This window comes from Aythya fuligula, chromosome 16, assembly GCF_009819795.1.
Source record: "Aythya fuligula isolate bAytFul2 chromosome 16, bAytFul2.pri, whole genome shotgun sequence".
NCBI classification, from domain to species: domain Eukaryota; kingdom Metazoa; phylum Chordata; class Aves; order Anseriformes; family Anatidae; genus Aythya; species Aythya fuligula.
Genome location: NC_045574.1, coordinates 13,378,853 through 13,521,926, shown reverse-complemented (window position 1 = coordinate 13,521,926; position 143,074 = coordinate 13,378,853). Strand labels below are relative to the sequence as shown.

At 42.9% G+C, this 143,074-nt stretch overlaps 5 protein-coding genes across 5 annotated transcripts; 3 read left to right on the top strand and 2 right to left on the bottom strand.

Annotated features, from left to right (window-relative positions):
• Nucleotides 1-3,062: 3,062 nt before the first annotated feature.
• On the top strand, nt 3,063-3,728 carry BHLHE23 (basic helix-loop-helix family member e23). Its single transcript, XM_032198663.1, has one exon. It carries the CDS (start codon nt 3,063-3,065, stop codon nt 3,726-3,728), a length of 666 nt encoding a protein of 221 aa, XP_032054554.1.
• Nucleotides 3,729-44,010: 40,282 nt separating this feature from the next.
• SLC17A9 (solute carrier family 17 member 9) lies at nt 44,011-60,878 on the bottom strand. The gene is made up of 13 exons (XM_032198624.1): nt 60,772-60,878; nt 53,210-53,407; nt 51,541-51,680; nt 50,812-50,911; nt 49,939-50,069; nt 49,082-49,178; nt 48,187-48,283; nt 46,023-46,110; nt 45,700-45,734; nt 45,096-45,211; nt 44,683-44,738; nt 44,264-44,293; nt 44,011-44,174 (listed from the first exon to the last, which is right to left on the bottom strand). Exons 1-13 carry the CDS (start codon nt 60,876-60,878, stop codon nt 44,011-44,013), a joined length of 1,359 nt encoding a protein of 452 aa, XP_032054515.1.
• A 3,227-nt stretch (nt 60,879-64,105) lies between these two features.
• Nucleotides 64,106-71,689, bottom strand: GID8 (GID complex subunit 8 homolog). The gene is made up of 5 exons (XM_032198204.1): nt 71,644-71,689; nt 70,348-70,477; nt 68,975-69,171; nt 68,248-68,445; nt 64,106-67,919 (listed from the first exon to the last, which is right to left on the bottom strand). The coding sequence occupies exons 2-5, from the start codon at nt 70,463-70,465 to the stop codon at nt 67,746-67,748; spliced, it is 687 nt and encodes a 228-aa protein (XP_032054095.1). The 5' UTR covers nt 70,466-70,477; nt 71,644-71,689; the 3' UTR covers nt 64,106-67,745.
• Nucleotides 71,690-78,342: 6,653 nt separating this feature from the next.
• On the top strand, nt 78,343-119,773 carry DIDO1 (death inducer-obliterator 1). Its single transcript, XM_032198125.1, has 16 exons — nt 78,343-78,421; nt 91,947-92,148; nt 94,583-94,693; nt 94,988-95,894; nt 96,202-96,520; nt 98,814-99,026; nt 99,724-99,946; nt 113,098-113,551; nt 114,452-114,611; nt 115,272-115,388; nt 115,603-115,710; nt 116,302-116,437; nt 116,566-117,109; nt 117,619-117,772; nt 118,799-118,888; nt 119,522-119,773. Exons 2-16 carry the CDS (start codon nt 92,052-92,054, stop codon nt 119,732-119,734), a joined length of 3,846 nt encoding a protein of 1,281 aa, XP_032054016.1. The 5' UTR covers nt 78,343-78,421; nt 91,947-92,051; the 3' UTR covers nt 119,735-119,773.
• Nucleotides 119,774-124,588: 4,815 nt separating this feature from the next.
• On the top strand, nt 124,589-130,173 carry LOC116495827 (death-inducer obliterator 1-like). The gene is made up of 2 exons (XM_032198543.1): nt 124,589-124,619; nt 126,540-130,173. Exons 1-2 carry the CDS (start codon nt 124,589-124,591, stop codon nt 129,893-129,895), a joined length of 3,387 nt encoding a protein of 1,128 aa, XP_032054434.1. The 3' UTR covers nt 129,896-130,173.
• Nucleotides 130,174-143,074: the final 12,901 nt, after the last annotated feature.

The following is a 143,074-nucleotide window of genomic DNA, read 5'->3' as shown; positions in this document are numbered from 1 at the left end:
AATCCCACTTAGAAGCTGGCAAATACTTCACAGTACGTGATAAATTTACTTCTTATTGCATATGTCCATTTTTCCCTGAAGCAACTGGAAGAGATTTGATTTTCTGCAATGTTCTTCCATATGAGTCATTCCCTTCTGCTATTTTTTTTTTATCTCCCCTTTTTGTTGTTGTTTGACAAGTCAAAACCCAAATCAGATGTTTCTTTTTCTCAGAGAGCAGCCGTGTCATTTTTAAGGGAGAAACCAGATCGAATACTTTCAAAGCTACATATTCACAGCTGAAATTTAAGGGGGAGGTCCAAAACAAATTCTTCATTGTACATTTTGTAGCACATTAATCCTGATTAGATTTCATATTCATACAGACTCCAAATGAACTCTCTCAACTGTGTGTTTTAGAATTATATAAGGCAACAAATCTTCTGCTCTGTTCTGTTGTAGTTAATCTGCCTCCCAAGCTGCCCTTTGGTGTTGAAATAACCCTTGAAGAACTCATCGATTTATCAAAGCACTACGGAGCCTATGTGAAAAGTGTTCACTTCTAATTTTCAGCCCACTGCTTCTTTTAGCATTAGCCTTGCTAGATGCATGACATACTTTGAAAGCTAGCACTACTTGTACCATGTCTTTACAACAAAAATTTCTACAATGTTGAAATACTGCTGGTCCATCTCAATGCATTACAGATTTTTTTTTATTATTTTTTTTTCCAGCAGGAAATTTTTCCAGCAGGGTAGAATCCTGCTTTTAACTGTCCTTGCACATCTCTCTTTTTTTTTTTTTTTCCTCCTATGGGAATCTATTGATGTAAGCAATAATTTTCTAGTACTTCTCTCTGTTTGTCTGCTGTGACTTGGAGTGTGGGAGTGATCCCAGAGGTGAACAGAAGTTATGCTGTGCTCACCTGTATTTGAAAGTCCACATGAATTTTTACAGTGATCTGCCCTAGGAGTAGTCAAGTGGTTGATTTCTCATAAAACAATTAATTGACTAAAACCAGTCTTCATAGTCTAATAAGCCTGATAAGAGCAGCAAAAACAGAGACGTGATAATAGATCAGACACTGGAGGCAAGATGAGAGAAAACTATGATGCTCAAAACTTGTGCACATGCTTGCACAACTTGTTTTATGTATTACACTCTTCCAAAAATCTTCTGGACTTACATTCACAGAGGGGAGCAGCCTCATTCTTGGGCTGCAGCTCTGCTACTACAAGCAAGTGTGCATCTGTCACCGCAGATCTCAGCACTCGTGGCTCTGATGTGGAGAAGGAAGAGAGACAAGCTCGTCATTTCACGTTAGCACACTGCATAAAGGGAGGTGATGGGGAGAGGACAAGCTAACTGTGCTATGTAGAGGCTCTAATAAAAACAGAACACATTCTGGAAAAAGCCTCGTGTCACCTTAACGCCCAAGCCATTGTTTACTGCAGGAAATCACCTACCAGGTACATTGGCATCAACAGGTTGTGTCTGCCTTTAGGCATTACCCACCCGCTCACACCTGGATGTATCCAGGATGCATCCCATCCTTTCCAAGCAGGCACTTGAGGGGCCTGGACCAGGCACGTGGCATGCCTGCAGAAAGCCTGGGGTGCTCTTATAGTGCCTGCACACGAAAACTCAGTGCAATCAAGCAGTCTCAGAAGCCTAAAAAAAATCCTGACACTGGGACCTCGTTTTGTTGTAACACAAGGATTCCCCACAGCCACGATTTCTCTCACTGCAGGTCACTATGCTACCAAAATGGTTTTGAAAAATAGATTTGTTTCCTTTCTGAGCTTACCACTCAGTTAGTGGTACAACTGGGAAGGACAGAGAGTCCCTTCGGAGTCAGACTGAGTCAGGAAGGATCACATTTCTTTTCTTGGTACATGGAATGGAGGAGCACAGTGAGCCTTTGAAGGAAATGGAAATAGACGGGGCCTTTGCCTTGGAAATCTCTCATCACAACAGGTGCCTCCACTGTCATCCTCACCTAAATCAGAGCGACCAGGGCAGCAAGCCATGCCCACAAGCTGTCAAGACCTTGCATGACTTTGCCTCCCATTGCAATATGTACCATTTAGTGACTGGTGGTCCCAGGTGTGGGGATGGGGAAGCATTCACTTCTCCAGTTGACACTAGGAAGCTCTCTCCCTCTCAGATATGTGTATATATACATATAGATATACACAGATATGTATGTATGTTCCCTAATCAATTCTTTATTTGTTTTGGGGCTAATGAGGACTAGGGTGTGGTGGCCATTTCCACAATAAGACAGACTCCTGCATAGTCTCTAAATGAGACCAGACTTGGGGAATCGCACAAACCATTGGTCTGCACCCCTTACACTGGGTTCAGCAAACTCTGACAGAAAGCCAACCTTGACATCCTCACTAGCTTTCTGAAACACCCTGTGTGACAGAAAGGGGCTCCAGATAGTGTCCCAGTGCGAGGAAGGCTGAAGCACCAGCTCAACGGTTGCCTTTTCTTGTTCATTTTAGAAAGGGAAATGTAGACATTTTAAAAGCTCCTGTAAGAGACGATATCATGTTGAGACAGGAGCGTGGTGACAGGGCAGGAGTGTGGTGATGGTCAGGAGCATCGTTACAGGACAGGAGCATCATGGCAGGACAGGAGTGTGGTGACGGGATCGGAACATGATTCCGGGACAGCAGACCCGGACAGAGCACACCAGTAACAAGACTTCACCCTGACACTCCCCTCTACCCGTAGGGGACCACCAGTCCCCCCACCCCACAGCCCTGCGGCCCCTTCCTCACGGCCGCGCTGCCCCCCCCACCCCGCTCCCCTCAGCGCCTTCCTCAGGCGGCGGGGACGAGGGCGGGGCCTCGGCCAGCGCGGGGCCGTTCCCGCCGCCCCTTTCTGCCCTCTGATTGGGCGGCGGGGCCTCGCGCCGGGCCGCTCTTCGCTATATAAGCGGCGGCGGGGCCGCGGTCGCCTCATAGCCCGCCCCCGGCGCGGAGCGGCGCGGAGCGGAGCGGCGGGGCCGCGTCCTGCTCTTCATCATCACCCTCCTCATCCTCCTCCTCCTCCCTCAGCGCCGGGGGGGCAGGATGGCCGAGCTCAAGTCTCTGGCCGGCGAGGCTTACCTGGCGCTGGCCCCGGGTTACGCCCCGTCGCCTTTCACCTACGGCGGCGCCCAGAGCCCTCGAGGAGCCTTGTCGGGGGGCGGCGGGGCGGCTTTCCACCACCCCGGGGCGCTGGGCAAGGCGGCGGAGAGTAGCGGCGAGCAGAGCGGCGACGAGGAGGATGCCTTCGAGGCCGGGGCGAAGGGCGGCGAGGCCTTGGAGCGAGAGGGCAAGCTGAAGGGGGCCGCCCTGGGCAAGAAACCCAAGGAGCAGCGCTCGCTGCGCCTCAGCATCAACGCCCGGGAGCGGCGGCGGATGCACGACCTCAACGACGCCTTGGACGGCCTGCGCTCCGTCATCCCCTACGCCCACAGCCCCTCGGTGCGCAAACTGTCCAAAATCGCCACCCTGCTGCTGGCCAAGAACTACATCCTCATGCAGGCGCAGGCTCTGGAGGAGATGCGGAGGCTGGTGGCCTACCTGAACCAGGGCCAAGCGCTGGGCGCCCCGCTGCCCGCCACCCTCAGCCCCTTCGGACAGTCGGCCGTCTACCCCTTCACCGGCACGGCCTTGCCCGGCTGCCCCGAGAAATGCACTGCCTTCACGGGAGCCGCCTCCGCCCTCTGCAAACACTGTAACGACAAGCCTTGACTTCTGCCTTCTTCGGGCTTCTCGGGTTTATTTTTCTTTCTCTTTTTTCTTTCTCCTCTGCGCCTTTCTTTCCGCTTGCCACCAGCCCCGGCTTCCTGCCATCAGTTAAGTCTGGGTTTTCTGTTTGTTTATTTTTCTTAAATCACCCCCTCGTACCTCGTTCGGAGATGCTGGGACCCAAAACACACCCACCGTTAACTTTTACTTTCTTCCCTCCCGTGCAACTCCATCGGTAGTCATTTCCCTCCCAGCCTGTTAGCAGACTGTGAGCGTGGCGTTTCTATTCTGCCTGCTCTGACCTGCAAAGTTTTTGAGCAGCTTTTAAACTACAGAAGCACAGGGAAGGGGAGAGAGAGAGATCTGGAAGTGGAAACCTCAGTGAGTTTTCTTTGGACTGATTGATCTGGGTTGAAAACAGCTTAAAAGGAAAGAAAGAAAACCCAGCCCCGAAACTATGCAATGTTTCAGAGCCACATGTAAACGAGGGGCTTCATTCGTAGCCAGACGGGGCTTGCTTGTGCCCCAAAACCCAAATGAAAATGTCATTTGGCCAGCTCCTGGGAGGGAGGCAGTCTGGTGCTCTTGATAAAGCTATAGATGCTTCAGAATAAGATGCATTATTTTGCTCTTTAGAAAATAATCTTGAACTGAGGGGACTCTGATTGTATGCTAATGCCTGCTTTTTGCCTGTTTCTCAGCTTGGTTAAGTTTTCCAGATTTTCCAAAGTCATTGCTCATCATAAGCAAAGCAAAAGTCACTTAACATATTTATATGTATTTATAATAAATAAAAGACATGAATAACCACTTTCTCTGTCCTACATGTCTCTAAAACCAGCTGGCAGTCCGAGCAAAGCCCTGCTGAAGTCAGGTAACGAGGAGGTGCTGTAGCAGTGCTTCGCAGGGGACCAGCGCTGTGAAGTTAGGCGAGCAATCATCGTGCTTTAAAAAGCTTGTGGAAATCCAGCTCCTTCTCAGCAGGGATTTGTGTTTTTTTTCTCCATCTTTTCTAACGAATCTCAAGCACACAAAAGTGATGTTTACAGTTAAGCAGACTGTGAATGCGTGAGGTTTAGCTTCTGTATTTAAATGCTTGCTGGAAAATGTTTTGCCCCCAGTGCTGGAGCTGCGTTTAAACGGGGCTGCTGTAGCACTGAGCTTAGCTCTGAGGACACCGGTGTAAAACACGGCAGGGAAGGAAAGTGTTTAAAGACTCTGCTCGTCCCTTCAGCTTGGTTTTCTGTTATATCTGCAGCTTGACCCTAGACCTACGCGTGGTTTGGGCTGCTTAATGTCACGGCTAAATGAATAATCTCTTGCCGAGTGTTGACTGCGGTAGTACGAGTTACCAAGTGAGTCCCTCGCCGACCAAGTTTTGATGTCACTGTGCTGGTTTACTTGGGTTTGCTGTTTTATTATGTTTAACGCTTTGGTGCCTTGTATGCTTCACTAATCATTATATAATCATAATTGAGGTGCATTCAGTGATTTCTGCTCAGATAAGAATACCCACCCCATGTCAGAGCAACCACATAAACTGGTACAGTCGCAGCCCGAGGGGCTCGAGCTGTCCGTGGCCATTTGTGTTAGGAGTGGGGTGTAACTATTTAGGGTTATTAAACCAATTTCCATGGCTGTCGTTAGTGTTATGCTAATTTGAAAAGGACTGCCATCCCTCTAAAGCTGCTTGTCGGTGGCACTTAATTTTAATTAATACATTTCCAAAAGACTTTTTGTGTTTGGAAAATGAAGTGTGTGATTCAGCTTCATTCATGAAGACGTATGCTTAAAACTGATTCTTGCTCACTTCCAATTTTATATCTTCATTTCCTCTTTTTTTTTTTTCAGAACAGTTTATCTGTTGTACCTCTTTCCATAAAAGAAAGTCTTGAAAATATTCTTTAAAGGCATCTGATGAAGTGAAAGCCAACCAAAACCACTCCTGAAGCAAAATTGGCTGGAAACTGCAAATCAGCAAAGGTCATTTGATATCTTGCAGACTGAGTTGTTGCCAGAAATTATTTTGAAAAAAGAAAAAGGGGGGTCTGTGTAACAGAATCATGATTTTTAGCTAAATGTTTATTAATTCTGGTTAAAATTATTGCAAATTGAGCAGTTGGGAATATTTAAATGGAGAATGGTTTAACTTATGTTTTATCAGAAACTAAAATAGTTGGAATATTTAACAGCTTGATATTAAAAAAAATAAAGTTTGGATTGGTTTAGGAACTTACACTAATAACAATTGAATTTATAATTGCTTTTTTTCCCCTCAAATAATTATGGTAAAAAGTGGCTCAATTTCAGAGCTGAGAAAAGTCTTCATAGTCTTGCAGACTGTTATTTTAAAGATATTTTTGGAACAATTATTTTTAGTACAATGATTAACTTCTCCTACAGTTTCCATGAGAAAAAGGCTTGCTCACATTACTGTATCTACCTGGAATCCTAAAAATTCACCTGCAGGGAGTCCTTGAAATATTCAGAAGGTTCTTTGAGAACCCACATTGAATTAATTGTTTGCAGGAGGCTAAATGTAGAATTTCAAATGCAGAAGTTAAAACCTTTTTTAAGAATATTTAAAAAATTTAAAATAGCAAGCTTGAATATCTAAGTACTGTTAAAAGGCTAAGTATTAAATACAAATGTAGAACTTATCAAAGTAATACTAAAGTAATGTGTAAATAATGATTAAAATCTACTTGAAAGTATAGTTGTTTTAATTCCAAAGTAAAAAGAAGCCCAATTATAACTCTGCCACAGACGAATTAATATTAAACTACAAGGTGACTAGCTTCTGAGATAATCTGAAAGTTTAGTTCTGTGACTTGTTTCTAAGCCACCGTGGACCTGCAGGATTTTAACTCTTTTTTTTGTACAGAGCTGGAACCCATACCGAGCCCTTCGTGCTTCCTGTTGACAGGAAGGCATCTGTTTCGGTATGATTTGCTCTGCGTTGAGCTGCTGCTAAAACTGCTGCCAAGTGAATGCCTGATACTGCTGGAAAGATGGTTTTGTTGGGGGGAGATAAACTAGCGTCTGACTACTGCATTTGTGTGTGTGAAGCGTCAGTGTTAACCTTGCAAATGTGGATGGTTATCCTGGGGATAAGATCCCATGACCTGTCATTTATTTTTCCCCAATGAAAAAAAAAATCTATTATGTGTTCCATGTAAGGTTTCAAGTGTCTGGTTTTGGTTGGTGTTTCAGAGAATATAAAGGGAGCACTTCAAAATGCTGAAACTCCCTTTTTCTTCTCAAATGTCCTTGTTACGCTTCCTGTTTGTTTTTTATAAAGAAGGATTTATGATGTATGCTGGGATGGAACTGAAATACAGATCATGTGTTCTAATCTACTTGTTACCCTGGTATGTTCAAAGAAAAGACAATGCCAACTTTTAATTAAAGAATATATTGTTTTCTTACCTCCCTTAGTTTTTCTTTAAATTGCAAAAATAGTCAGCATACGGTCTCAGTAGGAAGAGATGCAAAGAGGAGATGCTACTCACCTGCCTGTTGCTTTTGTATGATATGTAATATCCAAAACTAACGTTTTACTAGCCAGTGTAACCTTACTAAGAGGGATTTGGAAACTGCTGTCAGTTTGCACTGTATCAGTCAAGGTTTGGCATTACTAATCTTGAGCTTGCAAGGTAAAATCTTCTTGAACCAAATACAGCGAAGCAACAGGTTTGAAGACGGAGGGCCCGGATGGCAGCTCTCTTCTCCAGATACTGGTGAAGATTAAATTGGTTGTGGTTTCTAGAAAAGCCATGAGAATCATGCAGTTTCCCTTGTTCTTTAATCCATATTGCTGTTTTTGTGAAGGACAGGCACAATATCTGCGTATTGCCGCTTTGCTCAGCTCATTTCCCAGGCTTTGCAAAACAAAGCTCATCATTCTCTGATCATTTTCAGGATTGTTCTTTACATATACATTTCTAGGATTTCCACTGTAAAACAGGAGTCGACATTTCACGAGGCTGAAATGGATGCGGGGTCCAATCCTGCTGCAGCAGTACGAACTGGGACACCAGTGGAAGTGAGACGGGGCCTGATGCTCCACAGCTCCGTGTGCTTTCCGAAACCAGGGTAACGCTGCCCTCTTTAAGAGGCTCCAGAGGACCAGAAAAATCTGTGCAAGCTTGATCCCTTTACCGTATTAGCCTTGTAGCATAGCTGTGAAGCACAGAGCACGGTGGATAAAGACACTTAAAAGCCTCCACGGCTCGTCAGAGCAAACCTGCTTATTGCCAGCACAATCACAAAAGTTGCAGCGCGTGCCGGGAGGCTGAGTTCTCCCTGCGGCACCCTGGACAGCAGATTTCTAGCCCAGTTTTCCCCAACTTCAATCATTTTGCTTAGAATTCAGAAGAACAAAACTAAGCACTCCACGCTGCACTTTTCCCTCCTGTTTTTGTGGCATATATTCAAACAAGTGTGTTTCCTGGATGTGCTCACAGAAATAAGAGGTCTGACTTTGCAGTGTTATGGAAATTTAGCAGCATTATTTTTTTTTTCTGTGCTTGCTGTCTGCCATAAGAATTAGCAGAGCAAGCCGTGCTCAGATCTCAAATGAGTGAAAATATTTTGAGAGAAGGCTAGATACACCATCCAGTATTTTTAATTTTCAAAAGCGCTTTTATTCTGTTATCTGTCATTTGGTAGAATTTTGATTAGTATTGCTCAGTAGAAAAGTTTGGCATTTTTTTGTTTGGTTTTCTCTAATCCTGATTAAGGCTAGAAAACACTCTTGATTACAGTAATTTTAATAATGTAAATTTGTTTGTGATATGTCTTTAGTCTTTAATCCCCTTTGGCATTCCGTTCAAAGGGAGATGAAAAATTCAGGGATTTATAACATTTAAATCAATCATTCCATGAATGCTTCTTATTCAGTTGTCCTCCTACGTGAAACAAATTCCTAATGCATATATAACAAAATATTTTGCTATCAAATTAGAAATATGTTTGCAAGAGAGTGTTTTAGAAAAATAGCTTAATTTCAGACATTTTCTCTTTACAATAAAGCATATGTGCATAAAGAAAATGGTAACAATTATAAAAACAAAGAATATATTTGAAAGATCTTTGCCATTCACTGAGGTGTTTTGAATGATTTTCACAATTTCCTTTATATAATCTTTTCATAATCAAAATTCATGTATTTATTCTTCTACCTGTTACCTCAAAATCTTGCCTTTGTATTTATAAATACACATAGGTTTTAAAGTATCCAGCTCAACTTTTTAAAATATTTTTTCTGCAATTAAGAATAGTAAGGTTTGAGTTAATGTTTATTCCTGAAATGCTAAATGGTTTCATACATAATTCTAAAAAAAATTCTTTAATATCAATTAGATAATTAAGTATCAGTATTGAAAAGCAATAATTTAGAGATTTAGCCAAGATTTTTCAGGGGAAAAAAAAAAAAAGTTTAATATTTTGGCTATATTCAAGGCACTGAAAGTTGCAGAACAAAGACTTGCAGGAGACAAACCACAAGTACATGAGCTCTTACACAACACAAGCGTGCTGGTCTTCAGACTTCCTAGCAGAAGAATTAAAAGATACATATTTATTATTTCAAAGCTTATTTTCATTTTTAGGTATTTAATTTCATCAGCGATTCATACTCATTAGAACCTGCCTCAATAATGCCGTTTGGATGGGTTTAATTTCTGTTTCCCGACGCCAGCACTAACGTTTTGTGTGTTTATGTGTATCGATAGGGAACTGCACTGTGAATATAACCCAACCTTGCCCAGCTACCAATGGGAAAAAACTATCTGCTCTTTTGCCTTAAGTATTTCAAAGGGAAAAAACATGGCCGAGCAAAAAAACATCACCCCAGTTTTTCCTCCAAGCCCACTTTTGTCTAAAGTAATGAGGCCATAGTCAGTTGGCTCCGAGAAGCGTTGTGATTTAGTGTGACGTACAGTGAATCATTGCAGATCCATTCGGACTGCATTCGTTATTTTAATGAGACAGAGGCAAATCTGGGTTTTGGCCGCAAACCTTAAGATGCAAGCATAATGTGAAATGTTTGTTGATTGCCACAAGGCAACTGACATTACAGATTTTTATCGCCATCATTACGTGGCTTAAAAACCCACCGCATCCCAAGACATTTAGCCCCTTCCATTTGCTCCTGCTAATGACACGGAACTTGCCACGTTGACATTTAAGGGAAGAAAAGCTAATCTGGATAATTTCTCCACTTATTAAAACCTTAAACTGCATCCCAGGGTCTGCGCTCTTTTCTTCACGCTTTCGCATGGCAGCAGGGAAGCCCTCACCACCACCGCAGCGCGGTCACCCAAAAAAGGTCACAGTCAGTTGGGCGACAGCAGCACTAGGTTCCCCACCAGCCTTTGCTTGATGTAGTATCAGAAATGACAATGAGGCGGGCATATCTTTGCACAAGCAGTAATCACAGTAATGGTGTTCCGCAGAATTTACTAGTGCTGAACTTTTCGGCGTGCTGTAGTACCGCTGCTGCTGTTTCTTCTTCCCTGATACCAGGGAGGAAATTTATTGTGCTTGATTTGCCTTCCAGCAAGTGGCAGTCAATTGATTATGGAAAGAATAAACTCCTAAAATTACATCACACTAATATATCTGGTTGTGTATATGCATGTATACCTGTGTAAAATGCACATCCCTTGCATGTTAATGTATATTTGTGATGCCTTCCCCTACGCTGCATGCACGAAGGAGTATACCAATAATTTATTTAGCCAATGTGTCTTTTTTTCCATCAATTGTTGCTCGCTTTACTGCTTTTGTCATGTTTTCACAAAACTTTGTGCACCACCATCTGACTGCAGCCCAGCAAATGCCATTGCGTAAAAACCTCTGGACTCCCGAAACATTGCCGTGACCCGTGCAAGCTGACAAACCACGGATAACATTTCTCCTTTTATTTCACCTGCTAAAGAAATGCAGTGCCTTGGGAGGGGGCAGGACAGGCTGCTAGCTTCTCACTGCCATCGGCAGTTTTGCAGACAGAGGGATGGAGAAGCAGCGTTATCGTTGCCTTCACTGGATGCCAGATGCATGCCTCCTATTTGTATCGATCTGCTTGATGCCAGGTAAAAGTGTCCCGTATTGCACTATTGACAGAGATGTCATGAAGTCGTCCTTATGCCACCGGTTTGAGAATTGTATTACCTTAAGTATTTTTTATCTCCTGGCTGCTTCAGTGTAAAGCAAACCATGCAGCTGACAGCCGCGGTGGGTGTGCTCGGTGTTTACGGCAGAACTGAGGCTGTAGGGGAAAAAGATGAAAATCTCTCGCAAAATGTTAAAATGGCTGCTGACTTGGAGGCCTCTGGGTTAGTTTTACATCCTCCCCAGTGTCCAAGGAAATACGATTTTACTCGTAACAAGTTTCCTCCCCTTGGCTTTTTCCCTCTCTTGCCTCACTCAGTTTCCTGAAAGATTTGAGGACAGAAAACACTTTAGTTACAGGAGCTCTATTACTCCTAACGCTCCTTTTCGCAATTGAATGTGGCACTGTATAGGATAATCTTGGTACTGCAGACTGCACAGCAGGCAAACCTGTTCCTCTGTGACTCCAGTCCTCTTTCGGTGCTTGCAGAGAGTGGTGCTGAGCTTCCTTGGGCACAAATCCTCTTTTTGGGGGTAAGCAGTGCAGCACAGAGTGCCTTTTTGAAATGCTTCTCTCCTTTTCGGGTGCTTGGGGTCCTTAGGTTATATTTCATTGAAAGCAAGACCAAAACCTCTTCTTGGACAGATTTTCCTTTCCTTTCTGAGATTTTGTGTGCACTAGTTAGGACCACACTGCTTCTTCCAATCCTCGTTCTTGCAAATAATCTCTCCTGTAAATGTTTTTGCCCTCAGTGGGATTCTGATCCAGCCTGCAAACAGAATAGTTTTGATATAAATAAGTGAATACTTTTGATACAAATATGTGAATAATGATGCTCAGCCACACCACGTGCTGCACGCTTGTGTCTGCAGATATTTACTGGTTTGCGCCGCCAGCGCTGAACCGAATTTGGAAGCAGCATCGGATCATTTTAGTGAAATCCTCTTGCTTTTTATGCCCTCCCCCAGTCGCCTTGCCCCGAGGCACAGAGAAGATGAAGGCGTTTGCCCGTGGACACACACTGACTCGAGCTCGCTGCTTCCCCGAGCTCGCCGCACACCGCGCTGCTCCCCAGCCCCATCCACGCTGGCACCAGCTCACTCCCCGCAGGCTCCCAGTCTCTGGGCTCTGGTGTCACCCAAGTCACTTCCCAGCTCCTGCTAGAGCAGCAGCAGCCCACGGAGAAGGAGGTGTAGCCAGGTCTAGCTGTTTGCTAGCCATCTCCTGGTGCTTCGCTAGCCCGAGGCGAGGCGAACCTGCCCCAGGGGGCAGCCAGTCCCCAGCTGCTTGCAGAGGGGAGAAGCAGAAAGTGGCTTCAAGCCACCTTTGTTCTCCAGTCCCCGTCGTGCACTGAGCACAGGCGAGTCAGGGGGAGAATCTGGGCCAGGGTTTATGAAATGCCTTGCTGCAGAAATCCTCTCTCCATGAAAAACCCGGTGGTGTCCTCGCTGAGCTCAGTCTGAATGCCCTCTGCTTCTTGCCCTGAAATGGGGGAGATGCAAAGACACCAAAGGAGATCCTAGCCCTGTCTGTTGTGAGACCACCAATCCGTAGCAGTAAGTGGCACCACCGGGCTGTCCTCTGCTGCTTTCTCTGCCTCTCTGTCTCTGTTCAAGCCCCAGGCTTGTGCCTCAGTCCTGCACGGGGCTGATGACCCCAGGCCACAAGACTGATGCGCAGTGGGAGCAGGAGCTGCTCTTGCTGCCTGAACATCTCTTTGCTTGTCTTTTCGCAAGCAAGGCAGCCACTTGCAAGGGACTGGGTTCCCTTGAACCTGCCCATCACAATAAAGTGATCTTGAATTCAAGTGTCTGTCTAGATACTCACAAGGCGGACAGAGTGGGCTGAGTATCTTCGTTCTTTCGGCAGTCAAGAAGTGGAAGTGACATGTCTTTCCTCTCCGTTCTCTGCCTCTTCATTTTCCCTGGGAAAATCTTTTAACTAATTTATGGAGTAATTATTCTCGTTTTGCATGTGTGCAAGTAAATGAGCGTGTCATTTGTCTTCGTACGCATGAGGAAAAACTATTTTCTGATGGAAAGATAATGGAAACGCATCGGGGTCAAGAGAAGGGTTTCGTTAGAAAAGCACAGCTTGACAAGTACGACTCCTGCACACGGAGCAGGGCTCATCCACTCCAGACCAAAAAAAAAATCACTGGAAGTCAGATGGTTCCTAACTGAACATCTAAAAGTCAGACAAATAATTCAGCCTGGGCTGTCTCCATCCTGAAGAACAATAGAGAATGGTTTCCCAAGGGTAATTCATGTCACCGTAGATAGGGCGGACAAGTCACCTCCTGGGGATGCTTCTCTCTTGACATTGACTGCAGAAGCTGCACAGGTAGCTTAGCACCAGTGCCCACTTTTCAGGCTTATGAACACAGTGACAGATGCCCTGCCATACAGCCTACTGCTAGAATTAGGACTTAGTGTAAGGATTTGAAAGGTTTCGTAGCATTTAGAACAAACTGGCCCCAAAAGAAGCAGCCCACCAGCAGCAAGTACAGCACAAGGCAATGAGAATTTAAAAGCAGCTTTCATTAAAGCCACCAGGAGAAAGCATTTATATCTGTGGGAAGCATGTGTGGTCAGTAAATAATATGGGATAATAACAATGAAAGAGATTAATGAGTGGGGTAAATGAGTAAATTATGCTAACAAGCCTTAGAGTCGAGCTCTTCAAGCTGGAGGTTGCAACAGGCGGCGGCTGCAGTCGGGACGTGCCACATCCAGGGCAGGGTTCCTTTCAGACGCCCCTTGGAAAGATCTGCTGAGTAACACAGACCGGATTTATGATGCCAGATATGTGATTAAGTGAGGTTAAATTTGCAATTCTCTGTTGCCCGGGAGCTGTGAGCTGAACAGAGCGATTTTGGTTGCAATAAGAAAAGGATGAACAGGCGCGCTGCAAAAATAACAGCACTGGCAGAGAGAGAAACCCTGATTCCATATAAACCAGAAAAAATAACTGCACATGCAAGGTGGCATTCTGAGAACGCAGCAATTAATAACGCTTTTCTGAAATACATAGGATGGCACTGCATTAAAAGTTTACTTCTGATTAATGCAAAGTGAAAGCGGCCCAGTGCAGTATGTTATTTGTCCTGATAGATTCGGGAGCTTCTGCGAACAAATACTAAGGAAGCTGTGAAGCTGTCACATTTTGTAAAGGCTACTAAAAGGTTATAGATTTAGTTGCTACAGTTCTAAAATGCAATCATGTTTTTAAGGCATTTCTTTTCCCTGGGCGGAGCTTTCCCAGGCACTCAGGAGGTTTTTAATTGGAGTCTGTAACTCTGCCTGGTTTTAAATAGTGCAGCAGAGAGGTCACCGATCCATGGTGGCACTGTATTTCACTATCGAGGCTTGACAACAGTATCCCATAAATATCTACAGGAAAGCATCCTTAATGTCCCCCAAAACACAGCGACTCTGCCGTCTGAGATATCTACAAATCATGAAATCCAGTGATGGAGTGAGCACAGGGAGAGCCGCCGTGTTTAACCCCTGAATGCTGCATTTTTCATCCTTACAAGGACATTAGATGCAATAAAATGAATTCTGGTGGAAGCGTGCATCTCCCTGAAGTGGGCAAATGATAGGTTAAGAGAAAGCAAATGAAAGGTAAGATTAATAGCATTTATCATGGCAGATAGACTAGCAGTTTGCTAATTAAAGATGTTAGAACATAGAAGCAGCCAAGGATCAGTGGCTTTTAATGAGGATGTTGTAGGGTGATTTAGGTCTAATTTTCTGCTTAATAAGGCTGGTTTAAAAAGTAATTTTGTTGGGATGTGACTCTCCTAAACCTGTTCATTATCAGTGATGGGACTTCACTTCAACACTCCAGGAAATGTTGTGTTTAATTAATATTGTGTCGGCAAGTGGATATGCTGACAGATGAGAAAAAAATTGATGAAGAACTTTCAAGGACATTGACTTCATTACACAGCTTCATTATAGCCTGAATAACTGGCTAAATATGTCATTGGAAAGATAATGTCCCACTTTTAACTCTTCTCTGTGTGTTGTTGTTCATGTAAGTAAGCAGGGTATATTTTCAAAATATTTTCATTGGGAAAAAAAAACAACAGCAAGGGATCAATACTACAACATTTTCTCATTGACTCATTTTCTTTAAGAGATTGTGAACGGATAGCAGACTATTGAAAGCAAAATACTGTATATTACTTAAATTAATTTATCAATCATTTTACTTGGACAGACTAAGACTTTACTAAGTGACATTCTTCAGCATTAGGTAATTTTCCACAGCATCTCTGAGACAAGGAGAGAAATTAATTTAAGAGATTTTTATTTCTCAGCACACAATAACATCCTGAGGTATGTTAAATGACTGCTCAGTGTCTCAATATATCTGTTAATGGAGATTTATTTACATCTATTTGGCTGCTTTGTCAACAGAAGGTCAATAAATGTTTGCCCATTAAACGAATGTTTGTCCATTTATCTGTGATCTTGTATACAAACATACACTAACTTTATGTATCTGCCTTACTGAAGCCAAATCAAGTGTTCCAAAAGGTCCTGAATACCTTGCTTTACACAGGGAGGGTTCAATTTTAGCAGTTTGAGTGAATCACAACACGATTGCCTATAGGCAAGGCAGACCACGCAGCGATGAGAGCAGAGGTCCTCACTGGCAGTGTTACATGAGCCAGCGATGACTTTAATATCTCCCATGAAAAAATGGGGCACCTGGGAGGGAATCTCAACCAAATCTCTTCATCTCAGCTCAAAAAGGAGGAACATTGAGGAAAACTGAGTCCAGCCCTAACTTAGTGGGTTCAACTGCCAGTTTCTCCTTCTGCAGCATCCCTTGGCTCTCTGAGGATTATCTTTGCACACAAGCTCTCAGCTTTGCCACGGCTACAGCTGAGCTATGAGAAAGTCACCCTAGGAAACAATTCGGGAGGGAGAGCCTACTAAGTCCAATTAACCTTTGGACCGAGAGGCCACTGTAATAGCTTGCAGTTGTTCCCATCCTCTGCAGCCTCACTGAATTTTCAACCAGAAAATACAGCCAAGGTAACTTGTTTCAGGCTGGGGCATGTCACCCATGTGTGACCTTAGACTTCAGACTGGGGTCCTCTAGTCTGTAATATAAGACCTCTTGGAGCAAGAAAATAAGCTTCAAATCTGATCTTTCAGACAGGGGTTGGGACAGAATTTTATATATATATATATATATTAATCACAGTGTCTGGAGTGTTTACCTGGAGGACACACAAAAGCATCCAAAAGGTGTCTTTCAAGCTCTCCCATAAAATCAGGTCAAGCAGCAAACCACTGACATTCCCTGGGTTTCAGTTGCCACTTCTTTGAGAAATAAGAACATTTAAAGAAGGAGAGGAAAAAAAAAGAATGATCGACCTTTGAGGCTGAAAGAAAAAGCAGAAAAAAAATGTTTTCAGTCTTAATCATTAGGGATATTAGCCAAAAGAAGAGGGCCAGGCAGGGGAACAAGAAGAGGCGCTGACTGCAGGCGACAGCTGGAGTTTATCTGATGCGTCAGTTCACTTTAGCACCTCCATCTTGTGCTGCTGTCACTTTCAGATGACGACTTTTACAGAATGGGATTCGCGAAAGCACCCTGCCGTATCAGCCCCATTCCACACTGAGTTTATCCCATTGCTGTATTTGCCTTTACTTCGTATTTCCCATAGCTATGGGGAGACCCCCGCACGAGAGCATGTGTGTCTGTGGAGCCATGGGCATGTGCAGGATTTGGCCCTCGCCCAACACCCTTGAACTCTGCCCACATGCCAGCTACCACCAATAATGACTCATTATTTTTCCACCCTCGGTAATAAGGCAGGCAACACGCAGCCCAACTGTTCAATGCAGGAGTAGCAGATAGCATCCTGTCATCACCGCAAATCTGACTGCACTCCAGCACCTTCTGCTGTCTAGAGAAACTCAGTAAGATACCCTGGGCTTGGAAAAGAGGAAGGGATGAATGAAAGCTGTCGTTCTACACCCAGGTCTGTTTCCTCGGTGCATGTCTAATGACCTCCCTGATGGGTAATTGTGGGATTAGAGCCTCGGAGTTGAAATATCGCACGGGGACATCTGTCAGCGGAGCACACCATCGCCTGGCAGCACGGTGATGCTCTTACACGGATCAGCCCCAGGAGGAAGGTGCCTGGGAGATGTAACGCCGGCTAAGCCTGTTAAAATGTGCAGCTCCTGAGAAAGTGGTGGCAATTGGCCACTTGCAGGCACGGCTGCCCCCTCCTTGCACATAGCCATGGGAGGACGATGTGCAGAGCTCTTCTCACCACCCTCACCAGGGACTTTGGTCCTCGGTGGCAGCAGGGAATAGCTGGGAAGAGGCTGCTTATGGGGCTGCCCCTCCACATCCTCTGCCAGCACCCACGGATGGAAATCACTGCATGCTCATGTCCTGGGGCATCAAAATCCATGACAAAAAGAGTCCACCCTATTATTATCCACTTGGTGCACTTTGTCTCCTGTGATTTAGTAAGTTATCTGCCTGGGTAAAGTCCCACCGCGCAGGGTTTGGGCCTTGGTCTTCCAATGGTCAGATAGCCAGAGATAGCACAAGGAATTCTAAAACAGCAGCCTCTGTTCCCTCGGTCCATGGAGAGATATCCCTTACCTATTTATCTGCATCTAATTGCATCAGTTATGTATTAGTGCTGGTCCATGCTCTGATGTAAATTATGCACACCGTATGGCTCCCCATTCTCTGCGGATGTCTTGTTTTTAATAGCTTTATCTGTGCTACTTGTATAAATAATGAAGGCTGGGTTCTGGTCATTGGCCTGGGCTCACCAGCCCAAAAATCGTCTGTTTGTGCTCATCCCCCCTGAGCTCCACTCATCCTGACTGCAGGACCTGGCACCCTGGCGTTAATCTCAGGGCAAGAAGTTCAGCCTGTGTTTTCCCCCAAGTCCTGCAGCTGCAACGTCCTTTTTGTCATCACTTTCAACATTTTGCTGGTATCTTCTGACCCCAGCCCAGCGGATGTGCAAAACCTGCCCATGGGAGGTGATGCCTGTCCGTGTCCATCAGGCTGCCCCGTTGCTTTCTCCAGTTATATGTTATATTTATCTACAGTAGATACATGTTCTAAATGCACGGCACCTTTTTTCCATGATTTCCATGATAAAGTGATGAACATATCAGACCCCCAGGTTACACATCCAGTGCTGGGTGCTGGTTCTCTTTTCCCAGGTGGACCTTCACCTGCAAAGTGTGCGCCCTGCTTCTACCTCCTGTGTCATTGTTGGTGAAAAATCTGGCTCCTTCCCCTTCTGGTTGCCTGCTGTCAAAAGGGAGCACAGATTTGCTTGGAACCCACTGATTTGCAGATGTTGCCCCCAGGTTAACACAGCTCAGCAGGAGATGGAAAAGTTTTTCAGAGGCTGTTAAGCTCAGTGAGGGGTGAGAGCCACTGGAGACTGGAGACTGTTCCCCAGCTCGGACACAGGATGCTCATCTCATCTCGGGGACTGCCAGCTTCCACCTGGAGCCAGGACACTCATTTCTGTTCCGCCTTTGCTCTTCATGTTCCTTAGCTTGCCACTTAATTGTTCTCTGACAAAGGGGCTAATTAATTCATATGCAGGGCAATTAAAACACATGGCACGTGATCAGTTTTGCAGCACCGACATTGAGGCAGTGCAGCAAGCAGGACAGGAAAGGACACAGCCCCGCTTGCTTTCTGATCCTGCTCCGAACCTGTGCATGAGGCTGAACCTCCAGAGCACGTGAAATGTTCAGACAAAGCTCAGGCAGCCTGCAGAAGGAGGAGGAGACAGATTTGGAGATGAGGAGCCTGGTTCCTTGTTCCAGCCCCTCCAGGACAAGGAGCAGGTGTCCATTGGGAAGGTGCAGGTGTCCATGTCGGCAGCATCAGCACTTGCTCATTTGTGTGGTTCCCTGAGTATCTCAACTGAAAATCCACTTTCAGGCCTGGGGCAGTCTCTCAGCATACACTTTATAAATATTTACAGACTTTCAAAACCAAATGCTACCAGAAATTTGGCTAGTCGTAGGCTCTGTCCTGTTGTACAACCCAGAGCAATGCAGAGGTATATAACTGTCAGCGATCCATGAGCTGAATATTTTCTAACACCAAAATCAAAAGTGTGTTCTTATTAACGTCCCAAATGTACTAAGTTACTAAGTGTTCAGTAAATACTGGAAGATACATTTCTTGCCCCAGAGAATGTAGTCTGAAAAATTAATATTGATTCTAGACAAATCAATGTTTGCTTACCAAAATCATGTGCTGAATATTTCACAGCACCCACACAGCTGCAGGGGCATTGCAAGCTGTGTCTCCCTGCGATGCCGTCAGACACAGCACAAGTCTGTATTCAGGGCTTCACCTCACCCTGCAGCTCTAAAATTGTGGCAATAATGTTACTTACCAACATCTCCTGCCACGAACAGTGAAGGAAAAAAAAATATTAGACTTCTGCTGCAGATTCCCAATGGGTTTCTTTTAGGCAAGGGCTATGTACATTAATACAAATCATATTTTATGTTACTCACAGGACACAGAGATAATCAGAAAGCTATCTTCATAAACAGAGGGTTATTCATAATCCCTCACATGGCATTTCAATTATCAGTCTGATGACGATGTGACATTATGGATGAGGTTGTGATTAAATTTTCTTGTGTAATGACCCTAAGTAAATCTTTGCAATTTTCATTTTGCAGAGATTTAATATAGATTGGTGGCCTGTTGTTTGGCCCCTGTTTAATCCAAAATCGCTCATTAAATTGGGACCAGTAAACATCTGATGATTGCATTTCATGGGCTGAGCTATGAATTTAACATATTAAATCTACATTCCAGATGGATATAAGCATCTGTTCTCATTATGGTTATTGGTGTTAATCTGAAACCCTGACCTGTTTCTCCTGACATTACTCATATTAAATTTGATCCCAAATTCTAACAAATATTGGCGTGAGGGCATGAGGTAGTTAAAATGCCTTCACGTGCACATAATCTGGGGAAAGGTTAACTGCAGAAATTAGGGGACAGATACCACGAACCGCTTCCTTGTTCTCAGAAGGTGTCTTTCAGTGTTGCAGCATGTAAAACAACTGCTTTTGTTTTCCAGAATATAGACAAACAAATCAATAAATAAACACCTGAAAACCCAATAGAAGCCAATTCCATTTGACCGTGGGATTGCTAATCACCCAGCTCCAGCCGTATTTGTTACGGAGTGGCACATCCCTAATTTGTAAATCTGATTTGTCACTAAATCTCTGCAGAGTTTGACCCAGCATCTTGCAGGCACTCGTCTGGCTGAGGCTTCAGAGCCAGTCAGCTGAAAGTCAAATTAATCGGTGACTTCCAAAGACCATTAGGAAGAAGATATTCGTTACAGGACTGCTGAGAGCTTCTGCGCACCGAATGATTCATGTTTATTGCAGCCCGAGCATTTATTTATTAGATTGCTCAGTGTAATGGGAAATTTAAAATGACACACATTGTATTACAGGGAGGCTTAGCAAAATATTATCTCCCTGTTATTGTAAATCAAACAATTCTCAATGTCAGCTTGGATCACCTCTGCTCAGCAGTAGTTTTTTTCCAGGGGGTTATTTAGCTCCTGAGGTATTTTATCTTTACTTTAAGCAAAGTCAGGCTGTAATCCTGAGCTGGCTTAAGTCTTCACACCCAGCTCCCAGGTGTAACGGCCTGATCCTGACACAGTCAGGGGGGCTTTTACACCTCACAACAGAGTGTTCCTGCTGCCCCCACACCTCCTGCTGCTTTGGAAAAGCTCACTGCTGCATACAAAGGATCAGAGAATTCAGCCCAGGGATTAAAAAAAAATAAAATAGATAAAAGGGTGGAGATAGATAGCTTTTTCCATGAAAAGGAGGAAAACAAATCAACGTTTGCAAGAAGCAGAAGTGGATCTTTGCTACTCACCTGACACCAAAAAGGCACAACTCCCCTCCTGATGCCTCAGGTGCTGATACCCCAGGCTTTTCCCAGCCTGCTGGTGGGAGGGACAGGAGGGATCTAACCCCTGGGGTGGTGGGGGAAAAAATCCACCAAGAAAAACATAAATACTATAAAACCTAGCTTGAATACTGGCAAGGTTGGGCTGGAACCCAAAATCTGCACTAATCCCATCCCTGGAGTCTGCCTACCCATAGCACCTTCCCCCAGCCAAGGCTCTGCATGTGGCCCAGCAGCAACCATGAGGGCCAGGGGAAGGGTTTGGGGTTTTTTAAACACAAAGTATTCACCTGTGACCTATAAACAATGACTCTGCAGGGAAAAAAATACTGTGAGAAAAAGTATAAAAGCTGCTGGGTGGTTAAGGAGTGGGATGCAGCTTTTACCAGCAGCAGCTCCCTGCATGGGGAAGTCACTTGTCTGTAAAATGTCCCTGTGATTTTAACAGACCACAGAGTGTAGACCCCAAATGTGTACATAAAACTAGGGAAAAAAAAAAAAAAAAAAAAAAAGATTTAAGTAAACACTAGTAATTAAAAAGTGTATTGACTACACTCAGAGAGCTCTGGCTGTGAGCAGCCTCCCGTACCCATTGCACAATGAGAACAAAATCAGATGTCTCAAATGCCATCTCCAAAAATAAAGAGAGGAAAAGGACTACAGCACTCAGCAGGTGAAAACACCCACTAAGATGGACGCTCACTCACGGTGCTAACAGAAGGACAAAAATAAATAAATAAAAAACAACCCTGCCATTAGTAATTAAGCCTACATCATTCATGGCAAAGCCGCTGTGTATAGGCAACGAGGCTAATTATCTCCAAAGTACTGGCTGATTTAAAAGAGTTTGGTTCACGCCAACACGCAGACAGGCTCAACACGCTCCCACCCAGCCGGGCTGGCTGCACTTCAGTCGGAGCAGTGTGACTGCAGCTCCTCGCCCTGATGGAGGGGTTTGGGCAGGTTTGGAAGGGCTTGGAAGGGTTCAGAAGGGTTCAGAGGGGTTCGGAGTATTGTTGGTGCTCATCAGCATCTGCAGCTTGTGACAGCCACAGCCACAGGAAGGTCAAAGCAGCGGTGTGCAGGTGGAGGAGATGCTGCCTGAAATGATTGCCCTGAATCCCTTCCAGCTCCTGGATGGTGATTTCTTACACCCACCTTTTGCACCAGCATTTTGTCCAGTTGCTCCCATGGCAGCATCGGTTTGGGTTTGGGATGTCACCCCAGGGATCACCAGCTCACCAGTTGTGGGGTGGGAAGCGGCCAGGAGAAGTGTCCTGGGGAGCTTCCCTGGCAGAGAATCGGTGTGCTGGGTTAGCCATGGGACAAGGCAATATTTGAATGTTTGTGTCATTGTCTCTAAAGGTGCTTCCCACTGGCTGATGAGTAGTGCAAGCAGACCATGGCCACGCATGAGCACAGGCACATAAAAGTGGATGTAGATGCTTCCCATCACCTAGACACTTTCACAGCATAACCATGGAGAAAGCGGAGCTAGAGAAAATCAGAATTAACCATGCACCCTTTCACCCCATATTTAAAAAGAGGAAGAAACCATCCACAGCAGGGAGGGCACTGAAACTCCCCCCAGCCTCCAAACTGAGGGCTTTCAGAGGGGACGACGCTGAAACCGCGGCTCCAGGGAACCATCCCGTCGCTTCCAGCACAATGGACCACAGATTTTAATTGCTTGTTAACTCCTATTGTCACACACAAGTTAGCAAAGCTGAAGCCGTCTGACATAAATCACACGTACCAGCCCAATAAATCTTCTCCAGAGATGACAGCTTTGCAGACAGCACCGGACGAGAGCGGCCACCGCGCAGACCTGTGCTTACAAACCGCCGGCTGCAAACCGGTGACAGATCTGCTGAGCCCCAAACACTTGGCATCCTGCTAATGTCTGTCATTACCGTGATTGATACAGCCCCTCTATCACACCCTGCAGTTGTCCACATTTGCAAAGCTTTATTAAATTACAGCGTCTCCCAACTGTTATCCGGCATCAGTACAAGGCAATGGCCAAGAGGAGTCAGGGACAACTTGAGGTTTTTCAGCTCCGGAGACCGGGGAGGTGGAGGGGCTGAGAGCTTTGCTGGCTTTTTTTTTTTTTTTTTTTTTTTTTTTTTTTTTTTGTGGGCTAGAAAACTGAGTGCGGAATCACCACCTTTATCTCTATGTTCATGGACAGGAGCTAACACTATCCCCAAATTCAGCAGCAGAGGGGTTTTTCACAACTGGTTCCTGCAGCTCCGTTTCCCACCCTCATCTCCCCTTCTCACCATGATCAGGTCCGTCTCATTAGCACCTTTACAACAAACCCATCACACCCCGTGTCCTGCCAAGTCCCCATGGTTCTTGCTTTTTCTCCCCACGTTAGTGAACACAGGGATGAGTTTGGGCCAGGAGCTCTGTCCCCTTCCACCCTCACCCTGCTGAGCCTCACTGGACTGGGGCATCCAGCACCAGATATCCTGTTTAGGACCAAAATAAAAGGAATTATTTCCACTAATAACTCATTCTCTACCACTTGGTAGGGCTAAGGGGTTTCTTCTTCCTTCAAGGCATTACAACGACAAAGGTGGAAGGATTCATTCTGCGAACCCTGCTGCTCTCAGGGTTGGGGTTACCTTCAGGTCCCCCCAAAAAAGTTCCCCTGACCTACCGTTGGTGAAAACCCCATAACAGGTGCCACCACCCCACATCCCACCCCACAGAGAGTCCTGTCTTCATGGAGACCTCAGGAGGAAGAGTACACAGATATATTGTTTCTATAAATCCCCTGATATTATCTTTTATCGGCAGTAATAAATGTCCATATTAATTAACTTAATGGTTTTAACTGCAGTAATGACTTTGTATTAAACTACTGTGCTTTCATGTCCCATATAAAAGCTGCAATAATAAAATTCGTCTGCAGTATTTTTTTTTTCAACTTTCATTGTGCTGAGACAAAGCAAAACCACTGCTGGAATATTCCACATGTCAAGGCCAGCAGATGAATAGAGTTTTGTGCACAACACTTCCATTCTGAAACAAAAGTGTATTTGGAAATTGGAAAGTTTTGAGCAAACCACTGATAAAATGGAAACAAAAGTGGGCAACCAGTTTTCTTTTCTTTTCTTTTCTTTTCTTTTCTTTTCTTTTCTTTTCTTTTCTTTTCTTTTCTTTTCTTTTCTTTTCTTTTCTTTTCTTTTCTTTTCTTTTCTTTTCTTTTCTTTTCTTTTCTTTTCTTTTTTCTTCTCTTCTCTTCTCTTCTCTTCTCTTCTCTTCTCTTCTCTTCTCTTCTCTTCTCTTTTCTCTCTTTGGTATTTTCTTTGGAATTTTGCTAGTAAGCAAGGGAATCTGCTACTCAGTCCTCTTTCATCTGTTGCTGTAAATATTCTGCATATTTCCATAAATATTTGGAAGAAATTAATGGGCTTTTGCAGTCATTTTGGAGTACGTGTCAGTGCCACAGTCTTGTTTACCTGTAAGAGGGCAGGCAAAACTGTGTGTGATTCCAGTAGCAAGCAAATGTCAGTGAAATATCTTCAGAACTTCATTTGCTTTTTCCAGTCTGAAATTTCTTCACATTAAATGTGAATTTCTGCAGCTGGAAAGGTGGAATATTATAATTATAGATAGCCAGGACAGGGGTGGGGAAAAACAAAGTTTACCTCCACAATCTGACATCTGTGAATAGTTTTTACTGTTTTTACCAGAGCTGTATCTGAGCCAATTTTAGTCATTGTTGTTTCTGAAGATTTAAGGTAGCCTGACTGTCCTCACCATCTGTGGGACCTGGCCCCACTTTATAACTGACTGTTACAAATGTACTTTTCCAGCTTTAAAACACTCAGGCAGATGTTTTTCCCTTAAACCCTCCTGAGAAAGCCTAAGGCCCTTCCTGGCATCCCAGTGCCATCTAAATGATTTCTTCCAAGGATCACAATGTGCTTCTGAAATTGGAGATAAAGCCTAAATCGAGGTTTATTGAATATGAGCAAGTGCCACCTTCCAGAGCTGGCTCATGTGGCTGCCAGCCCCTTGGTTGGGGACATGAAAAAGGGGGCACCAGAGGGAGAGGTCAGCAGACGGGGCATGAGGCTCGGAGCTGCTTGTCCCCATCCACCCTCTGTTCCCAAAGGTTTTCTTCATGTTCTTATTGCGCTGGAAATGCCTGAGGCTGGGTATAAACAGGTTTAAGTTTCACACTGTAACAGCAATGGGTTTTTGCAGGTTAAAACTTTTTTCCTAAGCTTCTCCAGGCTTTTGAACACAAGCACGTTGCTGGCACAAGCTGGTTAAAATAAGAATGGGCTCTGTGCTCACAGACAGATATCAGTGCTTTATTTTATTTATTTTATTTTATTTTATTTTATTTTGGTAAATAACCCCAGGTTTTAAAAAGTGCAAATTAATCTCTGAGGTCTCTTCCAATAAGAAATTACTAGGTCTAATGGGCTGCTAGAAGCAACCCATGGAAACAGAGGTAAATACCAATCCAGCTGCCAGCCCTTTCCATGTAGGATGAGCCCGTTGGCAGGTGCCCACCCCACACACAGAGATTAGGACTTGGTGAGTTTAACATTTGGGAAGGAGAACAGGACATGGGGAGCACCTTGGCACAGAGGTTGGAGCAGGAAGAGCAGCATTTGATTTCTCCCATTTCCTCCCCCCAAAAAATCGAGAAAACATTAAGGCTCTTGAAAGCATCTTCAGGGCTTGACCCTTTTTGACCCCGAGGGCTGCAGGAACAGTCCCAAGAGGATCCGACCCAGGGGACATCACCCTGGTCCCACTTGGGCTCTCGCTGCCCCGTGGCAGGGAGGATGCTGCTGGGCTCATGTGCCAGCTCCCTGCGGGAGCGCTGCTTATCCCACAAGCTTTATGTAAATATTTGTAAGTGGCACATCTGTCTGAATTACAGCCGTGCCCTCCTGGATTGCTAATTGTAGGTTTTAATTCAGCTCTGACGACCAGTTTACATAAATTAGGGAGCTGGCAGTAAGCAAGCTTTGAGGAGACGGGATATGGATTTAGTAAGATTTTCTTTTTTTTTTTTTTTCTCTGAAATGTTTCTACCCAGGCTATTGCCTCTTCCTGCAGCTTGAATTGTTGTGGAAGAAAACCAGGGAGTATCTCAGCTCTGCTTGTTGAAGGCACTCAGCTCTGGTCTTTAACGAGTGCTGGTGTGCCCAGCTCCCACCAGTACCCTGATGGACTTTAACTGGCTGCATAACAAGAAAAGGATCCAGTATTTAATTTTATGGCATGCCCATCTGGCAAGAGCCAGCACCAGGGTAGCCTGGCTTGGATATTCTGGTGTGCCAAGGCAAGGATAGGACTGATATGAGCATGGTGCACACGCTGCATCGAGGAGGGACCCAGCAACCTTTCAAGCAGTCGATGGAAGGTCAGCACCACTCGGTCTGTTGCCAGCCCCCAAGAGGTGCTGAGCCCCTGGGATGGATGCGAGCTCTTTCCTTGCCCTCCAGGAAAATGAGATGCCACTCCTGTCCTCCCAAGCCATCACCCATTTCACACCACAGTTACTGACACAACAAATGCAGCCATTCAAACATCCAGATGGGATTCATCCCAAAGTGTATGCTTGTGCTTATAAATTCATCCTTCACAGCCACAGAGCTCATCCAGTCACCTGCCCGTACGCTGTGTGGGACCATCTGTGGGCAGCTCTTTAGAAAGGGCACTGGTTAGGCAGGAGGGGTTCAGAACTGGCTTCAGATTAAAGGAAGGAAACAACGTGAGTAGGACAAGCTGGAAATCTACCGCAATAATCAGTCTGTTCAGATGCACACGTGCCCAAACTGTAATTGTCTAATTAGCTAAAATAGTTGCTGCAAGCGTACTTTGTACCGCGACTTTGTCTTGTCTCAATTAGACACTTCAGATCTTTGGCATGCTTGGGGAATATGTCACCTCCTTGAAAAATGTCAACCCAAAGAAATAAATAGAAATGTTGAATTTGGAGAGCTGGCCTTTCACTCTGTCCTGTCTGAAACAAGACTGCCAGCCCCACAAGACACAGAGAGATGTACACTTGTTTGCTTTTTCCTTTTCTAAAATACCACCAGGCCCTGTATTACAGTGAGAACATCCCGATCCCTTCCCTGCCAGCACTGTATGCTTCCTCGCATCCCAGACTTAGCCTTAAAACAGGATTATTGTCTTCAATCCAAGTGTCCAAACCCAACACCGATACAACAGATCTGAACAGGACTGCAGCCAGTTGAGTTTTTGGCCCTTCCTTTCCAACATGTACAAGGACAAAGAGTTTCGCCACTCGTGTGCCTATTCAGATGCACCCAGGCTGGTCCAGAGCTCATTAAATTGCCAGGATTCTTCCCATTGCCTCGTTGCCTCCACTGCTGAAGTGCGATCGCTGCACATCGCTAAACCCAGCAGCTAGACTTTCCAGAACAAAAGCTTTATTTTATTTTTTTTATTTTTTTGCACTGGCTGGCTGATACTTTTTATGGAATCACTCGAGGGCCAGGTTGTAGTTCTGTAATTGTACGGGGCTGTCATCCTCATAAATATTAAACACCGCTTCCAAGTGAAACTGCAGCTCCTTTTATTGCACAAAGCAGTGGATATCCCAGCTGAAACCATTCTGCTTCCTCGCTGGTGCCTGCTGAAAAGTGACTGCGGTTCAAAATATTTATCAATGCTTTGTTGTATTGGGAGAATGCTCAGTGACAGATGGACACTCTCTTTAAAACCTCAACGTATGCAAATCTCCATACAAAAGAGCCCAGGATGTTTTTAATATCACACACTTGCCTCAGGACATGTTTTTAAATCCCCACTTACCAAGGGCCCTGGCTTTTTATCAGTCGAACGCCTTAAGCACTATGTCAGTGTGGACATCTGGCCGCGTGTTTAAAAAATTTTTTATTTGCTAAAATATTTAGTGATGTGACAGGGGTTTTAACTGGGGACAGCAGGTCCGGTGGCATATGTTCCAACCCAACTGCTCAGAGAGGAACAACTAACAAGGTAGCTGTTTGGGGCAGTTTACCATTTGGACTGTAAGAAGCCAAAAAAAAAAAAAGGGAATGGAGAGGATCGAAACCAGGTGTTATTAATGACTAATGCAGGGGCAAGGAGGATGAGGATCAAGTACACCAAAATAGCTTATCAGGATTATTGTGCTTCCTCGCCATCACTCTGACGGGCAAGAGAAAGTCTCATAACAAAGTGTGAGGCTTCTGAGAGCTTCCCCCTCGTTTCCAGGCTGGCTAAGGAGGCTGCCTTGAGCTATTCCCATGTGGGACCCCGAGCAGCTGCGGTACGGGGTTTGGGACTGGTGGGGGTGGCAGAAACATAGGTGGGAGAATATTACCAAGAAGAAAGTGAATGAAGAATAGCAGACAGAAAAGTGTCACAGGTCTCTCAGGTTTCCTTCAAACCTCTCGCACTTAATGTTGAATTACTCTGTGGTGAGAATCCCCACACAGCACCATGTCGAGGGCGGTCTCACTTCTTCCCACAGGCTGGGGTGTTTATCACCACCCAGCCTGTGAAAAAGAAATATAATCCCAGAAATGTTGAGCACTGATTTTTCTTTGGTCCAACTCTTCCTGGTAAATGCCCTTCAAAGAGACTGTCACGTTGGGAATTGAACTGAAGGCACTGAACACAAACCAGCACCCTACATAAATGATGCAGGTTTTATTTTTTCTAGGACTCTTCTGGGGTGGTGGGTGCTCATGCAGTAGCCCAGTGTGGTGCCAGGAGCCCTTTTCCTTCCAACACAGCCATGTTTTAGCTTTAAAATTTGATATGCAGAAGTGATTTCCACCTCCTGTGCACGGATGTGCTGTGGTACACTGTAGAAGCAGGAGTGTCAGCTAATTGTTGCTCACCTGCTAGCGTTATTCTACTCTCAATTAACACCCCTATTATTAGAAAGTCACCGCATGTGAATTGAAATCCTAGGCATGTTTGCCTTCTGCACGGGCAGCCAGGCAGCTCAAACTGCTCAGAGAAACCCAGACTTCCTAATGCTAATGCTAAATTTAAGGACAGCCACTTAACGATGCCCTTAACCACATCATTGATGTCCTTTCAAGAGGAGTGGATGTGGCACTGGAGCTGCTGCAAAACTGTTGTCATGTCTGAAGGTAGGAACCACAGAACCACTTCATTTGAGGGCAAAAGTTTCCTTTTCCTTCATTCAAGGAAAACAACCAACCAGAGGAACCGCCCCACGCTCCGACCCTTTGTCTGGTGTACCAGTGATACCTGCGTTTTATGTCACTGCATTATTCATGTTTACATCTGATTAACTCAGGCCCCTTGGGGTTTCATGGCATGCAGTGCAGCTGCAGACATGTCAGCATGCCACGGAGTTCCAAGTCAATACATTAGAATGGACGAGGCCCCTTTCTCATCAAAAAAATGCTGCCTTTTGTACCAGCTGTAGGGTCGCATCCCTCCATTTCTCTTGCAAAATGGATGAAAAAATATGTCTGGTGGAAGAGCTGCATGTAAGGTGATGCTGTAAGGCTAATGGGCAGTGAAATCGCTGAATTTCATCTTGTTTCTGCAGAAAGGGCCAAAAATGCAGGAGCCAAGCTCCATCCACACCAATATCCCACCTCCAGTGGTGACCAGAACCAGTTGCTCTGCTGAAGACCCACCAAACCCCAAAATGCTCAGGAGATAAGCCAGCCCCTGCAAGGCTGGTGGGAAATCAGGACACGCCAAGACTAGAACCAGGTTGAATCCTGCAGCATGAGGTTCCTCTCTCTTCCAAAGTGCCATTTGTTGTGATCTCTGTGGGAAATAAAATGATTGAAATGGAGGTTTTCTAAAAGGAGGTGCCCAGATATTGCAGCGAAGGCTGAAAGCTCTGCTGGGTGCCCCCCCGGCACCTCCTGGCTCTGCATCTGCTCTCCCCCCGGCAGGAACCATCCCTACTTCTCCCCCTTTTCTCTTCTGGAAGGAGACAAAATGTCAGGAGCAGACCCAAGGCTTATGGAGAGAGAATGAGGCACAGCAGTAAGCACCAAGTGCTGTGCTGCATTTACTGCTGATTTTCTGAACGAGAAGGTGATCCAGCTCTCCTAGAGTTCAAGCTTTTTAGCACTCCCCTAAATTACTTTGGTTTTTTTTTTTAAATAAAAAGTTATTTTTCTCCTGCATACATTACTTTCTTTGTGTCATGTGCTTGTCTTTGCTGCATTTCTCCCGAGAGCACTTGGTCACTCTATTTCTATGAAGTATTAATACCCCACCAGTGATATTTATGTGCCCAGATCTTTTTTTTTTTTTCTTTTTTTTTACCTTTAGATGTTCAACAGCATGAATATTCTTATTTTTTATTTAAAACTAATTTGGAGTTCTCTCTCTCCAAGGGGTTTCTAATCACCAAAAAGTGCCCGAGGCTAAAACTGATTGACAGGAAAACGTTGTGGCTTCTGAAAAGTAAATTGGCTATTGACAGAGCAGTATACAAAGGAAAATGCTAAATGCTTATTATTTATGAGCTATTAGGGAAAATGTTATTAGCATCTGTTTCCCACATGGGCAAAAACACCTGTCAGACATCAGGAAACTATAAAACGATGCACAGTTAATAGTTACTTTGTTTAAAAAGTCATTAAAATTGAATGTCAGCTAAAACTTAGGAAAACATTATTCTTCAAACAACTTTTAATCTTGCTGTTCAAAATGAAAACAAAACAACAGAAAAAAAAAAAAAAGACCTCACCACATTTTAATTTCTGGGAGCAGAAATGCAGAAAGACGACGTTTGATTTGAAAGGGATGAGGCGACATTCAGTACACAACAAAAAAGGGATGGGAAAAAAAAAAAAAAAAAAGAGGAAAAAAAAGGGGCAAGGTGGCTCCCTCCCGGAGCAGCACAGCAAAGGAAGGCAGAGCAAGGTCAAGCATTTACACAGGTTTTTGGCATGTGGCACAGGGATTGTTTGGGTCTCACCTAAACCTGTGACTAGGATGCATCTGTCTGTCTGTCTGTCTGTCTGTCTGTCTGCAGCCGCGATGCTCTTCCCAGGTGGGGTTCAGGCACGGAGTTGGCTGGAACATTGGCCAGGGGCCAGGCTGTTGGCATCCCCCGGCAGTCACGTTAATGAGTCTCACCTAATGAGCAGACCCTTCTCTCCAGGAAACCTCAGGAGCATCACCAGGCCTGGAGCACAGTCACTGCTCACCGTCATTTGGGGTCGAACCCTGCTCTACATAGAGTGGGGCACATCCAGGTGGGACTTTCTGGCTGGGCGGGCCCCGCCAAAAAATGGAAAATTATGACCCAAATGTCCCACAATGCCCAACCGTGCTCCTATTCCCCAGCCTGTACTGCACCTGAACAGGGATTTGACTGCAGTTTGGTGAATTTTCCAACTGCGGAGTTGCAAAGAGCTGCGTCTAAAAATGTCTCGATAATCTCTCTGCCCTGCAGCAAGAAGTGGGATAAGGCTGGGATAATCCAGGCATTTCGTGCGCAGAGTATTTAGCTGTAGTCTGTCAAGACTGACCCTAAATCAGGATTAACTTTTATGAGAATTGTCAAAGAAAATGAAGATTTTTTATTTATTTTTCCCCAATAAGGTGAATCCTGTCAGCATTACAGATTGGATAACTGGCAAACAAGAGGTTTCGGTTCTTATTTTTACCCAAGCCACAGCATCTTCTGCTGTTCTACATGCCACCAACATTTACTTACCCAGTGAGCCGTTCCCCTTTTAACAATCCCTGTGTGATTTTCCAAGCAGCCTTGTTTGGGAGGCAGACCTGAAATCCGTGCTTTGTGCACAGCTGAGCACACCAGCAGCCTTTTAGCAGTCGTATGAACAAGCAGCGTGGCAGAACCAAGGGCGCTTTCTGACGCGGGCTGGGATGACACTGGGATGACTCCCCTCCAGCTTGGTCGCAACTTTAGCACGGGTTGTGAAACCAAACCCAGGGGGACTCGAATGGAAGTAAGGCCTCAAGCCGGAAATATGCTTCCAAAGTACTATTTATAGTGTCGGAGCAAGTGCAGCAGCACACTGCATGCACATAAGCCTTGGTGGTGAACAGCAGCGTGGTTCATCTTCCCCGGATTGCCCAAATATCTGCTGTTAGAAAATAAATAAATCCTTGGTGTGAGTGCAATCTACATTCCCACCTGAGTGGGAATCTCACACCCGGAGTTTTGCCTTGGGAAAGAGAAAATGAAAGATTACCTTTAAATCCTCTTATAGAATCATAGAATCATAGAATCATAGAATATCCTGAGTTGGAAGGGACCCTTAAGGATCATCAAGTCCAACTCTCGACACCGCACAGGTCTACCCAAAAGTTCAGACCATGTGCCTAAGTTCACAGTCCAATCTCTTCTTAAATTCAGACAGGCTCGGTGCAGTGACCACTTCCCTGGGGAGCCTGTTCCAGTGTGCAACCACCCTCTCTGTGAAGAACCCCCTCCTGACGTCCAGCCTAAATTTCCCCTGCCTCAGCTTAACCCCGTTCCCGCGGGTCCTGTCACTAGTGTTAATGGAGAAAAGGTCTCCTGCCTCTTGACAACCCCTTACGAGGAAGTTGTAGACTGCGATGAGGTCTCCCCTCAGCCTCCTCTTCTCCAGGCTGAACAGGCCCAGTGACCTCAGCCGTTCCTCGTACGTCTTCCCCTCAAGGCCTTTTACCATCTTCGTAGCCCTCCTCTGGACACTTTCCAACAGTTTCATGTCCTTTTTATACTGTGGTGCCCAGAACTGCACACAGTACTCGAGGTGAGGCCGCACCAGCGCAGAGTAGAGCGGGACAATCACCTCCCTTGACCTACTAGCGATGCCGTTCTTGATGCACCCCAGGATACGATTGGCCCTCCTGGCTGCCAGGGCACACTGCTGGCTCATATTCAACTTGCTGTCTATCACGACCCCCAGATCCCTCTCTTCTAGGCTGCTCTCCAGCGTCTCATCGCCCAGTCTGTACGTGCAGCCAGGGTTTCCCCGTCCCAGGTGCAGGACCCGGCACTTGTTTTATTTGCAGGGGGCAGGATCGCCCTGATCCAGGACACAAGGACAAACCCTGTGTGACACCAGTAAAAATGCCAGAGAAATATCACATAAAATATTGCTTGTCCATTTAAATTATTTAATGTTATTAACATTCATTACCAGGCTCAGATACCCTGAGTGATTCACACGATTTCCCTCCCCCAGCTTGGTTTGCAAATTTTAATTCTGAATTTCGACGTCGCCTTGTTGTCTCCAGCTTCCTTGGAGCGGCAGAAGGCATTCGGCAGGCTGTGCCAAGACCCAGGGGCAACCACCCATTGCTCATCTCTCCTTTTGGGGCTCCAGCACCCCTTTTGCCAAGCCTCATTCCCTGTCCCTCTCCCTTTTCTGCACCACCAAAACTCACTGGGGTGCACACCTGATGTCCCAGCCTCCAGCTGTCACCCTCATGGGGCTCTCGGTGGCATCTTTGGCCCAGGACAAGCCCCACGATGGGTTTGTGCCATGGAGCTGGAGGCACCTGGCCCTCGTGGTCCTCGCTCTGTCCCTCGAGCAATGTTTTGTTATGGAGGTAACACAACATATATAGGGCTGGGGGGTACACAGGTTCCTCTGCACCCTCTCTGATGAGGTTAAAAGGACGTGGAAGAGTTCAGCACTCCAGTGCAATAAGAGTATCATCATTTAATATAAATAATAGTATACTTTCGTGTCACCCAGTGAAACTATTGGCTTTTATGGCTAACTTTTAACACATTTTCTTCTGTAGCCCATAAACTGAGATGACATCAAGTCTGCCTGAGGGAAAAGCGTCCTCACCAGGTGATGGACAGGGGGCTCAGCCTGTGCCTGGTGGGGTTGGCCACTGTGGGAGCCTCACCCCAGACTTTCTGGAAATGGTCATGTGGGGAGGAAGGAGATGCTCTTTAGCTGCTTAGTTTGTTATTAAATTAATTTCTGGAGCTGGTTGACATGATTTGTCTGTCGTTGCTCTGGCGGTGCAGGGCGACGTGGTGCCTTTCTGACCAGCTCTGCTGCCCACATCCCAGTGGGGACAGAGCATAGAGGCAGGTGGAATGGGGCAAGCCACACCACATGTCACCCCCGAGCAAGGGGAAAGCCTCAGGGCACAGAGCAGGGGTCCCTTCTGGGGACACCTCACCCGGGGCATCATTAGCCGGGAGAGGCAGGTGGGGTCCCCCGGCCTGATCCAGACCCCAGCTGCCTGCAGAAAGACGTGGCGCTGCCTCCTGCCCTTCCCACCTTCTTTTCCAGTGCTTTTAAGAGCATCGGCCGCCTCCGCCTGGTCCAATTCTCCAGGCAGGAGCCCTCCTGGGTGGGGACTTCAGCATCTCCCCGCCACCGCGTTTGATGTGCCGCTTTCCCTTTGAAATGCAATGGCTCGCTCCTCTAATCCTCACCGCATTTGGGAGGCTTCTTTTCAGGCTTTCCGATCATGGGGATGTCGGGGGAGCAGAGTTTATTTTTAAGAGGGGTCATTTTGAAGTTTTTGTTTTCAAAGCATAAATGTTATTCATTTATTTATTTGATAAAAGCGTAAAGTAACAAATTTGGTGGTTGTTTCTGGTTGGGTTGGGGTCTTCTGTTTGTTTTGTGGGTTTGTTCATTTGTTTGTTTGTTTTTCCTTGGGGTTTTAAGTACTCCTCTGGCACCTCGGGTCCCTTCTCCTGAACCTTCCCCTGATGCTCAGTGCCTGGTTCCTCTTTTCCTAACCTCCCGATTGCCTTTCCAAGCATAACCTTGGGATCCCCGAAGAAAGAGCTCTGCTTCCAGCCAACAGAAACCCAAACTGTGCCCACCGAGGTGCCAAGGAGTAAGCGCTAGCCAGCAGAATATGACAAAAAAAAAAAACAGAAATTTGCTGTAATTTATGCCACTTGGTCCACTGAAACTGCTCGGGTTCAGCCGGGGACCTGCGCTCGGCCTTTTTCCCCCGAGCCAACCTCTCCTCCTCCGAGTCCTCAAAGTTAGAAACGTCTTTTGTATTCCAGAGGCCAAAGGGCCAAACTTGCCTTTAATTAAAATGCATATTCTTTAATTAAAGGCCCCATAACACATGAAGGGCATTCATTGAAATACGATGTGTGACATAGTCATTACCCTGCTGTTAATTACTAATTAATGAAGCTATTTCAATTAATAGCTTCCCCACTGTCACTCTGGCTTTGACAGGGCTCCGTGCTGAGAAGCCATGGAGGAATCACAGGCGATCGTAACTCCTGGAACGGCACCAAAAGGCGTCAGCTGAATATTCATGTCGGACGGCGTTAACACTTTTCAATTAAACATAATAAAGTAAAAGCTCCGTCAAAAGTGGATATCAAACACGCGCCAGCCTTTCCCTCTCCCCCTGTTCTCCTCCAGCTTGTCAAAAATAACTGGGAAGAAGGAGGAAAAAAAAAAAAAGGTGTTTTTGTTGTTTTTTTTTTTCTCCTTTGACACCTCAGGCTGGAGCATGATTTATCAGGCTGCACAAGGTGAAGATTTACTACATGCCCAGGCTGTGTTTCAAGCACAACGTGCTCACAGGCAGATGTTTTTTGTCCTAGGACCAAGTGTCACATCGCCGTCCCGTTTTCTCCACTTCCCTGCATTTCCACTGCGGTGGGCACAGGTCCCCCAGGCTTTCCCAGCCCCGTGCTGGTGTTGGAGAGCTCAGGAGCCACATTTATTTTCCGCAGGTAAAGGGCATCCCCAAGGGCAGGTTCCAGCCTCTGAGCTGTGCCACCGAGGGGCTGCTGCTCGAGGAGCAGTGGGATGGAAGCTCCTTGCCATCGAGGTGTGCTCGCCCCACTGGGGATGCTCGGGCGCCATCTGCTTGAAGATTTTCAGTCAAAATACTTGGAAAAGAAAAGCGGTCTTCTGGCTGCGAGAGAGGTTTCCGCAGAGGATGCCCACGTTGAACCCTCAGTGGTTTATTTTAACAGCTCTCATTTTCAGGCAGACCTTAACGGGGGGGAGAAAATCGAAGGGAGAAATTATCATTTGCAGGAAAAAAGAAACTGGGAGAACAGTAAAATATTGTCCAACCATCCTTATTGTGTGGTTTGCTGCAGAAAGCAGGAAATTTGGGAGCTGGCATGCAGGTACTGTGGCCATGAAGACAGGAGGCATGGGCTGGGGCGGGACACCAGATTCCTGGTGGCTCCAGGAAAAGGCATTTGTTGTGCTTGGGGTTTGGCAATGGCAATGAAAGAGGGTGAAGGGACACATGCTTTTGCAGAAAAACCTCGGGCAGAAACCTCTGCCCGATAAACATTGTCGGTGAGAGCAGGTGAAGGCAGGGAGATCACTGCAAAGCTCAGGGGCAGGCGGTGGTCTCAGCCATGGTGATGCAAGGCAGGAGAAACTCCACAGGAGTTAAATGAGTGACACTCATGTAAAAAATAAATAAATAAATAAATAAATAAATAAATAATAATAATAATAATAATAATAATAATAATAATAATAATACACTTTTCCTTGTTCCTATACAAAATGCAGATTTTCTTCAGCACTTCAGGTTTAAAAAAAAAAAAAAAAACCAGCTCTTGCAAACAAATGCCAGTGCCTTCCTGGGGCTGGAGGGCATTATGAAAGCATTTTCCTTATCAGAAGCAGCTGCCAGGTGTGCTGACCATAAGGCAGGACAATTTCACCTGCTGCGAACCCAGCACTAGACCCCAGCTGTCCTTACCATACTCATTCTGCCTTGCAGCAGTTTTGCTTGCAAAACATGAATCTTGCAAGAGTACGGGCAGAGGAAGAGGTCAATACCTGAGAGAAAATGTCCTAGGATGGGTAAGCAGCACTCCTGAATGCTTCCTTTGGCCCCCCATAATATCTGTTCCTATATTCCTTTCCTCTTTTCCCTTGCTGCTATTGCCAGACTGACTGCTCGAAAGCAAACATAAGGGCAGCCCAGTCAATCTGTCTGGCCACGGCTGGAGAATGATGGCTTTTTGTCCTTTTTGCTGGTTGACCCCCAGAGGTCTCAGTTTGGGCTCAGCACTGATTCACCTCCCTCCACCTCCCCTGGGCCTTGTGAAACATAGAGAGAAACCTTGCCTGGTTTCTGTCGATGACACTCAGGAGCTTTCCCACACCCAGGATGGACCAGGAGGCAGGGAGCTGTGCTCCTGCATCAGTTGTTAACTTCTGACACATAATTTGCAGCCACACATAGAATCATAGAATCATAGAATATCCTGAGTATCACCATAAAGACTTCACGGATTGCTCTTATAATGTAATAGGCCCTTGATCTGCTGCATTTGTGCAGGGTATGGAGGGCAAAATAATTAATTGGACAAGCTCCTGTTTAGTTTGAATGCTGTGCCACTCTCAGAGGCTGCAAGTGGTGGATTCATACTGACTTCCCTGGTGCTGGTAGTGTTCAACAAAGAAAAGAGCTAGAACTCACACAAAGCACTCTTCATACAGTTGTATGGGAAATGCTGGTGTTGCAAAAGTTGCTGAAGATCAAACGTCCGTGCTGTGGACTTGTGCTCTCTGGTACAGGTGCTCCCCTGTGTCTGCAAAAGCAAAGAAATGTTTCAGGAAATGTCAGTGAAGTATTGCCCGAGACTGGGGACGTCCTTCCCTGGAAATATTAATCCACCAAACACGGATGAATCTCCTGGAATAATCCTCTCTAATGCACGTTCAGGAAATCAATTCTGTGCTTTATTCTTTAATCCAGAAATCTCCAAGGAGGAGGAGGAGGGCGAGAATGGACAGAACCTATCAAAACAGAATAAAAATTGGCACTGCATTGAAGGCAGAGAGAGAAACGTGTCTTTATCACGAGCAATGACCTCCTCTTACCAACCCAGTGGTTAAGATTTGCCTACAAACACCAAAGCCCTGGGCAATACCAAAATTCACTGTTTCTTACTTATGCTGCAGTTTTTGGCTCTGCATTAGATGTGCCAGAAGACGGAGGTGCTAAGGCAGAAACCCTCTGGGCTTGCCGTGCTCTGGGAACACCTGGAGGCAGGCACTGCCAGCCTTAGTGCCCCTTGCTAAATCCGAACAGAAAACCGAGCGTTATCACCCCAAATTGCATTACCTTGCTGCTAAACTTGCAAGCCAGATTTTCACACAGTTAAGCCCGGGTATGTGATTAATGCTATGCCTGCGTTTGTCACCGTGACGGTGCTTGCAGACGTAGCCCACACGGGCAGGTCTCTGGTTTGCCCGCACGACTGGGCGAAGTCCCACGGCAAATTTGGCGTGTAATGGTGTGCGTATTAGCACAGCCAGCTTTGAGACAACTGCAAATCTGGTTCAGTTTCCACCCTGAGGAGCTTTATCCCTATCCGCTAAACCTGTGGGTAATACATCTTAATGATGCTCTGTCAGCCACAGTTCCCATCCTAAACCTTTTAACATACAGATGGTGCCAGGCATGTTTATCGGGTGGCTCCCCAAAACAGCTCTCATTTTTCAAGCTATTTGAGTGATTTCTAAATGCTGTTAGGAAGAGTTTGTCCATCTCGGGGCTCTGCAGAGAGGCTCAGTTTCTGGATTTCACTAATTTCATCCCAACTCAAATCAAAATTGCATTTCTGAAAACGCTGAAATGATCTGAGGTACTGAGAGAGATCACTCAATATTTGGTGTAGTTCAAAAGAAAAGTCTGATGACACAAAGGCTGAAGTTTTAAATTCAGCTCCTCACAGAGAAAAGAAACCAATCTGATTTGGAGGTCAATCACAATTTCCCCATGTTTTTTACACCACAAATAAGCAACGAGTTAAATGTGAATGCTGCACTCCCAGCTGATCCCGGGCATGAATTCCCCATAAAATGGGCACCCCTTGGAAAATGTCCCACGTGGAAAGGTTTCTCATGGTCCCTGAGTCCGAAGCCTTTCACTGGGGTGCAGAACAGCCCATGTACCACCAGCACTGACCCTCCTGGAAGCACAGACACAGACTTTTCTTGTGTCCCCTTCTCTGCAGTGTGCGTCCCACTCAGAGGTTTCTGTACCATGCCATGGAGGGGACGGAGATTTGGGGCTGAGCTCTTTTTGGTCCAGGTGGGTCCCACGGTAGATCCTCCAGCCCTGTCCAAAGAGCACTTGTGATGGGCTGAAATAAAGAGAAATAAAACAGATAATGATAAATTGCTCGTCTGAAGACCTCCTCTCTGATATCTGGTGATGTTCTAGCTGATGGCACTATGTGTTTGGAATGTTTATTCTACTGAATAAATAAATAACCAGGGATTGGGGTGCCAAAGAAGGCAAATCCTCCCTCCCCTGAGCCCAGCAGTGCTTCTGAAGGGCAGAGGATGAGTCCCACAAAAGCGTTCGCCTCACCCAGGTACGCAGGAGAGGTTATAAATTAGTGGGTTTTGTATGAGACTTGGTAGGAAAGGAGGAAAAAAAAATATGAAAGGAATTTAACAGCTGCAATGAGCCTAAATGGTTGCACAGGAGAATCCCCTGTCAGCTGCAAACCGCTTGCCTTTAATGAGGATGCAGGACATGCGCGAGTAGCTTTCTAATTCTTTGTGTAAAACCCTACAGATAATTGCTACACATGTACTTTCCGTTGTCTCCCATGGAAGTGGATTTTTTTTTCTTTCCTTTGGAGCTGAAATTAAAAACAATTTATAAGAGAATAATTAATGCCAAAGCGCCAGGAGATTGCACCAAGCGCTGCATTTGGAGGAACACGAGCGGGGAACCAGCACGCGGTGGTTGTACATGGCAGGGAAAGCAATTTGAGAAAGGATTCAGGGGATCAGCCAAAGCTTTTCTGGCAGCTACTCCCACCATCAAATCATTAGTTTTTGTTAAGCCTTTGCAAAAATCTGGTGATTTGAGAACAAAATTTTTGCAAGTATTTCAGTGGTGCTGTAGGACACCAAATCCTATTACTGGGTGACGGGACTGTGGCCTCCCAGGAGCAGAGGCGCTTTGGAAGCTGTGGGTTTATATGGGGAGCTCTACCCTTTTCATTATTGCATTAAAACCTTTCCCACCGCTAATCCTGTGCTGTGAGCTGTGTGAGCGGGGAGCTGGAAGGCAACTAAAGCATAAAACCCTGTTACTGCTGCTGGGGCCGGCGATCACGCTGGGATTTTTGGTTATTCCTGGGATCTTTGCTGGTGGAGCTCCAAGGGTCCAATCCCCGAGGTTCACCATGCCCAGAGACACCTCAAAATCTGCAGAGGGAGTTCTGGAAAACTATTCTGAAGAAAGAAACAAAACAGAGAAGTAGAAAGGAGAGAGTTTAAAGCTGCCAGCAGGAGCTTGATGTCCTCGACTGTAACTCCTCGCCATCTCCCTCCCATTTTTAATTACAAGCAGTCAAACTGTAAAGACCTTAATGGACATCTTAATTATTGCATTAAAGTTTGAAATGGAAAATTCCTCCGTACGTGCCGTGCAGTAGGTCACGGCTGCAATAAAGGGTGATATTTTGCTTGCGAGGGCGCGGGGTGCAACGTGCCCTTTGCAGGACGGCTCTGGGGCACGTCCCGGCCCCGGAGAGCTGGCAGGTGGATGTTGGATCGGGGCTCTGCTGTGAGAGCATCTGCTTGGGTTTTCAGTGCAAAAGTGCCAGCGAGAAGTGCTCTTTGCTCTTTCTTTTCTTCTCCAAATAGTGCTGTTTTATCCTTGTGTTTTGCTTTCCATCTGCTTAAATGTGTTTATTGATTTAGTGTTACGCAAACTGCAATAGAACAGCGCTCTTTCTGTGTTCATGCCAGCTATTGAGCGTGCCCTGAACGATTCAAACATAAACTGACCCATCACTTCTACCCCTCAGCAGCCATACAATGGACCTGTAATTAATCAGCCTTTAAGCACAATCCCAGATTTTCAGACCCTTTCGCCCGTACCTGTCCCTCACTCCATTCCCTCGGCTTCACACGGTTGCAGGACACCGTGACGAGGAGCAGGGCAGGGTTTTAGGGTGGTCTCTGCTTACTGAGAGCTTCCCAGGTCAAAAGAGTGTCTGTCAGAGGTTGTTCATGTATTTATAAGCAGGGGAGCAAAAGGACAAGGAGGGTTGGGGATCAAACATCCTGCTAAATTACCTTCAGCACTGTTTGGGTAGCACTAAATTTCACGCTACTTTTCCTGAGCACACTGAGGATAAAATTAGCGGGCTCCGTAGTCCTCAAAGGTCCTTCCTTGACTGTGTGGCTCTACAGGTAGGGTTTTAAAATTCCTTTAGTGGCTACTTCTCCTTTTTAAAAAGCTTTTTCCCCCCGTGTGAGCTGCCCCAGCACCCCACGGGCACACTTTGGGGCAGGCACTGGCTGGCACAGTGGTCCTGGGATGCCCTTGGCCACTCGCTGCCCTCCCGGCCGGGCTGTGCCAGCTGTGCCAGGGCCAGGTGCAGCTCTGGGCAGCCACATCCCAAATCTAACAGCTCCCTCTGTTGGCATCCGCACGAACCTATCAGCGAGGATGGAAAAAAGTTGGCAGTTTGGGGTTTTTTTTCGGTCTCCAGGTGGAAGGCGGTCTGTCTGCGGGGCATGTCCCACCCAGCAGAAGACTGGTTTCGTCTGTGTTATTGCTCTAACAACTGACACCGGACGGTGTCCCCTGATGCTGGAGTAACCACAGCTCTGCTGGAGACAGCTTTTCAGTCATTTTTCCAAAATAAGCCAGAAAAAAAGTTGTAGCATGTGTGTGAGGATGCTGTGGAGATCCACCAGCCCAGCTGCTCCCCCAGCCCAGCCTCTCCTTCCTAAGGAGTCGGTCTCACTAAGCACACTCCAGCTCTGTTTGTCTCTTACTTGACCATGTGAATGAGCACCTCTGCGTTCATTTTTCAAGGAAAACCACAAAATCAGTGTGCAAATGATTTGCTGCCTTTATTTTTTAGGTCCTTCCGTAACAAAAAACTCTCAGCAAGCTTTGGTGAGGCTGCTTAAACTAATAATCGTACAGATATGCAAAAGGGTTTCAATACTTCACTGACGTTGTATGAATGTGATGAAACTTGGGCATCAGATCTACAACTTATTGGCCAGTTTACAGAGACAGATAATGCAGACAACCCACCAAAGCTCTAGCTGTTGTACAAGGAAGGCACAGCCAGCATCATCGGTTTGATCATTTGGGACTTTGACTTTCCTTTGATGATCTCAGTTCCACATCTCCCAGCCTGCAGATCCAAGGGGTGGTCCAGCTGCCTCACGTGAATGTGATTTAAACTGATGGAACTCAACTCTTCCACAAGAAACAGTGCAAGCAGAAAAAAAAAAAAAAAAAAAAAAGAACCAGGATCCACTCCTTGTTCTCCTGAGCTGCACCACTGAATGGCCAAATTATTTAAAAAAAAAAAAAAAATTGTCTATGTTGCTACAGGAAAGGTCATGCAAGCAAGCTGCTCAGGCTGGAGGAGGGACAGGGCTGGCAGAGATGCCTGGCTGGCCAGCCTGGTCTGCGTTTACCCTCCCCTTTTACCTGCTGATTTTAAGCTTCCCAGCAGTGTCTGGATCCTGGCTCTGCAGCACCCCAGCCACAGGGCTGGACCCATGGCAGCAAACGGCCTCTTAGGGAAAAAAGCAAAGAAGAAGAAAAAAAGTACTCATATCTCTGGCCCTAACTTAGACCACACCGATGCTATTTTCCCTCGAGAAGACACCAGGCAGCTGTATCTTTATCTCTTAATACCCCCAATAAGTAGCTCAGCTCAGCTTAGCGGCACCATTACTGTCTCTGCAGTTAAACATTTTCATTATCAGCCCACCTATTCAGAAGCAGCAAGGTATCTTCTAAGAAAGCTGTCCCAAACAAAAGGACAAGCAGGATTTTATTTTTTTTTTTAAGGACGGTGAACCTGAATCTGCAGCTTTCCTGCACGGTGAGCACAGTTTCAGCAGCTGCAAAGCCAAAGCCGTGATGCTGGCTGTGCCCTCCTCGCTAACCGAGCAGCACTGAATTGTTCTCAGCTCCAAAACTTGGGCTGCAAGCAAGGGGTGGGAGGAAAAGCAATGACTTACTTTAATATTAAATGTCACATTTAAAATAGAGCGTACAAAACCAGAATCTGTAGGCTGGTAAATCCTTCCCCTCTGGAAATACTGTGGGTTTCGGTGGGAGTACCACAGAAAATAAGCATGCAGAATCAGGCCTCAAGTACATAAAATATAGAATTTGGTAGTTAAATTTAAAAATATTTATAAATAACTTAAGACATTCAGGCTCAGAGGCGTGAACAGCCACGTATTTCCCCCTGACACGGGGAACAGCACGGATCCACACCCAGTACTAAGTGTCCCTGATGCAGAAATTCCCTTTATGCTTGAAGGAGAAACAAAAGGTGCCCACTGCAGGCTCTTTGGAAAATCTCCCACAGCCCTCTGAGAGCACGTGAAGGACACGTCTGATGCAGCAGAGAGCGTTTGGGAGCACGGACCCGTAGCACTGAGCATGACCAATCCTTCTACATTCACAGCGTGGGGCAAAAGGGCTCCTGGAGGATTCCTGGGTTGCCCCTACAACACGTGGTGTGCTGCATCCCACCAGGCTCAGACACTGAGGGAGCCCTTGGGCTGCTGAGAGCGGTCTGGTGTGGTCTGCAGGATGGATGCAACGTCCTGCCCACGGTGCACAGCAAGCACCCAGCCAGAAATCCTCGCTTGCCCCAAAGGGAAGCCTTGGATTCGTCTCACAACCCAGTCCCTTGTGCACCCGGGCTGTGCCTGCCGAGCAGGCTGCAAAATGAAGGCACGCGAGGGACGGTTAAGGTCAGAGGTATGTTCTTTGGGGTTCTTCCTTTCTGTTAGTTCAGACAAAAAAGTGTTGAGCGGCGGTCCAAGAGCTGGCAGTCCTCCACGCGATCACAGGGAGGCAGAGCATGGAGGCAGCGATGCTCCACACAGCAAAGCAGCTCCATCAGTAAGCTGGGAGTGCAAACTGCAGCCCCACCGAGCAGGGCAGCCCAGCTGGGTGTCTGCCCACTGGAAATGGGACTGGGGCAAACCAAGGCCAAAATCTCACTGGAGACGTTGAGCTGGATGGCTCCACAGGCCATCAGCCCTGCCCTGAGCAAAAAAAAAATGAACTCTAGAAGTCTTTTTTGGCGTGGGTTTCATTCACACCCACTAAGTACTTGGTCTCAGTATTTTTTGTTAAATGCCTACAAAAAATAATATTCTTTGGCACTTGTGCAACAATGACACGTGGATGTGATCTCCCTTATCCTTCCTCTGCTTGCTGGACTCCTCTCTACAGGTCAATGTAGGCAGAGTCCGTGTCCACCCGCTGGGCCTCCCCAAACACCAGGAACGCACAGAGCCCGATGCTGTTGACAGCAGCCACCAGGTTGAAGACAGAAGTCCAGGAGCCCGTCGTTTCGATCAGGTAGCCAGCCAAGTACACACAGATGACTCCTGGGCACAGGGGGAAGAGAGAGAAACGCACAGGCTGTGGGGCTGCATCCTGCCTGCCCACAAGGGTGAGCTGAAGGAAGGTGCCTTACCTAGGAGGGCTCCACCTGTATTTCCAACACCTGTAAAGTGGAAAAAAAAAGGAATTTTCCTTTTGCTTTGTCTCATGGAAAGTGGGTATTAGAAACCCAAAGATGCAGGCAGCTTCACCTGGCTTCCCACCCAACCCCTGATACGGGGGGCAGCAAAGTGCCTTGCTGGTAGCAGGGCCAGCACCACTTCTCCTCACCCCCTTCCCTTTCTCCAAGTGGTTGTAGGAGAAAAGAAGCAGCAGCATGTGCAGCCACCTGGCCTCAGGGAAGGCAGCTGCACACATAGAAAGGTGCTGAGGCTGCAAGCACCGAGCAGCCGTCCCGAAGAGCTACGGCTGCTAAAACCCTGACACCCAGCCCCGTGTGTCCCCACGCACAGCACCTCTCCAGCTCAGCCCCAAGCCCAGAGGAATCCTTACCGAACAGCAAGCCAGCACAGGAGGGGGCCAAATCTTGCACGTTTACTGAAATACCACTAGTGAGAAACAGAGAGGGGGAAACGCTGGTTTTAATGGAGTACGATTTGGTTTTTCATAGTTTGCACAGAGCTTAGCTTGTCACACAAATGGAAGGAGCCCAGACAACCCATGGCACTGGCAAGGGAAGACGAGGAGGGAAGAGGCAATGCAGGAGAGAACCAGAAGGGTTCAGTTCAAGGCACTCAGAGGGGTCAAAGCACAATTCCCCTCCTGCTTCATGCCCCTGCTCGCAGCATGGCCAGCCCCTCCTCGGGTAATGCCAGGTTTAGCACCCCAGTAAGACTGGGGGCAGCCTGCACTGCAAGCCCAGAGTGACAAAGCCGAGGGCTGCAGCTCACTGCTGCCTTCGTTACCTGTGGTTAAAGGTCTGGAGTCCAACAGAAGCCGAGGCGAACACTATGGCTTTGCAAAAGCTGGATGTCTGGCCCAGGCACAGAGCAAAAACGCTGGAGACACCAGAGCCTATGACCTGGAAGAAAGGGGAAATGAAACACTGCAGTGGATCTTCTGTGAGGCAGAAAGCAAGCCCTTTCGCAGGCAAACTGTGCCCTTTTACAGTGTGAAGAGCTTGTGTGCACGGTTCTCTTTGGGTCTTTGCTCCCCCCAGATGGACACGATGTGGGCAGAGGCGTGCTCTCTCCTGGTTTTTCTATTTCTGCTCATCCTTGCACTGCTTCTTCCCTCAGTACCTAAAGGGCCCTTTGGAGTGACAGCGTACAGCTGGGCCCTGCCTGTGGAGGAAGAGCTCCTCAGAGCACTCACACAGCTCCAAGCACAAGGTAACGGCAGGTCCATGCTCTGCTCCTCACTCAGGTTTTCCTCTGCATTTCATTTCCCGTACACGCCAGTCAAATCTGTCTGCAAAGCTACAAAACCTCCCTCCTGCAACCACCAACCCAGCTCTGGAAGCAACCTGATCTGCCTCTCAGCAGCAGCAGGCAAGCAGAGGTCTCTTACCTGCATGAACTTCCGAACGGTGATGGTTTTGTACCCTGGAAGAGAAAGGAAGAGCCCCACATAAAGACAGAGCAACAGGTCTCCTTGTGCTCCTCCCAGGGAAGTGCAATTCAGATGGCCACAGCTCATCTCTGGATGGATGCTGTGAGATCAAAGGGAGCTCCAAGGACATGGATGGGACCTGGACCCTGTCGTAGTTACCCCATTTTCATGCTGTCTATTGCTGGGACTTCTCCACCTGAACAAGCCCAAGTCCTCCCAGCCAGGTTCTGTTCCCACACTGTATAGAATCAGAGCTGAGGAAAAGCCAAAAGAGCTCTTACCCTGGTTAATTAAATGATCAGACAGAAATCCACTGAACAAGCTCGTTGGAATTGCAACCAGCCAGGGGACTACGTTAAACACCCAACCCTGAAAGAGAGCAAAAGTCAAGAGAGGGCTGCTGTCAGAGCTCAGCTTACTTGCAGATGTCTGTAGAAAGGAAAAAATGAAGGGATCAGGACTTTTTACAGGATCTCTAACCCCTTCCCACCACAAGCTCTCAGTTACAGCCTGCAGCTCTCCAAAACCTGCAGCCCATCAGGCACAGCATGGGGCTGCAGCAGGTGGTAGGTGTGCTGCCTTTCCTTCTGTCTCCGTGACCCTACCTCCAGGGCAGAGACAGAAAGCTCAGAGGCGAGGAATTAAACGTGGCAAAGTTTAGTGTTCAGCAAGGTGATGTGCCAGGGAGCCGCAGAGGTCTGGAAAGCAAGCTGTGGATGTTGCTCTGCCCCGGGGGTCATCGGAAAAGCTGCTGGCAAAATTTCCAAGAGCAGCTTCAACCTCATTAGCAGTGTTACTGCAAAGCTGGGGGAGTGTAGCTGGATTTTAATGCCAGGATTAGGTAACATTACAGTCGCAACATACTTCGGTTTATTTTCAATTAAGCAAGCTTGCTGCATTTGTAATCACAGATGATTGCTGGTCATCTGGATTACAGCTGCTCACAGGCGTTTTGGTGCCCAGATCCCACGGGGAGCTGAAATTGGTGTGTGCTGGGGCTGAGCTTCATCTCAGTGGGTCGAATCAACCCACCCCTCATCCATTTAAAGCTCCCTTTGCTCAGAGCCCACCTCCCCACGTACACATCTCTTGTTCTCTTGCCACATCAGGATGCGTGGGAGGGCTGGATAATCCTGCTTTTGAATAATCCTGTTTCGACTGCTCCTGGAAATCACAGCACGGCCCATCTGCATCTTTCAGCGCCTTTGAAATGTTGGTCCTCAGTCACTTTTGGAAATGTTATCCCATCAGGTTTGTGGGGCAATGCCTGTGGCATCTCGTGACGCCACCTGGGGTCACCCAGCAATCCGTCCCAACACACCAGGGCCACCCTTGTCCCATCCCATCGCCAAAATCCTCCATCCAGGTGGGCTGCAGGTGGCAGACTGCAGAGCGGTGAAGGCACCTCACCTGCAGCAAGGGTGTCCGACCAGTAGGTGACATAGTTTTACCACACTAAGGATTATCATCAATCCCTTAAAATCGAGCATTGTCAAGCCCCGTTTTATTAAAATGCATGAAGCGATTACTGGATGCAGGAGCACTGTGTGGAGCATCTTACATAAGAGGACCATGATATAAGGCTTAACAGATGGCAAATTACTGCTACCCAAGCATATTACCAGAGGTGCACAGATCTTGTCACAACAATATGTTTACTGGTTTAATACACGATTTTAAAATAAATATCAAGCATGCCATAAAGCCCCTTACAAATGTAATGTTAAAAGGCATTTGTAAGCAGCTCTGGAAGTTACAAAAAAAAAAAAAAACTAACAAAGCCATTGTGGAAAAGGATGGCTCAGTTTCTGAGAATAAGAAGATAAAAATAGTAGCTGTCAGCCCAGATGAGTCTTGCCTAGGTTTCTGAAAAATGGGATCATTGTTTGTGCTGAGGGGAGAGAAGCTTTTATAGTGTTGTTAAAGTACACATTATTAATGGTAATTATCACTTATTGCTGGTATCTCTGAGCTATACGACGTCAATATAGTTAAATAAAAACTTAAAAACCCAGGGATGGTGGTCATTTACAATGGCATAGTGCAATGAGCTCCGTGCCATTTGAAGATCGTCCCTCCCTCAGAAGAAAAAATAATAATAATAATAAAATAAAATAAAATAAAATACAGTCTGAAAACCAGACATAACCCTTCTCTTCCCTGCCTGGAAGGTACCCCAGGTCTGCCTCACTTCAGCATCCCTTGCCAAGCCATAAGAAACCAGCCTCTGCCTACCCGGAGGGAGGATGCTCGTGCACATCTCTAGACGTATGCATGGAGAAACACCTACTGGCCCTGCAGGGAAGCCTTCCACCTCCTCCTGCCTCCCAGCCTGCTCTCACCAAACCCCTCTGCCTTGCTCCTCAACCCACCCACTTTGGCAGGCCCCCAGCACAAATCCCCTCTGCACACACCCCAGCCCTTCCCGCGTCTCAGCCACCTTACCTTTGACTCGGGGAAAGTTTCCTTAAAGAAAGTGGGCAGCCAGGAGAGGAGAGTGAAAAACGTGCTGGATGTAGAAAGCTGAGCAATGATGACAGCCCTGAGAAAATACAGCAGGGAGGGAATAATCAGCACTGACAGGTCACGCTGGGCGAGAAAGGGGCATTCTAGCAACGCAGTATTTCAGCTCCTGGTCTATAAATAACTCCCTTATAGCACTGCTGTTTTTTCCTGAGATTTTTTTCGCAGATAACTACTGCTCTGGGCTCGCAGCACCACGCGTTCCCCAGGTGCCCTCACCAGGGCGGATGCCTGACGTCAGCCCGTGGGTTCAGGCCAGGTTCACCACGGCTGTGACCGTGTGAGCGTATTTCCCCAAAGTCCCTCCAGCGCAGCAGGAGGTGTCATTTAGGGCTTTCTAAAGCTGTGTTATCAGCAGATGTCCCACAGTTATTTAAGGCAGGAAAGGGCAGCCAGTTCCATCACCCTCCTCCCCGTCTTTAGCAGCACCTGGGAACCTGCTGCTGTGCTTGGATGAGCCTCAGTGCAAAATGCAGATTTCCCTAAAAAAATTCTATTCCAGTGCAAACCCAGCAATGTAAACCCAGCCCATGCTGGTGCCCCTGAGCATCACACTCACCCAGGGAACAGCCTCCAAAAGAGAAAGATTTGCCAGCAATATTTAAGCCTAGCATTCCCCCAGACAGAACAAACCCCACCTTTCATCAAGCTCATGCTTTCAGTTCTTTATTTACATAGGAGGGATTAGAAAATGTGGTGGCATTTCCCAAATACTTAAATAAGAGAACGAGCACAGAAGAAGCAAGCAGGCAGAGGTGGCAACACCGCAGGGTGGAGGAGCTCTCCCAGCCTGGCCGGGGCTGCTCCAGCTGCCTACCATATGGGCGCCTTCGTAAACAGCTGCTTCCAGGGCACTTTGCTCTGCTTGGACATCGAGAGGCCTCTCGTTAAATATTCTATGGGGATGGTGAGTTCTGCAGGGAAGGAAACGTACAAAGGAAAGCTCTGATCAGTGATATTCCGTGCAGCTGGAGGGAGCCCTGCGAGACCTGTACAAGCACCTCAAATCTCCTTCAAACTCTTTTTTTTTTTTTTTTTTTTTTTTGCAAAACCAGCACTGGATGCTCATGAGAACACCTTGTTTATGTTCACCAAGCATCTTCCACTGCACCCACACAGTGCCCCATCCAGCCACCTTCCCAGCTGTCGCATCTCTCATCACAACTGGACAGAAATCTCTTGGGGTAGGGACGAGGTCTGGATTTAGGGCAGCACCAGGCACAAGATGAGCTGGGCCCCTACATACCACAGGCGCACTAAGAGCACTGTAGACAGGTGTAATGGTTTGCCCATGTGTGGAATTTCTCCCAGACTGTTATTTGGAAAGAGATACTGGGATTAACTGCTTTTTAAAAGCTCTGTGTATAGATGCTCTTAGTTGGGAATAAGTATCTCGCCCTGTTTAAGCTTAATCCACTTAGAAGATCACGCTCCGCTTGGTGTTTTCACTGGTGCTTAAGAGTACTGAGGAGTCAAGGCGACTCTCAACAGCAACATAATCCAGTGTGGGACTGAAACAGCAATGTAAAAGCTCAAAATCTTGTTTCTGGGTTCAGCATCTTCGGCCAGACACTGCTTATTATACAAGATACCCGAACAAAATACACTGTGTAAAACCAGGCGAGCCCTTGGAAACCCCAAGCCCTGCAGCCCAAGGGATAAGGTTGAATTTACCTTTCTCTGTCAGCAGGTACTTGCAGGTGCAGTAAACCCAGAGCAACGTGAGCAAGCCAGAGAAGTAGAAGACGCTCTCCCAGCCATACCAGTCCAGGAGGAGAGATCCTGCACCACCGATCACCAGTGTCCTGGAAGGGAAGCCACAAGCTGGCTCTTGGGTCTGCCAAGGGCTGGCCAAAGACACTGAGATGGCACAGAGCCATAGGGGAGGCTTCCTGGGGTGGATGCTGCACATCCACCTGCCGCACCCTGTGACTTTGCAACCTGCTCTGGTCCCAGCAAGGCCAGATCCTGAGCTGGGGAGGCTCAGCACCTCGCCCCCAAGCTCTCGGCTGCAGACAGTCCTGTGTTTCCCACCCCCATAAAAACAAAGCAATTAAATGCAGTGGTATTTCTATTTGGCTTTTAAGTAACTCTTCCATTTAGAAAGGAAATTCTCATGGTAATAGAAGAGAAGGGAAAGTTGTATTATCGCCATCTGTCAGGGAGGACAGGTGAGCAGTCTCATGCTGACCCCTGCTCTTCCTACTGGATCAGGCTGTTCCCCATAGTAATTAAATATTGCAAATGCTCTTCAAAGTCTGTCTTGGAAGGAAAGAAAAAAAAAAAAAAACACCACATAAATCCTTGACACACGCAAGAGCAAACCGTGCATTTCAAAGAACACAAAGTCTTCAGCAGCGTGTGCATGAGAGCACAGACAGCAACTGCCTGAGGCTTCCCCAGCTGTAACCGGCATCCTCAAGGACCCAGGAACCTGCCTGTACTTTGGGCTGCAAGTTTTGCCTCCAACTATTTACTGTCCTTTCATCACCATGATGTCCTGAGATTGTCACTCGCTGCTCAAAGCCATCTGCCTTTTGAACTTACCCGAACTGTGAGCCGGTCCCCACCGTGCTGTAGGTGAAGGCTCGCTCGCTCTCCCGGACCCTCTGGGACAGCAGGCTGGCCAGCGATGGGAAGTAGACCCCTGAGCAAGGGAAAGAAGGCAGGGGGCTGTCAGGGCAGGCCCTCACCAGCAAACCCAAAGCAAATTTAAAAGATCCATCAAGAGCTAAACACCGAGACAAAGCAACAAGACTTTGGGTGGATTCAAAACAGGGATGTAACATAGAATAAAGGAACCCATCGCAAGGAAAGGTTTGTTTTTGTCTTCTCTGTAGTCCCATTCCATCATCAAAACTGCTGCTGTAAGTTCATCAGTGCTAGTGCTGCAATTTGGCAAGAGGAAAGGAAAACCATCCCAAATTATCCAGAGGTTTTGGCAAGGACTAGTTTTCACCAAGCGCTTCCAACGAGTTTTAAAACACAGAAAAATCTAAATCTGATTTCAGAAGCCAGCAGCTGTAGCTTCTTATTGTGGCAGCCCATGTTTGGCAGAGAGATTTCTATGGGGAAATGATTTGTGGGTGACTTTAGAAATGCCACACTTGTTTTTTTTGCTTCTGCTCCAGGTGCAGAAGCAGCTTTGAGACAGAAGCTTGCTCGAACACGCAGCAGGAATTCACACACTGCAAACCAAATGTCTTGCACCTGAACATTTGAGCCCCGAGCAAGGAGCCCGTGGGCAGACACGCGTGCTCAGGACCCGGGTCTCACCTTGCAGCAGCCCCATGAGGAACCTGGAGCAGGTCATGAAGACGAGATGGGCAGAAGAGATGTGCGTGAGCAGCGGAGTGATGACTGTCAGGAAGCCCCATGCTGATGCCGAGAGGAGGAGGACTTTCTCACCTCCTATTCTGGAAGACAGAAAACATGCATCAGAAACGAGTGGTGGGATAAAGGGCAAAGGCCCCCAGCTAAAATTCAAGCATTCTTCCCAGTTCAGCTGTTTTTTAAGAGAGAATTGTCCGTCTAACCTGTTCTTCTCCTCTTAAGGAGGTTTTAGCCCTGCAGGGAGCAGGATCAGAGCTGGCCCCCTCCCTTCCCACCTCCACGGAGCGTGAGACCCCACGAAGGTGCCCGGTGACAGCCCCAGAGCAGGACTCGTGTCAGCCACCAGGAGAGCTCTCAGTGGGTGCTGCCCATCCAGCACCAGGCACCAGCACACGGCCACCCAGAGACTTCTCCCTGGTACAGGGGAAACCCAAGCTGCTGCTGCCCTTCTGCTTTTCTTTTACAATGACCGTGTTTTCTCATCCGTCTGCTCTCCTGCATCAGCTACTCCTTCCTGTTAGCAGCTGGGGGATTTTTTTTGCTGGCATTTGCTTGCAGACTATTAAGGAACATAATAAAATTGCAGAGTGCCCTGCATGGATAACACACTCCTTCCAGGCATGCCCTTCTCACGAAAGGTTTCGCAGGAAAACCCTCCTCACCAAGGAGAGGGCGGCTGGGGAAAGGAATGTGAGTGGCTAATTAACCAGACCTTTCCTTACAGCTAGCTGGGGTACTTGTTTTTTAATTGATGTGATAGACCAAAGGCATTCAAAACATGATGGAAGCTCTGATAGCGGCTTGTTTGGGAAAGGATTGCACAAGAATGTGGGGTGGAAACACTGGAGGTGCCGAAATGAAAATGAAGACAGAATAGATTATTTCAAATAATATAAAGCTGTAGTCCTTGCAAGAAGGAAATCTTATATGTCTTGTGGCTAGTGACTGCAGCCATAAAACCTTCCAAATGGCTGTCGGACACAGCTGGGATTAAACTGTTTGTTAATGGACTCCCAGCAAGCAGCAGCTATGAACCACACAAGAACTCAGCATTTATCACTTTCCTAAAATCAAGCCCACTTTACACCCACTATTTCTTTTGTCAGCTTCATGTGTAGCGTTGTGGGTTTGCTCTTCTATTGCAGTTACTGACCCAGTGGTAAAAACCACCTCCATCCGAAAAAATACGCTGGTATAACAGTGCCCTTCACTGGTTAAAGGTGAAAAGAAACCTCGGTGGTCTAAGTGTCCATTAATATAACCGAAGGCCTCTTCTGGCAGCGGTGTGGGAACTGCCAAGGTAGTTAATTACCGTGTGGGCACTCCCTGGGTTTGCTGGGGGTTTTTCCTGTACAAAGTCCTTCCCCGCACACCGCACTGTAAGCATGGCACCAGTTTGAAGACCCAGGAATGAGAAAACCACAGCTGTACTTCCTGAATGAGGGCTGTGGCAAAGCTAACAGAGAAACCCATAAAGCTTCTCCCACACCTAGCCTTCACCCTCCACCCCGTTACCATCCCGGGGTGAAACCTGGCACTGTCAACCGAGAGATCAAAACCAAGTTAGGTGATACTGAAAAAGCCCGAGCAGGGGAAAAGACAATGCCAGTACTGGTCACTGATATGTCCTCCGATGATCTGCGTCAAGCAGTAGCCCCAGAAGAAGCTGCTGAGCACGACGCCCGACTGCTTCTTGTCCCAGCCGAAGTGAGCGCTCAGGGCGACGGCGCAGATGGGCACGGTGACGCGGGCGCAGTACAGCAGGCACGTCCCCAGCAGCAGCATCACCATCCACACACGGCACGTGGGCCTGCAGGGAGAGAGCAGAAGGTGAGAAAAAGGCCAGAGGATGAGCTGCCAGGCAGATGGGTGCCCACCGAGCACTTTTACAGGTGGGACTGGTTTGCTTGCAAGCTGTAATGAGTTTGGACTGGTAAAAAAAGGTCAGCATGATCCCCCTGGGGCACAGTGCTTAGAAACACTTGGAAATGTGTTTGGTTGGTGACTTTCAAGAATTATGCTAACTTTTATCCCAAATTATTGTGTCTGTGTCCAAAAGCTACAGGTGCACCAGGCTGCTCGGGCGCTGCTGACTGTAGGTGGAGGAGAAGGCAGGGCAGAAACCTGCTTTGCTGGGCTTTTTTATCCAAACAAAAGCTTTAGAAGCTGTTCTTTAAAAGGTAAGGGTAACAAAAGAAAGGTCAGCGCGTGACACGCTGTCTTGGTAGCAAATATTTGTCACTTGGCATTCCTGCCCATTCCCCAGGGGAGGTGACATGTCACCCTTCTTAAAAATAACAGAGGTGGAGGCAAGTTTTAGGGAGAGACAGGACGTGGTGGGGCTGAACAGCCCAGGGCGAGGAGCGAAGTCATCCAGCCTGGCCTGGCAAGAAGTTCAGGATAATGTTAGTAAGGATGTGCTCGTAGTAACACTTGGTTTTGGTCTGTGATCCTCAGCCCCAGGACGAGAGCTCCTGCAGACGACCAGGCTGGCAGTATTTCTTCCTTCACCACGCGCAGGTGAAGTCCTGCAGGCTGCATCCCCCTCTGCTCATGAAAAAGCAGCTGAGTGAGAACATAAACTACTGATATTATTTGTATGTGGTTAATTTGGTGCCCAGAGGCCTGAACAAACAGGCTCTCTCTGCTCCAGAGATGATTGTGAAATTCACTGTACCGGGCATTAACCTCGGTGCTTTCCACCCTGCTACACATCCCCGCCGTCTGCCCAGGGAACAACCTGGGTCACTTTTATATTGAAATGAGCGCTGATTCCTCTGTGCTGGGTTTAGGATAAATGTAGGTTAATCCCACACAGCAAAAGCCCATTTATAAATGTGTCAAATGGCCCGGCACGGAGGGAGACAAAGGAACAATGAGAAGTAAAACACACCGAGCAGTTGTGCCCGCTGGAAATGAATTTATTGCTGTTTCCTGACAAGCAGCTCCGTGCCGGCTCCTGGCGGGAGGAACTGGGAGCTTTCAGCAGAGCTTTAAAGGTTGGAACCGTCCTTATTGTGCACACAGAAATGTACAAAAACAGCACGGGAACTAGAAAACCACACTTATGTTTGCTGGGAGAACAAGGAACCGAGGGTTGACCTGCCTCGGTCACCTGAACCAGCTGACAAACGCCCTCCTGGTCTTACACTGCTAGAAGGGCACGCAACGAGCACGCTTTAATTTGCTGCACAAACAATTTGATTTGTTTTTATCACCTGCGGATGAAAGCTCTGTGCTGGTTGCCCAGCCAGCACCAGGAGCTGTGGCTCTGACCGACTTCAGTTTGCTGCAGCAAAGCCCAAAAACTTCCAGCTCCTGAGTGTCGGAGCCAGCCCAGGAGAGCCCAGGAGAGCCTGGACAGCGGTTTGGGTGAGGGAAGCACAGGGCAGGTGGGGCTAGAAATAAAAGAAAGGTGCTCGGCAGAGCCCTCGGAGGGATTTCCCAAGGCTGGCTGGTATCAGATGCACAACTGTGCCTGCCAAACCAGTGCCTCTGCCCCGCGGACATGGGCAGCTGCCAGCCCAGAGCGCTCAGCTCCCTGCTATCCACAGCAGCACAGCGCCCATTTATTTCAGTTCTTGAAGTTGAGGTGACCAAGTAAATGCTTGCCATGTGCGTGTGTTTGCTATTATTTAGCTGCCAAGTGTTTTCCAAACTGTACTTTTCCCCCTGAAGCACACGGGGACTTTTCTGAGCTTCCCCGTGTCTGGAGCTGGGCTGGGCGCTGCTTCTTCTCCCAGCAGCTCTTCTGGTGAGCACGGCAGCACTCTAATGGGATATAAGATTGGCATTTTTTCCCCTTGAAGGCTGCATAACGTATGAAACAGAGAGAAAAAGGCCTGTGCAGCTCAGCTCTGTTCCCTCCCGGAGGTGTTTGCAGCAAGGGAAAGCGCAGCCCGCAGGCAGTAACGCCGCTGTCCAGGGGAGCTGCGGGCAGGGGGCACAGGAGGAGCCTCACTTTTTTCCAAAACCACTGCGTATGATATATAAAACATGACATGGTCATGGTGCTCTCCTTGATCACTGCTCCGTTCTATAAATTCATGCCCTTTTCCTGTGTTTTTATATGCATCAGTAGACACTTCAGTTCCAAACGAGCAGGAACTCTACCAAGGGCTTCCGACTGCCACTCGCTCTGCAGGCAGCACGTCCAGCTAGGAAAATCCCCTCCAATAATACGAGTGTCAAATGTAATCACTGGCTGCCCACACCCACCTGCAAGCATGGCAAGAATTATTTCTCTGCAAGGACATGGACGTGCTTACATCAGAGGAAAGAGCTTTGTAAACACATTTTCTCCTAATTACAGTTATCACAGAGCCTGACGATGAGTCAATGTTCTGCTCGGTGCACAACAACAACAGCAAAGGTTCCAGAAGAAACCTTGACTAGTGCAAAGGAGGAAAATTAAAACTGCTTTAGGAGCTAAGGAGTAACGACAAACCGAACAATAGGTTTTGTAGCTAACACCAGCCACCCAAGAAGCGGAGCTTTACCGGAATTAGCAAATTTAACTAAATTGCATCCCTGATGAGGGAGCAACAACCTGTGCTGATGATAACCCAACCGAGACAGAGGCAGACACATCTAAACCCAAGCAGAAGGAAGTCGCAGGTGGCGGTGCCGTCACGCAGACCGAGCTTCTCCCAGCTGCACGGGGCAGAAACCGCGGCGAGAGGGGCAGCCACCTCTGAAACCGTCAGGGGATGAAGCTCCACGGCCTGCCCGCAGCCACCCCGCTGACTCAAGAGGTTGTTGCAGGTCTGCAGCAGCTCCTCACCACCCGGCCGTGCTCTCCTGGCCCGTCACACCTTCTTGCTTCTCGCAGGGAGCAGGCGCCTGCAGGTGCGTCCCCTTCAGCGCGCCGCCGGCACCCTCCTCGCAGCCGTGCAGCTAGAAAACACTTCCTATGTCGTAATGCTCCAACCACCACCCAGACGGGCTATAATTAGCACCGAGAACTATAATTGAGTCCTAATGACTGTTCCTGGGTGGCTTTTTGGACGGCAGCAGCCTTGTGTTTGAGCAGTGTGCCCGGGTTCTCCCCCAAACACAGCCCCAGGCGCTGGGTGGTCATGGTCACGGCTTTGCTTTGAAGCATCCAGTGCTTCACCTGGGACCTGGATCCCACCAAGAATGGGTCCCCAGCCTAGGGCAGGGTGTTTAACATTGATTTTTAAGGAGTCCTGGGACATCCCGCAGAGGAAGCAGCACAGGGTATCTTTATTTGCAGGGTGTTTTCCTCCTGGAGGAATTTCTCCAGTAGGTGCCACCGAGCAAATATTGATTCAACTTTATTTCTCTTGCCTTGCCTTGCTCCTTTCCCTTGGTCTGCAGTCGTGTTTGCAGGCACTGCAGGTCGCTGTTAAAATGGACTCACTGGCACTGAGGCTATCAGTCAGATCACAGCTCCATGCCACCCTCAAGGCACGAGCCAGGACTGCCAGGTGTTTTTTTAGGCAGTAAGAGAGCTGTGCAGACCACAAACGGTCTGCTCCAACAACAGCTTTTGGATGGAAGCCGTCTCCAGTGCTTGTGGGTGCTGCCCAGAGCTGGAACTGGAAGGGGCAGAAGCCTTCTGGCTCAGTTTCCTCCTGCAGACAGGGACCCAAAGAGGCTCTGTGGGAGATGCACAGAGGATACGTGTGCTGGAGCCCCTTGTTCATTGCAACAGGCACACATCCATCCCTGCACAAACCCCAGGAGAAGCAGGATGGGGACCATGGAGTGGCACCGAGCTTCCAGCCATGCCACGGGGCCACCAGCTGCAGACCAGGGGCATTTTCCTCCTCGTGACCCATTCCCAGCCCCACCTGAGCATCATTTTCCTCCATAAAATACTTCTGTCTCTGCTTACCTGCCTCCTGCTTTAATTGACAGTAATCACCACAATTACAGCCTGACTGACGTGGTCTGACACAGCAGTCGTGCAGACACTCCTGCACAAGGAGATAATACCCAGGTAGTTATTTTTAACCTGCTTTGACAGTCCTCTCACTTCTCTCTCTTTGTTTTTCTTAACAATTTCTCCTACCCTTGAAAATCTAACACGCTTGTCAAGAGAGCCCTTTTTTTCCCCCTCCTCAAGCTGACTTTGTCGTGCTGCAGCCCGGCTCAAAGCTGGTGATTTCTTGCTGTCAAAAGTAGCTTTCGGGTTTAGAGGAGTCTTTTTTCCAATCTGTCAGCTTGCAGCCAGCTAGAGCAGCACGGAGGACACAGGGCTTTTTTACTGGGAAAGCTGCTGATTTCCTGTTAGCCTCCTGTGCACAAACTTCTTCCGCAGAGCCACAGATGGCAACAAAGTGGTGTTCAGCGAGCACAGCTCTCAGTTTATTCCCTCTCTTCATTTCTTGCTTTCGGCAAAAGCAGAGATGAAATTAGATTTCAGCAGCTCTCATGAGCTGGAAATAGTTGTTTAGCCCAGGTGGAGGAGGTGGGAAAATGTAATAATAAAGCACACGCGTGCTTTGCACACTGATCTGAGGACATACACGGATCAGCCATAAATGAAATACGTGCTTAAATTCAGGGTGAGGAGCTTGGATGACTAAAAAACCCAACCACCAAAAAAAAAAAATAAAAATCAACTAAAGCCACAGCATCGTGTTGACAAAAGATTGGGGCACTGAGCTCAGAAAAACAACGTGACCTCTGGCTCCGGGCAAAGAGCGCAGTCAGGCGACTGAAGGCCAGCATGTGGCCAGTGGTACAAGCCCTTTTATCTGTGGAGCTTAAAGAAACTGCTATAATAATCCCTTGTCTTCAGGTGTAGCCAGAGGCTGGGAGATGCAGAGTGGTTTCAGGAGCCATTTCCTTCCCAGGACACACTGACTTCTCTGTGCTCTGTTTCTCTCCTGGAGGCACCATCCAAAGCGTTGTCTCCACGTTGACTGCTGGATCTGCCCAGGGCTTTGTGTGCAGCCTTTGGCCATTGATTTCTCTTCTGGGTGCTTTGGTCGTCCCTCCTGTTGGACCAGAGGTGCTCCCACACATCTGCCGAAGGGATCCCGCTTGGCATGGTGAGATCTCCAGGCAGAAAGTGCTATCTAAACATCCAGATGTGCTAAATAAACGTGCAAGCAATTTTTCAAGCCCCAAACAGAAATTCCTGAGAGTTGATCTTGGAAGAGAAAGAGCAGATGTGTGATCGCGGAGCCACTGGAAACCTGCAGAAAAGTTTGGGAAGGGCAGCGGGAGAGGCAGGATAAATCACTGGGCAAGAACAGTGGAAGAGGAAGGAAGAGCCAGCTGAAAAAAAGGGAGGACAAAAGAAGAAGCGGGATGAACAAAGATGGAAAAATAAACCTGCCACCAAGATAAGTGCTTATCTCTCCTTGCACTGACAGTGCAGACAGATCTTGGAAGGCTGCCTGGCATGTCTTTTGTTGGAGCATGAAAGGAGAACCTGTGTCATTTCCCCCACCCGATCAAGCCTTGCCTCCACGGCAATAACTTATTACTTACTTGGAAATGTTGACAGCTCTTTATTTGCATGTGTTGTTCAAAAACTGCCCACCGAATTGATTTCAAACCGCCCAACCTGCCACGTTCTGCAACCAGCAGCTGGCCCCCGACCTCCTCGCGTGAGCTGGCAGCAGGCTCCCCTTACCCTTCCCCTGTCTCGTTGGCTTTAGACCCACAAAGCTTCCCCAAACAAGGGCTGCAACCACGCGTGTGTGCGGCCGTGCCTGACGGGGACGTGCTCTCTGCCTCTGTGAATTACTGCAATAAAGATAACGAGCTGATTAGAGCTACGCTCGTCCTGCTGCTCCTTCACGTTGGCTGAACTCTTTCGGTTACTTGTAGCGGTACGGTCAGAATCGGTTCAAAATATGTCTTTCTTGGTAAATGTTTCATCAGCAGTCTCTTGTTTTGGGAAGTGTTATAGTTGTTCACACTTTTAGAAGAGATTTGGGAAGCTGGAAGGTTCATTCTGGCAAAATGTATTTCTTTTTTCCTCAGGAAAAGACATCTAAGCAGAAATTTTTGTTTCATGAAAATTTGGCTTGGGGTTCTTTGTCTCCCACCACTCCCAATTCATGAATATTTAGGGAAAAGTTACGAACGGGGTGACAAAGAGAGGGGATTTTCTTAATTGCTTTGGGGGTAGAATCTTAAAATTTTAAGCAATACGAGTGCCAAAGGTTTGCTTGTGAGACCTACCTGGCATTCTTGGGACCCTGCCTCGGGAAGGCAGCTCAAGGCGTGCCACCACTGCAAGAGGGGGTTGATAATAAACCTCAACCCACCTCAACCACCCTGATTGCTGCCAGAAGGGACAAATCCTCCCCTGGGCCACACGTTCCTGTGTGTTGGCACCAATGTCACCGGCCCCGTGGCTGCCCCTCAATGCTGTCACCATGATGGGCTCGCCATGGGGACACACTGTCCCCAAAGCAAAGGGGAACAGGCAGCCTGCCGGGCACAGCACCTCACTCAGCACCACAGTAGCATCAAGACAAACCTATAAAAAACCCCAAAGCGTGGGAGGCAGCGGGGTGAAGCCCTGGCTATCGGGGTCCTGGCTTGGAGAAGCCTCCGAGCATCACTTCCAGCTGCCACGGGGCACTTCTGCACCATCTGTGACTGTAGGATTGTAGGATTGTTAGATTGTAGGATTGTTAAACTGTGGGATTGTAGGATTGTTAAACTGTAGGGTTGTAGGATCAGGTGCCCTGCCAGGACCAGAAGAGTTGGAGCAGGGGTCAGGGCAATGGGCGACTGTCCTGGGGTCAGCACAGCCCCGCTGCAAGCACAGGACCCAGCACGGGACCACCCTGCTCTAAAAGCGGTCCTTTCGGGCTTAACGGGGGCGCTAATTATTTTAATGACTTCGCTTGCTTAGCGCTGTCAGGCTGCCGCCCAGCTCCCCACCGGGACTTTTATCTTCACGAATTCCTATCGCCAGGACAAACATCCTGACTGAAACACTCCGATAAAACCCTCCCGGTACATCCAGCGGCGTGTTTAAATAACTGCCGGCGTGCCAGGAACGAAAGGAGGAGATTTATTCCGTATTTTTAGCCTCCCCCCCCCCGCCACACACACACAGCCCCGCGTTCAGCCCACCGGGACCCCAGCCCTCGGGGGCGCTCGGAGCGGCTCCCGAAGCGGTTTCTCCGCCGAGCAGCGGCGGCTTTTCCACGGGCAGCACCTCTCAGGCAGCTTTACCTTGGCCAAAAGGGGTCCCCGGCGCCGTCCTTCCTCATGCCGCGGCGCTGCGAGGCTCCGGAGCCGGGCTGGGCGCCACACGGCACCGCGGTGCCACCCGCGGCCATGCGGGCAGGGCAGAGCCTTCCGGCCCCGCCGCCTCACCCCGAACCGGCCTCCTCCTCCTCTCCTTCCCTCCTCCTTCTCTTCTCTCCTTCTTCCCTCCCGGCCTTCCCCCGCCGGGCCTCGGCCACGTGTCGGCGCCTCCCCGCCGGGCCGGGCCGGGCCGGGCCCCGAGCCAGCACCGCCACCGCCCCCCGGGGCCCGTGGGGACCGGGGGCAGCCTCGAACCCGCGATCCCCCCCCCGGATCCGGGCAGCCCTCAGCTCGCTGGGTTCCTTTTGGGTTAGTTTTTAAGGATTTTTGCCCCCCCTCCGGTGTGGAATTGCATCCCCACAGCAACGTGGTGATGGGGTAACAGATGGCCCAAGTAAAATTATATTTTACTCTGTTCAATAAAATGAAATGTTCCTGTCCTTCCTGTACCCAAAAGTTGCAATGCTGCTTGTGGTGGCGGGGACAGCCCCTGCTCCTCCAGCTTTCGCTTTTGTTTTTCTCAGGTTTACCAGCAGAAACATCTCTCTCTGCTTTTTAAGGTTTCCCACCTAAATTTAGGGAGAAAACGAACAGTTATCGGTGTTGTTGCAGCCTGGGTTAACTCTGTCGGACAGAGCCGCTGCCTTCCTGTAAGCGTCACGGAGATGCAATCAGGCTCCTTTATGGAAATAGATGATTAAAATAATGATTATCCCAGTCCAAAACAAGAGGAGGCGTGAGTCACTTCAGGAGTATGAATGAGCAGGTGGAGCTCTGTTAAGATGTTGTACAGGTGGCCAACAGCAGCTTGGATGCAGGCATGGCAAAACTTTGGTAGAAGGATGGAGAAGGAGCTCCCACACAGCCTGCCAAGGGCAAATATGGCCCTTGGGAAAAAGGTACTGAAGCTCCTGGGTTACGCTAACAAGTACAGGGCACAGGTGCACGGCTGGCTTCTCCCATCTGCAGCCAGGAAAAGCAGCAGCCTGTAAATGTTCAATAAAATTAAGACTTCAGCAGAACAGCGTTTAGCTAACTCACTCATTCTTCTCCAAAGAGGAATGCTTTTCAAGTCCCTGAAGAGCAGTTAGCTTAGATCAGGAGAGGTAACAGCATTATTGAGCTAAACCTCACAGAACGAAGCAGAAAAAGGCTCCTCACACTCCACAGAAACAACTCCAGAATCAGTAGGCCCTTAGGGCTGACAAACACAAAAATCATAAAATCACACTGCTTTTTGCCTCAGCATTTCTTCCTCCAAGGAAAGAGGTCTCCCCAAAAAGGCATATGGCATAGCCACGTATAGTTTTACAGGCCTCCAACCCCTATAGAAAGCAAACAATGCCAACAACTGTGGCAAATGGAAACTGGGGGGGTGCTGTGCAGAGTAACCACAGGGCTTAAGCTTCATCAAATTGTAAGCTTTCCTTCAATTATTTGGACAGGAAATTAGAAACTATGCGAAGAAGGTATTTTTATTCATTCTGTTAACTGTGTCTGTTTCCAGAAGAGGGAGCCAAGTCATGAAAAATGCAGCCAAAAATCAAAACCATTGTTCCATCTGTTATAAGGGGTGTATATGTAGTTGTTGCTTTTGTTGGGGTGGTTTTGTTTTAAGTAGCATATATGTTTAGAGTTAAATTAATTCCAGGCAGGAGGGGAGATGAGTGCTGATGTAAGTACTGAAGTGAAATGTAGGTAATAAGGTCAAGAAAGAATAAAAGAGATTTTGGGCAGGATACAGTAATCACAGATAAAATCTTGTACCCATACTTGAGTTACTATGTTAAGTCACATCTCAATAGGATGCACACACATCCAACACTGACACTGCAACGTTGGCTTATTAACTTGCTAAAATTATGATTGAATTTGGAAACTGAGTGTCAAAGTTTTCTGTATTTGTACTCTTGCACTTCCTCCCTTCTGCTTAACATCATGTCTTCCATCAAAAGGCTGACTAATTTGTTTCTAATGTAAAGATCTAATTTTACTTTCAAAAATAGCTGGAGTTAGAAAATGTGTTTGAGTGTAAAATTAACACCCATTTTCTAACATCCACCACATGCACATAAAACGTTTAAGAAGTAAAAAAAAACCACGTTATTCTTTTCACTGCTTCATAACTTTCTGGAAGCGAACTTCCCATCAGGCTGATTAAATAGCAAATGGAAATAATGCACTAGACACGTGCTGACTTCAGAAAATAATCTTACTCAAGAACACAATCGCCCCTAGTTTTTTCTGCGTTCAGCTTTATCTGTCCAAAGACTAAATCAAACAAATGATTATTTGGTTAGCATTCAAGCAGATATTTACTATGGCTGAACTTCACCCACACAATGGCTGTATTATGTGGATATTTTATGAAGTTGAGCACAAACCACGATGCAGTTATGTATTTCTGAGAGGATATGAGAAGAGAAATAGGTTTACACATTCCATAAAAGACAACTGTTTCTTGAAAGAATGGTCTGACTGCAGCTTCAAAGAGCCCTGCTATGTATGAGCAGTTTTAACATAACTTATTTCCAATCCAAGGAAAATGCAGGTGGTTTCTAGTGCCAAACAACAGAAATTTGCAAAATTGCTGCGGACAGCTACATGCTGAAAAATAAGCAGAATATGAGAGAAGTTGACAAAAGGGAGATGTTTTTTAAACGAACAGCAGCTCCCGTGCAGAAATTCGTCCAGGTGGTTGTAAGGTAGAAGTATGTTATCAGAATTCCAGCTTAGCACATGGAGCATAAAAAAAGCACAGGATTTTCTGCTTCTGAAGTGCCTGAAGGTAGCTGTGTGTAGCCCACCTATACTTTGGCCAACCTTGTCCTCAATTTCATAATATGAAAGCCAGAGGGGAGAAAAAGAAAAGAAGTAGGTTCTAGTGCTAAAATGTTGATCGTGAAATGCAAATCCTTCTGAGGGTCCTGTTTGTATGCTTTGGGTTTTGTCCCTATACAGCTGTGCAAGTAATGTGAACTACCTGACAAGCAGGGCTGGGGACAGACAGCTTTGCTCGTGAATTCTACTGTGCCCTTGTCATTAAGAACTTTATGGCAGGAACTAATACTGACCAGTTGCTTCTAGATGTAGATCTACAGTGCAGGTCAGAACCCATCACAACTTTCTGTAGTGCAAAGGGAGATGTAGGGCAATGTATTCCTCGTTATCATTTTATATTCAGTGAAGTATCCGAAGGATGCTTTCAGCTGCTGACAACAGGAGGCCTGGCAACCCGTGAAGATAAGACACAGAGGGATCACACTCCAACTCAATTTAATAAGCTTCATAATGAACTTGGACAGAAAATGGTTTGAAATAAGTTGAGCAACACTCATCTACTAGTCAAGGAATTTTTAAGTAATGCTTTTAAGCTTATATTCAAGCATACAAAGCATAAATTTTACAAATTAAAAACAATAAAATCACCCTAGAATAATGTAATGGCTTCCCCTATATGTACAAGGAGTGAAAAGGAGACGGAATTATTTCCAGGTCATTTCACAGATTTTTAATGCTACATAAGTGCTCTCCACACTCATTTCAATTTTTCTTTTAGTGTGGGTGGAAGGAGCAGAAAGTGTTTCAATGAAATCATCTTAAGACTGAGAGAGGTACTTCACCTGGTTTCAAGCTCTGTATGTTTGCCTCTTCAAAAGTCTTGAGAGGAAATGCTTTACTTAAAATTCTGCTGTTAGGTTTCTGCGCAACAGCCCCAGGTTTTCCAGCTAGATAAAATTAAACGGTTCAGTAAGTATTTCTCAGAAAGTACTGCCAGTACTTCATCTTCATGGAAACCCATTATCCACAACCTTTTACAAATCACTCCATTGTACAACAGAAGCAACCAGAGTTTAGCTTAGATTTGACAGGCAGAAAAGAAACATGGTAACAGCCAAGAGACAGTCATTAGGGAGGCGATAGGTTTTGGAGAAGGAGTGAGATTCGTAGCCTAATCAAAACACACTTGATATAAAGTCTTTTTGCAGAGGCATATAAGACAAAATATTTTACAATCCAACTTTGTTATGTTCATAGCATTAACGAAAAAAAAATCTTACTTTCTATCAACAAAGGAAAGGCTGGGGGAAGAATGAGTGTAGTGTGCCACATTTAATTACCAGATTTGTTTGCCACCTTCGTGTTTGGAACAAATCTTCATACAAAAGTTAGTCTTGTATTCTCAGTTCTAAATTAAGTGAAACAAAATATGTATTTTTACACTAAAGCAAACTGATCAAAGTGGCATTTAATAGTATTTGTTAAAGTGGTTATCTAACAAAAATGGGTTAACAAAATCCCATTCATTAGTAGTCACCAAATAAGACATTTCTCATGCATATGACAAAAGTTCATTCGTGTACTGACAGAGGTCTGTTTACTGTGTACAATATTTCCATAAATTATAATATGTTTCACAGCCCCTACCATTCAAGAATATTTCAAACAGATTATATATTATATTTGTATATGCAAACTATTTTATATACACTAATATAAAGATCCTTAGAAGTACCATTATGACTACCTTTATGCTTTCTCTAAAATGCATAGCTTTCGAATATTTTCTTGCAGTTACCAAAAACTTTACAGATTAAAGCTGCTTATCAATGTGGCATGTTCATAAAAACAAAGTGAAATAGTTCTATACTAATTTTATATTAAACTCCTTAAAAAACATGTTTATTTTTAATGGAAAAAAAACAAGCTAGTGAAAATTCAAGTACTCTACGCTCAATCTCTGCCCAAATACTATATGAAATTAATGTAGCGTTCTAGAAGTACAGTGAACTTCTCAACCAGGACTGTAATACTGCATTTCTCATGGAGAAAAATGCTAGTCATGCCACAAAAACGCACCACTTTCCACTTCATCCGGGAGAAGCTTTAGATGACATTTAGTAAACGAGTGTCAGAATGGAGGAAAAGCTGATCAGTTATATGTGAAGAAATTAGAGCTATTCCAGTTTTGTTTCTGCAGTTTGTTATTAAACAAAGTTACATTAACCATACAGTTTCTCACAAACTAAAAGTTATACATGGTTTTCAGACATCAACCGACTGGAAAAAGCCAAAAAAATAAAAAAAAAGAGAGAGAGAGAGAATACAACTGTTAAAATTTTGGTGTTAGAATAACCAGTCTGGGTGAAGGAAAGCCAGACTGCTGTTGTAGTTGGGGGGTAACTGATAGCTTGTTTGTTGTGTGTCAATTTCAAGACCTCCATGCCACAAATGCCTTAAAAGTGCAGAACGAAACTATCAGTAATAAATGAGAACAAATCATTTTGTTATATCCATCATCTAGCTTAACCTTGGTGCCCTGCATCTCTAATAGCTGCTTAACAAACAATGGTTTCCCCCCACAAAATATAGCTACACAAGTAAACAGTGTTCACAGTAATGCAATCAGTAACAGGTTTTGTTAGTTTCCATAAATCAGGTGTATCTGCAAAGCTTTATACAGTTTAATGCATAAGTATTCCAGTAAAATTAAGTGAAAACTAAGTTTCATTCTACAGGGTAATATCTACGGTACTAGACTAGATTATGTACAGTATGGGACTGGTATGACAACTGCCAGTGTTTCGTGATGTTAAGCTGCTTCACCCATCAGATCGGTCTTTGTTCAGCAAATCTTTAATAACTTGATATACGGACCTAAAAATCTAGAGATCAATTTGGCAAGATTAGTGCTTTCTACCACCGGTTGTAGACCAGTGAACAGTGCTGTAAAATTAAGTCGACCTGAACATCCCATACCCAGAAGATTACAATTTGTTGACTTGAAAGTCTGGACTTCACATGTAAAACGTTAAAACTATAATCCTAACTGGAGTGAGGACAGTCAGTAAACAAAGTAATACAGGTGAAGATGAACTGCATCTCTTCAGAAAGGTACGGAAGAATGGAGAAAATGGAAACTTCGGTCTTTAAAGACAGCCCTGCTCCCCTCAAGGCATAAAAATAGCCCAAGTAGCTCTAAAACTACGATTCTTATTCAGCAAGCATAAAGGCAGATCCTGCACAAGATGATACATCAGAGGCTTCAATGAGCATCTCTCCCCCTGCTTCATTTCCTAGCACACCTTTTAGCTTACAAAAATCCAGCGGCTGTCAAAGCTTTGGTAGCCTGCTGGAATCACTGCAGTGCCTACAGCTGCAAATTCAACACAGTGGGGGAAAGGTCCCTGTCTGAAAAACTCTCAAACACCTCTGTGGGCCATTTTGGTCATTCGTGAAAATTAAGAAAGAACTTGCTTCCAACAATACTCCTCGTGAAAAAGATGGGTCACTGATCCATTACGAACATAGCTCTCACCATATAAAGCACCAAAAATTCAGAAACAAGGAAAAAAAAAGTCCTTAAATTAAGATTTACAAGTTTGTACACTATTTCCTAGGCAAAAGGTTGAACTTACTGCAAAGTTTATAGATGAAAACTTGACCAGTTACTTTTAAGGGGAATGTATATCTGGCTATAACTTAAAGGTAGAAAATATTCACTGTTCTATATACATATTTCAAACAGGAGACAGATAAACGTAACTGAATAGTTGCCAATATAACTCCATATTAACTCACTGGCCACTAAACTAGGCATCAGTAGCCAATTAGAAAGCTTGTGTTTTGTACTTTTAAAAATGCTATTTTTCCTGTCTTCTTTACTTGTTTTTTTAAAAATGTATTATAGTGCATAGCCTAAGTCAGACTTTCAGAGATACAGCGCCTTTCAATGCAGTTTTTGCAGCATTTAAAAGGGACTTTTCTCCCTTCAAATTAGATGTTCATTGAAAAATCTGAATTGAGTGCTGTACTGTAGTAAAAATATTTCAGTCACAGACTGATATAAATGTATACTGTGCAGTACTATGATTGTTTGATGTCCATCTGCACACATTTTACTTGGGTTCTTCAATCGTCCCCTTGCTGAGGTCTGTCATTTTGGGATATTTCACCTTCTTCTGGTCTAGCTCATTCTGAGCCCACAGTAGTAGTTTCAGTAATTTTGCCAACTTGGGTGTTGATTCACGATTTTCATAGTCTAGAACAGCTTGATTAACCTCACTCCAAACCTGGAAAAGAAATACTGGAGTTTAGCAGTAGTTTTCCTACGATTAACATTGGTAATGTCACACAGACATTGATAACGTCACACACGGCTCGTTGGTTCCTCAGAACACAGCCTCGACAAAGCTCCATATGCTAAAAGCCTGGAGAAAATAAGGGAGAGAGCCAAACAGTTGATTACAATAACATCAGTTTTGTGAATCCTGCTTAAGAAATACTTCTGTTCTTTTGCACGCTGCTACGTACATTTTTCTAAACACTTCAAAAATATTTGGACATCATTTTTAGCAAAAACAAATAAAAGATATCAACTTTGCTTCAAGAAAATACTACCTTCTGTCGCTGCATCATGTTCAGCAAGTCTCCAAATGGCGATTCTTCGGGATTATCGAAGGCGAGCAAAGCCAACGTACGCTCCATTTCTGTCAGGCATTCCCGGCTCTCCTCGCCTTGCTCTGCTAATTGGGTCTGAGCAAATTCTAGAGCTGCTTCTGTCTCACGCTGCCGAATCAGTTCAATCAAATGCTGTTGCTACATACAAAAAAAAAAAAAAAAAGAAGCATAGGCATATTGTCTAAACAAATACACAGTTCTCAGTATTTCAAGACCATAATCTTCAGTCATTAGCATGTAATTTGAGACAAATGCTCACACTTAATTTGTCAGTTTAAAGTTAATTCTAAATGCGTTAAGATGAGAAACAACTGAATTGTTAACAAAATCTACTGGAAAAGGTAACTTGATGCTTTCAAGTTATATGTTTTGGAAACATGTTACTAAAGGAACTACAAGAAATTCAGATTAGTGATAATTCTGAGGTTGGTAGATCACAGACCATTCTGGCTGTTAGGTATTTTCATGTTACTAATTAATTGCATATGACAGTTACTGCACCACGCCACAAAGTTTCCCACTGCTACAAAATGATGCCAAGAACAATCAGTTTAAACTGCACCCACATTCAGCCACAAACCCTTAACATAGTCCTAAAAGTCAAACTACTTTTTCCAGTCCTTCAGCAACATCTAAAACAAAATTAAAGTTTGCCACCTGTCCTTACCTGCAAATGAAAGTAAAGGTATCTGTTCGTATCTAACAATTCTGGATGGAGGCTGTTTATTAATGCAATGGCTTCTTGAATCTGTCCTTTCAATATCATTTCTCGTATTTTTATTCTTTCATCAAGAGTCTCTAAATCAACACTGGGTTCAATTCCGGACTCCATTCGAAACTTCTCAGCCGCTTCCTTAAAGCCCTCTGAAATAGAAACATTTTACGTAAAAAATTAGTTTCATCAAACAACTTAAAAAAAACACCAGCTTAAATGGAAAAATTTCAGTATTGCTCATGTATTTTTGTGATTTAAATAGGAATTCTGAACTTCTAAACAATTATTTTTTGTATCATTATTTATGTAGGTATCTAATCCAACACGCATCTAGCAGTACACACCTAGTTCATTAACTCAAGTGCCCTCATTCTCTAAGGATGTGTGCCAGATGTATTCCAATACTTCTTAACTTTAAAGCTTTAATAGAGCAGTGTAATTATTCCAAAATGGGCTCACATTTTCAAGATTTGGGTGGTTTTGCTTCTCCCTCTATCCCATTCACGTTTATACAATTTTATTAAGAACAAACAGGAAAATAAGATCAATTTTGCTTTTCTAAAAAATGCAGTGTTAGTATGAGAAAAAGTTGTAACATCTATTCTAAACCTTAAGTTATGCTTTCATACACACAGAAATGATTTAGCATACTTTACTGGGCCACTAAGATGCTCTTCCCTCATCCCAGAAACTCCAGCCATGCACCAACGTAAACAGGGGTGTAGATCAGATATAAATGCCTCCACCCTGGTATAGCTTACTCTGATGGCATGCATCATAATTGCTAGGGACAACTTCCAAGAGTTTTTGATTGCTTAAAGAATGAAGTAAGGCTATGTGCTGAAGGGCTTAGTATTTTTGGACTCAACTATTTTGAGAACAGTGCTCTTTCAGAGTCTTTCTAGACAGTTAAAGTTTGCTTCTGACGGCTGCTCTGTGCAGATTTTAAAGTGCTTTTTAACAACAGCAACGTCTTGAACTGTTTTAATTGCACAAAAAAAAGTTACCGTACAAAAGTGGATCATTTTTGTTAACAGAATTCCAAAAAATATTTTTTTAAAATCTTTCAGCACAAGAATTAAGGTTAGCAAGTGTAATTTCTATTGCATGATATCTGCTAAGTCTCTGATTTAGTATATTTAAGTCAGCGTCCACTTAAGGTGAGCAGCTGTATGTGTCACTAAGAGAAACCATGAGCAGTCACTGAAACTTTAAAGTCCTTAACTTCACTCTATGTAGTAACTTATTCTAACCAAAAATAATCTGTCCTGATAAAATAAACAGCATGCATTTAAGAGCCTCCCAGCACTACTGCTCATTGTTACCTGTCACAAGGTAGTTCATGATAAGGCGGTTCATGTCTGCTCTCTGAATATGCAAGTTATTAAGCTTTTCCATCCATTCATCTTTCGTGATTTCATCAGGTTTTTCTGCATAACTCATCCTGGACTCTTACTATAAAGAAAAAAAAAGCGTTTCATTTAGCACAATTCAATTAAAAGCAAGTTTAATGTATACACTGTGCTACTACTATCTTTATATCTTCCTTATGAGATCTTTTAAATTAACAATCCAAAAGACATCCTTTTATCTCAAACCACTTTTACATTTTTCTCCTCCATTTTCCTGCACATTGACACCTACGAGTCAGTTTCTAAGGCTGCTTTCATCCATCACCAGAACGCAAAATTTTAATACCATTTTCTTGTGCTTACTCTTAATTCCAGTCCAAACAAACCTTGTATGTAAGTTTTATACAGGACACACAACGCCATGATGTAGCACTAATAAACCATGGTTTATACAGAAAGTTTCTAGCAAACCTCTAAAGCAAAACTTATGTAAAATACATTTACTCTGAAGTTTTCAACAGAACTCGAACTAGTTAGGTATGTATATTACATGACTACAAAACAGCACACGGTAATTTATCCAACGTACAACAGAAAAACTTAATACTAAGCGTGGCTGTTCCCAAAAGTACCCCGTCAATACCAATAAATTATCTCCTAGCATTTTCCTTGACTCCACGTTTTCCAGACTTGGAATCAAAGCGCTTTTCTAAATCGCGAGCCGGCGTTTCGCTATTTCTACCTCCCAGCCACTACGACAGGGGCGGCGAAAGGGGGAGGAGAAGGCGGCGACAACAACAGCAACAGGCACCCGATGGCTCCCGGGCAGGCAGGAGCGGCAGGGCGCGCTCCCAGCCCGGCTCCTTCCCCACACGGTCCCCTGCTCCCAAACCGCCCCCGCAGCCCCAACGCCCCCCCGGGACAGCGCCAGGTGGCACCCAAATGCCCCCGGAGCGGCACAGCACCCCTGGGCCCGCTCTCTACAACCAAACAGCGGGAGAACGCGGCTCCGAGATCCCCCCACAGCCACAGCCCCGTCCCCTCAGAGCCCCCTCAGGGTCTCCTCAGGGCCCTTCGGCCTCCCCTTTCCCTCACCCCACACCCACCCCAGCGCTGCCCCCCGCGGCCCGGCCCTCCCAGGGCCCGGCCCAGCGGAACACCCGGCCTCGCCAGCTCCAAGCCCGGCGCCTCCCCCTCGCCCACCCGCGGCCTCCCGCCGAGCTGAGGGGCCCGGGGGAAGGCGCGGAGCCGCCGCCGCCGCCATCTTACCGCGCGCCGCGCTCCGGCACCACCGCGGGCCCCGCCGCCGCCTCCGCCAGGCCGCGCCGCGCGCCGCGCTCTCTCGCGAGAACTCGCGCTCTCTCGCGAGAGCTCCCCCCCTCTCCGCCAATCAGCGCCCCGAGAGGTGCGGGAGAGCGCAACCAGAGAGACGCCCGGCGGGGTGGTAGGACCATAGAGATGAGCTGAGGTGGGGCGGCTCGGTACCATAGAGAGGGAGGGAGAGTCCGCCAGGGTTACCATAGAGGCGGGCGGCTGAGCGCGGTCGCAAGATGGCCGCCGGCCGCCTGAGGCAGCTTTTGAGGGGGGCGAAGCGAGCGCGCTGTGAGCGCGGTGGAGGCGGCGGGGCCAGGCCTCGTCTGCTCCCTGCCTGCCCTCAGCAGGCTCCATGCTTCCTTCACCAGCTGCTTTGTCACTCTTTTTCCTCTCAGGCACTCTAGTTCCTGTCACATTGCAGCCCCTGTGGGACAGGGACACCATAGCTGTAGCTACAGCCTCTGGCAGAGGCGGCAACATCAAATCATTAAAAAGTCACTGATCGTGTCCCTGCTCTGGTGCTGTGCAAGGAACTGCTATGCAGACACAGCGGGCATCACACCAGCAGCCTTTTCAGCACAGTTGTTCTTGAGCTGTGACTGGCACATGCTGACTGTTTGAGCCCTGACTGCTGCCCAGTTGGCCCTAACGATTTCCAGGATAATTCAAATGGAAATGGGTCTTGTACAGGTCACAGCCTGGTATGTTAATGGAAAGCTCCACCAATTTCCAGTTACGATGCAATGCTGGGCTGTGAACTGTAGTAGCTGAGGGCTCTGATTTACAATCTCTGTCAAAGTTCATATTGGCTGCTTGGGAGAATTAATAAACTCCCTGCAGCTAGATCCAACAGAGTTTGAGAATCAAGGCACTCCATGGAAAAAGACATTAAAACGCTACAAGTTATATATTTCACAGAATCGTCTGGGTGGGAAGAGACCTCCAAGATCACCAAGTCCAACTTCTAACCTAACACTAACCAGTCCTCCACTAAACCATATCCCTAAACTCTACATCTAAATGTCTTTTAAAGACCTCCAGGGATGGTGACTCCACCACTGCCCTGGGCAGCCCATTCCAATGCCTCACAACCCTTTCAGTAAAGAAGTTCTTCCTAATATCCAACCTAAACTCCCCTGGCACAACTTTAGCCCATTCCCCCTCATCCTGTCACCAGGCACGTGGAAGAATAAACCAACCCCACCTTGCTACAGCCTCCTTTGAGGTACCTATAGAGAGCGATAAGGTCGCCCCTGAGCCTCCTTTTCTCCAAGCTGAACAAACCCAGCTCCCTCAGCCACTCCTCGTAGGACTTGTTCTCCAGGCCCCTCACCAGCTTTGTTGCCCTTCTCTGGACTCTCTCAAACACCTCGATGTCCTTCTTGTAGCGAGGGGACCAAAACTGAACACAGTACTCGAGGTGCGGCCTCACCAGAGCCAAATACAGGGGGACAATCACCTCCCTGGTCCTGCTGGCCACACTGCTTCTTATGCAAGCCAGGATGCTGTTGGCCTTCTTGGCCACCTGAGCATATTGCTGCTTCATATTCAGCCAACCAATATTTAAATAGAAAACTGGAATTAAGAGCTACAACTTTTGAGTGTTAAATACTACAAATGAAGCTTCTTGAGAAGATGTAATTTCACTTTTACGGAGTAGGAATATGGCTATAATTACTCATCTTCCACTCTTGGTGTTGTAACTCTGCTATAAAATGTAGTTTCCAAAACTCACATCCATTACAATTGCCCCTACATTGAAATTGAGAATCTCTACAGTTTAATCAATAGTTTCTTATTATAACTGATTTCTTCAAACAAACCAACATTTACAAATAACATAAAGTTTGCAAACCTCAAATATGAAGTACTTCATGCCAATAGTTGTTAGCCACGTGACAAAGAAAGCTACAGCATAGTAAATACTGCTATTGATTGGAGAGGGCTTTTCCTCAGGCATCACTCTAAAAACACTCTCAATTTGACTCACAAGGAACAACAAAACTTCATACTCTATTTCCTGTGCTTCTGAACCCTGTAAGATCTCTTATTTAGATTCACCGAGTCTTGGCAGCTCCTCCCCAAAAGGTGGAGTTTCTCAGGAGATTCTCATTAAGAGGGAGAGAGAAGAGGAAGGTGCCCCTCTTTAGAAGGGTTTCCAGAGTTTGCTATAGAGGGAAACACCCCAAGCAGAGAGGGGACAGAGTGTAATTGTTACTACAGCTGCTATTTACAGGTAAAGAATGAAGAACAGCTTTTAACTGCTTTCGAAAAAAAATAGAATAGTATATCGAATAAGTAAATTAAAATATTTGTGAGCTGATTTTTGGCAGCATGCTTAATTTTTTTTTTAGTAAGTCAGGTTATTCAACTAACTGCAGCAGAACTTTGTAACCTATTTGCAGAATATCATGACTAGATGTATTCTCTTCTCCTTCTTTATCTTTTCCTATGATTTTTATGGTAATGTCAAACCTGATTAGAGATTGAACAATTGCTTAGAGAAAACTTACCACTGAAACAAGGAAACATTGAGTGTTACTATTGAAGCATTTTCTTACTGAGCCTGAAAACCAAGTACCTTTCTAAAGCATCAGTTGTTTTTGTGTGGTTAAGTAATACTGAACACTACTATTTGTAGTGATTTTTTTTTTTTTTTCCAAGGCAGTATTAGCCTGATGTGGTAAGATCCAAAGTTTATCAATAATTTATGAAGCTCTTATTCAATCATCTTGATGCAGGCCATTTTTCCCTGCTAATGTTTTAGGTGTGATGAAAACTGGGTCTGGGGGTGGTTGAACATACCCTAGGTAAAACATCTTTTATGTTAGTTCTTTCCTGATAAAAAACTGCCTGATTACTTTCTGTTTTAATTTCTTTTAAACTTGTACTTCACTGAATAAATGTTTAATCATCTTGTGTATAATACCTGCTGCTTTCTTTAGTGAAGAGAAGTATTTACGTTCACTGTGCTTTAATCTAGATTATTCAAAGATTTGGAAATACTAAATCCTCTATGGCTTGCGTGGCTTTTCTTTAAGCCTTACAAAAGTCAGAAAGGAGTAGGAAGACGGAGACAATTGTTGCTCTGCAACAATTCAGGGCAAAAGTTTCCTATATCATTTTCCCTTTTCCTAGTATTATAGCCTAACATCTGTTAAAAACATCACGTTCTCCACAAAGGTGGAACCAAACAATTGTTACTTAGGGAAAACCTTTATCAATGCTTTTGTACCTTCAAAGCTTGATTGCAACACATGGAAGCAAACTATCTTGCATTCTAGAAATATTTCTGTGGCTTTCATATGTCACTGTTCTACAAGAATTCTATAGTAATAAGGCCAATCATAACATAGAATTTTGGAATTTGGGGAAAGACTACAAAATTGAGAATAAAAGGAACTTGAGTATCTGCTAAAGTAATTCAGTGTGTTTTATAGGACTTCTATGTGATTTATGATTTGATAAACTTCTCAGAGAGGTATTTTGGAGGCAGATATTTGGAGTTAAGTGGAGTAAACCATAAGTCAAAATCACTAATTCATGAAGAAGTCACTAAAATCCCTGTAAAAAAACACACTGGGGAAGAAAGTTCCCCCACTCTCCCCAATTCTAGGTAGAGGACAGACTCTAAGTTTCTGTATCTTGGTAAGGGAGGGGATTGCTTTCATGGTGAATATGATTAACGTATGGTAAAGTGCTTCTCTCTTTTTCTAGTCTTTATAAAAAATGATTCCACAGGAGCCTTGAAGAATCAAGCACCCAGAGGATAAAGTACTTTGCTACCTGTTGTATCTATACTGGCTGATGTGCTGGGCTCTGGGAACACAGGCCTTTTTGCACACATATCAAAAGGTAAAGCTGGAGCACAGCCAATGAAAACAGTCTCTTCTGATTTAGTAATAAATTATATGTTAACAAGCAGAGATAGAGTAGGGATGATAACTTGCTTGTTTACTTTTATCCTTAGACTTTTCTTGAGCTAACTCCATCTCAAGGTTTTACTTGGCTCTAGAAACTGACTCCCAGAACACTCACTGAGGAAGAACTGAGAACGGGTGAGCATAAAGTAAGTATCATCTTTTAGACCTTCTAAACACTGAAAAAGGGAACTGTCTTGGTGAAGAGCAAGGCAGGAGAGAGAGCAAAAGTCACATCCCTGTGCTTTTTTCCCCCCATATGAACCCAGATATGGGGAGGTACTTGTGCAACATGAAGATGCTGCCTTAGTGCCTGTTCAGAATAGTTTTATGGTAGTGCCTAAATACTCTTTTGAGAATATATAAATACTGCACAAGAAGTTTTCTTCTTATTTAAATGTAAAATGGCAATTAGAGAAACCCAAGGGATAAACAAATATGGGTGTATTAGCTGCAGAACAAAGTCTCGGAGCGTTGAGTGCCTAATAGTAGAAAAGATTTTGGAAAGCAGTGGAAAAAAGTTTTAAGGAGAGTAGTGCTGAGGGTTTTGTAGACATCTTAGTGTAAGCTTTTCCTGTGCTTAAGAAGGAGAGATAGATAAGGTGCTTATTAGACCATTTTAGAAGCTGATTGATTGTCGTTAATCTTTCTGCTAGGATTTCTCAGCGGTGTTTTCAGTTCAAGCCAGTTAGGAGCTATGATCATGTTATGTAGGGGGATGCCTAAACTAAGACAAAACTTCAATTACACAGATCATCAAAAAAGCTGTTTCTGTGTGTTGCCAGGACAATGCAGATTCAAACCAGTAACCCAGGAGTAAATTCCCTAAATTAAGGGAAAATAGGCTTTAATACAGGAAAAGAATGGGGAAGGGAAGGAAATGAGGCAGAGAGTTGAGGTGCTGAGGATACCACTGAAGCAAAGGAGGTGTTCAGTCAGGAAAGATAAATATTCTGCTATGGTCTTAGTTAAAAGGCAGTCTTTAACACAAAGATGTATTTTTTTTTTTTTTTGTGGGTTGAAAGTGTGATGTATTTTAGTGTTCACTGACTGTGCAGGCAAAATGATTACATTAAGATAGTACAGGCCTCTTACCAAATGTGTTTAAGAAGATTTTAATACTCTTTTCATTGCTGAATTCCCTGTTGCAGGCATCCTCTGTTCACTGTTGGTGTGCAATTCCTTGTTTTGCATGTTCCCCTTCCCTTGGTGTGTCCTTGTTATGAGCACTCCTGGATGCTAAAGTTAACCATTAATAATACCGTTAGCTTTTCTGAGGGCATAAGTTACGGTGGAACTTGATCTGCTAAATCAAAAGGTATTTCTCTCTGTGCCTTTCATTTATTGTAACTCTGCAATTGTCAAACAAAAATTAAACTACTGCTTGCTTTTAATGATGGTGTCTTATGCTTCTGTACAGGAATCTGTTTCTTTTACCTCTTGGTGCTCCTGTGTAAAGTAAGTATTAATACTGCCCTGCTTTACAGATGCAGGAGAGGCTGGAAAGGAAAAAAAAAGTCAGGGGAAAAAAAAGCTAATAGTAGCTTTTCCATCATCATTCTGAGTTTTTACTCCCTGAAGTCTCATATTGTGCTCTAGAATGTAGACTTCTATAAAATGTAATCAAATCATTCAATAGAAAACTAATTTCATAAAATTAATGCTAAGTATGTATTTTCCTGTTTTCTCATCTTTCCATTTCTTAATTCATCTTGGTAAATGCTGCACCTGTCTGGAATACAGCTGAAGCTACGGTTACCAATCCATGAGGAAAAATGTGGAGGACTGTGAGCAAAGAGCCAAACCTCACACCTCCATTTTATCTCAAAGGCTCTTCAGATGTGATGTCTATGTTGCAAGCTCTAAATCTTGGCACCCCTCAGGAATCTTACAGATATTTCTGGTTGCTCATATCACAGATGCTGGCAGTAGGAACAAAAACATGAAGCGGAGATAATGCACTCTAAGTGTTTGTAGTAGTTTGTCTCCTGGAGAGCTTTTGAGGAGCGTAGTCCTTTTAAAAGGAGTGTTCATTGGGAAGCCTCTGTGTGGTGGGTGAGGTACTGCAGAGAGCACTTCCATGGCACTTGAGGTGTGGAACTTAATGTGGAATGAATCTGTGTGGAACTCTGAACCCAGGAGTAGGCATTACTGTATCAGCTGCTATTTAATTTTATTTAGCAGATGGAATATAGGGGGAAAAAAAAAAAAGAAAATACATTGGAATGAGCTGGTAGCAGTTGAGTCTACAAGGCACCAACTCCTCTGCCATGCAAATTCTGTCACAGAGCTGACCTTGCAGTGCAAGTCACTGTAAGCAAGACTATTTAGTGTGGTTTTGCTCTGGCACTGGGGGCCTCACAAACAGGGCACAAAACCACCCTTCCTGTAAGACACCGGCTATTTTTGATGAGGACAAGCAGCAGCCATGTTCTCCCCACAACACTTTTCTGCTGAGGAGAAGGGGGCTACCCCAGAGCATCCTGGAGCTGAGAGGACGGGCAATATGAGGGGCAGGGGCTGTGTAAAGATAAGGGGACAGTAAGCATGTAGGGAAGGAGAGGCTGAGGCTGCGCTTTTCCCGCCCAGCTCCTCGCCGTGAGGCGGAGCCGGCGAGAGCCCGGAGTCCTCCGGGAGCCGTGCGCAAAGCGAGGCGCGGCGGCTGGCCGCCATGTCGGTGTCTATGGTAGGAGGGGGAGGAGCGCGGCCCCCGCCCATTGCTCCGGAGCAGTTGCGAGGAGGAAATGGCGGCGCGGCGCGGCTGAGCCCCTCAGCGGCGGCGGTGGCAGCGAGAGCCCCGTCCCTTCCCCGCGGTGAGTGAGAGGGGAGCCAGCGGCTAAAAAGCACCGGGACGGGGAGGAGAAAAGAAGCGGAGGAGCCGCGGGGGGGAAAAAGAAAAGGGGGAGGGGGGGGAGGGCGCCTCCTCAGGCCTCGGCGCCTTGTGGGGCTCGGCGAGAAAATGGAGGCGGGCGGGCGGGGAGGGCCGGGCCGGGCTGAGGGGGGGGCCCGGCGGGGCTGTGCGGCCTCTTCGGGTTCAGGCACGCCGGGGACGCGGCCAGCTTCCACAGGAGGTCGGCGACTGCGTGGTGGGGAAGCCAAAAAAAATCCCCCGCAGCCGCCTCATCAGGCTCCGGGCGGGCCGGGGCGCAGAGGACGGCCTTGGCCGGGCGGAGAGGGCTGGAAGGGGGGCAGCCCCGCTGGGGACGGGGACGGGACGGGTCAGGACAGGAGAGCAGAGGACGGTGGTGAGCTGAGGCGATCGACGTCACACCCAAGCTGACGCCAGCAAGCTGCTTCCTGACGTCACGAGCGATCCAGCCGCCGGCCCGTTCTCTTTCGGCGTCTCCCCGGCTGTTTTTTGTTATTTTTTTTTTTTATGGGGGGGGGGGGGAACGGTGCAGGGGGGGGCTCCAGGAACCCGCAACCAGCCCGGGGCCCGGCCCGCAGGGTGGGACCGAAACGGCCTGCCCGCGGTGCTGCTGCGCTCCCGGGGAGGGAGGCGTGCTCCCCAGCGGTGAGTTACACCAGAAAAGTTGAGTTTGGTCACGCTCTGGCGATTAGCTCGTTTTTTGGGGAGAGAAGGGGTTGGATCTTTAGCTGCTAGTAATCGTTCCCGGCTTAAATGTTCAATAAATTAATCGTCAGTAACTATTTCCTTCACCCTTCCATACCCCCCCCCCCCCCAATGTACTTAAATACTGTCTCTTGGAGGTGATGGTGTTTTAGAGCTGCTTATTTGGCTTGCACAAAGCAAATCTTTGATTGCGACCAAATTTTGTTTTAAACAAATATATAGTTTTTGTTTTATACCTCCAAGTGATAGCTTTATTGGGTGGGATAGCTATACTGGGCTGTATATAGCAGGTGAAGAAGATCTTTAGCTTTCCATTTTTATCTTGGAAAGGACATTACAATCTTTATGTTACTAAGTGTTTATATGTCACACTCTTCATGCTGTATGTTCAGTAATTAAAAACAGTGTAACTTCTTGTTTGTTTGTTTTGGATGGGCTCTCACATCTTCCTTTTTCTAGGAACTTCAGGGAGGCAAAAATGCCAATTCCTTTTATTTGATATAAAAGGATGTGTTTAGCATTCCCAAATTCCTTTTTTTTTTTTTTTTTTTTTTTTTAAATTTCCTGGATAATTTATATGAGACTCCAGAAGTAGCTCTTTTTCAATCCTTAATCATCACAGCCTCATTTAAACAAGTTCTTTGGCTGCTGATATTCAACTACATTTTCCTTAATTTTGTGAGAACTCTCATTGTTTTTAATCTGTTTTACACCAGGTTTTTATTGTAAGGGGTAACTTGACTTGGTATAGCTTCAACTGCTTCTTGTTGAAACTTCTGCAAACAAAACTAACAAAACTTCATAGCTGTTTAAGCAGTTGACTTGCTGGTCAATGAAAAATGACAATGTGTAGTTTCTGTACAAGTGTAGCATGCACTGTGCTAATTGTAATAGATATTTTGGGTTGTGCTCCACTTCTATTATATATGCCAGCCGCTCGTTATCGTTCTTTGACATTTGGAACTTTCTATAGGTATAAATATAGAAGTATGCTCAAAATAGCTGCTCAGAGTTCGGCCTTAAAAAATTTCCCTTCACAGTTCCAGAAACATATTGCACATAAAGGCTTTTTAATGCACTTTGGTAGAAGAATAAAGGCTCATGTTAGCCTTCAGCCTACTTTGAGACCACATGACTTGCAAATCAAGTAACTGTTGATTTCAAGACTAGAGTTTAAATATTTTTTCCATATTTCCTGTTTTTCTTTTTAAAGGGACATCTATATTCTGGTGTGCAGATGAGCTTTTTGTTCTGCTGCAAATTTACGTACACTGAAGTAATTATGGATTTTTAAGACCGATCATGTATAAAATACATACAACTCAAAGAATGTTTCAGAGAGTGCTTTTCATGTTTTTTTTTTTTTTTTTTAATTAAAAAAGCTAAACAACAACAAAAACCTCTTAAAAGCAATGCTAATAGAACAGTATGAGCCCAAAATAGTAAATGAGATTGAGTAAGTTTTCTAGTGTGTGATGTACTCAACAAAAGATAATCTTTGTTCTACTTAATCCTACTTCACTGCCGAGATTTCCTGGAAATAGATTGTATTATTTCATTTCAGTTTATATCCTAAATATTTATTTATTCAGTTTATATCCTAAATATTTTATTTATTTATATTCAGCTTAAATCCTGTCTGAATTTAAGAAGAGATTGGACTGTGAACTTAGGCACATGGTCTGAACTTTTGGGTAGACCTGTGCGGTGTCGAGAGTTGGACTTGATGATCCTTAAGGGTCCCTTCCAACTCAGGATATTCTATGATTCTATGATTCTATGATTCTATGATTCTATGATTCTATGATTCTATGATTCTATGATTCTATGATTCTATGATTCTATGATTCTATGATTCTATGATTCTATGATTCTATGATTCTATGATTCTATGATTCTATGATTCTATATCTTTATAGTTGTAACTTTTAACTGTGGGTTTTTAATTCTGTGCAGCTTGAAACTTCAGCCAGAAACACTCAGCAGAGGGAGGAAGGGGAAGGATTACAGGGATTAAGTTAAAAGATTATGAAATTGAAGTGATAGAAATGAAAGAAGACAGGGCTGTACTCAGCGAGAGTAAGATTAGATGGTTTCCAGTTGACGGAAGTAATAATGTGTCTGCACTGGTTTTACTTTCTGGTGCACAGTTTCTGCCTAGTGTCTCCTGTAGTGCTCAGCTAGTAGGACCATGGCAGAAAGTTTAAGGAAAAGATTTTAATATCAGTAAATTTTATCCAGTTTATGCAAGAACTGGTTGCTTCCTTGTGTGCTCTCAAGCCCATTCCTTAGGGTGATAATTAGTCCAATGTCAATTAAGCTTTAAAGGTTATATTGCTATTGTTTTCATCTAATACAGCTTCTGAAATAAGTGAGTGCTTCACAGGTTTTACGAGGGATAGTGTCAACAGAATTGTTAGACTTTGAGGCTAAGAAATATCTTAAAAATTCTAGTTAGGGAGTTAAGACACAAAACCATTAATGTGTGTTGTGTGTTCTCATAGTAAACCCTAACCAAAACTGGGAATAGAACAGTCTAGTGCATTTATCATAACATAATCAGTATGCTGTAATTACTGTGTTTCACTGAATTTTGAGGGAGAAATTAATTTGTTTCATATAATGAAGCCTTTTTGATGGAATGAGAATGAAATTGATAACTGGTTTCAGATACTGTATTTTAGCTCACTTATTACAAATTTATAGTTTTAAAAAGTGTAAAAAATGCAGGATTTTTCTTCAACAGCTGTGCTGATAGGGTCAGAAATTGTAATCCTGCAGTTGTTCTGAGTCTATTTCTGTCCATTCAGTTCTGCTGACAACAATAATTAGACATGCCAGAAGATACAGATAATTTAAATTGTAAACTAATATTTTTTACATGTAATGTTTTAGTATGTGTATCTAGGTTGTGTGATAACAGTTGCAACTTTACAAAAAGCCTGCATAACTCTCCTACTTTGTGTAAAACTCTTGAAGAAGAGGGAATATGAAGTATGATGTAAGTGTTCATGCTGAAACTTGTCAGTTCTAGAATCGCATTATTGTGTGTTTTAAAATAAACAAGCTACAGGATGTTGAAGAGTTAAACTGTAAGGATGATAGGCTTGGCCTGAATAAACTGTTGCTGTTCACTTAACACAACCCAGCATTCTGAAGTCACGGTAAAGAACAGATTTCTCCAGTACTTTGCTGGATGAGTGCCAGGCTGTGTGAATAACCTTCCCAAGGCTTTTGGGTTCCTTTGCAGTTGCTGAAAATAGTTTTCAGCACTGCTGAAGAGGTCAAGTTTTGTAACAGAAATTGAACGTTAGGCAGATAAGCTGTGTGTATTTGTAAAATATTTCTATTCAAAGTGTTGGGAAAAAAATGGTAAAGATTATTGTATAGTGACTAATTCCCAATTACAGTCAAAGTTTATAATTGATGTTTCTGTTGCCTAATTTAGGACCATAGTGTATAAATGTGGCTTGTACTGGGTGGGGCCTTTAGAAGGTTTCTTTTATGGCAATTGTTAATTTTTTTCTTGGAATCTAAGCTTTTAACCACAAAAAGGTTCCTCCCTTTTTATGTAAAAGTAGAAAAAGAGCAAAGTTACCTACACTGCATGTGCTTACAGTGGTTCTTAATCAGCAAAACTTGCCATTTCTGTTCATACTGCTCAGAGCCTGAGAGAAGAACCTGACCAAAGAATTCAATTGTATTTTATTTTATTTGGGTAAACTTTAATTGTTAGGTCAGATATGGGATTAGCTTTCACATATTAATGTTAACTAAGGCTTCAGAGAGTATTATAGGAGTAGTAAAAAAACTCAAGTCTGGTAGTAAGCCAATAAAGTCTCTGCCAAGTCTTTCAAACACCCGGGAAGCTCTGGGGTAAAAAAAAAATAAAATAAAATAAAAAAAATACCAGCGGTGCCTGTATTTCTTTCCTCTGAAAATTAGTTCAAGTATCATTAAATACAGAAATCCTAAACTAAATATGAATTCTGTTTATCAAACGTGATTATGGGCCTTCAGTTCAGAAGATGTGGAATGTGTGAAGTGCGTGAAGTTCAGGTTTGGCTGTTACTAAAGTTCGGTCAGTACCATGGCTGGTTCCCATTCTTTCCCCAGCTCTTAACAGAGCTATGCTGGCAGAAGCTCTTGTGTAAGCCCCTAAGTTTGGATCTGTTTGCTAATGAAGCTTTGTTCATTCAGGGAGTCTGAGGCAACTTTCAGTCTTGCTTCTTCCCAAGATAAACTGCTCCTTTACGTGGAAGGAGCTGGGCTGGTGCCTTGGTAGAGCTTTTATGTTATGTGGGCAGCCACCTTGATAAAGCTGCACTGCACCAGGACGGTGCACACCTGCTGCTCCACCCTGTAAACAGAAAAAGTCCAGGCAAAAGTACAATCTTGATGGTGTAATTACCTTGGTGAGAGGAGCTTATGCCAGCACTGCTTTGTTAACTGGGGACTGTACCCCTTAACGACCCTGACTGGTGCAATGTGACAGTGAAAGTCCGTGGTGTTGATATGAGCACAGTCTTTTCTTAAATAAAAATGTCATGCTTGCCAGGTGGACTCATGCTAAAGCACCTTGAATATTTCTATGAGAAATTGCTGTTTAAGAACTCAGCTGTGGGAACTTCACTTTGATTGAAAGAAGCATATTTTTGCTACTTACTCAGAATAAAATAAACTTGTAATGCTTGGTTCTGTCCTTGTTCTGCCACATTACTGAGTGGTCCATACCTTCTTTTTTTATCGCCTTTTTTCTTACTGTCTGATCCTGTATGGTACAATCCGATACAAGAATTTTTTTTTAAATATTTTGCTGGGGAAAATTATTTTCTAGTCTGAAGTCTGTGTACTTTGTCGCACAAACTGGGCGGCTACTTCATGCTCTTTATTTTTGCTTGGGGTAGCTATTTTATACCGTGGAGTTGCTCGTTGTCTTTTCTAAGTCTTACTGTGCATCAGAGTCCACTGTTTGTGCATGGTAATAGGATTCTGTGCATACACGCTAAACTCAACACTTCCAGGAGGTCCCACGTTCACTGCCCGTGTGCAGGGTTGGTGTCCTGTGTGTGCAGTTATCCCTCAGGTGAGGCTGTGGCCACGGCCTTCCTGTGAGGCTCACATAAGGTAAGTGAGTTGCCTTTTTAGGCTACAAATCACAAAGGATGCTGGTGTGTAAACTCATTTCAGACACAATAGAGAGGGTTTGTGTAATGAGTGACTGAAGATGTTTTAATTTGGAAAGGTTAATTTCTTTGTTACAAGAGCAAAGACCATGTGAATATATGTGGTTGTTTTTAAAGGAAGCTATTTCTTTGACTTCTTGTAACAAATCCATGTTCTCGATTATTTCAAGAAGTAAGCTGCCAGGTGGTTTGGTTTGCTAGGGAAGTTTGTTGTCAGTCTGGTATATTTCTTCAATGTCTTTAAGTAGAAAAAGTGATCTTTTGACATTTATAAATGTTTTCAGTCTCATTTTTCTTGGAAGAAAAATCTGGAAGAAAACAGAACACTTTTTTTCTGCATCTTTGGAAATTAAAAAATAAATAAAAATGCAGTTAATGTTGAAATTCTAAAGCATACCAGGTAACTGGCGTCAGCACTGCATACTGATGGTGCTTGCTGTCTTGTAAATGTGCCCGGATCCTGGTGATGCTTTGTCCTAAGGTGGCTGCATAGCACAACGTTTGTATTTGCCTCGATTGATTACTACTTCATGCAGTCTTAACAAAGAGTAGACAATCGTTAAATTGGGATGGGGTATTTCTGAGGAGCAGGGCTGTATCACTGAGTTACATGTTACTGAATTGGCATCACTGAAACTACAAAGCATATTAATGTGTTAGTTTTTTAATGGGAAATAATGTATTGGCTCTTCGCTGCCACTTTGAAGTTGCTAGTACTGTGGTTTTATAAGGTGGTAGGCTTGTTACGGTCTTACAACTAATTTAAGACTTAACTAGCCAGCAAGGCATTTACAGATAAGTGCTGCAGTTGTTGCAGCATTGTCTCTGCTTGGTTTTTATACCCTTAGGTCTAATAATCAGCAAAACACTGAAATGTTATGCAAGCTGTGTTTTTAACGTGATCCTTCAAATGTAAAGTTTTTACTGGCATAAAATGTATTTACCGGGGATGTCTGGACTTTCACCTTGAACTACGGTGTGTCTAGAGAAGTCAAACAAATAGTAAATCAGTTGGGGGTGGGGGGTTGAGCTCACATCAGTTTCTCCACATATGGACTTAAGCCTTCTGACTGCTGCTTTTCTTACTCTTTGCTCTCATTATATCCCTTCTGTCATAACATTCCCCTTTCACTTTGAAAGGTGATTTCCCCCTTTCAGAAGGGAAGATACTGTAAATAGAGTCTGTAAGCAGTGGTTACATTTTAAATGACAATAAACATACTGTATAGAAGTTGAACTTCTGGAGGAAATTGGTGCCCCGTACAGTCTGAACTCTCTTAGCATGGATGTGATTTTTGTCAGGTTGTGCATGTTGATGTACACCTGCAAACATCAGGGACTCTGTGCCAGCCTTGAGATAGGTTTGGACCAAGCAGTCTCTCCTCAGAGGAGTGGGGACATGTCTCAGTTGCATGATCTGCTTTCTGTTGCTTCTCATTTAAGTAGTCTGCTCCTGCATCTTTGTAGAAAGAGCCGATGGAGGGGACTGCTGCAGCCTTGTGCCTACGTGGCTTTTACCAGTGCTAGTGCAGAACTTATTTCCTGCTGTTCTAAGGGTCAAAGGATTGTACCTTTTGCCCATGGTCAGAATGAAACTGCTCGTTTATGTACAAAGTAGGTTTTGCCCTACTGACTTCCTCTGAGCTGCTTTTGTGATGCTTGCTGATACAAGGGATTATTTCTGTTGCTGTGAAGTAGAAAGAGTGCTGCTTTTCCAGATGTCATCTTTGACAAATGGGGATGCAAAAATCATTTTCTAATGGGAAATTCTAGCCTTCTAGCTAGGAGCAGCATCAACTGAGCCATACCAACATTTTTTTTCACTTGCATCATAAATGTTGTCCTTAGTGGAGTTCTTAATCAAATTTTTGTCATGTGATGCTGATACACTCACTTCACAGGAATTTTTCAGTGCTTAAAGGAGGCCTTGGCAAGATCTGTGCCAATTTTACAGGGAGTAAAATGAACAAACAGCTTCAACTGTGGTTGGAAGCACTGTTACATCATTCTGGGGAGGATGTTTTCTGTCCATTTCATAGCATCCTTAGATATTTAAGAAACCCAGTATTTTGCTCTTTGGTTCTAGCCAAATGCCTTTCATGTAGTGCCGTCTAATTCTGAAGAAACAAATATAATCAAAGGCCAGTTCCAAGTCATTCTAGCTGAAGCTAATTTTTAAAATCATGGCCCAGACTAGTTTTGTGTCAGGATGTGGAGTTGAAACCGGTCACTGATGAACTACAGTGTTTAACAGATTTTAATTATCGTAAGACCTTTATTAAGCTTTGAATTTCTTTGCATGTACAAGTACTCTCCTGTCTTCTTACTAACTTGGTTTTTAGAAAGCTGCTGAAGCTTATATTGGTTTTTCTGATTGTTTGAGGTTTCTGGCCTGTCTTTGGACCCTGGCCACTGAATATCCCTAATGTATCTGAAACATTAACTGGACCTTAAGTCCACTTACCAGTACAAATTTTTTTTTCCTGTTACAGTGGAAGGAAGCTCCCCCCTCTATTAGGTAACAGGGCTGACCAAATCAGCTCCTTCAGGAGGTACTAATGTCAGTGGTGAGTCTTGAGTATGCAGTGAGTCCTGCTTTCATTGCTTTAAGGCAAGTTGGGGGATGAGAGAACTAATAGGTGCCAGGTATTCCTCCTTTGGCTGAAGTATTCATGCAAGGTGCTTGAGTAGCCTGTAAATTGTTAGACATGAGAACTTGGGCAAATTGCAGCATTTTGTCTGAGTATTAAAGAGCACCACTCACATCCAGAAACATGGAATAAGGTGCAATATATTTTGCCTTCTAACTGTAGCTATCATGAGGATTAGCAGTAATGAGAAGAAAAAGATCACTATTTTCTCATAAAAAATCCTCAAAAAAAAAAAAAAAAAAAGCTGAACCTGAAGAATTTGCACAGAATTTTGACATGGGTTTTTGCTTGTGCACAAATCCTTGGATGAAGGAGAAATAAGGCTACTGCTTTTGGTTGCTTTTAGTTCATGTTAAAGGTATTACTAAGCTGACTTTCAATATCCTTTTTTAGAGTGAGGTCTTCCTAGTTAATTGACATAGGAAGTTCATCATGCAATTAAATTATAAGTTCTGAAAAAGCCGGGATCTTTATGCGGTCTGTGGACCCACTGAATGATTATTACCTCTTTAGAGCAAATGAAGTGGGGATACTGATTTGAATGTGTAAGTCACTTGTTGAATGGACCTCTGTCTAAAAATAGAAAGACAAAAAGATGGGGGAATGTAGCAGTTCTTTAAAAGCTTTGCTCTGTTATTATCAGATGAAGGTGTATTGAGGCATCTTAAAAAGGGCTTAATGAAGTTAGCATTCAGCAGATGCAGGTACCTTCAAGTTGCCTGTCCTGCAGTTATCCTGTATTGGCATATGTCTGTATAACTGGCACAGAAATCCTTTCCTTTTTTTTTTTTTTACTTGAGATTTCTAAAGTGTTGGGTTACAAAGATGGCAGTACATAGCGGTATGCTTTTGATGAGGTTTTGTCTAAAAGTGATAGTGATAACGTATGTACAGAAAAAGAACAAGATTACAAGCTTCCCCTTTTTTTTTTTTTTTTTTCCACTGTTGATTAATGAAGACCTTGGAGGATAGATGCTTTTTGTAGGTGTATTGCATGCCTGTGAATGAGTGCTGTTGCAGTGGCAGGATTCAGAATTTGGGAATCTTGTTAGGTTGGCTGCTGATACTCCCTAGGATTTCTTCAAGCCATGTAGGCTGAATAACCCAACTCGGCAGTACTGAAGCACTTCACCTGTAAAATAATGGGGGAGGAAAAAGCTACATAAATATTTTCTTGGCTGAATATCCTTTTTCAAGGTACTGAGCATCTCCTTTTTGTTCCAATTCTAAGTGACTGTTTCCTTTCACTGGAATGCTTGCATTACAGTTTGCAAGCTTAAAACTGATTGGATTTTGAAAAGGAAGTCCTGGCTGAGAGAGCAGATAATGAAGTGCTGCTGGATAAGATGTGATGAGCTCTCGCTGAGTGCCTGACGGTGTGCACAGGTTGAGTGAGATGGGCTGAGCTGATGCAGCATGCAGCTGCTTAAAGGGCTCTTGTTCTCCATGCCTATTCTTGTGTGTCTTTGCACTAGCTGTGTTCAGTTTTCATCCTTTTGGTTCTCTTTTGGTTAGTTTTCTGCTGAATTAATAAACCCAATCTATTGATGAAGAATTTGGGTGGATGCTTTCTGTGGTAAAGAGGGTTGGGTGCACATGGCATAAAACACTGAACTGTGAGCAGAGGAGAAGGCAGTAGGAAAGTGGTAGCTCATGTAATTAATGTTGGGGCTGCACTTGTTCTTTGTAGTCCATAAATGTGGATTTAATGTGCAGTGTGAATCCCTTGTTTGATGTGGACCTGTTGTGTTATGTAAGCATTTAAATCAACAGACCTGGGACTTTCATTGACAAAGTCTACCCCCCCCATGAGGGGGAAAGAACTATTTCCTTTTTAAGTAATTATTGATTTGTTTTTCCAACTTTATAGTTGGCCTTCTAATCTTACATATTTTCACAGTGGAGATCGCTTATCACAGAAGTTGCTCCCCTAAGCAAAACGAGAGGATTTCTGAACAAGTTAAGAGCATATATATCTATTATCAACATTGTTTTGTTGTACTGCACAATCACTTTCAGAGATGATGGTCTGTAATATTTCCAAAGGTACACAGTAGCCTTTCTAAAGGAGATGTGGCAGAAAGGCAGGAGGGTGTTGATAGGAATTGTCTGTTTGGGGGAAGTACAGCAATTTTCAGTTTCCAGCCAGAATTCAGTTTCAGGAATGTGATTAATGTGCTGTATTAGGAGGAAGAAGAGAGTAAGTTTATCATGAATGTTCAGTTCCTTCAAATCCAGGTAACCACTTTGTTGCTTCAGCTTACATTTGTCAGAATCTCAACTGCAACTTAATGCTTAAATGGAGAACAAACAAAAGTCATACCAAATTTGGAAACTGTCAAATACCTGTTTCTCTTCCCACGTTTCTGTATGTTGTAGTAAACATTTTTTGAAAATGGTTTGTGGAACTTTTACTTAGCATTGTCAACAGGCTTGTTATGTTTAAAAGTGTAATTGCGAGTTAAGGCTTTGTGCTTTTGTTTTCAGAAACTGTTTTTCAGCCTTTTTAAAGGCGTGTTTAGCCCATTTTTAAGATGCAATTCTGCAGGAGCTAAATAATAAGTAATAAGTAAATAAGTATAATCTGGACCAAATGGGGATACTAAATAATAAAGGAAAACAAGCATTTTATAGCAAATACGGGTCTTCTGCATTTTTGGTGTGTTAAGTGTAATGAATTTTATACCTACAAAATTTGAAATTATTTTGAAAATGTAGCTCTATTAGAATTTTTTCCTCTAGATAATAGAGGTAATAATAGATAATAAAGGTAATAAGATAATATCCCCACTTTGTCCCCCATACCCCGCCCTCCCCCCAAAAACATATTCTTGAATAGAATTTTAAGTTTTCAGTTATGTTAAAAATAATATGCTAAATTAAAACTGTGTACTGTGCAGCCTTGCCACTGGGTGGGGTATGACTATCAGACTGAAAAATGTATTGAGTTCAAGGAGCCAGAATAGCTCCAGAGAAGAAAGGATGCTGATTTGACTTCTGGAATGCTGTAGTAATACCAGCTCTGTGGCTCAGACCTAACTGTAAAGAGCGTGTTGCACACGTAGCTGTGCATGCCCCAGTGCTTCATTGTGCACTACAAAATCCATCCTTTCTTTAGACAATTCTTCCTGTAGTATGTTACTGGATACGTTATTCAAACAGGATGCACTTCCTGCATGTTTAAGAAGCACAGTTTGTTTTCAGTTTAATACAAGTGTTGAACAAGGAGTGATTAGCTGACTTTCCCTCTTCCTTCAGGAATATCACTTAAAAATTGCATGATGTGTGATGAGTTGGAGATTCTGAACAGGGAGATTGAAAGGTTATTACAGAGCAGCAGCGTGGAAGAAGGCACTTTTAACTCAGACTGTCTTCAGCCATCAGTGACTGACTCCTTGGATGTAATCACTGATTCAGACAATGGAGCAAAATGCATATTAGAGCAGGTATTCAATGACATGAGATACAGTACTAGGGTCTGTAAGATTAGGTTATTCTGCTCTCTTTTTTGTATATTTTTTTCCTCCTTTTTCTCCTTGAGTGGGAATGGTTGGCACAGGTGAAGAATGTGTATAATCCTCTCCAGAGAAAGTGCAGAGGTGGGAAATGCTGATGTAGATTTATCTATATAGTCATTTTCTTTCAAAATTTCCATTCCCACAGTCATGCAAATTGAGATTTACTGTTTATCAAATGAGTGATCCACTGATGACAGATCACACCTAGGGTGGGGTTGGTCTTTTCCCTGCTCCCTGTTATTTGGGACATTAGAGATTACCTAGAGATTATCGTTGCTTAGAAAGAAAGAAGCATCTCTAAACAGCATATTATTACCAAAATCTGTTTTTAATGCTTCAAAACACTGTTAAACGTTCTAGTGATTTCCTACACCTAGTATGGCAGTTCCCATGCATCTTTAATTGCAGAACCCTGACACACACGGTCTGTGTCCATTATTACTGTTCTTTTGTCTCCACCTAATTTACCAATTCAAAAGTGACTTTTATCCCGTTAATCTCCCAAATTCTTTTTCCAGTGTTGTGCTAATGGAGCAGACTTTTGGGGGTTTTCCTGCTGATTTCCAGCCTTGTGCTCAGAAGCAAGCAGTTAGGATTCATGTTTGTTTGCTATTTCACATGTGAATTGGGACCCCCATCCAAATAGTTTGTCTTGTTCAGGTACTTTAAATAAGTGCCTTGATTCTGAAATGTTTCCCAAGGGTTGATTTTTTTTTTTTTTTTTTTTTTTCTTGGGGGGGGATGGTTTCAGATACTAATGTCATCATCTGTTCTTGAAATAAAACTTTTGAAATGCTCTGTATTGCAAGCCCTTTTTAGTGAAAGGGACAGTGACAGGGAATATTCCTTAATTCAGATACTCAGCCGTGTTTTTTTATTATCCCACCATATAAAACCAGTGAGTAGCCACTTGGATTTAAGTCCTCAAAGCTGTGTATGTCTTCTGTGATGAAATTTAGTACAGACTGGTAGGCCTTCCCTACTGTAAGCCTGGGTATGCCAGTGTAGTTTAAAAGCATTTCTGCATTTTCATTGTACATGCTTACTAAATTTAATAAAGAATGCTTTTAAATACTGGAAATGGAGTAGATTTGCTGAATACAGTTTGTTACTGTTATAAAAGTCTTAATTTATTCACAGTGAATTGATGAGATGACACTTGCATTTTGAATTTGTTTGAAAGGTCTAAACTGTTGGTAAGTGGTGGAGGTGGTTTTTTTTTTTTTTTTTACTTTCACTTTTCATTCCTGGTTCAGTGTCTTGCTGAAAATAGAAAACTGTCAAAAGGGCAAAATAACAGAAGTTGGTTTATAACGTAATGGATACAAAACAATTCCAAGCTTAAGTATACAGTGGTAAGATAAGCTCATAAATACATTGGTGTCTTATTTTGTCTCCTTTTTTTCCAGGTGTCAGCAGGAAAAGGACTATTTTCATTATTTGGTCCTGCTGACAGCTCAAAGACTCAGTCTGGCACTTCTGAATCAGGAAATTCAGCATGTGCTGGAAGGATAATGCTGAATGACTCTGATCCTTTGCTGCCCTCCTCTGGATCTCCTTTTCATTCGTCTCAAAAGGGAGAAACCGTTCAAACCTCTAATGCTGTGTCAGGTAAAGATATAGAGGGCACTGAAGACACTTATTTTTTTATATTTTATGTGGAATTTAAATCTCAAATTGGATTACCTCTGCCTGTAGCTTTTAGCATTTCTTCATCTTCAAGGTAAACAAAGATGTAGATTTTAAATATTTAATATTCTGCTCTTCCATTGCAGCCTTTTTCTTATGTGAATATAATTTTTGTGTTGCCCTTAAAAACAAAACAAATACAGTTAATGTTTTTTTTGGAGAATTTAATGGAATTTCCTATTGGATTGAAATAATGTCAGCTCTTTAATTTTAAGCCTGTAGTACTATAGTAATTTTTGATCCTAACTGAAATGTTCTAATTTGATCTGGAATCCAAATGATGTTCTGGAATCTGCTGTCTTTACAGCTATATGTATAGTATGTCACTAAAAGGACTTGAAGTTGCAATTTAAGTTACGTTTTTTAAATATCAGTGTTTTTTACAATTCTCTAGCTTAATTGTTTGCTTAGCGTTGATAGTTATACTTGTTTTAACACTAAATGTAATGATAGAAAATCGGAATTACATTGTAGAGGGATCATGTGTGATACAGCAGAACAGTGATGCAGCTGATGCAATATGTGAAACAAGGAGGCATTTATCACCAGGGTACACTGCAATATTTGGAAGCAGATTGAAAAGCTTGCTAAAAATGCCTCTGAAAGGTGTAGCTGTAATATATATAGCTTTGATTCTTCCAGCAACCGCTGTTATTTAGGAATTATGTTAACGTCTCCATTTGGCTAACCTGTATAATTCTTGTGCCAGGAAGACGCATATAACCACTCCAAAAACACGCGTGGGGAAGAGTTAGGTTTTTTTGTAATTGTTTTTGAAAGTACTGTTTGTTTATCTATTTAATTGTGGTGCACTTACTGCTGCATATTATAGTCTTACGTGAGCAATGTGATTGCAGTGACAGCAAAACATAGTTTTTGAATTCTAGGAGAGCATATTTACATGGCATGCAATTCATTTAAAACATTGCCCTGTGGTGTAATACTGACTTTAGTACCTGTTTGAACCAGATGATTACTGAGTACTTGAAGTGCAGCCTAAGATTCTGTATTTATTTCAGTCATTTGCTTAAGTCTTCTCAGATAAGACGGTCTCCTAGTATGCTGGGGGAGACTTCTGAGGAAAATGGGTCCTGGTTGTCAGCACAGACTTTTTCTCTTCCTGTGGCTCCATCTGTCATAGTTGAAGGTTCTTTGATATTTTTTGGGGTTGTCATTCTGGTAGAATGACACACAGGCTGAAAACCTTTTTGTAAATAACAGTATCATGGAGCAGTGTTTATCAGGTTTAATTCAATTATTTTTTTCCCCAGAGAAATGCTTGAGAAGATCTTTATTTTGTTCTATTTTCTATCATTTTTTCTAGCCAGTAAACCTTGTTAGAGGAGAAATGAGGGGAAAGTATATTGCTTTTATCCTGAATGCCCACCAGAGTTTCTGAAACAATTTAACAAAACAGCAGCTGCTAAACTCTTTTAATAAGTAGATACAGACCTAGTAAAACAGTTATTTCAATAGGGACGGTTCTTTTTTTCTCCTGTTTTGACACTTAGTCAAAGAATAATCAGTTTTGGATTCTAAACAGCGATAGCTTAGAAATTCTGTAAGCTGGCTGTTTCTACTGTGTGTTCTATCCTACTGTAAGCAATCAGCTCACCTTTCTAGCAGAAAATGTTATTGGTACCAAGTACCAACCTCATCTTTAAAAAAAGGAAACATGTCTGCACTGTCTTGATAACTCCTTGCTCTGCTGCATGGTCTTGTTCTTCTGGCACTGGTGCATATGTAGTTCCTGTGCTCCCCTGTGGAGTGGAATTGCTACAAGTTTTTTTTCCCAGACAAACCCCAGAGAACAGGTTCGTACTATGAAGGAGTTTTTGAGAATTTGAATATTTGTCCACAAAATAGTGTGCAGATGCATCTGTTTTCTGATCTTGTAAGAGGTACAATAGCATACTTCTGCAGTAACTTTTTTGTTCAAATCTATATAAAAATATTTTTTTAGCTATTATGAAAGCAACTGAATAAAGTATGTGTTTAGGGTTAAAGCATACATGCTGTGCACACATTAAACTTGACAAAGTTGATTTTATTGATGATTTAAGATTATCAAAATAAATTGCTTGGCTCTTACTGTTCAAAGAAAAAGAAATACCAGAAATGCTAATGGCTCTTTAGTAAAACATGACAGTATAGTGTCCAAACCCGTATATTTAAGGTTTCGTTTTTTGAAGGATTTCAGTGAACTTTTGTTAGTATTCAGTGACTTTAGTGGCTTGAAATTAAAGTTAGATATTTTGCTTGCTCTTTACAATAAACTAATGAGTTTGTCAGAATACTTAATTACTTAGGCTATGAATCTTTTTGAATCTAAGCTTTGTATATTGTTTGTCTTCAGCATTTCAGGGTGGGGAGAGTGGTGTCTGTACTATGGAACAAGCTGTAAGTTTACAGCCAGCGTCATTGGAATCTGAATCTAATACTGATAACATGGAAAACAGTTCCCCTGGTAAGATTTCATCTTAAATTCAACAGAAAAATATGCTTATTTGTCCATCCTGTACTATACGTTTTTAAATAACTAGTTTGTGGCAGTTGGATTATTTTGACACAGCATTCAGTGATATGCTTACTTGCCACTGCTGCAATATATATGCACAACAAAGTATTTTATCTGTTTTCAGATAAAATGAGGTGGAGGTGTTTGTATTTATTACCACAAATAAAATAATACTATGTTGGATAAAAAGTGTAGGAAAAACATCTCTCATCACAAATTCAATAACTATTACCTTGTTTTTAGCATCAGCTTTGGATGAAAAAGGTGAGCAAAGCAATGAGGAGGAACAAAAAACTATCAAACCTACAAGCAAAGAGTTCAGGAAAACCTGGGGTTTTCGAAGAACTACAATTGCCAAGAGAGAAGGTGCAGGAGATATTGATATGGACTCCAGTGAACAACAGCCGCAGCAGCAGCAACAAGGCTTAAACCTCAGGCGTAGTGGGCGACAACCCAAGCGAACAGAAAGAGTGGAAGAATTTCTTACAACAGTAAGACGCAGGGGAAGGAGGAATGCTCCTATTGCTTTGGAAGATTCAAGTGAACCCGCATCCTGTCCAGCCACAGATGCTGAAACTGCTTCAGAAGATAGCGTTGAGAGTGCTTCTGATATGAAACCTGTGACTCGGAGGAGTGTCACTAGGAGTAGTAAGGATCAGAAAGGCTCTAAAAGCAGACGCACAAAAGATGAAGAGGAGGAGGAGGAAGAGGAGGAGGAGGAAGAAGATACTTCTGATAGTGACAGTGATGGGTTAACACTAAAGGAACTGCAGAATCGACTAAGAAACAAACGTGTTGAACAAAAGCCTGCTCAACTGACACTGAACGATATACAGACCCGCCTGAGAAAAAGACCTTCTGAGCAAGATCCTACAGAAACAGGTGATGTCCAGCCTGAAAATCAAGTTAAAGCTGAATTACCCGTCAAACAGGAGCCTGAGATTATAGATGGCACTGAGGTTGCAAGTCAAGTTACTGTGTCTGAGGAAAACACTGAAGATCTTCAGGTTGAGAAGGAGATAAAGCCTACTGTTGGAGTAAAAGGGGTTACGGATGAAGGACTTGAAGAATTGCCCAAAGGAAAACCAGAATCTGAGATTTATGACCCCAATGCACTGTATTGTATCTGTCGTCAGCCTCATAACAACAGGTAGGCAAGATTTTCAACTTAAAGTGCAATGCGAGTAGCTGGAGTTCTTCTGTGATTGGAGAAAATAACCCAAATTCCATAGCTTGCTTTTTGGGTTTATGAAAATGAGCTTTTGGGTTCATTGGAAGATTTGGGGGGTGGTTTATGAGAAATATTTAGGAGGGGGTCAACTAATGAAAACAAATGAACAATGAAGCAAAACAGTATACTGATACCTTAGCATGGCAAAGATCTGTGTTAAAATACTTGTCAAACTTTAATTGGCATATTAGTTCCTTATGTTTCACTGTTCCCTGGTTCTTTTCAGGTTTATGATTTGCTGCGATAGATGTGAGGAATGGTTTCACGGTGACTGTGTGGGTATCTCCGAGGCTCGAGGGCGGCTGTTGGAGAGGAATGGTGAGGACTACATCTGTCCAAACTGCACCATTCTCCAGGTGCAGGATGAGCCTATTTCAGAAACAGAGCCGCAGGAAGATAAAGGAAGTCAAATAAATGTGGATGGTACAGAATTCACAAGCATTGGAACAGTTGAACAAAAGTCTGTTGAGGACCAAGGGATCAAGGGTAGGATTGAAAAAGCTTCAAATCCAAGTGGGAAGAAAAAACTCAAGATATTTCAACCTGTAAGTATTGTAATTGTTCATTGTTGTTCGTATTCCTCAGAGTACTTTGAGGCAGTGGCTTAACTTGTATAGCAGTAAATCTGATTTTTCTTTATAAAGCTAAATATAAAGCTGAACAACCCTCTAAATATTACTGTTCAGTATAAATTCATCCATAGATTATCACTGTGGGAACTAATTAAAATTAAGAGTGTTTTGAAGTAGGCGATTTAAAAGTTTTGTGTAGGTGTAAGGAAATGCCATACTACGTTCTGTATGGTATTCTGATTTTTTAAGAATATTTTTAGAAATCAAATTATGTGGTGGTCGTTTTTTATGGAAAAAAGCAGAATTTTGGACTGGCTTATTCAATCTTTAAAATCTCAAATACTTTTGGATATCTTCCAACGAGAGTGAAAGTTTTTACTTAACATTGCCAAGCATCTCTCTTAGAGTTAATACCAACTGTGCTAATACCAACCTTTGTAATTCCAATTAGTCTTTGAAGTTCTGATATTTTCAGTCCTGATGCTGCTTCAAGTTGTTAGTATGTAGGGAATTGTTTTATACTGCCTTTTGGAAGAGTAATAAAATGTGTATTTCAAATGATGGCAAATTCTGGCACAAAATATAAAATAAGCATAAATTTTGTAATAGTAAGTTCCATGCCCAGTTCAAAATACAGGCAAAGAAGCTTCTTCAACTCAACACACACAAATTTAAAAACGTTGTGCTGCAGTCATCATCTTTGTATTGCCGAAGCTACTGTAGTAATGACATTTTTCTTTGCTCTTCAAGGTATATTGAGAGGAACACTTAATATATTTGTTGTCAGAATGCTATAGCTATTCATATTTTTTCTGTATTAATTTGTTCTTTGATGCTTAATCTTTGAATTTTGACATCATATCCAGACTAAATCTAAAGTTAGGTTGTATCTGGATTATCTTTGGAGAAATCTTCCTGTTGCACAAACATCTACAATAAGTTTATGGGGGAAAAAAACAGTTTAAAAATCAGAACTGCTGATATCAGCACAATAAGCTTAATGTATAGATCAGAACAGTGTGAGCTTAATGTATAAATATTTACTATTTTAGGATAAATGTGGGGGAAACACTTTCTCCAAAAAGTTTTTAATAAGTTCTGTTGTCATCTGAGTAAATTAGGAGTGATGGCTGAGTTACCTGAAGTTTGGGTGCTTCCTAGGGCACAAGAACTCATACTTCTTTCTTAAGCCTCACAATTAAGTGTATACACGATGCAAACGTATTCTAAAGCATGATCTTCAGTTTCGTGTGAAAAATCCCAAACTTTTTTCAGATCACCGAAATTAACACTGTCTTACTGACTTCTGAAGAAAAAATAACCTATATAAAAATTAGCTTTTCTTTTCTGAAAATATTGCTGAAATACTCATTTTGATAATGACAAATTGCAGTTTGGGGATAGGGGAGAGACTGCCTAGAGCTCCAGCAGTTTTGAGTATTAGGTCAATTGTGTAACATAGTTGTATAACATTTTTGAGTAATCTAGAAGATAGAACAAGTGATGCTGAAGGCATAATATATAGAAGGTGGTGTGTTGGAACTTAAAGAGTTCTTAAGTATTTCTAGACTTTGAGCTCGTGTACTCTGGCTTTTAAGGAATGTTTTATGATTTGAATCTTAAAATTGAAGACGAACTCTCTGCTTAGTATATAACATTTCAAGATAAAATGGGAGTAATGGTGAAGCAGAGGAAAATACAGACTGTGAATTTCTCAATGTGTAAAAAGTATTAGGGCAATGGCAAATTATGTAGGAGAATGGTTGTGTTTGTCAGCTGCAGGCTGGTAATATTAACATTAGTAAGCCTCTTGAGCAAGAATTACCTGTACAGCCCAGGCAGAGTGCTTCCCTCTGCATGTGTGCCTGGTGGAGGGCAGCTGCTGGTGGTATAGAAGCAAAATGTGTTTTAGAAACCTTGCTCTTGAGAAAACCAGCTCTGTGTAATTGAGGTTTTTCACACAGTGTTGAGGATCAGCAAAAAGCTTCTGTGTGCTTATGGGATCTGAAAATCAACCTCCATTAGTTTGCTGTTGTGAGAACAGTCACTTGAAAATACAACTCGGTCTGAAAACACTGTTGCCAGAGTGAAATCCTTGCATTTGTGTGGGTTGTTTATGGTGTCTCAAGAACAAGCTGCAATTGTGCAGGTCGCTGATAGTAATAGCTGTGGTCTGCACGTATGATATGTAAGTTCTTCTTGTTTGAAAGGTATTTTTCTATCACTTCCTTTTTGAAGTTTGAACTTGCTCTGCTTCAATCTGTAGGTGATTGAAACTCCTGGTGCATCAAAGTGCATTGGTCCTGGCTGTTTTAATGTGGCTCAGCCTGATTCTGTGTACTGCAGCAATGACTGCATTCTCAAACACGCTGCAGCCACCATGAAGTTTCTAAGTGCAGGCAAAGATTCAAAAACAAAACCTAAAGAGAAGGTCAAATCGAAATCTGAAAAACCCAGCATGCCAAAATCTCAGCTGCAGGTAAGCTTATGTTCATTATCTGAAACAGTTGTACTGAAGCACAGTGGCTTATTTCTGTGCTCTCCTATTTGAGACAGACAAAATTGCAAAGTCCTGCATTGAAGAGCTTTCTTACTAGTTCTCTTGCCTCTTATGGAAAGAGCATTGTTCTGACAAAATGTTCTCCTGTCACTTCGTTGAAATTTTAATAGTAGAACCTAGCTAGAGGTGATTTCTTGAAAGGACCTTCTAGACGATAGCATGCTTTAAAAAAAAAAAAGTTAATAAAATATAAGCAGTACAATATTTTACTTTACGAATTATTTTTCCTTTTTTATTTAATTCCAAATTACTAGGTTTGGGGCAGTAATTTGGAAACGCTGTGAATCATAAGCCAACACGTTACTGTATTATATCTGTGTTTTGGAAAGCAAAAAGATGAAATTAGAGCCTCTTTTCCCTTTTGAAACAACTACAGAATGACTGGTAGTTTTTCAAACAAAAATTGAGAAAAAACAGTTGTTTTGAGGTTTTAATTTTTTAACCTTTCTCTGCTCTTGAAGGTACAATGTGTTACGTTTTGCTTTAAAAGCTAGAATGTGAAAATGCTTAATTTCAAGTGGAGTTTACTATAAAATAAATTTGTTTACCTATATGTAACTGTTTGCAAAAACACATATGTGAGCATTAGTAATTAAGATTCTTCTAATCACTACAGACAGGTACTAAACCTCTTTCAAACCAGAAGAGACCGTATCCCGAGAAAAGAGAGATGACTGTGAAGAAGGTTTTGACATCTACCAAGACTGAGGCAAACACTCAACCTTATGCTAAAGAGCCAGCAGTAGAAAACACCACACCTTCCTGGGCAAGCGATCATAATTACAATGCTGTAAAGCCTGAAAAGACTGCTGCCATTTCATCTTCACTGTTGTTCAAATGTATGTATCGCATAGGGATATTCCTGAATAATCATTTACATTTTCTTTGAATACCCATCCATTCTTGGCTCTGCAAGACTAGGGAGTTTAGGATATTTTTATTTTTGCTAAATATGGTACAAAACGTCTTTTCTCCACCTTCAAAGATTCACACACACAGATGCACGTAAATGGGAAACACGTGTTGAAGTTTCATTTGTATCATATGACAGTTGTATGGTTAAGAGCCTGTCAGTCTACCCAGCTGATTTGTGGATGCAAACTTCATGATTAAGCTTTAAATTTTTCCCATAAAGACAATAACTGTGTATGATGTGGAAAAGGTAAGTATTGTTACGTTCGTGTGAAGTTTAAAAAAAGGTTGCACAGTGTGCACCTTGAATCAGCAATTGAGTGTACTAATTTGAACTGTATTTTTGTGATTTAGATTTGGCACCTTTCTCTCAGGTCTTGCATTTTCATTGCTAGTGCCGAGAATGAAATCTTCGACGTGGTGTCCAACAATACTTTACACTTCTGCAAACAGCTTTTAACTGTCAAGTATGCTCCAGCTCTTCCTGCTGCTTTTCTTCCTTACATGAAATAATTTGAGGACCATTCTTTAATTTTAAGTTTGGGGGGAGGCAGTACTTTTTTTTTTCCTTTCTATTTATATGATCATACTTCACACATTATCCACACACGCAAGAACACATCTTAAGTGGGTATTAGGCAGAAATATTGCCTTGCATATTTTTGCAGGTTTTGAATAGCATCCTTGTAACACACACAAAGGTAAGTAAATACTGCTTTGTATCCTGAACAAGTCTTTCTGATAATGACGTGTTTTGATTGACTCCAGCTAAGTATTTTGTGACACGGTGATGAAACGTCAAATGAAATCTTACATTTCACGTTTACAAAACACATGACCTAGTATTTTCTCACTCAAAGATGAATGAGTTCAGAATTTCAGATCGCCCAGCTTTCTTAGCCACACTTGAGCCAATTTTACTTCTAGAAATAAACAGTTACTAAACACTAGTAACTGATAAATTCATAGATTATACTTATCATTAAGATTAGATTTTCTAGGTGTGTTTTTAGGTAGGTGGTGATCCCTCAGTGTTTATATTGTTCAATTTACTACTCTAGCATATACCATACTTACACTAGACCTGTTTTAATTTATTTACCCAAATGAAAAGTTTAAAGGGTTATAAATTCCCTGCATTGTTTTGTTTTATTGGCTACTTAGGCCCTATGCCTCTTTCTATAATGAACTCTTAAAACACATTTTTATAACTTTGCATTTAAAACTTTTTTTCTAAAAAAACTGTAGCTTTATCATTGGAAACTGTAGCGTTTTAAATGCATCGAACTAGTGGGGGAGAGAGATCTAAACGAAACTACGAGGGGCTTATTTTGCATGTGAAATTTTTATCACGCTTTCTATATATAATTACAGATGTCAGTGTAACTGTATCACTTAAAATGCTCTTATTGCTATAGCTTATTTTCCTTGGAGACAGGAGTACAGGATTTGAGGCAAAGACATCGGTGGGGTTTTTAATTTTTAAAGGGTTCTTAAATTTTACAACATGGAAGTTGCACAGATCTAAGCAATTTTAATAGAAAATTGGACAACCTTAACTAAAATTTTAAATTAGTGCAAAAATCTGTGTCTATGCTAGACTTCAGTAATTAATAGAAAACAACCTAGTTCGTGTGATGAAGATCTCATACCAAATGCAAGGAAGGACTTCAGATTGCTGTTATTAAGGTAAGCTGCACTGATATGTGGGGACTCTGTACCACACTACTAAATTACCAAGTAAATTATGTATGTATTCGGGTAAAAAGGTTTTCCTGCCTTATCGATTGGACAGGTGTGGTCTATAATAATCTTCTTGAGAAGCTGCTATTGCATCTTCTTTAAGAGTATTCTATAAGATATATTTAACAAATTTTTATTTGCTGTTCAAGACATAGAAGTTACAGCATTATGGAAACTGGGGGAGTCATCTCACCAAGTATCTAAAAGCCACAACTCCAAGGTAGTGGTAAAAGAGAAACGCCTTCAGTGGGTGAAACAATTTATTTTAGATAGTAATCTTGTAACAGCGCCTCCCTGCTCAGAATTGCTTACTTCTGAGCATTGATGATATAAGATACTTAAGCTGTCTAGTTCAGACATCTTTGGTGTCTAAGCTCACTCAGTGGACTGAAGCTCACTTAGAGGAGGCTAAGGGTGGGATTCTTCCATACACAGTATTTCTAAATATGGACTCTGTTCCCAGAACTTAAAGCCATGCTCTGCAAATCCTTATTTATGTGACTTCAGGCCCTTGTTAAGTGAACTTAACATGATTTGCCAAATTACTCTGGAATACTTTTTCCATTAGTCAGTATATCATGTTTCAGGCATGCATTTATTTTATACATCTACTGTGTACTTGTCAGATACAATGTTGTTCTTATATATGACAGTTTTAAATTGGAGAAGGAAGAAAGTCACCTCATTTCTAAAATTGTTCTTGGTGGCGAGGGCATATAGCAAGTATATTTAAATACACACCTGACCACCAAGCCCCTTTTTTTTCTCACCCGCTCTGTTTTGCATTCAAAAAAAGAGGTGCAAGTACTGTGCAGTTAATAGCAGCACATTTCTGTGTCAAAGGCTGATTGCATTGTCTTCACCAAAGAAATACTTGAAAGACATCTGGATCCAAATCCTTCCCAACATCTCCAGGAAACGTGAATTGTTTTTTTCTCTCAATTTTTAAAAGAAGGCAGAATACTTAATATTTAAATTGTGCAGTCAAGTCTTACAGACCACTCTTAGTGTTTATTTTGCAAAAGATTGTTAGAGAGGGAATTGCATCTCACGTTTCAAATGTGGTGGGAATGCATCTCAATTTCCGATAGCTTTTTTTATAATACTAAAAAAAACATTCTGAAGGAGTTGGAAAACTCTTTCTTTCTGCTGTAATTACAATTAACCAGAAGAAAAGGCTTTGGCAAGCTATTGAGTGATTTTGCAAAGCAGAGCACAGTGCTGGCAGATTGGGAAATGCCATTGAAGAATAGTAAGTTTCTCGGCTGCTATATACAAAGAGTGGGATGCACACACAAGGCATTGGTTTAAAGAAAAAAGTTGTGTGCAATGCTTCTAAATTCTGCATTAAACTTCTGCAGGAAAAACTTCCAGTAGCAATTCAAAAAACTTTCAAATGAAAGCTCTTCATGTGGGTAAGGGAATGCTTCAAACATTCACCTTTTCCCTTGTAAAAATAAGTGGTTGGACCGCTTGTTGATGGAAAGGTTTGTGTGTGTTTGAAGCAGTTGAGTTCAGGTTTTCTGGTTGATAGAAAAACACTTGGAGAAGAGACTTCCTATGTTTTTCAGTTTTCAACTGTCAAATAGAAGGCAGCAGCAAATACATCACCAGTTTAAGATAGAAAATGAATCTAGAAGGAGAGGAAGATGATGGGAGCTTGCAGTATCACAGTTTTTAAACTAGCCAGTCATAAGCACCAAGCATTCATGTTTGTGCTTGAAATCTGTTTGAAATTTAGCAGGCTTATCCTGTTAGACTTAAATAATCAGCTGACTATTAAGTCAGGTGTTAAAGCAAATCTTAACTACCTGTGTTTATTGGTAAAACTAGTTAAGTGCACAGGGGAGTAAACAGGTTTTATTAGGTAAACACATCTGATGTGTATTTTTTTTCTTACTGTTCTTGTGGTAGAACTGGTTGAGTAAAAAGCTTTTTGTTGCCACAAACTTCTGTTTAAGTAAACAGCTAAACAGTATGGGCTCATAGCCATCTATTGTCTGATTTTGAACTAGTATTTGATAACATTGTTAATGAGCGGGACTTTAAGGGGAAGCGTTCCATTAAGAAGATAAAAGTACAGTATTTGCAGTGCTCCCCGTTTCACAGCAGTGAATTAGGGAGAGACAGCTTAATGCTGCCACCTGCTGGAAGTGAGGAGGTGCGGTTTGGAGAGCCCTACTTCTGGTGATACAGTCTTGGGTTTTGCTACCCCTTCAATTTTCTTCATTTCTTGTGCAGTTCAGCTTTTTCTGTGTCTAAGACCTTTTGATAATCTGAATGATGTTTTCTTGTATAATTAATGATCCCACATTCAAAGGGCACTCGGACTGCTTTGTTCGTGTATACCTTCAACAAAATACGAAGACTTAAGCATGGCAGTGCACTCATACTAGGAGCCCATAATCAGAAAATGTGATGTGCATACAAAAATGATAGGATTATAGCATACGTAATTCATGTATTTTTCCTTCTGTGATTTTTATAATACAGTACCAAGACTGGAAAGAAAGAATGTATGTGACTAAAAAGAGTACAGGGGGAAAATGTAGTATACTCAAGACCAGAGGAACTATGGCTCAGGCGGTAGAAAGCTGTAAATACCACTGTGGAAAGAAAAAAGTAAGGCCATTTCTGCACACAGATTGGTGCCGGTTTAATGCTTACCTTCAGACAAGTTTGTACTGGCTTAAGTTGTGACTCCTCAGTTTAGCGAGTGCGAGTGGTTAAACTTGTATTGGTTCAGCCGAACTATTACAAAAGTATTTTACTTGAACTGAGGAGCTGTTCTTAAGTCATGAGCCAGTTTGATTGCAAGGACTGACGGTTGTTAAGCTTGATGCTTCTATTTCAGTGGGAACACTCCCCTGTAGGATAACTTAGCGCATGCTAAGTTCCAAATTACTATAAATGATTTCTAGTACTTGAAATAACACTTTGAAAGCCAAGGTATCTTTACTTAATGCTGTATCTATTCTATGATGTAGACCCATTCTAAGAAGCATTAATTATTGAACAGTACCAAGGGAATAAAAAAGGACTCTTAATTTTATGTTAGTAGCGATTTTCTGGTACACCAGGCTGCTGTGTATGTGGTCTAGGCTTAACCCTTTATAACTAGGGGAGTTTTTTAGAAAGGCTGCCGAGGGACCAAATAATGATCAGAATATTTGAGATGAATTTGCCAGAACTGAGAAATTCATGTTGGAGTTGGCTTTGACAAGATCACAGAACAGCAGTAGCTGTCATACCACTGCTCCAGTACCGAACTGGGGCTGTGCTGGCAGAGCGGCTGCTGGCTGATCTGAACCCTGCCTACGGAGTGAGGCAGACCAGTAGCGGCTGCTGAAGCCAGCATCCCCTGGGACTCAGCCTATAAAAAGGAGCAGTGGCATCCCTGGGGAGCGATTGTCAACTCCTGCCTGTGAACTACTGGAGCTCCCCTTCTCAGCTCTACCAGGTATGTTACGTCTGTCCTGTGGCTGTGTGCCACATGAAGATTTTTGCCATGTATCCTAAGTTAGGAAGGCTGGTCCCTGCTGCTGGCATGTTTCCTGTTTTGCCTTTCAAGCATCTGACACCCCTGTGGTGCTTGGAGGACAGAAAGCCAGCAGGCTTGCCATCATGGATACTTGGTTTCAGAGTGAGGAACTGTTACAGAAAAGAAGGGTTGGGGATGGGGAAGAAACGTGGTACAACTTACAGATGCACTATGACTATTAGGGTGGTCTACCTCTTGTCACTAAAACTGAAAGTGATGAAAGTTTGATTAAAAAAAACCTCACCACCCTCTACCGCTGTTTTGCTTTCTTTTACTAATACTACTTTAGCTCTTTGAACTTAATTCACGGCATAGCCAGTGAAAAAGGTCTTCCCATGCTAGTCCCCAAATAAAAGGCTTTTTTTGAGGCGATCTCTTGCACTTTGGAGTCAAGTTTTGCTGCTGATCTTGGTGCTGGTGGTTCATTGTGTTTGATCTGTACCGAACGTGGAACGTGAAGATGGCCTATCCCTGCAAGGAGTGATGTTACCAATCCGTAAATGGTTCTTGAAAATACGGAGCCCTCTTCTTTACAGCGGACGGTGCCTCTCTTTCCCTGAGGAGTGGCATAGTTGAAGTTGTAGTCATCTAATGTGGATAAGATGAATCAATGTCATTTCATATAGATTAAAACAAAGCTTTGCATGGCTAAACTACAGATTTGCATGAGCATAGCTACAGTGTTGGCTCAAATGCCAACAAATCACGACTACAGAAGAGACCCTTGTCTCGAAAGTTTCCCAAATTGATTAATTTTTAAGGCAGACTTGCTTTCTTTGTATGCCTGCTTATAGAGGCTTGGCGTACAGAATCAGTTTAATTATGAACTGCGCATTGTGGAGATTAGAACTGATAGAGGCTTTTGGAAAAAAAAAAAAACAGCAGGGCAGGAGGCACACCTCTTAAACATTAGTGTTGGGTAATAAAGTTTGATCTGGTACTGAAAGTGGAAACGGATAGACTTCTCCACACTGTTTCAGAGGCATTTAACAGTGAGAACTAACACCGAAACGTGTTTAAGAGTAGTTCAACGCTTTTCAGTGACTTAGAACTAACGCTAAGCTATCTCTGAGAGAAATTACAAGCCTGGCAAAAATAGAATTCAGGAGAGCAGCAATTGCACAACTGGAATAGAAGCGGTTACAAACTACAGCTCACCTTCACGGCCTTGGGCACTGAATGCTCAGTGCCACAAGAGGGTGCTTCAGTGGCACCTAACAGGATTGACTCTTCGACAAGTTTCTGAGGCTCTGAGATTGCAGGCATGCATCCCAGCAGTGTGGCTTTGCAAAGGCTGCTCTTGAGGAACGTCACTGAACTGGTAAGTAACTTCCATTGTAAGAGTGCTTTGTAACTGACACCGACAGCACCAGCTCACCCGTGTATTTTCTTCAACTTAGTTAGCTGATGCATCAAAAGTTTCACTTCAAAAAAAAAAACAAAGCAACAATGGGGGGGGTTAAAGTTCTGTAACTGCCACTTCATTGGGGTGGAGAGATTAAATTCTGCTCTGCAAAGATCATTTCTGTCACTAATCATGCAGAAAGGGGTCGTGAGAGAGGTTCCTATAAGACTTGGGCTAAGTGGCAAAGAGAAGCTGTTGGGAAAACAGTTCTAAATTTGGCTGAGGAGTCCTGCCCACCCCGTTTCAGCAGTTTTACAAAGGTAAACTTGCTGTTCCTAAAATCACTGATTAATTGGGGCAGTGTGTTTTAATCTCTGAGCCAAGAGATCATCCCTTCTGGGATACATGTCAAAATGAGCTGCCCTCACCTTCTGTAACGATCAGACAGGACAGCTGCAGCATGCTGGAAGGACTCCACAGAAAAACTGCTGGTGCAGCTACTGCCTGCCTCCTGTGAGTGAGAAGGAGCAGCAGGACCATACGAAACTTCACAGCACCAAGTCACAGGCCAATTTCCAAGTGACGCTCAAAGTACTGTTTGTGTGTGTGTGTATTCCTAAGCAGTTTATTGCTTCTGGTGCACTGCTCACACCTGTATCCCAATCAGGTGTTTAAGCTATTGTTGAGGCCAGTGCTGTTTCATATCTTTAGAAATGAGCTTGTCTCAAAATACATAATTGCTCAGCCCTGGCTGGCCTTTACACAGGCTTTCCGAGAATACCTTTTAATAGGTATTTTTGCTATTTGAACACCTACAAGGCTACACTAGTATCGTGAATTTTGCTCCCTGTAATTTGACTTTTTTTCAAAAGGACATCAAATCCTTTCAGATGTAGTAAGTGATCCACTTCAAAGCGTGAATCACAAACAGCTGTGTGCTGCTTTTTAGGTTTTATTATTGTGGAATTTTACAAAAATTCTCCGATTGCTTAATGTTAACTCCACCTGCTCTCTTACTGTTGCTGCCCCCAAGAACTTGCGTGTAGTGCATACATCTGCTTTCTAAATCTTTTTCTAAAATTCTTTTATTTTGGTGAGGAAGGGGGGAGAATTAAAATTAACTGTAGAACCCACGCCTGCTTCAGCAGCCTCTGTGCTGTGGGGCTGTAAAGGCTCACAGATCCGCAGGACTCTTCTGAAGTGCTGGCTTGGTGAAGTCCTCCCCTGCGTCACCGCTTTGTGAAACCGGAAAGTTCTGTGCAAGCTGAACGAGATGCACCCATCATCCCGTCCTCCCTACGCTTCCTTGAGGGAATTTTATCATGGGAAGAAAAAACAGATCAGTGTGGGCAGGGAAAGAGAGGAAACAGTGAAATGTTACGACAATATTAGATACTAGCGTCAATAGTTTCAGTGTACAAACAGCATTATGCCATGTTTTTTTTAATTCTGTAGGAAACTTCTCATAAGTACTCTGTAACGAGCAATCAGCTTGCATGATTGCAAGATACATTTCACAAAATTCCTTAATGGTGTTCTGAACTACTATTTGTGACACTTTGTCGTTGCAAAGTTGTTTTTTAAATCTGAGTCTTACAGACTCATAGCAAGACGCTCTTCAAGTACAGTTACCTGTGGTTTATCTAAAGCACAGTTTACAGCTTGAGCAAGAAATGGAATTTCTTTAAAGAACTGTAATCTAGATAATTGTAAATTTAAGCAAAACTGAATAGAACACTTCCAGTGTCTAAAAACTGGAATAATTAGTGTCTCCAGCAAAATAACGCATCAGAAATGAGAACTTAAATAGAAGTAAATAGAAGCCGTGAATAGGGTGGCAGGTATTTTGAAGTGGCTTTCCAAAGCTACTTTTCTGGAGATTGAGGTGGAAAGGAAATGTTATGTAGAAATATTCTGAAGAGATCAGAAGGAAAAACAAAGTTCCCTTTGGGTAATTTACTCTCTGGTGGCGTGGTGCAAAAGGCAATCTCCCCGTGTAGGTGAGGGATTACCATGCAAGTGTTTCCTGCAAGTCCTTCACACACAACTGAACAGCGATACACTGTGGAAATCATTCTTGAGTTCTACCTCAGCAACCATCAGGCTTTCGGCTGGTTCATCTGTAATGCATCTGTAACGCAGCAGATAATGTGGCAGTTCTGTACCACTTAGAGAAGTTTCATTCTTAGCTACATGTTGTAATATTTGGCTGAGCTTTAACAGGAATTTCCTTAGGGGAGGGTTTCTGTATCTGATGACATCTAGTGGAAGAGATTATAGTTGTTATTTAGTGAGCATACCATAGCAATGCTATTTCTTAAGCCCTACAAAGAATGTACTTTTTTTTCCTGCCTGAGTATTCGCTGGGTCTCACTCTGGAACTGAGCTGACTCACGAGCTCCATCTGTACCTCACGGTCTTTTAGCCCAAGCTCCCTTCAGTCAGTAAGAATCCTGTTGCTGTCCTTGTTGAGCAGGCCACAAGACAAAATGGGGATAACTGGAATCCATTGGGGGTTTGGTTTTGTTTTAGTACTGTTGCTAACATCAAGCCCAGGGATTCAGAAGTGCTGGGTAGAAGAGTCACCGGATTCTTCCTTCTGGCGCTGATCTGTCTGTGGTGAAACTCCTGTTAGGCTGAATAGGCTGATGTTCTGGAGTTGTCTTTATCCTTTTATGGTAAAATACCAGCTTAAGGGCATTTAATATAGGTACGCTGGAGCTACTGATAAAAAGAACTGGAAACATCACTGTACAAAATACAGCGACCACTGTATGTATTAGGCATTGACTGCGTCTTCAAGCTGTTCGTGAACTGCAAGGCAAAGATTGGAGAGAATACCCGTTTGTTGCGTGTCCCATCTGTTTGCTGAGCGACAGTGACATCTGTGCAGAAACTAAATTCCACGTATGTTGGTATACTGCTCTCTGAAAAGAGTACTCACTTCTGGTAACTTCCAAACACGCACCAGAAACAGCGCCCATCAGAAGATGGTGCAAGCTGGGGGCATGCTCGCCTTGCAGCTGAGGCAATGGACTGGTGAGCTGCTGCCAGAAGAGGCAGTCATGCTACTTCCCCTGTGCTCTGCTGTGTGCTCCTGCCCTCCTGTGCATTGGATACAAGACCTGTGCAAGGACAGCGTGAGTTGGTGCAGCTGGATTGTCTGGCAGAACACTAATCCTGTCAGTAAACCAAAAAATCTGCCAGGGCCGATCCATTTTGTCATAGTCAAAATGGGATGTGAGGGTGTTTCTTTTTTTTTTTTTTTTTGTTTTAAGATGAGGTACCTCTGTCAAAGGTTGTTAACATATGTAGGATGTAAGTACCTTCGATACTTTGTCAAAACACACACACCACTTCACTATCCTTCAAATGTAGTGAGGTGTCCTGCAGATTTGAGAAAGTACTTCACAGGTGTTCTGAAGCACCGAATAGCCTATGTAGTGTAGGTATCTTTTACTACACGCAGAATCCCTGCCATCAAGTAGTTAGGTAGACAGTTGTAATTATAAAGTAGTATTTAGTTTGTGAGACTGTTAGACTTCCACGAGGCTGAAATATCTGCACATTTTCTGTTGGCTAAAGAAGCATTGAGTTATGTGCTCTACTGTAGAAACATTTCAAAATAGCCATGACGTGAACTGTCAGAATAAAGGATGCTTGTGCATCTTTCTTCTTGAACCTGTACTGATGCTGCTGCCTATCACCCTGGGAACTTCAATCTACCTTTGTGCTAGTGCCATTTATTTATTTCTTTATTTTATGTGTATATAGTTTTACTGTGATATTGCCATTGAAACACAGGAAGGTTTGGGGCACGGATATATTTTTTTATATACACAATATCTTAACTGCTGTTCTTAGTTCTATCAGCGTGCTGTTAACTAATTTGAACAGATGATCAAACTATAAGTATGGAATGTAAGCTTAGTATTTCATGTTTTGTACTTCTGCTGCGACCCAAAAGAACTAAAATCATAGCACCGAGGACCGAATTGTACTGTGGTCATTTTGAACCCTGAGCTGTGCTGTCCTGCCGCTCCGTAGTGAGACAGAGGTGCGCTGTCCCACCGGCCTGAAGAGACAAGTCTGGGCAGAAGATAAACCAGGAACCAGAAGTAGAGAAATTCTCACAACCTTATCGTACGCATATTTTGGATATTCATCTTCTAGCTTTTCGAGACTGTTAATTCAAAGTAGTTCAGCTTTTTACCTCAGTGTATTAAGTTCCAGGTGCCTCATTTGACCAAACTGAAAATGTCACTGATAGTTTCTGATCCCTGTTCTCCTTCCTGGGATAGCTCAATGCCTCCTGACAGATAGTGTAAGGTTTGTGGGGTAGGCTTTGGGAGATAATAGAAACAGAAGAGAAGTCAGTGTGAGTCCAGCTCAACATCCCCCTGGGTTTGTGTTCAGTTTGTCAGTACTTGAGACCAGTCCCTAGGGAAAAGTACGGGAACAGTGGGTGAACAAGAAGTTTAATCTATAGTAAGTTCTTCACGCTCTTTGGAATGATTTAATGTAGTGTGTTTCATCTTACACTTCAGATAATTTTCACTCAGAAACCTTTGGCAAGGCATCCACTCACAGTGGATCCACATAGCTAGTGCTTCCGCATCCTCCACTTCACTTTGTATTCCAGGCAACGTTTAGCACCCGCTTCTCTGCCTAGCCTTATGAAAATTCAGGTACAGCATCGGTTTTATGGTTCATCTTAACCACCAGCTTGTGTATTGGTGGTGAAACATGCTGGCAGTAAGAGGCAGTGTAGTGCAGCTCGTTACAAGCTTGCGTGCTGCTGGAGGTGCCTACTACAAATGCTCAGCGTCTAACAGAATTTAACGACAGGCAAAGGTGGGAAGGTTGTTTCACTCAGAAATGAGTAGTTGCATTGTTTCTTAGGTAATCCAAATCTTCCCCTTTCTGAGGTGTATTTCTATTCAAGCTTTATGCTGTTAGAGGATTTCTTGAACTGGGCTTCAGAAGGGTGCTCCCTACCTTTGTCCCCCTCAAGTCTGAGGGAAATCGGTTGTTAGACCCTTCCTGATAATGTCTGCTCTCACTGTAGCAGGTATGGAAGACCAAAAGGGTCCGTTCGGTTTGTGGTGAAATTAACCAAAGTTAAATTTCTGCATCCTTCCCGGGAAGCACATAGCTCTCTGCAGACGGGGCTGTGGGACTAATTCTGATTACAAAACCTTGCTAGCTGAAAACATCAGATAATAATTAAAAAATAAAGAAGTCACTAACTGGTCAGTAGTCAAATGCAGATTTAGGAGGAGAAAAAAGACTTTTGGGGAAGTAACTTTAGCCTTCCTAATCAGAACAACTTCATCTCAGGAGTTGTTTCTTGGTTTCCCTCGGAACCTTTGTTTGTGCTGTTACAATAAATGTGTCAGTGGTAGCCCACTGTAACTCTGATCTCCTGTAAATGATATTTCTGGAAAAGTGAAGTGGAGCACATTGCGTTTGCTGGATGGAGAGTGTATTTTGGCTTATTGTGTTTTGCTGAATTGTTCCCGTCAGTGCCAAAATGTGGACAGGTGAAATGCAACCTACAGAAATGCTTGTTTTTAAAGTCCTGTGCAATTATAACTTCAGTATATGGAGCCTTCGCTTGTAATTTGTAAATTTTCTTGTGCATTATGTGTATTGTCAATATATTGATGTTAGAAAAAACATTAAATGGCAGTTTTGGATATTGTGAATGGAATAGTTGGTGGGAATTAAATAGCCGCAGTTTGAGCAGTGGTTTTAATATTCAATTATTAAATATTATAGTATTAAATCTAGAGTTGAACTGGGAAGTAAATGAGAAGATCTGATAGTTTATAGCGACAGTGTGATACTCATACTAGCAACCAAATGGCTTGAATGTACGTTTAAAAATTTTAAGCAATTGATTTGTTGTTTAACTTGACTCTCTTTGCTTGCTCCTTAAAGTAGAAAGTTTGGAGTGAGGATTTCTGCTTAAATGTGAGATATGGGTTGTGTTGCTTTTTTTTTTTTAAAGACTTTGTGAAAATGTTTTTTTTTCTTGTTTTGTTTTGTTTTTGTTTTTATTTTTTTTTTGAAGCTTAATCATGAAGTCCAACTCAGGAATCTTTGAAGGTGGTGTCTTTTTTTTTTTTTTCAAATTTCTTGCATAGCTTGTGACTAAGATTTTCAACCTTTACAACCAAAATGCAACTCTTTTAAACTCTTCAGACAGTCTCTGAGAAGTGCTCTCTGCAGGATCAAAGGCAAATTTCTTCTTAAAAAAGTCAACTTTTACACATTTTTTAAAAAGGCTTTTAAAAAGGCTTTAAAAATGAATGGCTTAAATTATATACTTGGTAGTTCTCCAGAGGTATTTCACAGACTTCCTTATAGGTTGACAACTGGTCTTCATAAACAGGAAGTTACAATGTTAAGTATTTAATACTGCATTTTCTTCTTTGTTTTAACAGCTCAAAAGGAAGAGAAGAGAAACGAAGATAAAGCGACAGAGTTTATAGGGGCATCAAAGAAAGCTATTGCTTCAGCATCTATGGTGGAGAAACATGCATCTTCCCTCACTAAAAATCTTCCAACAAAGAAGTCCCCATCCTTCTCTAGCACATCACTAATGAAGCAGACACTGAAACCTGCTGGGAGTTTCAAAGGTGTAATTCCCAAGAAACCATGGCCTTCAACAGGCGGCGTTCCTTCAAAACAAGCAGCTTTTTCTCATGACTCGCCAGTTTCCAAAAAACCAGCTGCATCCAGTTTGGCTGGAGGACTCAAAAGGCCTTCGCTGTCTTCCGTTTCTACTGCATCTGGAAGTAGTCAAGCAAAAACACAAGCTAGCCCTATCCAGTCGCAGCCCAACTCACAGATTCGACAAAATATTCGTCGGTCCCTAAAAGAAATTTTATGGAAGAGGTGGGTGGGAATTCAAAGCACTTATTTTATATAGGAAGCTACAACTAGAAGCAAAGGGTTAGCCTGCAGAGTTTTGTTTCTTTCTTGCTAAGTGATACTAAGGGATTTAATTTGTGCTAGAAATTACTACAAGTATTTTTAGCATTAGAGCTTTATTAAAAATAAAAAATCTGATGTCAAATAATTGGGCATGTGAAAAAGCCTTTAAAAAAAACGTCACTATCCCATTTGTAGTGAGAGACAATGACAGTTGAAGAATTAAATCACAACATAGAAATGTTTATAATGCAGGTGACCTGAAGCTGATATCTGGCAATGGTGGTGTTTGGAGATGTAGGGGTTGTACGAAGCATAGTGTAGGGCTTGCTGAGGCAGAGGTTCCTTCTTCTCCCAAAGTTAGCAACTGTATTTCATTTTATTTATTTATTTTTTTTTTAAAAAAAGCTGAAACATTGTCCCACAAATATTAAAGCTCTTGTCAGCTGTCAAGGCTTAGGCCACTGTGCTCTGGTAGTGTCTCTGAAATAGAAATGCTGTTCACAGTGGAGGGTCTAAGATTAAAACTGAAGTGTTTTAGCTCCCTCAGTAGCTCCTGACAAAAAAACAACAACAACAAACTAATTACAGTGTCATGAGTAGGAGTATTTGTAAGGACTGACCTGACTTGAGTTCATTAAGGCTGTCTTCCGTGGTCTTCTGTAGACAGTAGCAAAAGGTTGCCATAGTTGACATTTTGAGGTCCTGAGATAGACTTTGGCTTTGAAATGTGTTTTAAGGAAGTCCTCACTGAGTGAATAAAAGCGTGGTTAACTCCTTCCTCTGAAAATTTAGTTTTTATGAATGCTGCCTGAAGAATTCGTGCCTAACGTAAATGCGCATACCCTTTCTTGTTTTTAACAGAGTCAATGATAGTGATGATCTGGTCATGACAGAGAGTGAAGTAGGGAAAGTAGCACTCAATATTGAAAAGGAGATGTTTAATTTGTTTCAAGTTACGGACAACCGATACAAGAGTAAATACCGTAGCATCATGTTCAATCTCAAGGACCCAAAAAATCAGGTTTGGAATTTACTTATACAGTAAACGTACTGAAATATATTCTGTTTTTTAAATAATACATCAAAATCTATCCTCAATATGTAGTTTCAAGAGAGAGACTTATGAATTATGCTACAAAAAATTGTTTTAAAGCCATTCAAATATTAAATAATCCAGTTGGAATGGAAGTCCAGTTGGATCGCGTGTATTTATTAAGATTGGCCTTTGTAGTGAAATATTTGTTTATTGAGTGGCATTCTTAGGAAAAAAAAATGTTTTCTTCTGTGACGTTCTGTAGTTTGTATGGGATACTACTTGTGTACATGATAATTTATCTTTTAAAGGAAAAAGAAGCTGGTGCAGATGGAAATAGTGACTAGACAACGTAATTTTTTTAAAAAAATCTACTATAGATATGAAACAGGAGTGGCATTTAATCTCTCGAAATTCCTGTTCAGTAGAATTGACAGTATATTTTATGGTAATGTGGAAAATTCATACTTGATGATGATTTCATCATTAGTTTCTGGTTGCTGCACCATTCTAAGTTTTCTTAAGATTAACTTGCATTTTTAATAGGGAATTAAGAAACCTGAAAGGGTTTTGACAGTTCAGCACTGCAAATCATGTTAGTTGCTTAAGCTATTCAGCATGGCAACAAAGTGTGGTTTGTTTTTTTAGGGACTTTTTCATCGTGTTCTTCGTGAAGAAATCTCACTGTCAAAACTAGTGAGAATGAAACCCGAAGAACTTTTATCTAAAGAACTGTCTGTATGGAAAGAGAAACCAGCCAAAGCGGTAAGCAATACAATTCTCCAGTGTGTCCTTAGATATGAACTAACAGTAACTTCACCAGCCCTTACCACCCATAATTAATATATGGTTTTCTTCCTAATGAAATATGAATAACGTAAGCTTTTTCTCTTCCACTAGCCAACTGATAAGAAAATACAAAATAAAATTATAAAATCAGTATGCAGACTTCTTACTAAAGTGTTTTTGTTTCTCTCAGATGTTAGAGTCAAGAACCAAATCACACGAGATCAAGAAAGCAGCTGTAAAACGGGAACAAGTGCCAGATGTAAATATGGAAGATTCTCCCCCGGTGTCTGATTCTGATGTAAGTATTAGCTATTGCTTTAGCGTGGAGGTGCCAAGGGAGATCAATGCTAACTAGAGCCTCAAATTTTGTATCAGAAATGCAGGTTGTTTCAATGAGCTGTAAGAATATCACCTAGTAGGTGTGCTATGAGCATTTTCCTTTTGGTTTGAAGGAATGCAACAGCCTAGTATCAGGCATATATATAAGCATGTGCTTCTAAAATATCAGATGATGCGTGTTTTTCAGACCTTTGTCTCAGTTTACAGCAAAATCTTAGCCAATTGTTTTCCCCCCAAAAAATGTAATCAGTATTACAATTCCATATTCTCAGGAAGCAGTTAATGTGATAGTATCTACTTCAGAATTACATGAAATGAAATGAGGACAAATACTATTTGAGAACTCTGTTTGACATGATATTCTTGAACAAATGACAAAAGGGGAAGAATATTTCAAAATTCTATCTTTTTATAAGTGCTGCTCAGAGCAGTAGTTCTGCACAGCCCTTAATATCTTTTTAAAGAACTGGAATTAACGGTTTCAAAAGTATTTTTTTATGATTGAATTTAGCAATCAACCAGAATGTTTTCTGTGTTCATTCACTTCCAGGAGCAGCAGGAGTCAACCCGAGCTGTACAAAATGTAAATAGTGCTCCTTCTCTAGACGTTTTTAGCAGTATGTTGAAGGATACAACAAATCAACATCGAGCCCATCTTTTTGACCTGAACTGCAAAATCTGTACAGGTATCTACTGTGTTGACTTTGTCTGAAGTAAAAGAATTGTTAAGAGCATTGCTTGCTTACTTGTTTTTCTCTTCAGACCTTTTCATTGTTAAACAGTAATCAAAAACACTTTAAAATTAATTTTGTAGGTCAGATTTCAGCATCTGAAGATGAACTACCACCGAAGAAGATAAAATTAATGGCTTCTGCTAAAAAAGCAGAGTCAAAATCTAAACCAGAAGTTCAGCCAAAATATGAAAGTTCTGCACCATCAGCAGCAGCGGAGCCTGCTAAAGAGGCAGCCTCTGAAAACACAGAGGAAACCGAAGTTGGACCTGCAGCAGAAGCAGTTTCCCAGTCAAGCTTAGAAAGAACTTACATTCCTACAACCCAAGGCCATAACAACACAGATTCTTCATCTGAAGAACCTTCGACTTTTCCTGCCTCTTGCACTGGTGCAGTTGTCACAACTGTAACAGTTTCTGGCCGAGACCCTAGAACAGCAATGAGCGGCTCCTCTGGTACTACGACGACAGCCCTGCGCTCTGGTACTGCATCTGATAAAGTTTCAACAGGGGAGACAAAGCAGGAAATGTCAAAACCAGTTATGACTGTCCCCAAATCAATATTGACAAAACCATCGTCCTCACCAGATCCAAGATACTTAGCTGTTCATCAGTCACCCAATATCAGGTGTGTATATTTAATAGTAAGCTAAGCCACTGAATCTTTAGTCTCGCTGTGTTCAGTTTTTTTGTCCCCCTTTGCTTCTTACCCTCCCCTACCAATAATCAAAAAGCATGTTCAACTTTAAATCCGATTACCTGAACTTTAAATTTTTAATTCATCATCTCCTTGTTTACCTTCTTTAGTTGGTAAAATTTTCTGAGCATCGTTATATATTGACAGCAAAAATTCTTCAATGTGTTTTAACAGATAAATAAAACTTGCAAGATATTTGACTTTAAATCTGCACGTGCATTCAAATATATTAAGTGTTTGTGAGGGTTGGTTTAAAGCTGCTCCAGACTTTCATCCTATATTGGATGAAAGTGGAAAACATTAACAAAGCTTTAATAAGGCTTCTGTTATTTGCTTTTTTAAAATAAAGTAATTGATCTATAAGAGGAGGGAAGAAAAGAAGAAGAAGGAAGCATTCTTACTGTGCTCTATAACGTTTCTCTTTTGGATTTGTTTTGCAGTGTTGCCGAGCCACGCTCACCTCAAGACGGCGATACTTCTCTCTTCCTCTCTCGCCTCAACACCATTTGGAAAGGATTTATTAATATGCAGAGTGTGGCCAAATTTGTCACTAAAGCATATCCTGTCTCCGGGTGCTTTGATTATCTTAGTGAGGTTAGCACTGACACATTTATGCGTTTAGATTATATTGCAGTTCCTGTTGTTAGAAAGGCTGGGGTCACTGCGTATGTTGTTATATTGGAAGTGTAACAAAAAAAAATTGCATCCCTTTAGTAATCTCCTTTAGTAATAGGAACAGTAGCCCGAGGCGGGGGGAAGGAGAGAGAGCCTTTTAAAAAAAATTCCTCACATATTTGTGAAGAATTCTCACGTCTGTTAATATGTTTATATATATGTTAGTATGTAACATAGAATAATAGCTTGATTTCAAGATCAGTTTTTGACGAGAAGTTCTAGAGCAAGTGTTTTGAAATAGATGCCTTGTTCTGCTCACAAACAGATGGATCACTGATGTGATCTATTAGAAAAGTTTGGCCATTTATTAAAAATATCATCCTTTGATTAACTTTGATGCAACTGCTTTTATATTTTGGGAGGGTGTACATTCAACTAATTAGGTAGTATGACAGCTTGTGATGAAACAACTGAGCAGTTATTTAACTTCTCTGAAGAAGTGTATTTGTTGTGACTGGGGGTTTCAGGCGTGTGGTTTAGGTCTTTTCTTAGGAGGGTTGGTGGCTCTCTTGTTGCTTTTGCTAAAATAGGTTTCATGTCATCATGACAGGAAGCTAACTAGAATTCATATGGGTGCAAAAATTTCAGATAAATTGAAAGTGTAGATAAAAGCTATACTACATATAACAGGTTCCCTGTAAAAGCAAAGCTAACAAATATAATCGGCTGATAGGCATACAAAAGTATTTGACCTTCCACTACTATCTTCGTCAGGCAGTGCTTTTTCTGTTTTGTGTGTACTGCCAGCCTTCCAGTAATATGCCATAATGAACGCCTTGCATTTTGGAAATAGCCCATCTGAAATTAGGAATGTATATGTGCAAGTTTAGTAAAATATAGTACTGCATTATCGCCTAAGCTACTGGGATGGGGCAATCTGTGCTGGTTCGAAACTGTAGCCTCTCTTTCCTTTTCTTATACGACCATGTAATGCTTCTTGTTTAGGATTTACCAGACACGATTCATATTGGTGGGAGGATCTCACCGAAGACAGTCTGGGATTATGTTGGCAAACTCAAATCTTCACTTTCTAAGGTATTTACTTAAAATCCTTTGGAAAACCAGGAAGAAACATACAGCAGCTTTTAATAGAATTTCCTTTTTACTAATTTATATTGATGTCAATCTACCTAGAAAACTACTGCTACCACTTACTCCATTGAAATTTTTGATTTATTGAAGAAACTGGTTTGCCTGTTGAGCTGCCAATCGTCTTTCCCCTGTGTAGTAGTTAAACATTCATACAACCTATTGTTTTTTAATGATTGAATATAAACCATCTATTTATTCAGTTACTGAAAATAGAAATGCAATTTTAAAAGACTAGGAAATTATTAGTAAGTGTATGTAATAAGTTTTACTACTTAAACCCTTATGGATTTAGTAAAAATGAAGCACAGTATGCAAACATTATCTAAGAATGTTCCAGTTCTTTCATAATTATTTGAATATTCTGAACCTAAAGAGGTGTAGCTTGATGTGAGATACGTAAATAGTTGGTATTTCTGAAAATGACAAAATTAATTCTGGTTTAATATTACCAATTGAATGACAATATATTCTTAAATCTTGAGTATTGTGTTGGAAAAAAAATAGTTGAGTACTTTTACGATTTTATTTGCTGATATGTTACAGGTTGAATTTTTCCACTTTGCTTTTGTATTTCAGGAATTGTGTTTGATTCGTTTCCATCCTGCCACAGAAGAAGAAGAAGTTGCCTATATCTCTCTCTACTCCTATTTTAGCAGTCGTGGTCGTTTTGGTGTTGTAGCTAATAACAACAGACATGTCAAGGATCTCTACCTGATCCCACTGAGTTCTAAGGACCCAATTCCTTCCAAACTCTTGCCCTTTGAGGGACCAGGTAAGCACAAAATTTAGGGGAGGTTAACTGCTAGGTAAAATTACAAAACGAGTAAATCAGAGTCCAATTGGTTTTGAATGTTTAATGTAAGCATAATTAAAAAAATATAATTTTATAAAAACATTTTAAAAGTATGCGTATAGGAAAAAATTGCAAAGTCAATCATCTCAAGGTGACATGGTCTGAAACTCACATAGCCTTTCCAACAAGATAAATATCTGCTGTTAGGAGGATTTGTTTACCCATAAAATGGAGTACATAGAACAGCCACTATATTGAGACAAACAAGCAAACATTATCAGAACATTAAACCGACCCTACTTTCAACAACCCATAAATCTACCAAGTTTTAGGTCCCTACAAGCCATGTGCTGTCCCTTAAATCACGTAGGAGACTCTTATCCCACGGAGCAGTCAAGAAATCTGTGAAGACAAAGGTAACGTTTATGGTTTCACTACGTTGTTGTTATCTCATGGTATGTATTACGCTGTGCATGCAATATGCATGTACACGGGGTCTGAAATATTCTGTGCTACCTGGATCAAGTTCCAGACAAATCCCTGACTTCAGAACATTGGTTTTGCCTGGGAGTAGGCAAATTCCTTTTGCGTAGGTGGCAGACAGTAGGTGGTATAGGTTGGTATATATTACAATCTTCTATTTTTAGTTAGTTATCAGCAGTAATGTATGGCTTGAATTTGCTCCATCTTTGTGCGTTGAACATGGAAACAGAAGAAATGAGAACGAATTCAGACGTGAAACACCTTTATATTACAAAATTTGAAGTCATCTTCATCTGAGGATGGAGGCGGTGCATATGCTTAGTTTCCAAATAAGTACCTTTTTTCATATAGAGTAACAGGTTGAGGAGCTTAAGAGCTACAGGTTACAATGAAGGCAAAACTTCATTGTTGTAAGGACGGTTTGCAAAATACTAAACAGTGCAAAATAATTACACATTAAAACACGTAAGGAGCTGACCTTTCTGACAAGCTGACTGTCCTCTACTACCCAAATACAAGTTTAGGACTAAACTCAATAAAGCATTCTCAGGGCTTATATTCATAAACAGATGTGTGTTCTGCCTGGCCAGGTTTTCACATGTTAATGGCATGCAACTTAAAAAACCATAACAAAAAAGCACCACCAACAAGCAATGTAATGCTAGGAAAATACTCTTCTTTCCTGCATGAAATTGCAAAGGGTGCTTGCTTTGTGTTCTTGGACAAGATTTTTCTCATACACTCTGAGCCTGTCTTATCCATCCCTGAACAGTGCACAGTCTACGTCATTGTTTTCAGGCTACAGCTAAAAAGGCAGGCTTGTTGCTACCTCAAGTCATCATGTAGTCTCTATAAGCTGAATGTAAGCACCTGGTAGTCTTTAATTTACCCAGTTCTTGAAAAGTAGGCAAAAACTATTATTCCTGTTTCATAACCAAAAAACAAGAACATGTAAGTGTTAACACTTGGCACAGGGAGGCAGACAGAGTCCTAAACTGTGGGCTAGATTTTCCAGCCCGAATAAATGAACTACATTCCTTTCTGGACAGTAACATATAAGAATGAGTTTGCCATTGAATTGGCTACGTCTGCAGTCTTCCGCTGTGCTTTTAACCTGCTCTAGGGAAGCATTTAAGTGATCTTCCCCTACTTGCATTCTTGAGCAAACATAGTCTGTCCTTGTACATTATCTTTTATATTTCTGTTGTGGATTTCATTTCAAATGAAGCTTTTAAAGTGGAGGCCTGGCAAAAGTAGACAGACTTGTTAGTATTAGTATAGAAATGAGGAATGTCAGGCTGGTTTTTACAAAATGTAAATAGGAAAAGTTCTTTCAAAACTGGAGGTAATTGCCCAGAAGAAACATAGGTATAAACACTTGCAGGCATTGTCTGTGGAGGCAAATTTTATGAGTCAGATTTTCAAATTGAAATACAAAGTGAATTAAAGAAATAGATGCAAAATTCCAAAGGCAGAGAGGCCATACGATCTGAAAGATTAATGGAAGACCCACTTACACTACACTCTTCTTGGAAACCTTTGTGAAAGTCTTTATCTCACAGTTGTGCTAAGCTGTGTTCATATTCTGAAAACCAAGCTGAGAATATGGGAAAAAAATCAGGTAAGCTGGTTTACTTATGTGCGTGTGTGTGTTTGAATGTATTAATACCGCAGCGTAAAAGACTTGTAATACATACTTGTTACTGACATCTGATTGAATTTACTGTTTTTTATACCCAATAAAGATATTTTTTGGAAAGTGGTCATTGTCTCCTTAAATTTGTGTACCTTCAAATAGAGTTTAGCAAGTACTCAAAAAACATGACAGTGTAAGATACTTTGATAAATATGACTGGGGGCGGGAGGAGGGAAGAGGACAATAATCCCATCACTCCAGAAATCCTAGTTGGAAGGTATTCCAGCTGTATCAACCAGCTCCATCAGGTGCATACGGATTATGAATCTCTCCCGTTTTCTGATGGACTGGATTTGGAACACAACTGAGGACCTCTGACCTGCTGTAGTGCCTAGAAGATCTACAAAACTTTGTCATGGGTGATATAAATATAGAGGAACATGGAAGGATATTCACATTTATTCACTTAAACCACCTCAGATATTTATTACCAGATATTATCTGTTGGTGGGATGTTCAGCATTGTTTTTTTTTTTTCTGGTAGTTTACTGTATGTGAATTTGTTTGTCTCGTTTCACATACACACAACACTATTTAGCACTTTCATCTGTAGATCTGAAAACACTGGAAAAAAAAATGAAAAGGTATAATCAGTCATTATTAGCAATAGGAAGACGCACTTATGGAGAGATTTATTGGCAATGTTGGAAATGTATCGGGTACCATACATATTTAAAATAGAAGAATTTTAATTTAAAAAGTGTATCAGCAGAGGGCATGCCGCAGTATCTCTTCCATTAGTTTAAGCTTGGAAGTGTTTTTAAGTATGAAGGCATGAAATCTCTTCAAGCTATTTAGAGTACTCATACCAGTATGGAAAGCAGCAGTAGTAGAACAACATATTTTTGATGTCAGCCACTCCCATTCAGCAAATGTACCATAATGTGCGGCAGTGTTACAGCGGTGGGAGTGATCTCTATCACTGAATCGAGATACACCAACTTGATAGTTTTCAGTCATGCTTTCACAATTAACTGGGACAAGTATTTAAACGGCGTGTTGATAATGATTACAGATTTGCTTGTATTGGTCTCTGCAGTTAAAAGTATGGCATAGGTCTGTTCCCTAAGTTTTGCCATCAGTGTACAGAAATTAGGGATGTATCCTTAGTGGTACAGTTAACTTCCTAGCAGCTGCGGATGGTAGGGACAATATGTGGCCATTATGTAGATCAATACTGCAAAACTGATTTCATGAAAAAAAACGTATTTAACGAAAAAAATATATTAATCCCATAGTAATATTAAATATATCTTGTTTAAATAGATTTAATTACAGGATGTAACTTGATAAAACCATCGTGGTCTTCAAATGCAGAATGCATTTAACAATATTTTATAAATAAATTAGCATCAAAAGCTACTAACATAGCTTGCAGCACTTAAAATGCTTGCTTTTGGAAGATAGTTATTGAGCAATAGTTGGAGACTGCAGCCAACATTTTCATTCAGTTATTACCTAAAATTAGGCACTTAACCTATTTATGGATATTGAAACCTATTTATGGATATGGAAATAGAATGGGACTGAGCTTTGAAGTGCTGGTCTGGCTGTATATTTCCATCTAAAAGAAGCACTTACTGTGTGATCGCTTTGGATTGAATGAATTTAGAAACTGGGTTAGGCATCTGTTGAAAATTACAGTATCAAAATGTAAAAATTTAATGGATTTTTTCTCTGACCAAAGTAAACAGATTCAGTTACAACCGTTGTTAATTAAGCTTTGGAATTTATCTTGAACGTGTGTTTAAGTTTTACTCTGTTTTTATTAGCGATGATCTCTGTCTCTTACAGGGATTCAGAACTGATTTTTTACCTTTTTGCTGTTAATTTTAGATACACAGTCCAATAGATTTTTGAAACCTGCTCGTTTCAATTATTCAGTGTTTGAGATGCATGTTGTGACTAGTTGGATAAATCACAGGTCTCTGCAGAAGAGCAGATAACCAATACGTTAATGACAGAAGAACAGTGAATGCTTATGAGGAGTTTTAGGGTGAACACAGATTTGAGAGATACTCTGCACGGGTCAATGCTGACCAAATGTGGAGTCATTACTCACATGCTGATAAAGAAAAAATGTAAAGCAGTCACTCAGAGTGAATCATACCTAACTATTGAGTCTCTTCAGAGTGTACACAGCGAATAATTTTCTTCCCAAGTAAGCTGTCTTTTGAGCTATGCCCTGATGTTATGTATTAATGTAACTTCATCTGGGGTAGTAAACTATAGTGATCAGAATTGCTAGGATTGCTTTTAGGCAATGGGTTGAAAGGAGTTTTTAATTGGGTGAATCAAGGATTTTTGATCCTTTCCAAATAATCTTAGATTCACCAAAGATAATTACTTGTTTAGTTCCTGTCCTGCCTCCTTTTGTTGTACATCTTGCCGTCCCTGCCCTGTCACAAGGACAATCTGTATAAAATTATAAGCAAACTAAATTATAAGCAAGTCTTAGTTTTGGTTAGTATAGCTAGGTCATTTTCTTGATGCATTTATAATTTGTGTGTGTATATATATATATATTTCTAACCATGGAAGAAAGTGAAAATTGGCAACACAAAATACTGAAATACTATATCTGGAGGAAAAAACTTGGCACTGAGTTTTAAATGTACAAGTAGGGAATAATGTGCTACTAAATGAAAAATAGAAGTTTATTTAAACCAGCATGTCCAACATCCTCTCAACCACAGAACTATGTAAAACTCAAACACTGAACTTTGAAGTAATCTGAAATCAGCTGTGGAACTAGAATGCATTCAATCAAATTTCAGTGTTATTTTTTTTTCAAAATACTTAAAATGAGAGCTGCTTCTGATAGGAAACCTCAAGTAGATTTTGCATTGGCCTCAATTTTTTCTGTCTTTTTGCAAAGACCTTCTAGTGAGTAACCAGATTTTGCTGCTCTCTCCATTATGTGGCTAAAACAGATGTGCTGTACTATTACCAGTCACAGTCAGAAGAACACAGAATTTCAGAATTTAGGCAGGTTACTGCTTAATGAAATATTTATGCTTAATGAAGCTTTGTTGAAGAAGTCATCGTCTTGACTTACCTGGTTATAATCCTCTTGCTGTGGAAACCTCACATTTAACTTAAGAAATAGGCTTACCCCATTTAATTCTTTCTTAGCGTACGTGAATATAATTTCAGCTATACAAATAAAAACAGCTGATGTAATTTTCTCATAAGATAGTAAATTTAGGAGCCCCCTTAAAACTTTGAATTCAGTTGTTTCAGCAAAGGTTCATACTTATGACTGGTAATGGCAAATAGAATTTATCTGCAACTATGGGAAGTTTGGGTTTTTGCTGGTATCAAAAAGTTTTCAGTGGCAAAAATTAGTTATTTATAAGTTGTTCCTTAGTGAGCAGTTGGTTTTGTTTAGTAAGAAAATAAAGATATACATAAATTCATATATTACACTTCTTTTAAACTTCTACTTAAGGGTCATGAATATAAGGGACAGTGTAGGTTTTCGAGTCCTCATCATATAACCATGGTAAATCTCTTACTTTGCCGTTAGTTTCGTTTCTATATTCCTGGTTCCTAGCTGGATGCAAATATTAATATGGCTCCCAAATGAGGATCTCAAGTCACTAAATCCAGAAGTTAAAATCCTCTCTTTATATGTTTTTTCTACATTTGCCACTGACTGTATGTTAAAGGGTTTACTCCCTGCTCTTTATTCTGGTTGTATTTGTCTTCCACGAGTGCCTGTGGGAAATGTGAATGTACAAGGAAGGAATACAATAATGTGAAACGGACCTGCAGCTGTTTGCATTTTTCCTCTTTATGGGAAACTTTCTGGTCATTTCTGGGAATGCTTCTCCAGGGATTCAAGCCTGAAGCTTTCACAATGGAGTAATTCTGCTCACATTTCTTACTTAGGGAAGGGTCTGTGGCATCAAACTCAATTCTACAACAGTGTTAAAAGTCACCTTGATGGAATGGTGTAAATGTCAGTCCGGTATTTTAGCACAGATTAGAACAGAAATGTAATTATTAAGTTTAACAATGCCTTGTGCTTTTTGTGTAACAGAAAGTGGAGTGTTTGTATTTTGTTGTTGCTGTTTGTTTGTTTGTTTGTTTTAATAGCATTAGTTTTTTTCTCTTTATTTCTGGTTCTTCAATTCCAGTTTAGCCTAATTTCTGTTAATCTAACAGAAAGTTAGATTGCTTGTCCAGGTTTTCTCACTTATCAGTATCTCTGTGTATATAAGGTATTTGCAAAGTATTTTGAAAGGCAATATTTGATTGGGGGGGAAGTGGACAACAATAAGTAGAAAGTAATAATACAAAAATAGGAAAACTTTAATTTTTGAACATTAGAGACATTTGCAAGGACATCTTTCAGTAATCATACCTGTTACTGCAATATTAAAGAATATCAAGGGAAAGAATTAAAATATTTTTTAGTTACTGTATACAAATTTATATAAATAGTAAATAAATATAGATACATATGCTTATGGATTAATGTCACTGCGTGAAATTTAGAAGAACTGTTACTGTTATGACTCTCGTAGCTGCCATTATATAAAATGATAAGTTCCTATTGAAAACACAGATAAAAAATAGTAGTTTTTTACATATACAATCTTTATGTTTCCTTTCAGGTCTGGAGTCTTCACGTCCGAATTTAATTCTTGGATTGGTTATCTGTCAGAAAGGGAAGCGTCTTGCTACTAGCACGGATACAGACAAAATAGAGGAAAAGCGCAGCCGAATTCAGGTGCAAGAGGAAACAGAAACATCGCTGTACTCTAAGGGGACAGTAGCTTCTTCACGAGAAAATAAAACTCCGAAATACACACTGTATTCGGGAGATTCAGCTGTAAGTACAACACCACCGGGATCTCCTCCACCTCCACCCCCACTTCCCGTTCCAGAAACCTCATCAGTTACACCTTCAGTATTAAAAATACTGTCCTCGATTAAGAGTGGAACCACAAGTACTGTAACACCACCAGTTTCAGCTACTGCTTCTACAAGTGCTACTGCTACACATTCTTCATCCTCAAAAACTGCCACACCTCTTGAGCACATCCTCCAGACACTTTTTGGTAAAAAGAAGACTTTTGAACCTCTTGCTAAGGAGACTGAAACTGTCCAGTCTTCAAATCAGGAAGCTCAAGCAGCTGTGGATGGAGGTGTGTCAGCTGTTCCTTTGCTAGATCCCATTGTACAACAGTTCGGACAGATGTCAAAAGACAAAGCTATAGAAGATGAGGAGGATGACAGGCCATATGATCCCGAAGAAGAATATGATCCAGAGAAAGCTTTTGAAATGCAGACTGGTGAAAGCGAAAAACTGTATAGTGTGGAGAAGCCCAGTAACACAATAGAACTAGAGGATGAGGCCTATGATCCGGAAGATGAAACTATCTTGGAAGAAGCAAAAGTTACTGTTGATGATTTACCTAACAAAATGTATACAGACACTAAAAACACTTCTGTGGAAACACCTGCTTCATATGTGCCAGATTTATCTGCATCTTCATCCTTGGTGGAACAGCAAAAAATGTTAGAAGAATTAAACAAACAAATAGAAGAGCAGAAACGACAACTAGAGGAGCAAGAAGAAGCCCTCAGACAACAACGAGCAGCTGTTGGTGTTTCAATGGCTCATTTTTCAGTGTCTGATGCTTTAATGTCACCTCCACCAAAATCTTCCCTACTAAAGACTGAATTGTTCCATCAGGACCAACAGGCTGCACAAAAAGTAGATTTACCTTCATCTTCCAATCAGCAAGCACAAGTTTTAAACCAGAGCTGTGACCCACGGCAGAATAGAGACCCTCGACAAGCCAGAAGAATGGCAACAGAAACTAATGACGGCACCGAGTCTCGAATAAAGCCACAGGCAGCACAGAATGAGATATCCACAAGAGAAATTCCTCAAGCGAGTTTTCCAAACGCTTTGCAGACTTCACTTGGTAAGGAAGATAAAACTTTAATTCCTGCTACTCAGCTTAGTTACGGTGGTGATAATTGGGTTTCCAGTGAAAAGGCTCCTGCAGTGCTGCAGGAAGAGGCACCTAATAGCAAATTTGAAAATACTGTTCAAGTTACTTTGGAAAATGTGAGTCAAGCAGTTTCTGCAGAACCTTCTACATCCAAGCCTTTACGTAAAGTGCTGCTTCCGACACCTCCAAGTACGTCTTTTCAGCCTAATTTCTCCACATCTAATGACGGTCAGTCTTTGCAAGATATGCACAAAGTATCCTGGTCAAATGAGGCAAATCCAATGTTTACTTCTCAGGAAAAGGGACCTGGTCACTTTGAACCAGACAGGGGTCTTTCTGCGGTGCAATACGAAGAACAGAGAAACCCTCAGCCTCATCAATTTGTAGAACAAACTGAATCTCCACCAGTTCAGGGTGAGGGTGGACCTCTCCCACAGCACTTTGAGGAGAACCGAGCTGGAGGTCCGTTTCCTTTGTCTGGGCAGAAAGGAGGACCTCCAGCACCACTGATGCTCAACGCGCCCGGAGGACCTCATGGACCTAATTTTAGAGGCCCAGCGCCACAGTTCTCAGAAGAGCATGGTTCTCCAAATAACGATGGACAAAGAGGATCTGCCCCTGGAAGATTTGGAAGTCAAAAGGGTCCCATTCCTTCCTTGTTTTCTACACAGCATGGACCACCATCTCTGTTTGGTGATAACAGGGGCCCTGCTCCGTCTTATCACGGTGTTCCAAGAGGAATGTCACCATCTCAGTTTGAAGATCATAGGGAGCCTCACATGGAACAAAGGGAATTCTCAGATTCCCAATATAACGAGATGATCAGGCCTCCGGGACAGTTTGAAGGCCCTGATCAACCTCAGTTCATGGGAAACAGAGGACCTTCGCCTTTTCCTTTTGGAGGTCAAAGGCGACCCCCACCAGCTCAGTTTAAAGGACAGAGAGGAGGTCCGCAGTTCGGAGGGCCTAGAGGTCCAGCCCCTAGTCATTTTGGGGGACCAAGAGGGCCTCACCCAAATCAATTTGAAGGGCAAAGAGGTCCGGCTCCAAACCATATACCCGGCCCACGAGGACTTTTGCCACAGCCATTTGAAGAACGGAGAGGAGGGAGTCCACCACCCAGGTTTGCCAACCAGAGAGGTCCAGCTCCGCTTCAGTTTGGAGGACCAAGAGGAGCCACACCTCCAATGTTTCCAGAACAAAACGAACCTCCCCCTTCCAGATTTCATTTCCAAGGTCAGTCGCCACAAAACATGAAGCCAACCCCAAGACCACTCCTGGACCTTCCCAGTCATCCACCAGGCCACAGAAAGGAGATGTGGGAGGAAGCTGGGCCGTCTGCACCTCTTTCTGGTATTCCTGGGCAAGGGCCTGAGTCAGAAGGACAGTGGTCAGGATCTGACTTCCGAGAAGGCAAAAATCTTGAATTTAGAGGCCAGACATTTGAAGGGAGACAGAGAGAGAGATACGAAGGAGGAAATAAAGACAAGGTTTTAGATCAGCCAGAGCCTCAGCAAGCAGATAATCGACAAAGCAGACCCTTTGAGGAAAGACGAAGGGATCGAGAACATGGCAGACCTTGGGAAAGAGACCGTGGCAGAAACTGGAACAGAGACAGGGACTGGGAGAGACACAGAGACAAAGAATGGGATAAAAACAGAGACAGAAACCAGAACAAAGATAGAGAGAAAGACTCGGAGCGAGGTAAAGACTGGGAAAGAAACAGAGACCGAGAGAGAGCAAGAACCAGAGAGAGAGAATCCTACAGGAGACGTGACAGAGAACGATCAAGAAGCAGAGACAGAGATCGTGACAGAGACCGAGACCGGGATCGAAGCAGGGAGAAAGAAAGAGATCGAGACAGAGATCGAGATCGTGAAAGAGGAAAAGATCGGAAAGATCGGAGTAAAAGTAGGGAGATCGGTAAAGAGATTAAGCCAGAAACACCTAAGGAAGGTCAGAAACCAACAGAAGCAGAAGCTTCATCTTCCACTAATCAGTCATAGAACTATAACTGCTGTTATATTTTCCATAGATAATATACAACACTGCAAGGACTGAGTCAATGTCTTCTGTATATACTGTATATTCTCACCTTTACAAAAATGCTGTTGTAAATCTAGCCTTACAAAATGTACTGACAAATTAGCAATTTTTGAACAACTGTGAATGAAAATATTCAAGTAGGTAAAAGGCAAGAACATACTGGACTTTCACTTGCTGCATTTTGTGCATAATGTTTTTCTTATAAAAATTCACAGCGTTACCTGTTCTGAGATTTTGTTTTTTCTACTTGCATCTTTATCTTAAAATTTCCATTTACAGTACAGAAATGGAAAAAGTCTAAGAAGAGCATATTGCTTTTTAAAATTATAAAGTTATGTTTTCCAGTAACTTGAATTGTAATTTTATAAGAGAATTTAATCAAGACCTTAGGAGCCATACCTTTACATCTCATGTATGTGATATTTTGGTGTCAAAGTTGTTCCTACAGCACACGCTTTAAAAAAGGAGTCAAATATTGCTGTCTTGTTTATTTTACAATGGAAGGGTCATGCGTATTTAGGAGAAGGCTGCAGAAGAACAGTGTTACTGATTATTGGATGGAGGATTTGAAAACGGAATGTTATAAGCTTAAAGTGCACTATCTTCCTTTTTATATACAGGTATTTTGTGTTTTGAAATCCATCTGTTAAGTGTACAACAACGAAACAAACCGTACCTAGTTTTTCATGTGGATGAGGGGTTTTTAATTTCACATTTTTACAAACCTGCAATTAAAGAGTATATAAAAGTAGCACCTTTATAACCAGCAAAAAATTTTAAAAATCAGACATCTATTGGCAAAGAGCTAAGACTACAAATGAATTGGTATACCAAAGGAAAGAAAAAGAAGTTTGTTAAATAAAAGAAGTTTATTAAATGGGCCATTGAATTTATTTCTTCGATTGAAATTAATTATGTGGAGCATTTCTTGGGTTTTCTTTCGGCAGAACTTTGCTGGAAATTTAAGAAATGTCTCCATTTTCCTGTACTTTCCAGTCTAAAAGTGTTTTTCTCCTGAAAAAAAAAAAAAAAAAAAAAAAAAGTGTCACTGTTGTCAGACCCTGCTTATGCTGGTAGTGTATATAAGACTGTCCACTGAAAAAGGTATAAAACTGCACTAAGTTTGAAAAGAAGATTGGTAATACTTAATGTGATTCAAGAGGGAAATTTTTCACTGTGAAATACATTACTCTGCTACTTTTCATGTATTCTTCAAGTATGTAACTCTAAAGAATGAAATAAAGAAAACTCTGCTGGTTTACATTTTGACCATGTAAATTACAGCTGCAGAAATATTTTGATATTTTTATAAAATAGTTTTGCAAATGTAAAATTAGATTCCTATAAACATTTGCATCTTGAAGTCTACATTACAAGTAGCAAGTATGTCATGTATCTCACTACAGATTTTACAGTTCACATTGGTGCGTCTTACAAGTCCTTATACATCGAGGATTTGCTGGTTGAAATGATCGTCTGTATTCTGAACCTGTAGACAAAATGTTAAAATGCAAAGAGGCGGTATTAAATGCAAACATCTACTATGGTGTAAGATTTTTCTTAATGAGATGTTTCTAATTTAAAGACATACATAAAAGTATGCAAAAAGCAAGTGTGTTTGTTTAGGTTTACTTGATAGAAATTTCTGTAAATTGTATTTTATATGACAAAATATATCACTGTACATTAAAATATGGGACTTCACAGGTTTTTGTTACGATAAGTAGAATAAACATCTACAGTGAAACGTTGTCCATTTCTTAAATCTGTACATGTGTATTATTTTCTAACTAGCTTTGCTACTTCTCAACATGCCACCACAAGAGGCTGATGGCACACAAGTTTCATTTCCATCTGTTTAACAAAAGATATTTTACACGATGCCACCACGCCCAACTGATACTTCCTTGTAGGTGTTCTGAAAAACATGTGAAAGTCTGTTCTTGTGATTTTTCTCTCAGTTCTAACACGTGCCCTAATTTATTCGGAAGATTTTGTTGTTTGAGTTACTTTCAGATTTTACACCAAAAAGATCTGGAGAAATGAATAATTAAGTAATTTATTTTGGCTTTGAGCTATGGAAATACTAGATTCCCGGACCTTTCATTGTTGTGAAATAGATGGGTGAAAGTTTTCTTTTTCCTTATAGGAAACACTCTTTTATCACAGATTAGTTTGGAGAATCTGTTCACCATTAAGGAACCGTAAATGCACCTCGCTCATTTTCATGGCATGATGCAGTAATACCACTTGACAACTTCGGAAGACTGGAAAGGGGCTTTTGAGTCGGTTTACATCAGAAAAGTTTTTACACACAGGTGCATTACCAAGGCGTTTACCTCCACCGTACCTGCGTGTAGCAGGCTCCTGCCTCCAGTGCTGCGGAGACGTGCTCCTCGGGGGGGGGGGGGGGGGGAGAGAAAGGCAGAAAGGGAGGAGAGAGCATCCTGCGACAAAGAAACAAAACACACGTGTTAATTTCAAAACATCGTGGCTTTTTTCTCCCACGATTTCCCCTCCTGATGGCTGGTGCGCGGGTGGGCAGCTGAGGCAGCCCCGGGGCCGTGTGTGTAGCCCCAGCTGGGGCTGCTGAGCTCCCATACGGCTTTTTTTTTCTTTCTTTCTTTTTTTTCTTTTTTTTTTTTTTTAATAATTTTATTTTTATTTTGGCTTTATTTTGGCTTTATTTTTAGGCACCGGGAGCGGCTGAGGCCACACAGCCGCCGAAATGAGCGAGCTTCGTGCTCAGCAGCTGAGCTCTGCTGCATGCTCTGCGGCTGCGGTTCCCTCAGCGAAGGCTTTGACGTTCTCCGACTCGTGTTAGGCGATGCATTCCTGCACCGTTCGCATCGAATGGGGAGGCTTGACGCGGAAAAAAGCAAAAAAAACAAACAATAAACTTAAAACATTTGCAGCCTTTCCTCCCCTCAGCACTCCTCTGCCTTCCCCTCGCCGTTCCCTCACGGACCGCGCTCTCCACGCCCACCCCGCCGCTTTCTCCACAGCCTAAACTGAAACAAAACGCAAAGCCCTCGAAGCCGGGACCAGCAAGGAGGGCTCAGCACCCGTCCCTGCGGGGCTCGGAGCCCGATGGTGCCCGGCAGGACGGCGAGGGGCCGAGCCGCCGCCTCATGGCGGTTGGCGAAGCCGCCCTCAGGCCGCAGGCGCCGGGAGGGCGGCGGTTGAGGGGCGGTTGGCGGCGGCTCTTCGGTAGGCCTTGCGGGGTTGGAGCTGCCCCGGGGGAGCCTTCGGTCCCCTCAGCGCTAGGGTGGGCTGAAGGGCCGGCGGGGAACCTCCTATGTTGGTATACTGCTCTCTGAAAAGAGTACTCACTTCTGGTAACTTTTCCAAACACGCACCAGAAACAGCGCCCATCAGAAGATGGTGCAAGCTGGGGGCATGCTCGCCTTGCAGCTGAGGCAATGGACTGGTGAGCTGCTGCCAGAAGAGGCAGTCATGCTACTTCCCCTGTGCTCTGCTGTGTGCTCCTGCCCTCCTGTGCATTGGGTACAAGACCTGTGCAAGGACAGCGTGAGTTGGTGCAGCTGGATTGTCTGGCAGAACACTAATCCTGTCAGTAAACCAAAAAATCTGCCAGGGCCGATCCATTTTGTCATAGTCAAAATGGGATGTGAGGGTGTTTTCTTTTTTTTTTTTTTTTTTTGTTTAAGATGAGGTACCTCTGTCAAAGGTTGTTAACATATGTAGGATGTAAGTACCTTCGATACTTTGTCAAAACACACACACCACTTCACTATCCTTCAAATGTAGTGAGGTGTCCTGCAGATTTGAGAAAGTACTTCACAGGTGTTCTGAAGCACCGAATAGCCTATGTAGTGTAGGTATCTTTTACTACACGCAGAATCCCTGCCATCAAGTAGTTAGGTAGACAGTTGTAATTATAAAGTAGTATTTTAGTTTGTGAGACTGTTAGACTTCCACGAGGCTGAAATATCTGCACATTTTCTGTTGGCTAAAGAAGCATTGAGTTATGTGCTCTACTGTAGAAACATTTCAAAATAGCCATGACGTGAACTGTCAGAATAAAGGATGCTTGTGCATCTTTCTTCTTGAACCTGTACTGATGCTGCTGCCTATCAACCCTGGGAACTTCAATCTACCTTTGTGCTAGTGCCATTTATTTATTTCTTTATTTTATGTGTATATAGTTTTACTGTGATATTGCCATTGAAACACAGGAAGGTTTGGGGCACGGATATATTTTTTATATACACAATATCTTAACTGCTGTTCTTAGTTCTATCAGCGTGCTTGTTAACTAATTTGAACAGATGATCAAACTATAAGTATGGAATGTAAGCTTAGTATTTCATGTTTTGTACTTCTGCTGCGACCCAAAAGAACTAAAATCATAGCACCGAGGACCGAATTGTACTGTGGTCATTTTGAACCCTGAGCTGTGCTGTCCTGCCGCTCCGTAGTGAGACAGAGGTGCGCTGTCCCACCAGCCTGAAGAGACAAGTCTGGGCAGAAGATAAACCAGGAACCAGAAGTAGAGAAATTCTCACAACCTTATCGTACGCATATTTTGGATATTCATCTTCTAGCTTTTCGAGACTGTTAATTCAAAGTAGTTCAGCTTTTTACCTCAGTGTATTAAGTTCCAGGTGCCTCATTTGACCAAACTGAAAATGTCACTGATAGTTTCTGATCCCTGTTCTCCTTCCTGGGATAGCTCAATGCCTCCTGACAGATAGTGTAAGGTTTGTGGGGTAGGCTTTGGGAGATAATAGAAACAGAAGAGAAGTCAGTGTGAGTCCAGCTCAACATCCCCCTGGGTTTGTGTTCAGTTTGTCAGTACTTGAGACCAGTCCCTAGGGAAAAGTACGGGAACAGTGGGTGAACAAGAAGTTTAATCTATAGTAAGATCTTCACGCTCTTTGGAATGATTTAATGTAGTGTGTTTCATCTTACACTTCAGATAATTTTCACTCAGAAACCTTTGGCAAGGCATCCACTCACAGTGGATCCACATAGCTAGTGCTTCCGCATCCTCCACTTCACTTTGTATTCCAGGCAACGTTTAGCACCCGCTTCTCTGCCTAGCCTTATGAAAATTCAGGTACAGCATCGGTTTTATGGTTCATCTTAACCACCAGCTTGTGTATTGGTGGTGAAACATGCTGGCAGTAAGAGGCAGTGTAGTGCAGCTCGTTACAAGCTTGCGTGCTGCTGGAGGTGCCTACTACAAATGCTCAGCGTCTAACAGAATTTAACGACAGGCAAAGGTGGGAAGGTTGTTTCACTCAGAAATGAGTAGTTGCATTGTTTCTTAGGTAATCCAAATCTTCCCCTTTCTGAGGTGTATTTCTATTCAAGCTTTATGCTGTTAGAGGATTTCTTGAACTGGGCTTCAGAAGGGTGCTCCCTACCTTTGTCCCCCTCAAGTCTGAGGGAAATCGGTTGTTAGACCCTTCCTGATAATGTCTGCTCTCACTGTAGCAGGTATGGAAGACCAAAAGGGTCCGTTCGGTTTGTGGTGAAATTAACCAAAGTTAAATTTCTGCATCCTTCCCGGGAAGCACATAGCTCTCTGCAGACGGGGCTGTGGGACTAATTCTGATTACAAAACCTTGCTAGCTGAAAACATCAGATAATAATTAAAAAATAAAGAAGTCACTAACTGGTCAGTAGTCAAATGCAGATTTAGGAGGAGAAAAAAGACTTTTGGGGAAGTAACTTTAGCCTTCCTAATCAGAACAACTTCATCTCAGGAGTTGTTGGACTGGTGAGCTGCTGCCAGAAGAGGCAGTCATGCTACTTCCCCTGTGCTCTGCTGTGTGCTCCTGCCCTCCTGTGCATTGGATACAAGACCTGTGCAAGGACAGCGTGAGTTGGTGCAGCTGGATTGTCTGGCAGAACACTAATCCTGTCAGTAAACCAAAAAATCTGCCAGGGCCGATCCATTTTGTCATAGTCAAAATGGGATGTGAGGGTGTTTTCTTTTTTTTTTTTTTTTTTTTTTTTTGTTTAAGATGAGGTACCTCTGTCAAAGGTTGTTAACATATGTAGGATGTAAGTACCTTCGATACTTTGTCAAAACACACACACCACTTCACTATCCTTCAAATGTAGTGAGGTGTCCTGCAGATTTGAGAAAGTACTTCACAGGTGTTCTGAAGCACCGAATAGCCTATGTAGTGTAGGTATCTTTTACTACACGCAGAATCCCTGCCATCAAGTAGTTAGGTAGACAGTTGTAATTATAAAGTAGTATTTTAGTTTGTGAGACTGTTAGACTTCCACGAGGCTGAAATATCTGCACATTTTCTGTTGGCTAAAGAAGCATTGAGTTATGTGCTCTACTGTAGAAACATTTCAAAATAGCCATGACGTGAACTGTCAGAATAAAGGATGCTTGTGCATCTTTCTTCTTGAACCTGTACTGATGCTGCTGCCTATCAACCCTGGGAACTTCAATCTACCTTTGTGCTAGTGCCATTTATTTATTTCTTTATTTTATGTGTATATAGTTTTACTGTGATATTGCCATTGAAACACAGGAAGGTTTGGGGCACGGATATATTTTTTATATACACAATATCTTAACTGCTGTTCTTAGTTCTATCAGCGTGCTTGTTAACTAATTTGAACAGATGATCAAACTATAAGTATGGAATGTAAGCTTAGTATTTCATGTTTTGTACTTCTGCTGCGACCCAAAAGAACTAAAATCATAGCACCGAGGACCGAATTGTACTGTGGTCATTTTGAACCCTGAGCTGTGCTGTCCTGCCGCTCCGTAGTGAGACAGAGGTGCGCTGTCCCACCGGCCTGAAGAGACAAGTCTGGGCAGAAGATAAACCAGGAACCAGAAGTAGAGAAATTCTCACAACCTTATCGTATGCATATTTTGGATATTCATCTTCTAGCTTTTCGAGACTGTTAATTCAAAGTAGTTCAGCTTTTTACCTCAGTGTATTAAGTTCCAGGTGCCTCATTTGACCAAACTGAAAATGTCACTGATAGTTTCTGATCCCTGTTCTCCTTCCTGGGATAGCTCAATGCCTCCTGACAGATAGTGTAAGGTTTGTGGGGTAGGCTTTGGGAGATAATAGAAACAGAAGAGAAGTCAGTGTGAGTCCAGCTCAACATCCCCCTGGGTTTGTGTTCAGTTTGTCAGTACTTGAGACCAGTCCCTAGGGAAAAGTACGGGAACAGTGGGTGAACAAGAAGTTTAATCTATAGTAAGATCTTCACGCTCTTTGGAATGATTTAATGTAGTGTGTTTCATCTTACACTTCAGATAATTTTCACTCAGAAACCTTTGGCAAGGCATCCACTCACAGTGGATCCACATAGCTAGTGCTTCCGCATCCTCCACCTCACTTTGTATTCCAGGCAACGTTTAGCACCCGCTTCTCTGCCTAGCCTTATGAAAATTCAGGTACAGCATCGGTTTTATGGTTCATCTTAACCACCAGCTTGTGTATTGGTGGTGAAACATGCTGGCAGTAAGAGGCAGTGTAGTGCAGCTCGTTACAAGCTTGCGTGCTGCTGGAGGTGCCTACTACAAATGCTCAGCGTCTAACAGAATTTAACGACAGGCAAAGGTGGGAAGGTTGTTTCACTCAGAAATGAGTAGTTGCATTGTTTCTTAGGTAATCCAAATCTTCCCCTTTCTGAGGTGTATTTCTATTCAAGCTTTATGCTGTTAGAGGATTTCTTGAACTGGGCTTCAGAAGGGTGCTCCCTACCTTTGTCCCCCTCAAGTCTGAGGGAAATCGGTTGTTAGACCCTTCCTGATAATGTCTGCTCTCACTGTAGCAGGTATGGAAGACCAAAAGGGTCCGTTCGGTTTGTGGTGAAATTAACCAAAGTTAAATTTCTGCATCCTTCCCGGGAAGCACATAGCTCTCTGCAGACGGGGCTGTGGGACTAATTCTGATTACAAAACCTTGCTAGCTGAAAACATCAGATAATAATTAAAAAATAAAGAAGTCACTAACTGGTCAGTAGTCAAATGCAGATTTAGGAGGAGAAAAAAGACTTTTGGGGAAGTAACTTTAGCCTTCCTAATCAGAACAACTTCATCTCAGGAGTTGTTGGACTGGTGAGCTGCTGCCAGAAGAGGCAGTCATGCTACTTCCCCTGTGCTCTGCTGTGTGCTCCTGCCCTCCTGTGCATTGGATACAAGACCTGTGCAAGGACAGCGTGAGTTGGTGCAGCTGGATTGTCTGGCAGAACACTAATCCTGTCAGTAAACCAAAAAATCTGCCAGGGCCGATCCATTTTGTCATAGTCAAAATGGGATGTGAGGGTGTTTTCTTTTTTTTTTTTTTTTTTTTTTTTTGTTTAAGATGAGGTACCTCTGTCAAAGGTTGTTAACATATGTAGGATGTAAGTACCTTCGATACTTTGTCAAAACACACACACCACTTCACTATCCTTCAAATGTAGTGAGGTGTCCTGCAGATTTGAGAAAGTACTTCACAGGTGTTCTGAAGCACCGAATAGCCTATGTAGTGTAGGTATCTTTTACTACACGCAGAATCCCTGCCATCAAGTAGTTAGGTAGACAGTTGTAATTATAAAGTAGTATTTTAGTTTGTGAGACTGTTAGACTTCCACGAGGCTGAAATATCTGCACATTTTCTGTTGGCTAAAGAAGCATTGAGTTATGTGCTCTACTGTAGAAACATTTCAAAATAGCCATGACGTGAACTGTCAGAATAAAGGATGCTTGTGCATCTTTCTTCTTGAACCTGTACTGATGCTGCTGCCTATCAACCCTGGGAACTTCAATCTACCTTTGTGCTAGTGCCATTTATTTATTTCTTTATTTTATGTGTATATAGTTTTACTGTGATATTGCCATTGAAACACAGGAAGGTTTGGGGCACGGATATATTTTTTATATACACAATATCTTAACTGCTGTTCTTAGTTCTATCAGCGTGCTTGTTAACTAATTTGAACAGATGATCAAACTATAAGTATGGAATGTAAGCTTAGTATTTCATGTTTTGTACTTCTGCTGCGACCCAAAAGAACTAAAATCATAGCACCGAGGACCGAATTGTACTGTGGTCATTTTGAACCCTGAGCTGTGCTGTCCTGCCGCTCCGTAGCTGAGACAGAGGTGCGCTGTCCCACCGGCCTGAAGAGACAAGTCTGGGCAGAAGATAAACCAGGAACCAGAAGTAGAGAAATTCTCACAACCTTATCGTACGCATATTTTGGATATTCATCTTCTAGCTTTTCGAGACTGTTAATTCAAAGTAGTTCAGCTTTTTACCTCAGTGTATTAAGTTCCAGGTGCCTCATTTGACCAAACTGAAAATGTCACTGATAGTTTCTGATCCCTGTTCTCCTTCCTGGGATAGCTCAATGCCTCCTGACAGATAGTGTAAGGTTTGTGGGGTAGGCTTTGGGAGATAATAGAAACAGAAGAGAAGTCAGTGTGAGTCCAGCTCAACATCCCCCTGGGTTTGTGTTCAGTTTGTCAGTACTTGAGACCAGTCCCTAGGGAAAAGTACGGGAACAGTGGGTGAACAAGAAGTTTAATCTATAGTAAGATCTTCACGCTCTTTGGAATGATTTAATGTAGTGTGTTTCATCTTACACTTCAGATAATTTTCACTCAGAAACCTTTGGCAAGGCATCCACTCACAGTGGATCCACATAGCTAGTGCTTCCGCATCCTCCACTTCACTTTGTATTCCAGGCAACGTTTAGCACCCGCTTCTCTGCCTAGCCTTATGAAAATTCAGGTACAGCATCGGTTTTATGGTTCATCTTAACCACCAGCTTGTGTATTGGTGGTGAAACATGCTGGCAGTAAGAGGCAGTGTAGTGCAGCTCGTTACAAGCTTGCGTGCTGCTGGAGGTGCCTACTACAAATGCCCAGCGTCTAACAGAATTTAACGACAGGCAAAGGTGGGAAGGCTGTTTCACTCAGAAATGAGTAGTTGCATTGTTTCTTAGGTAATCCAAATCTTCCCCTTTCTGAGGTGTATTTCTATTCAAGCTTTATGCTGTTAGAGGATTTCTTGAACTGGGCTTCAGAAGGGTGCTCCCTACCTTTGTCCCCCTCAAGTCTGAGGGAAATCGGTTGTTAGACCCTTCCTGATAATGTCTGCTCTCACTGTAGCAGGTATGGAAGACCAAAAGGGTCCGTTCGGTTTGTGGTGAAATTAACCAAAGTTAAATTTCTGCATCCTTCCCGGGAAGCACATAGCTCTCTGCAGACGGGGCTGTGGGACTAATTCTGATTACAAAACCTTGCTAGCTGAAAACATCAGATAATAATTAAAAAATAAAGAAGTCACTAACTGGTCAGTAGTCAAATGCAGATTTAGGAGGAGTAAAAAGACTTTTGGGGAAGTAACTTTAGCCTTCCTAATCAGAACAACTTCATCTCAGGAGTTGTTGGACTGGTGAGCTGCTGCCAGAAGAGGCAGTCATGCTACTTCCCCTGTGCTCTGCTGTGTGCTCCTGCCCTCCTGTGCATTGGATACAAGACCTGTGCAAGGACAGCGTGAGTTGGTGCAGCTGGATTGTCTGGCAGAACACTAATCCTGTCAGTAAACCAAAAAATCTGCCAGGGCCGATCCATTTTGTCGTAGTCAAAATGGGATGTGAGGGTGTTTTCTTTTTTTTTTTTTTTTTTTTTTTTTTAAGATGAGGTACCTCTGTCAAAGGTTTTTAACATATGTAGGATGTAAGTACCTTCGATACTTTGTCAAAACACACACACCACTTCACTATCCTTCAAATGTAGTGAGGTGTCCTGCAGATTTGAGAAAGTACTTCACAGGTGTTCTGAAGCACCGAATAGCCTATGTAGTGTAGGTATCTTTTACTACACGCAGAATCCCTGCCATCAAGTAGTTAGGTAGGCAGTTGTAATTATAAAGTAGTATTTTAGTTTGTGAGACTGTTAGACTTCCACGAGGCTGAAATATCTGCACATTTTCTGTTGGCTAAAGAAGCATTGAGTTATGTGCTCTACTGTAGAAACATTTCAAAATAGCCATGACGTGAACTGTCAGAATAAAGGATGCTTGTGCATCTTTCTTCTTGAACCTGTACTGATGCTGCTGCCTATCAACCCTGGGAACTTCAATCTACCTTTGTGCTAGTGCCATTTATTTATTTCTTTATTTTATGTGTATATAGTTTTACTGTGATATTGCCATTGAAACACAGGAAGGTTTGGGGCACGGATATATTTTTTATATACACAATATCTTAACTGCTGTTCTTAGTTCTATCAGCGTGCTTGTTAACTAATTTGAACAGATGATCAAACTATAAGTATGGAATGTAAGCTTAGTATTTCATGTTTTGTACTTCTGCTGCGACCCAAAAGAACTAAAATCATAGCACTGAGGACCGAATTGTACTGTGGTCATTTTGAACCCTGAGCTGTGCTGTCCTGCCGCTCCGTAGTGAGACAGAGGTGCGCTGTCCCACCGGCCTGAAGAGACAAGTCTGGGCAGAAGATAAACCAGGAACCAGAAGTAGAGAAATTCTCACAACCTTATCGTACGCATATTTTGGATATTCATCTTCTAGCTTTTCGAGACTGTTAATTCAAAGTAGTTCAGCTTTTTACCTCAGTGTATTAAGTTCCAGGTGCCTCATTTGACCAAACTGAAAATGTCACTGATAGTTTCTGATCCCTGTTCTCCTTCCTGGGATAGCTCAATGCCTCCTGACAGATAGTGTAAGGTTTGTGGGGTAGGCTTTGGGAGATAATAGAAACAGAAGAGAAGTCAGTGTGAGTCCAGCTCAACATCCCCCTGGGTTTGTGTTCAGTTTGTCAGTACTTGAGACCAGTCCCTAGGGAAAAGTACGGGAACAGTGGGTGAACAAGAAGTTTAATCTATAGTAAGATCTTCACGCTCTTTGGAATGATTTAATGTAGTGTGTTTCATCTTACACTTCAGATAATTTTCACTCAGAAACCTTTGGCAAGGCATCCACTCACAGTGGATCCACATAGCTAGTGCTTCCGCATCCTCCACTTCACTTTGTATTCCAGGCAACGTTTAGCACCCGCTTCTCTGCCTAGCCTTATGAAAATTCAGGTACAGCATCGGTTTTATGGTTCATCTTAACCACCAGCTTGTGTATTGGTGGTGAAACATGCTGGCAGTAAGAGGCAGTGTAGTGCAGCTCGTTACAAGCTTGCGTGCTGCTGGAGGTGCCTACTACAAATGCCCAGCGTCTAACAGAATTTAACGACAGGCAAAGGTGGGAAGGCTGTTTCACTCAGAAATGAGTAGTTGCATTGTTTCTTAGGTAATCCAAATCTTCCCCTTTCTGAGGTGTATTTCTATTCAAGCTTTATGCTGTTAGAGGATTTCTTGAACTGGGCTTCAGAAGGGTGCTCCCTACCTTTGTCCCCCTCAAGTCTGAGGGAAATCGGTTGTTAGACCCTTCCTGATAATGTCTGCTCTCACTGTAGCAGGTATGGAAGACCAAAAGGGTCCGTTCGGTTTGTGGTGAAATTAACCAAAGTTAAATTTCTGCATCCTTCCCGGGAAGCACATAGCTCTCTGCAGACGGGGCTGTGGGACTAATTCTGATTACAAAACCTTGCTAGCTGAAAACATCAGATAATAATTAAAAAATAAAGAAGTCACTAACTGGTCAGTAGTCAAATGCAGATTTAGGAGGAGAAAAAAGACTTTTGGGGAAGTAACTTTAGCTTTCCTAATCAGAACAACTTCATCTCAGGAGTTGTTTCTTGGTTTCCCTCGGAACCTTTGCGCTGTCACAATGAATGTGTCACGGTAACTCTGCCCACGGTAACTCTGATCTGTAAACGATGCTTCTGGCAAACTGAAGTGGAGCACATTGCGTTTGCTGGTTGGAGAATGTGTTTTGGCTTATTATGTTTTGCTGAATTGTTCCTGTCAGTGCCAAAATGTGGACAGGTGAAATGCAACCTACAGAAATGCTTGTTTTTAAAGTCCTGTGCAATTATAACTTCAGTATATGGAGCCTTCGCTTGTAATTTGTAAATTTTCTTGTGCATTATGTGTATTGTCAATATATTGATGTTAGAAAAAACATTAAATGGCAGTTTTGGATATTGTGAATGGAATAGTTGGTGGGAATTAAATAGCCGCAGTTTGAGCAGTGGTTTTAATATTCAATTATTAAAT

Bases quoted from the DNA above. Each gene is read 5' to 3' on its own strand.
- SLC17A9 (XM_032198624.1), bottom strand. From the start codon at position 60,878: ATGGCCGCGGGTGGCACCGCGGTGCCGTGTGGCGCCCAGCCCGGCTCC. The intron at 50,070-50,811 runs GTAAGTTCAAAA...CTTCCCTTCCAG, and splicing joins GGGACCGGCTCACAGTTCGG to GACACTGGTGATCGGTGGTG. The intron at 44,739-45,095 runs GTAACGAAGGCA...GTTTCTCACTAG, and splicing joins CTCCAGACCTTTAACCACAG to TGGTATTTCAGTAAACGTGC.
- LOC116495827 (XM_032198543.1), top strand. From the start codon at position 124,589: ATGTCCAACATCCTCTCAACCACAGAACTAT. The intron at 124,620-126,539 runs GTAAAACTCAAA...GTTTCCTTTCAG, and splicing joins CCTCTCAACCACAGAACTAT to GTCTGGAGTCTTCACGTCCG.
- DIDO1 (XM_032198125.1), top strand. From the start codon at position 92,052: ATGCTGAATGACTCTGATCCTTTGCTGCCCTCCTCTGGATCTCCTTTT. The intron at 95,895-96,201 runs GTAGGCAAGATT...GGTTCTTTTCAG, and splicing joins CGTCAGCCTCATAACAACAG to GTTTATGATTTGCTGCGATA. The intron at 117,773-118,798 runs GTTAGCACTGAC...CTTCTTGTTTAG, and splicing joins GCTTTGATTATCTTAGTGAG to GATTTACCAGACACGATTCA.
- GID8 (XM_032198204.1), bottom strand. From the start codon at position 70,465: ATGAGTTATGCAGAAAAACCTGATGAAATCACGAAAGATGAATGGATG. The intron at 69,172-70,347 runs GTAACAATGAGC...TTTCTATTTCAG, and splicing joins CATGAACTACCTTGTGACAG to AGGGCTTTAAGGAAGCGGCT. The intron at 68,446-68,974 runs GTAAGGACAGGT...TTTTGTATGTAG, and splicing joins ACCTTTACTTTCATTTGCAG to CAACAGCATTTGATTGAACT.
- BHLHE23 (XM_032198663.1), top strand. From the start codon at position 3,063: ATGGCCGAGCTCAAGTCTCTGGCCGGCGAGGCTTACCTGGCGCTGGCC.